The sequence below is a fragment of the Corvus cornix genome, chromosome 2 (genome assembly GCF_000738735.6).
Source record: "Corvus cornix cornix isolate S_Up_H32 chromosome 2, ASM73873v5, whole genome shotgun sequence".
NCBI lineage: Eukaryota > Metazoa > Chordata > Aves > Passeriformes > Corvidae > Corvus > Corvus cornix.
This window is the reverse complement of record NC_046333.1, coordinates 49,961,650-50,073,272: the sequence shown is the minus strand read 5'-3', so window position 1 is coordinate 50,073,272 and position 111,623 is coordinate 49,961,650. Positions and strand designations below refer to the sequence as shown.

Here is a 111,623-nt window from a genome sequence, read left to right as displayed (position 1 = left end):
TGATCAGACTTGGAAGCCAAACTGCAGGAACATTCCAGCATGCAAAATGGCCAGGGAACAAAGTTAAGAGGGTATGTTGAAATGAAAGATACATCCAAATTGTGCTGATAGAAAAATAAGACAGAGTATTAATAAATATGTTGGACCTCCTCGCCAGCAGACCTGTCACATTAGTGGTGGTGGTCTTTATTCTCCAGGGTAGTATTCAGTTATCAAGTCAGAGTGAAGCTGGATTCAAACGAGGTGGTTCATCCACATGATGCAGTCTGCTGGGAGAATTTCGCCACAGGTTGCATCTGGACTGTTTTATCTTCTTTCCTTATTGTGTATAATATATTAATTTATATTACACATAATACTAGAAAAATTAAATAATGTTTTTCAGGCAGCAGCCTAACCATTCCAGTTAATCACTACCTTCAAACTGAAAACAGTCTGAACTGTTTAGATATAGGCTCAAGTTTTTATTATTTATTGGAAAAAAAAAACCCTCCCAAAATTCTGCTCCTGAACCTGCTAAAGGGTCACTGGGATGTCATTGGTGCCATCAGCAAGATTAATAGCATGAGTGAGAGAAGTGATTCAAATTCCTGAATGCTTTAGACAGTGCTGAGTATTTGAAACATCTGCACAGGGCTTGCAGCTACTGGACCTACGAGAGAACTGTACTTCTCTGGAGCAATAGCTGGAATGCAGGTGGGATATCCCACTGATCTTTCCTCAGGCTTCTGGCTTTCACCAGATAAACACTGATAACATATTTCCGGTTGCAAGAAGAAAAAAAGGAAATATGCATTTATCTACAATATTTTGCATTTCACTTTCCAGGTGAAATGTACTTAATAACCTCGAAAACAAGTTAATTGTACTAATTTTTATGTATCATTAGTATAAAACAGGCAATTTAAAATTTGTCCCAGATAATACTTTTGTTCTTTGATGGATGTTCTGTAAGCAGCAGAACTGCACAAAGATGTGAGATGGAAAATAATTCTGCAGTTAGATCTACTTTCTTGGGGGGTTGGACTAGATGACCTCCAGAAATCCCTTCCAACATAAATTAGTTGAGTCTATAACATGTTTTTAAAAATACCCTTGTGGAAAAGCCTTTGATGAGAAGTATTTAATCATAGAAGATAGTAAAGAACTGTGCGGTCACCATACTGATATGGTGTATATAATATCAATTTCTCAAAAAAAAGGGGGATGAGTGCCATCTTACTGCTTTGTTTTTCACTGTTACATATTTTTTCTTTTTACACTGAATAAATGTGCTCTAAAAATGCAGGTCTTCTTAGGGAGAGGCATTGAAACACTCAACATTAAATTGAGGTCAATAAGACTACAAAGGTGAGAATAATATGCAGGTAAGTTTAAGCTGTCAGTATGAAAATAGATCATACTTAAAATATTTGGGACATTGCATTAAAAAAAGATTACTTATATAATATATTAGAAAATGCAGACCTTCAAAATGATAATTTTAGAAATTATAGGGGACTTGAAAACCAGAAATTGACTAAAACCCCTGAAAAATAAAGAACAGTTCTACTATCATAGGCAAAGAATAACTGAATTCTGAAGATTATATAAACTTTGGTGATTAAAAATATCACATACTAGGCATTGGTTTTAGTATATTTCATCTTTCCAATGGCTTTCCATTCAGCCATTGAACAACAGGTTAAGTTACAAAGAGCTATTGTTCTATTGGTTTTTCAATAAAGCCCTGTCAAAATCACTGGGAAGTAAAAAGTAGCAGAATGATTTAGCACATCAAGTCCAAGTGTCAGTTGCTAGACTGTGATAAAACTTTTCCACAGAAGAGTTTTTCTCAGAGAGGGTGAAGAATGTGGGCAACTGAACAAGAGAGCATCCAACAGAGACAGATTACATTTTAAATCAGGTTTAATCTGAATTTTATTGTCCCTAGCAAATCCATGTTTCTATATGTGGTCTCTAAAGTAATACAATGATAATCTCCTATACCCTTGGTATGTGGCTGAAGCATGGACATACCAGGAGGCCTCTGAAGTAGGGAAGAAAAGCTGTCACTTCCCAAGGCATCTGTAGCCTGATGATCTACAAAATTAGTAACCTCCTGTTCTGCCCTATCACCTTTGTCAGTAAAAGCAGGTCTGTCTGTGCTTTCCCCTATTTCTATGTTCTGTTATCACATACTATAAGGTCATGTCTTGTTGCAACTGCTTATCCATGCATAACCACATTAAGCATTTTTACTACATAAATATGAGAAGTTTTTGAAAAAATATGTGTAGCAAGTCAGTCATTATTCTGAGTAAACCAAAGACAAATGATCATTCATTCACTTATGGACAGCAATCCAGGAATAGTAACAAATAGGTGATAGGCTATGTATTTTGGAAAAAACCCAATATGAACCCAGTGTAAAATTTGGTGACAGTTCAGTCTGAATAAAAAAGTACTCATTTTCTGCCCAAGTTTCTTTAAACTTAGTGGGATGTTAAGAGTCAACTTGCAAATGCATAAAAAAATAGATATTAACTTTGCTGAATTTTAGACAGTCTCTATTTAGTCATCCGGATTAAGTCTGTAGCTACCAGTTGTTGATAGATACAAGCACCTCAAAACCCCAAAACATATCAAAAAAACCCCTCATCCCACATACATCACACCTCTGCGAGGAAATACAACAAAATACCCTCCAGAGGCTCGCTCTCTCTCTCTCACTCTTTTCCCATACTTTGTTACTGGATTTTCCTATCCTATCATGTTAATTAGACTAGTTGATAAGTCACTTTTATTATTAAAAGTGACTTTAATAACCACCTTGCCTTTCATAATTCTAAACTGGTAGCTCTATCTTCTTGATTGAAAACACTGAACTTGAATATAGAATGAAAAATGTACAGATCTCTGTACCAGTTTCTTCTCCATTACAGTTCATCTTTTCATGATTTTAAATACCCTAGAGATATTTTTAGAAGTTAAATAAGGGATTAAAGGAATGTCTCTTGTCAGTTTCATACCTTTAAGATGTCTAGTTTTCTTATTTGAGGTTTCTATTTGTTTAAAAGCTACCTAGCTGAAATGGAAGCCACCCACATAATTTTTTCCAAGAAAATTAGATATTTGCAATATAATACTTTGTACTGTAGCTCCATTCCTCCATCATACACACTACATCTAGCTTCAGTGGTCTGAACAAGCAAAGGCATGCACATAATTAATTCCATGAGGGACAGCTTATTCATATATTTGCACACACAACTCTTGTTCTTTGTATATCAGTTACACATAATTTACAACGACTATTTCTGCTAACTTGAGTACTCTGCATAAATTAAATTCTAAATAAAGCTCCAAGTTTTCAGACATATTTTTGTTGTAGCTTGATCAAACATTTTCTATTGTTCTACTTGCACATGAGTGCGTGCACACACACACACTGGAAATGGCTTTTTCTATTCTTTAGCTTGTGCTATGCAGTAAAATGGTTATAAAAATAGCAACATGGCAACAGTTGCTTGCACATGTGGATGTCATAAACATTTTGTGTTCCTTTACAGCCCAACTCAATCCAAGGCACTGTCGCAGCAGTGGGCCCACTCCAGGAGCCGGCACGGGAGAGGGGCTCTCAGGCACCAAGGTGATTTGCAAGTTGCAAGGGAGTAATACATACGGTGTGAATTAGCTGTAAATTAAACGCACAAGTGTTTTCTTTATAAATGACATATATTTCAGAGGAATTTCTTCTCAGAAAGGGTGATTAGACATTGGAATGGACTGCCTAGGGGAAGTGGTGGAGTCTCAGTCTCTGAAGGTTTTTAAGGAAAGACAGGGTGCGGCACTTAGTGCCGTGGTCTAGTGGGCATGGTGAGTTTTGGTCATACATTGGACTCAGTGATCTCAGAAATCTCTTCCAACCTAATTAATTCGGTGATTCTGTGATACACATATGTGGACATAGGATCTGTGCTTAAAAATAAAGAAACCATAGGAATATAGTTTTTTTAAAAAAAGCAAGCAAGCACACTTCTTCTGTGTTGAGAACGAATATGATCCAGGAGACATCCCAGAGACATCAGAGGTCTCTCCCAGCTCCCCTTAGCCATTGCCCACCGGGGTCTCCTGCTGGCCCACCCAGCACCCCTCCCCGAGTCCTGGCTCCCAGTGTGGGCACCCCTCGCTCGCCATCAAACTCCGTCCCCAGCATGAAGCCCTGTCTCGATTCACGCCCAGGCTGGGGCTCCCATTTCAGTGTTACTCCATTTCTACTGCACCCAGGTCTGGGACCCTCAGTTCAGGAAGGACATTGAGGTGCTGGAGCATGTCCGCAGAAGGGCAAGTGTGATGGCGAAGGGTCTGGAGCCCAAGTCCTGTAATGAGTGGCTGAGGGAGCGGCGGGTGTTTAGCCTGGAGTAAAGGAGGCTCAGGGGTGACCTTACTGCTCCCTACACTGCCTGACAGGAGGGCGTACCAGGTGAGTCTCTTCTCCCACGCAACCAGCAACAGCACCAGAGGACATAGTGTCAAGCTGTGCCACAGGAAGAAATAGTTTCTTCACAAAAAGGGTGTTTAGACGTTGGAATGGCCTGCCCGGGGAAGCGGTGGAGTCACTGCCCCTGGAAATGTTTAAGGAAACACTAGATGTGGCACTCAGTGGCATGGTCTAGTTGAGGTGGTGGTGAACAGTCATAGGTTGGACTTGACGATCTCAGAGGTATTTTCCCAAACTGATTCCCTGATTCTAGAGGCACGCTGGAGGTCCTGGCCCAACAGCTCGGCCCGCGCCTCGCTACCGTCCCCCGCGGCCGCCCACAGCGGGTCTCTAAGATGGCGGCGGCCGCCACCGCCGGCGGGCAGGTGAGCGGGCGGGCCTCGCCCCCCGGCCCGCCCGGCCGCGCCGCTCCCCGCTCGGAGCGGCGGCACCCCCGCCGGGGCTCCTCGTACCCGTACGGCGCCAGCGCCCTCGGCCTCGCCCTCTCGCTGTGCTGTGCTGTGCTAGGGAGGGCTCGGCAGCGCCACCGCACCCCGAGGCGCGGCGCGCTCCGTCCTCCCGCGGCGGCGGAAGGCGCTCGGCTCCCCCACACGGCCCCGGGGCGGCAGCGAGCGGCTTGGATCCTCCGAGAGAGCCGGGGCAGCCTTTCCTAGGCAGCGGCTGAGCACACGTGGGCCCCGCTGGGGCCGCGCGGTGCGGCGGCGGAGAGCCGGGGCTGACAGGGAAGGGGGGCTCCAGGGTGGGGAGAGCATGAGATCCCGCATAACGGAGGGTGCGAAATACAAGTATTTGAGCACAGCCTTCCTGAGTGTGGAACGCGACACCCGGGATTGGTGCTCTCTGCAGTAGGTGTGTGCTCCCCGTTGTCACATCCGCACTCCCCATTGATGTGTCCCGCAGTGCCGGAGCCTTACAGCGGCACGCTTGGGGTGTCTCACAGCTGCTTTTCTCCAGAGACCACTTGGTGTTCCATGGGCAGATTTTGCACGCGTAGAAAGACAACTATGGCCGTTTGTCCCAAATCTTTCCCCTACAGCTGCACTTGACAGCTGGCCATACCGAGTTCTGGGCAAATGGCAGCGTCCCACAGCCGCTGTGTGGAACAAGCAGCCCTGTGAGTGCCTGGCTGCCTCTGGTCAGAGTGACACAGGTCCCACACATTTGCAAGTTATTTTGTGTATGTTTAGTACACCCAGAACACGCTGGAGTGGTTGTGCAGCCAATACAGGCCACTCTTGACATGCCTGTCCGTGCTTCCAAGCCATTTTGTACGTGTAAAGTTGTATCAATTTTGTGTTTTAAACAATAGTGATCATAATGATAGCTCATCTGTTAAACCCATTTTTTCTGACACACATTTTAGTTTTTATCAGCCACTAGTAAGAGAGATCCATAATTCTTATGTTGGTGGATTTTGTTGGTCTTGCAAGTTATGACACATCACTAATATACTCTGAAAATAAAAATTGTCTGCATTTTTCAATGTTAAATGTACAAGCAGAGTTTTCTAGATGCGTAGCTTTAAAATGTCATGTGCACAGTTTTAAAGTAAAACTGCATAAAATAAAGTTGCAACTGTAATGCAAAGTAAGCAGTTGCCTTGTTCATCACGAGTACTGGGTTAGCTGACCTGAGTGAGAAGCCCATTGTCCAGTTAATGTACATTAATTTCTCATTTCATGTCTACCAACCATGATTCTCCACAGGAAAAAAAAAATAGTGTAAGTGTAGCCTAATCACTGGAGTATTTTTGTCAATATTAAATAGAGACTGGCATTTTTTACCTCTTTATCTCTCTTAGACTATGCTAACAGTTTGCAAGGTGCTGTGATACATATATTAATTTTGGTGTGCACATTAAACTCTAAGTTCACCTATGTTACAATGTAATGAATCCATAGTGGTGTAGTACATTATACTGACAAACGTCCTGTATACTGTCAGGCAATAGAAAACCAGCTGAAGATCTGTGGCTATAAGAGCAACATGGATGTCGTAGCACTGTATCTGGCTAGACAGTAAGTAAAATGTTTCTTGTTTTGACCTTTACTAAAGTTGAGCACACAGTAAATAGTAACCTTTCATAGTGCTTTATGTATCAGGACCTCTCTGAACATTATGTATATGTGAAATGCTAGTAAATCATAGTCTTACGTAGTCCATACACGTGAATGAAGAAATGGTGAGGATACACCGACACATAGCAGAACTGTGCTCACAGCTAACAGCCTCATCCTTAGATACACAGTCTGTCTCCAGCAACCCAGAGTTGCTTGAGGGTCTGTGAGTTCACAGAGTTGTACATGAATTTCTGCCATGGGGAGCAGAGGAGTGAGCCTTGATGGGCCGATCTCTGCCTGTTCTAACAGGCTTGTAAGGCTGGGTGGAAGGAGTATCAAGAAGGCAAACAAAAAAACACAGGACCTGCCCAGTCTAAGAACTGCCAAATTTCTGACCTCCCTGAAGAAATCTGTTACTGCAATGGCAAAACTCAGTGGTACCACCTTTGAAATGACCTGCATCTCTACTGCTAAGAACTGAAGGGAGGGCAGGGCAACATGAAGTGAATATAAGCACAAGAACGGTTATTTTGGGCTGATGAGAGAGCTGATCTCCTCTGAGAGTTTTATGAAACAGCTTGAGATGTGGGGCAGATGAGGAGAAGAAGATGTGCTAAGTGAAGGAAGGCAAAGCTTTCATGAACCTGTGGGTGATCTAGGTTGATAGAGGTGTATGCTGTAGTATGAACATGCTGAGAGGCTGCCATAGAGGGATGGATACATGACAGGACATACTTCAAAGTTTTGGGAAAGCGTGCTTTGAATTTCTGGCCAGGGCACAATTCCAAGTGTTGCATACCTGTCTGCAGCCTCACAACTGCATCCACTGCTCACATGGTTGATAGCATACAGAAAGAACTAATGTAGTTTAATAATTCAGGGACAAGGTTTTCAAGGTCTCTTGGTCCAAATGAGTGAAAAAAAAGAAAGGTGTTAAGGGATTTCAGTGTTGTCTAGTCTGTTTTTGATGGAAACCATATGGTCTTGAAAATCTAAATGTGCTCACTAGTATGTTTGAATTTCTTATCCCATCTCCTGATTTACACCAAGAAAGTATTTGATAATTTGTGACGTAAAACATATAGTTACTGTCAAATTTTTTAAGATATGCATTTTAGAAAGAAGAAAATGTGTAAAATTTAAGGGAGAAGTTGAAATAATGAGATAATTAAAAGGTGCATATATACATACTTTCTAAACAATACAATTATTATACTGCATATGTAAAGAATTAAGTCTGTGTATACAGTCTTAATTGGCATATTTTCTGTTCTTAAATGCTTGAATGTGTGCCCTCACTGGCTTTGAAATATTTTTTTTGCTATAGAATAAAAAGAAATGTTCACATGGTAGATACAGAAGTGATCTGTCTGCCCATGAAACCATTTTGATAAAGATGATGCAAGATGGATTCTCTGATGATTGGATAGAAGTGAACTCCTTTTATTCTGTATCAGTTTATATAAACTTGAACCTCATCCAAGCTCAGTATCAGATCATGCCTCCTTTACTGTTGGTTTGACATATTTTTCTGCTAGCTGAAATAAGAATATGGAAACAAATAATTATAGTCAATCAAATGAGAGAGAATGAGTTACTATTAAAGGGACATGAAACAATGTATTTTGGACACTGAAAGCTGTCCTCCCAGGGAAACTGATTAACTTAGCAGTAGGTAGAAAGAGAGTGCTGCAGGCCAAAAAGGATCAGTTTATAAAAGACATACAAAGTCTGGAAGGCATCTAGAAAAGGACAGGCTCTTTTAAAATGTTGGAGAAATTAAGCTCTACCTGGGGCAAATTAGATGCCTTAATATAAAAAAAGCGCCACAAACAACAAACCAGATTGAGGCTTGGAGATAGTGAAGATGAGGCTGTTACTAGACAGGGAGTAAAGCCAATTAAATGTAAATCTGTAAACTAGTTGTAGAGTGGCAGTGACCAAGAATGTCAGAAATTTTGTCTTTGCTACCTGAAATGTAGCTCAGGGGTGCACAGGAGAATCAGATAGGAGCTCTGTGTGTCCTGTCAACAGCCATCTGCTTGTCCCTGCTACTTGCAGTGGTGTCTTTTTCTGTTCGTTGTGATAATAGACACATTAAGTTAGTTTTTATGGCTTATCTGGGAAAGCCACATAAACAATTTAACAAAGTAACAACATGAGAGATAATCTGATTTTCAGTAATACAAGGGACTAAAAGTATAGCACCTCAACTTTGTAGGGTTTGCTCTTGACTGACTTTCATTTCCAAATGCAAGATGAGAAAAGGCATCCACCCACCCTCCCTTTGTCTGTACCTGGAGGGTGTGTTGGGAAAAAAAACCCCAACAAATAAAATGACAACATGGAAAGATAGAGACCAGGTTTCAAAGTTGGAAAACAAACATGACTTTAGCCTGATGATATGAGGTTAGTTTTTTTCAGTCCTGTTACTTTCTGAAACACTGGCCTTAGTCTTGCAACACATTAAAATCCACAAGGAAATTTTTATTATGGCAATTAAAAATTGTCAAGTAAAGGTAATCTATAATTTTTCTAGGGGAAATTAAGAACAGTTATTTAAAGCAATGAAAAATAAAGAAGAGCAATTAGTTAAAATTCCTTGGCACCTCACTAATATTTTGTGGTCAGTAGGTAATTTTTTATTTATAGTACACTAGCAAACTCAAAGTGCTAGATACACAATTAAAAAAATAAAACCGTACTAGCACATGGGAGATCATTTCAGCCTCAGTGGATGCAGTGGATGTGCTAAGTTTCTATGAGAACAGGACAGGAGTGGAAAAAGGGCAAAATATTTCACAATATGCACTAATATAAAAAATAATAAAAAATGCACATTGACATGTTTGATGTCTGTCTTCTGTTGGCTTCTCTGGCACTCTGGCTGGACAATCCCCACTGCACCTTCAAAGCAGTTTTCCTTTTAGCTTCATGTCCCCAGGGTGCCAAACTTCTCCTCCTGTGTTCTGAGCAGGATTTCTACAAACTGCAAAGTACATGTGACTCAGACTCATAACTTCTGCTGTTATGGAAAAGCAATTAATGTATCACTTATTTTGCTCCTGTTTCTTTACCACCTGCTGCCTCGTTATGCTTGCAGGTGTGCAGAGTGCTTACACTGTCTCTGCCATCTTGATCTTTTTGTCTTTATCTGCTATAAATTCTAGGGAAGTGTGCCTTTCTAGTTCTTGTATAATATTATTTATGAAAAATTAAAATATTTATAAAATTACTAAGCACTACTGATGTTAAATTTGTTACTCTTTTTTTTTATTCCACCAGAGGACTAAGGAGTATCCCAAGTCTATCACAGTTTCCCAGATTAAGGTATTTGTGGATTAACAACAATAAGGTAATAAAATATTTCTTTAAAGAGCAGAACAATGCATCTATATTCTCTGACTTTTTTTTTTCTAACACAGTATTATGTAATTGTCAAACTCATCAATTACTTTTAATTTCCAGGATAATTTAACTGTCAAATATAACAGATTTGAAGAAACCTTGTTTTTTTTAAATTACAGAGTATAAACTAATGTATTTTCCTTTAGATTCACATCAGATTTATCAGTTCTGTGTATTTAAGAAGCAGAGGTTCTGTGCTAATTCCTCAGTTCCCAGTGTAGCTAGAGTGGGCAGTTCTTGGAACAGACCGAGGGGTGATGTGACTGTAGGACAGGAGTGGATTGCAGGAAATGCATGGCTCTTCTTTGCCCTTGCAGACATGCACAGTTTATTTCCTGGCAGGCTGATGGTCGAGGTGAGGTTGCTTTTTGATGTCATGCACACAAGAGTGACATAAAACTCTGTGAAATGAGCTTCTCCCTGTGCACAGGAAGCAGCACTGCAGTTCTAGGGATGATGGGGTATCTGCTGCCCTTACACATTGTGTCACCTAAACTCGGTGTATTTAAGAGATTTCCAGACAAATGGGTAGAGTGTGACATTGGGCCACATTAATTTCTCTTGTTTCCCATGCAGTGTAAGGTCCTAAATCAGTTACACAAACCACGTGCTTCACTTTCTCCATCTGTGCAAATCTGGATCCTAGTGTTTTTCATATCCTCTATGGGTTTTAAGACAGTGCTCTGTCAAAATGTCCAGACAATACAGTTTCCAGTCAATTGTAAGCACATTTTGTCTGACACAAAATCATGTACTAGACAGTAGAATTGTCTGATTTAGAAATCTACATATTCATAGCCAACCATTACTAAATGGTTGAATTGAATCCAAACCCTCACCATTAGTCAATGGTAATAAAAAAGCAAGAAAACTAATAAAACCCCATAAATATTTTTTACTGTACAGTAGTTTACATGACTTTCACAGTGAACCCAAATTCTTAAATCACCAGAATTGCTTGCTCAGGTAAGTAAGTAGATCTGTGAGCAGCAGAAAAAATAAATTTACATTCCATGTCACTTCAGAGCACATGTATATCTGCTGCCCCAGGCTAGCATCAGTTATATGGCATCTTATGTCCAATTCATCAAAAGATCTCTATTTATCCAACTATTTTCAAAAAAAGCAAAAGTATAGATATATTAAAATATTGAACTAAAATCACAGGTATAATAAGGCTTTTCCTTGTATAGATAAAGGACATTAAAGAAAAAGAAGAAATGGCCTGATGACTAAGCAGAACTGATCTTGCTGATCAAAAAGGTTAAATAAATTGGATTTTTGATCACTTTCCTACCTAAGCAGTAACAAAGAACATTCTTTTGTTGTTCTGTGTAACTTGTGTGGAGAAGTCACTCAGTGGCTTTTCATAGGAAAACCTTACTTAAATGCCTCAATAGGAGGAGCATATTTTTCTGTACTCAGTAATTTTATCAAAAAAAAAAAAAAAAGAGCAAACTTCAGATGATCCTGAAAACAAAACTTGCCAAAGATAGGGAAAACCACTGTACCAGGGAGTGGGAAAATTTCTGTCTTAATGCTCTTCCTTCCAGCTTTCAGATACTGTTAATGCATAGAGCAAAGCACATTTATTTTGGAGTCAGTGGCAAAATTCAAGGACTGAAATAATTCCTTCCCTAACAAATTACTTCCCATGACAGAATTCAAAGAGTCAGGAATATCATTCTGTTTGTTGCTCTTGCATTTAAACCGTGGGATAAAAACTTCCGCACCATTAGTGGTCCCAGTTCTCCGCGATTATAAAGGTCAGCTTGTTATCCCACTGCAGACACTTTACCTTGCACTAGAGTCAAGCAGTACTGGAATTGAGCTTCTCCAAGCAAGAAGGTGTGATTCCATAGGGACTGAAGATAGCTCTTTATTGGGAATACACCTCTACACATACTTACTTTTTTTTCTGTAACTCTAATTGATTCTCTAAATATGATTAGATGACATTTCTGAAAAATTAGGACAAATTTGTGCTCTTTAAGCCTGCTAGTGAAAAAATAATTCAAAAGCAAGAGGCCTGGTTTATTCCAATTATATATTTTAGGAATATTTTTAAACCAACATAGAATTATTGTGCTCTACAAGGGTCTTCTCACAATAAAAATTATTTCAAATGTGGATAGAAGGAAAAGAGAATGTGGAGACCAGGGAATTTCAGAGAAATGTCCTTCCAAATACAAATGTTAAATCTGTATTTCAAAAAATTAGATAAGGCTGTACTGCTTGCATTTGATGTGTAATTAGTATTTCTAATGAAGGTTGAACTGTCAAGAGAATCCTTAAACCAAGAGTCTTAAACAGAAATATAAGAAACTACTTGCGGTTAAACAGTTTTCAAGAGGCCACATTTATAATTCTCTGACACTGTATTTAGACTGACATATAACACTTTGCCTAACTCTGATTTCAGATCCAAGATTTAACCTTCTTGGTCAAAAACTATTGCTTGACTGAACTCTATCTCAACAATAATGAGCTGACAGATATAGCAGGTACCAATCTTCCATTTTTAGATTGTTGAGCAGAGGCCTATACTTTCTTTTCTCTGTATTGGCATTCAAATTCATAAAACTGGATGACAGGCAAGTAACTTATTGGTTGAAAGCTCCTATGTATGCATAATTAGAGTGTGTTAATTATTAGATATTTAATTTTTCCAGCATACTTGAGTGGCAATAAGGTGATATGTTTATTCTGGTATAAGGGATGAAATGTCATTTACTTTATGTCAGGCAATTGTGAAAAAATTTTTGATCTTACATGACCATGTTTAATATTGAGAATTCATAACCAGAAGTATTTTGCAAAGTTACCGCCAAACTTGGTTCATTGTAAAAATGCATCTGTCTTATACTTCTGTTTCAGTTTTGCTTACCCTTGTAGATTGAAATGGCTTTACCAGACTTGTGAATTTGTGAATGAACAGACCAAAGCATAATAGATTTCTAAATATTTTAGACATTTTAAATGTTAACATTTTATTTTTCTCTGTCTCTGTAAAATGCTGGGATGAGAAATGATCTTGATTAGTTTCTGTGAAATTTTGAGCTAACTTTATCTTTGAAAGACATAAGCATGGATACAAGAGACAATACAGATGATAAAATATGGGTAAAGAGAAGGGTATCATTAGTAGAGAAATGTGGATAAAATACTGTATATAATTTGGAAAATGAGATGTCTAATCCTGATGTGTGATGATGTGAACATATAGTCTGGGTCGCAACAATATTTTGTAATGGCTTTTTAATACATCAGTAATTACTTGGAACTGAACTATTTTCTAAGGAATTCACTATTTATTATTTGTGAGGCAAAGGCGGTATTAGGGATATACTATTGTTTGTGAGGCAGAGGTAATATTAGGTCAAAGGTAAAAGGAAGTGAATTAATCAAATATTATAGGGATATAGGAGGAAGGAAGGGAGGCAGAAGAGAGGTTGCAGTTGCGGCTGATTTGTTGATGCAAGGGTGATGTGGACAAATGGAAAGAATTGAAATGAAAAAAAGTTAGGCATGTGTTTAAAGGATGTGACTAGAAAGGTGAAAAGGACATTGAAATCTCTAATTTATTGTTTTAATTAATATCTCATGCAATGTGTTACCAAAAGACAGGCATAGATAGATAACTAAAATATCAAATTTGGTGTACAGCATAGCAAAATAATGTTCTAGTAAAGGCAGAGGTGGTGAGAATCATTAATTATTTTTCATTTTATTTCAGGTGCTCTGAAACACGTTCATTGCAGATTCTGTTTCTTCACAACAACGAGTTAAAAAAACTTGGCAAAACAGTGAAGGAATTGAAAGGAATGATAAGCTTGCAGACTCTAAGTAATATCTTCCTTTTATTTTGCAGAACAGCAAGTAGTAGCTTTCTAGTTTCTTATCAGGATATTTCTTGTCTGTTTCCGCTCATTTGCTAATAGCTTTTGAGGCTAATTATCAATTTAAACCAAATTTGACAGAATAAAGAGATGTCTAAGACATGAAAATTCCACAAAGAGTACCTCAACTGAGGAAAAACTGCTAAGTGAGTTCAGAAGTGAACTTTTTGGCTGCTGGCTAGCCAGTATCTTGGATGAGTAGCTTGGAGGGTGTCTAAGCAGTTTACAGCTGCCTCTTTGTAATGGAATACAGGAGTACAGTGAGATTATCACAGAGGTGAAAGGAGTTGAAAAATGGGTGTTATTGCTGTGGGGAGTGTGAGTGATAGGTTATAGAACCCAAATTCCTGCCTCATTAATTCTCTTGCTTATAGAACTTCCTATCTGCATCTTTTTGGCAGACTGTATTTCTAGAGCCTAAGAATAAATACACTTTAGGTATTATTCATAACAATGTCTGTTAAGGAGCATACACTAGCTGGAAATGGAAATTTCAAATGAAGTTATACAAGACACTGTTGGCACCACTAAGTTGCAATGTAAGAAGTAGCCTCCAGGGAAGGTAGGATATATGCTATTAAGATATTGAAAGTGAAAGTATAAGCAGTCTTTTTCCATGATTCCTAAAGGAATGTCAACATATGCCATGCCAGATGCTTGCAAAGAAGAAGACAGGAAACAAGTTTTGTGCCTTAGTGACATGGTTAAGGAGGTGAATGTCAGAATGTCACCAGGCCGTAACACCTCCTTAAGCATTCAGAAAACTGAATGTCTGATTGTGGGAAAGGAAAATATGAATGGAAAAGCAAACTTTTAATTGAGCTTGACTTTGGGCCAAAACTAAAAAAACAAATCTAGTGTTTAGGAAGACAACATGCCAGCCAAACTACTGATATTTTTTTCATTATATGCAAGATAGAAAAATTAGTCCATATAAGAATTCAGTCGTTTGAAGTGATTAGGCAGAGTCTGGAAAGACATCCTATGTATGAATGGTGCAGTCACTTGATTTTAATGTTAGCTCTACAAATTAATAAGGAGCTTCAAGAAGCACAGAAAGTTTGTTGTACTTGTTGCAACCATCTGTGGGAAATACCTAGCAGATAGTTAAAGTGCTGCTGAGTTATTATGAATGGCAGTTACAAAGGCACGGTGAAAATTGGATGCAAATTGGACTGGCCACCACCATAGAAAAGGAAATGTTTGAAAGAACAATCAAACAATATATATAATATACTGATCTACCCTAATTAAAAAAAAAAAATGTTGTTTAGTTCAAAGATTTGTACAATACTATAGTAACCCGTGGAAGAAGCTTAACAACCTTAATAACCATAATTTTAAAGTCATTCTTTCTTGACCTTTGCAGTCATGAAAAAAATTGTCAGTGTGTTTGCTCCAAGGGGATTTCATAATAATGAGTTCTCAAATTAACAGGTCTCTATTGGTTTAATAAAATGCCCTGTCATATTTGAACTAAATTAAATCAGTAAATGACCAAAATAAATTTTAAAAGTTGTATCCTATACATCATATTACTATATAATTTATCTGCCTTCTTGCAATATTAATAAGTAATAAATGGGTGCAGAATTTGCACTGTGTAGCTTTGAAAAGGGCTGTGCACATAACTCACTTTTATAAAACAAAACCAGTGAGACTTCTCACTGTTATGAGGTAGATCTTTTTTATTGCCAAACAATCTGATTTTAAAAAAACCCCGCTTGCTAGCCTTCAACAGAGCTCCTGGATGCTTAACAGCATTTTATTGTTTTGTAGCTCTTGGGGACAATAGAACTATTAAAACACACTATTATTGTTCACTTCAGGAGTAGCATCCAGCTGCCAAAATGTTGCCAAAATTTCTCTTCCTGAAGGCTCTCTCATGATTTTAGCCACTGCCCTGCACTGGATGTGTAGCATAACAACCATCCTTCATCAGGTGTCTAGGGAAGACACTCAGCTTCAAAAGATTTACTGCACATGCTGCTCACAACTGCAGCCTTTTGGGAGATTCAGAGTGTTTCTTTATGGGCTCACCTTGTGCTCACATCTCCCTTTTGGAATCCAAGATTTTTGTTACGTACTCTGTAAATTGCCTCAACTGATTTATTGTCCACAGCTGATAACATCCTGCTGCTATACCTCAGAAAACTCTCTTGTTCACTCTGTTTCTGCCCCATGTGGCAGAGGCACACTGTTTTCCTACACTCCAGATAGAGAAAACAGACAAAACTGTGGGGGAAGAAAGCATTATCCTAATTTGTAGAACTAAAATTGCATGACCTTGACAAGAAAGTAGATAGCTCAGCCAGGAATTGATCCCAGATGTTTTGTAAAACAAAACCATCTTGATCTGTACAATGGTTGAATTTATTGTAAAAATAAGTAGTAGAAAAATTCACGTTCTCTAAAACAAACCTACAAATCAGTGTTGTTGAGCAGGGACGTAGTCCAAGCAGCATCTAGATTCACAAGTGTTTAATATCAGACCTGGTTTGTGCCTTGGAAAAATCTCCCTTGAATCATTATTCTATTCCACTACCAAACATAGCTGCTCTTAGAGATCTTTCAGAAACATTTTTCTCTTTGGAATGCTGTAGTATATTTTCTTGACTCAAAAACAGACTTATCAGATACATACGTAATATTCTTTCTGATTAACACTTTCTAGGAAAAAATAGATATATATTCCTTTGTTCAGTAAAAATAGAACTTTTGCTGCCACCATGTGGGTTTCTTACTAATTTTAAGTACATTGATTTAAAAAAAATTATTAAAGAATTAAAATTAAAAGTTTTCCTCTGCATACATGGGACAGGTGTTTTCTATGTAGGAAAATACATAGACAGGTTTATTCCAGCCCTGTTACTTCTCCAAAATATCTGCTAAATCCCATCAAGCATTGAGCTCTCTCAGCAGCCATACTTGTCCTGAACAACATGAAATTGCATCCTGTAGTTTACAAATCTGTGTGGAGTGTTTTCAGGCTTTTTTCTTCTACTGTCTCTTATTCAGTAATACCATCTTCCTCTGCCTAACTGCTAAAATGATATTGTAACAGAATTTTTTTACCCTAGAGCAAGTCCTAGCCACAGGCTCTCCCCAGAAAAACAGATTACTGTAGACTGTAGCAGAAGTTGTAAAAATTATTAATTTAAGATTTTTTTCCCCCACTCTGATCTCAAGGTGACAGCCTCCTGATTTTTTTTACTGTCTTAGAAGAACAGTATTTGTATAAGGACATAAATAGCATTATTATGTTTTTTATTTAGAAAAGAAGCCCCACCCCACAACACTTGTTTGTTTATTAGCTGATCTGTGAATGAACCAGTTTCTATTTTAATCAGCCTCAGATATCACTGTCACTGAACCAACTGATTGGGCATGTGAGCTAGGCTAATGTTCCACACCTGGCAAAGCAGCAGCACAGGACTGATACCTGTCTCTGTGTTGCAAAGGTTTGGTTATACAGGTAATGTGAACCTGAACATGAACATTTTAGCCAAGTTGCTAATGGGCTTTTGAAGCTCGATATCTCAAGCCTCAAGGAAAGCTAGTGGGACACAGGGTGTCCGGAATTTAGGCCCTATGAAACATTTTTCTCTTAAGTTTCGTGAGTTCTCAAACTCATCATCTGTCAAAACATCAGAAGGCTTTGTATTTACATTTTATATTGTGTCTGTGGGATACAGCCTTTTATCAGCTCTGATAAAGTCTTAGGTGTCCTAAAGCTCATCTGATATTAATAACTCCATCCTCCTACAAATGTTGTGTCTTACGTTTAAGCTGTCACACCTAAAAGATCATTGTTATTTAAAATAGGTACTACCTAACAATATGTGAGAAAATCAAAGGGAAACCCTTCAGTGTTTTTTCTGTAGATCTTAAAAAATCAAAAAATACTTCAAAGGTTTGGAGTGCATGATGGCACCTTTACTCAGTTCTTGCCTGTGGTATTTTCCATACTCTGCAGTAAGTCAGTTCCTGCAGTCCATGTTTAGGTGAGTAATGAGACTGCTTTGTTTACCCAGAGTAAGAACAATTTGAATTTTATGTTTCATACAAAATCTTTTGCTCCTAGTGACCTTTAATTTTCCTGCCTTGCAAAGTGCTTCTTTCACTGGGTTTGGTTTTTTGTGACATTGTTTTTTTCTGCATACATTTTGCAGACTTATTCCAAAACCCTCTGGCATATGATCCAGACTACCGGCTTTATGTGATATACTTCCTTCCTTCAGTTCAGCTCCTTGACAGGAAAGGTAAGGGTTGCTTTCCTCTCTCACAAAGCATTGGCCGTTGCTTTTGATTTTAACCAGTTTGAAAAAATAGGTGAAATTATCTTAGCTGTTCTTTTACATGCATTTGTTGATAGAGAAAAATGACTAATGAACAAGATACTCGTATTTTGCAAGATTTGTCCAGCAAAAAGAGTTTGCATAGCATAAACACTTTGTTAAATGCTTTTGATTTCTTTTTCTTTTTAAATTGTTTAGATTTTTCTTGTATCTTGGTCTATTTGGGTAAAGATAAAAGCCTGTGCTTAGAAACATGTACCTACCTCTGTGCATTCAGACTAGTATATATTAACATGGGTTATAAGCGTGCTTATTTAGGTATGGATAATATCCTGAGCTATCTATGTGTTTCTGTACATTTAAATATGTATATGAGCGTTTCTTGGTAAGGTAAATGCAGACTAAGCTTTCAAGTATAATAAATATTCACAAGTCATCAAGAGATCTTTCACAGCTTGTCTGCAAATTGTAAATTCTACAGAAAAGAAAATTTTCTTAAGAATAGCCAGATTTTAAATCAGTGAAGCCATAAACATGCCACAATGTACTCAGAAAATCAGCTTTGGTGATTTTTGTCTCTGGTGTTTGGAGAACTGTGTGACGGGCACGACTGAAAATTACTGGAGAGCACTGAGAAAATAGCTGATTCCTACTCAGCTCTAGCTTATAAGAGAGTAGCAAGGAAAAATCAGTGCCTTCTTGAAAAGGGACTGAGCAAGGCAGATGCAGGATATCTGCAGGTGCTGGGACTCTGTGCAGCTGTCGTGAAGGAAAGCTGATGGATGGGCCCCAGCAGGTGCCAGGGCTTGATGAGGAGTTGCTGGATCTCACCAGGTGCCCATTTGCTCACACAGTCATTTTGCACTGGTACCTCCACTCTCCTGAGTATTTGCTCTTGTGTTAAGAGTTGTGCTTAACACAGCTGTCAGGCTGTGTTACTGAATATCACTTTTTGACTGGGAAATGATGACTGAAGCTTAATGTGCTGAAAAATACGTGTTGCATTTACATGTCTAGAAACACTTCCATAAAACTTCCTGGACTTCATCTCCTAAATACAGTTCTACTGTAGTCAGTCCTGGATTAAGACTTGAAGCAGTAATTTGTGTCAAGCTGTATCCTGGACTTTCTATTTAGTGAACTATTTCTCTAAAACATTACAAAGCTTCTTCACCATCTGTAGAACATTACCAGAACATAGTCCTGGCTGTCTCCTTTACACAAGACATGTGCTCATGTTCTCTTACCTTCAGGCATGACTACTGCAGTTCCTTCCTAATTGGTCCCCTAGACACCATGACTCCAAAACTTCCCTGAACTGAAAATGCTTCTGCCAGTTACTTGTTCTAAAAGTTTAGCTCACTTCTGTTCCATAGCTGAAGTACTAGATTAGTATAGAGTTCATATATTTGAACCTACTATCCCCAATTTGATTTAACAGCCTCAAACTATTTGTTTAAAAATTAAAATTATTTCTTTTAAAGTGCGGAACAGGAAGAATTTAAGCTTTTCTTTTGATTGCACTCCTAGGGTTTTCTCTGTAATTGACCAATGGGAATTGAACTAGCCTTAAACCAGGACTTGTATTTACTATTCATAATCAAAATCTTTACTGACTTCTGCAGTAGGTCTCATTTAAGCAGCACGAAAAGTCTTGCTTTCTAGCAAGAAACTCCGCTCAGAAGAAAATATTTTATTGTACAGGGCTTCACCCTAAAGCCTTAGAAAATACCACTCCATGTTCCCATTTTGAATTGTTCTGAAATTGTGTCATTAACATCACTATTGTTAAAAAACTGCACAGAAAATACATGAATAACCTTTTGTATGCAGCCTTTTCAATTGATAAAAGAAAATTAAAATTTTTATATCCCTTTTAACAGCAGTTACACAAAGAGAAAGGGAGTCAGCACTTCATCTCTATAACCCCAAAAGGGCTTGGGTCATGCAGTCAATAGCTTTTGGGAAGAGAGTAGATACATCCCTGGTGACTACGGTGAGATCTAGCAGATGCACTCAACCAGCCAGAAGACCAATAATGCCCTCAGGTATTTACAATACTGGAAGGAAAAGAATACATTTTTAGGTGATTTGAATTAGAAACATTTTTTTCATTCATCTGATAAAATGTTATTGGTTTTAGTAATAAAATATAAATGCATCAAGAACTCAGCTAGTTTGCTTCATGAAGTAAGTAGTTGTAGCAGCAGCAGGCAACAAATGAATCCTTCCACTTGAGAGTATTGTGGCAGATAATTTCTAATCAAACACTGTAGTTACATTATTGTCTTTAAAGACAGCTAAACAAAATTTTTTGTCAGTATGAGTCTTGTGTTTAGTTTTACCTTTATTTAAAACGTCTCAATACACTTCTGACTCTCAGCATCGTAGAGTTTTGATGCCCTCTAGTGCTTTTACAAGATAATCTCTTGAAAATATTTTCTTCTAGTGTTTTAAATGTTACGTATCTTGCCTGGTTTTGTAAGCAGATTCCTCTTTATACTTTCCAAGCTGAGAATATTTTAATGATGTCTTATAATAGCATATAAAGCAGTTTTTAGAGTTCTTAAAACATTCAGATCTGGAAGCAAGAAAGCAGGTGAATACCACCTGGAACCACGAGACTTGTATCACAATCTAGAACAAACTTTGAAATTCCATCAATCTTGTCATCTTTTTTTATATTTTAAAGATAAGAAAACCACCATTGTGCATAGATGACTGAAATAGTAGTATTTTAAATAGCGTAGATGGAAGTTTGGAAAGTAATCAAATACCTGCCAGTTTTTTTAAATGTATATATCACAATAGTAAAACTGAAAGCACTGTATTTAACAATGATTTTGAAGAGGTTGGGAAAAGGAGGATAGTTTAAGCATATTTAATAATTTTTTTTGCTGATGATGATCAAAGTGGGCTGACAGCTGTCTTTAGCTCTGCCCTGCAATCATGCACATATACAGTGGCATCATTATCTGTGAAAGAAAACATGGCTGTGTATGTCTACAGGAAATAAAACACAAGAAACTTAAAAACACTTAATGCAAATAAAATACAAGAAACTTAAGACTACATACACTTAAAACCCAACAAATACTTGCTTCCACAGTAATTTAATAAAATATTATCTTAAATATTTCAAATCATGTGCTAGTTTTCAATTAATTTGAACAAGCAATTTAAGATCAGGATAGTAATCAATCCTCAGCTATTCAAATTGGTGTACAGCCATTAACGTCATAATTTGAACTTTCTGTTATAGGTTGTGAATTTGGAAATAACACAAATAAGTAAGTACTGTTTTGGCTTTCTTCTTCCTTTTACATCTCTGAAGCATTTAATCTCCTCTTGCCATGCTTAAAAAATACCCTAACTAGAGAAAATGTCCAGTAAAAATGAGCTTTTGAAATAGTTTCAGGTCTTTGTATTTAATATAGCTGCAACTCTACACTAGGTTTGATGTCTAAAGTTTAGTATTGAAAGGTATTCCACATTTGGAAATTGGTACATAAAAATGCCATTTATTTGTAAGATCAAATACTGATCACTAGAAAAAGCATGCTCAAAGTATTAAGAGCATCAGAATAGCTGTTCTGTATTATGTCCCAGAAAACATTCTCCTGACTGGCTGTTCAAAAATACACTCTCTGGAAAACATTATGACTTGTAGAATGAAACGTTTTTAGTCTGTACATGATGTTATTTTTATTCTGTTCAGTTTCAAAATCATAGAAATAAATGTAAAACTTTTATTTCTGTGTCTGGATTGAGACAGGAGAAAGGTTGCATTTTAATGTGACATTTTAGATGCACACTTTTTAATAAATCTACAAACTTTAGGTATCAGGCTTGGCTTTATTTTCTAGCTTTACACATGAAAAGATTTGAAAAATGCATTAAAGGAAATAATAAAACCCTACATGTGATATCCTTTAACAGTACTCGGAACACAGGTCTTTAAAATCAAGCTAATTTCTGTTGAAAAATTAATTCTTACCTGCCTTCAGTGGAGTTACCTGTCCTCATTGATAGAATGGATGTGCAGCTGCCTCGAGTCTTACTTACGGAAATGCTGAGGCTTTGCAAGGTGCCTTTTCGTGACAAAGAGCATTATACTCAGTGGAGATAGGCCTGTGGCTTACATGAGGTGTGTCACTACAGGGACGTCTTTAAGAAAGGAGTTCTTACAAGATAGTTTTAATATTGTATCTGAGTTGGAAGGTTTTGGTTCCTTGTCAATCCTGCTTTGACACTGTGAGTCTGTTGCTTTTCTCTCCCAGACTGCAGCTGTGGCAGGATACTTGAACACAAGCTCAGAGGGATCTGGATTCAGAGCTTGGAGAACGGATATTTGCCTGAGGGCTAGTTAAGAGATCCACAGTGAAATAAATGTGCATTTAAATTAATGGGTATAAAATCACTTGAATCATGTCCATTGAATTAGAGCATTAAAAGTATACAATTATAACTTTTGTGGGGGAAAACACTGAAAACAAAAACATTTTTAAGTCTACTATAAATGTATTTAAAATAATTTATAGCATTATTTTTTCAAATAGAATCCTATGACTCTGACCTATTCTCATTTTGTTTTGCTGTCTTAAATTTGGTAGAAGAAAACCTTCTGTAAATTTAAAATTTTTAAGTCCTCCCTCTTAGCGTCATCGTGACTGCTACTTTCACTTTCTACACAGTGTGTGTTGTAAATTAGTCCTGAAGTGGTTTGGAAATGTTCAGGTAATGGACTTGCTTTGTTCTTTTTGCAGAGTACCATTTGAGGACCCCAAAGATGCGGTTTTAGCACGGGCAACGACAAGATCTCTAATGGAATTTTCAGCTGTGGATTGGAACAAAGTAGCCACCTGTCAAGAAAGACGGCTTAAAAACAAAGCAGAAGAGCCCCTTGAGAAGCTGACAGTCCAGTTTAGATGAGAAAAAACCAATTTCTCTCACTAGTGTTAACCCCGTAAGTAGGTTAACATCTCAATAAAACAAGTACACAACAACATGCCTCTAATTAAGTGAATTTCCAGAAAAAAATTGTTATTTTTTATACTACATATGTAGTATAGAGAGTGAAGAAATTAAGATAACAAATGATAAATAGTAGCAATGTTATAAAAAAAGTTGCTTGAAATGCAATTTACTGTAATTTTGTTATCAGAAAGTACTAAACTGCACACTGATTTTTAAGAAACTAAGGATAAATACTTTTATTTCTTATAATACATTTCCTCACGTATTTCTCCTTCCATTCCATCAAAGGCCTAAAGTCAATGATGCTTTCTAAACATATCAAAGCCCTTCTTTCAGGTTGTAGCTTGTCTTCTGAGTTCCTTCCTTCTCTCCTAAGTTAGCACAGAGCCACAGGACAGTCTACATTGGCAAGGATCTCTGGAGCTTGTACAGTCCAACCTTCCTGTTGAAAGCAGGTTGGAGATGAGGTTGTCTGGTGGCCTGTCAGGGAACCAGATTTCCAATGAGCAAGGCACCACCACTGGGAGGATGAAAGAAGGATTTGTGCTGGGGATTTTAGCACTCTTCCAAAACCCTGACTCTTTTGCCCTGAAGGGCTGGCATTTTCAGAGAACCCTTGAAGAGCAACACATCCCTGTGAGCCCCAAATGCTATGTGTGGAACAGGGAAGCAGCAGCACTTCTGCATTCCCAGAGCTCAGAGTGGAGGGTGACTACAGCATCTGAGCTCCAAGCAGGCAACTCGCTTGCCAGCTGTCATGAAGTTAAACTTGTATACTCAAGCTACAGGAGGCCCCTGCATGTCACATGAGAATGTCACCATGTTTCAGACACAGGAAACAGAATTGCCACATGGCTCCTTTCTTTTAAAAAATTTCCCTTTATTCTTCACAATCTACTAATCCTTGAAATTAAAACACAGGTACATTCCCTGCACAGGTGCATTTATGTATCCTCACTCTTACAGTTTTCAGAATATTAAACAAAAACCTTCAACATATTAAACAGTAAAAAAATTAATAGCATTTTCCCTCTGTTTTGAGGATGGTCCTTGCTCCTCTAATCAGAAGAACACTGCCATGTTTAAAACACCAGTGATTCAGCCAACAATAAGACAGTCTCCAATTTTGCCATCCTTATGCAGCAAGTGATAGTGTCAGTTATGGCATTCCCACTGATTTCATGAGACACAGAAATAAATCTGAGTGAAAAGCAAAGTTGAGGGAAGCTGTTTTCTAGATCTGGTATTTAGTTGAAAGCTGAAGTGAAATCCCAGTTGTATCAATGCACACATGAATTTTCTCATCTAATTCACTGTGACCAGTTCAGCATGAAAAATACTAAGCATTTTTATGTTTATGAAATAATTCATAAGCAACATCCCAGTGTGCTCTAAGGCATCTTTACCTGAAAAATGATTTAGAATGCATTATTCTTGTCAGTCAAAATATTTTGAGTCATTCTGGTCTTCCCTTCATTAGACTTTGGAATATTTCTGACCAAACCAATAGTGAAATACACATTTCACCATCAGCTTGAGACACCTGAAACAGCAGTTTCGTTTACTAAAATTAGACACTATTGTTGTGCTCTCACTAGTGAAAAATATTTACAGTAATGTCATGAAAAGTTGAGAGTTCAGATGAGTATCTTCAGAAACTTAATTGCTACTGAATTCCTTCAGATAAAGCTTCATAAAGTGCTGGAAAAAAAAGCAATTTAACAGCTGGCCTTCCAGTGCTTTTAACTACAGGTCTATATATTTGCAGAAAAAAGTATTTAAATTACAATTAAAACAAGTTTTAAGTTAGGAAAACATGAATAATCCAAACCAATGCTCTTCATTTTTCACTAAGTGGTTCATTAACCACAGATACTCAGAGTTTCACTAGGCTTATTGTTGGTATACATACAGATGGATCTATGCCACTCTAGTTTTTAGCAGATAATAAATACCTATCTTGACAATTTACAACAAACGTGGAGTATTTATAGACAAAGTAGCCAATATTCTATCTCTTGATGAACAGAGACATTCTGTCTTCTAAAGGAAGTCTTGCATAAGCCATGCTTTAGAACTCAGACATGGTCAGCATAAAAAATTCTTTAGTACCCTTGAGAACTCTCAGTCCCTTCCTACCCTCTTCTTACTCCTCAGAATCTTGAATTTTTTGAAGATCAACGTCATCTAAGGCAGTCTCACTTTCCAGTGGACTTTCAGGTTGCAGGGCTAGTGCCTCCATCTCTTTGGTAAATTCAGATTCTTCTGTTCCATCGGTAGGATGATTTGGATCCACTTCTTTTGTAGGATCTGGACCAGGATCTGACTGTTGTTCACTTGTAGAACTACCCTCTACTAGTTGCTTTTCATCTAAACAAAAGAAAAATCACACAATTAATAAACACTGAACTCATTTGGAAGCAAACATTTTTATTACTAAAGAACAATAAACACTAGGATACTTTGCATCAATTACAGAAGTGATTAATGTAGAGAATCTTCATTGAAAAAACCCAAGACACTAAAGCTTTGTTTAAGTTGGTATAAAGTTACTGTGGAGCTAATCCTATACAAAGCTCTCATTAATATATCTTCCATTTTGCCAGACTTCTTTATAAATAAAGAGAGGAGCAAAGTAGGACACAACAGTTATTTTAATGTTCAATTCAAATACTCTTTATTGACACCGTTCTTATCATCAGCTTTTCAGAGAATGGCTGCAGGTCAGTTAAACACAGAGTACAGGTGGGGTTTGTTTTCAATCAAAAAGCCATGTACACAACTACATAGGAAGCATTTCTGCATAAAACAGACTGAAGAAATTATATGCTTAAAAACAATGAACTTAGGTTGAAGTGAGTCATCCTGAAATTTATAACTTGACTGCCTGGAATAGAATCACCTATTGCACCTTTACTCTTCAAGCAATGTTTTCTGAGAAAAGTTATTTAACAACTTTTTTACCCTGATTCTACTAAGTAGGGCTTGCATGCTAGCAATTCTGAAAAGAAGGAGAGGAAAGCCTAATTGGGAGCAAAAGTAGTTAAATCTTGGTTTCTTTTTCTCTGTTGTGATTGACAGTCAGCCAAAAATTGTCACAGCTAGCCACAACTGCCAAAGCCCTGCCAAGGTCCTACTTGGCTGTGAGGTAACAGCCTTCAGCAAAGGCTGAAGTGTGGACTTCCTTGACGCTCACCCTTGCACAGTGGGAACGCTTAAACTTTTGGGTTTGCATGTAGTTGCAGCTGTTGCATTTATTTTTTTTTAACCATTAATTTCCTGAGGTACAGGATTTGCAGGGGGTATTACTAACTTTCTGAAACAAAACTGCTGTTGATATGAAATGCTCGGATACAACACCATTCACAAGGTGATCTGAAGCTCAGATGACTTCAGTGTCTTGCTAACAGTGCATAATCTTACAAGGTCTAGAGGGTGCTGGCCATGTACCTGAAAAAGTCAATGAAGATGAACATGTAGATAGTGGAGTAGAAATGTAACAAAAAATGTTAGCTTCCCTTTTTAGATAAGGAGGGAAAAGAGTCATCTACCAGGATTCTGCCTCTCCCTCTGAAAAGCACAGCACCTGGCCACTGACTCCTTCAGTAAATTATCAGCCTGCAAGGGTGTGTGTTTGGCATCAGTGTGAGGCATCACTGCTCACAGCTCCTTTAGTTTTGTTGTACTGGTCTGCAATACCAGGGATTTCTAATATCTTTGCCTTCAACTTCCACACTCATCCTAATCCCATGCAACAGCAGCTCTTGTAACAGGATCAACATAGGAAACTGTTTAAAAATTCAATTATTACTAATTTATTACTGATTTATATCCTGTTATTTTGAGTACAGCTCTAGTGAACAACATTTCCCTTGTAAGGCAACCATGATTTGTGCAGTGCACTTCTACAATCCTTAAAACAAAGGAAGGGAAATCCAGTAAGTTGTGAAAGAGAAAAAGTGATTTCATCCCCAACTTTCCCATTATTTCACTTGGAGAAACAGTGCATTAGAGTAAGTTAAGGGAAGGGGTGATACAGTGTTTTTTCTGTTACTACATTTTAATTACTTGTTTCTTGAAGGGAGAAAACCACCATGAGCAGTTTAAAGACTACTGCTTGCTTTCCTCACATTCGAAGCACACAACACAATTAACTTGATACTCTGATTATGAAGAGGAAGTATTATGGGACACTTAACATCTACATTAACCTTTACAACTACAAGGAGCAGGCTGCTTGCTTATTATCCAACTTGTCTGAACACCTCCAACAAAATGTAGAGCAGCATGAAACTTCTGCATGAACTTGATTAAAGGTCTGAATTTTGAAACAGTGCAGTGTAAATCAGAATGCTTTCATTGTAGAAAGGTGTGTAACTGTAGCATTAAAAACCATGTTTGGAAAATGTGTGGCATTTTTAAATTGAAAGGCCAGAATCCCAACAAACGCAGCTTTGCTGTTACATTTCATCAAAGATTTTTCTCCCAACCTCAGCTGTTACAGTTTTAAGACCTTTTAAATTGCTCCTTGTGATGAAGTTAACACAGCATTAGTTTCAGCAAGGGAAAAACAGATCCTAACCTTTCTTTTGCTTCTTTTCTTGTTTCCTTTTCTCTTTGGCAGCTTCTAGTTCTTGTTTCTCATGAATTTCCTTCAGGGTCTTGCAGACTTTCTTGTGGGTAAACCAGTGTATTTTCTGGCAGTTCTGGTCACAGTACATCACCTGAAAGTTAGCAGAGTTATCAATTCATTTTCATGTACTAAAAAAATAGAACATTTCCTCGCATTTCTTAATGCACCAAGTTAAATGTCTATGTATAGACATTTAATGGTACTTTTAAGCAATTTGCAAGGTCATATGGAGTGATTCTATATAAGAATCTGTAAAGAGCAGTTTTTTATTAATTCTAAACATACAGAAATTTTACTCCTTCTCCATTCTTAAGCATACACACTTGGATTTCCCAGTACTCCTACTTGTGAATTTCAGGCATCTTTCCCAGAAGTAGACAGCTTAAATGTTTTCAGGGCAGGCATGCATGCCATTCCTCCTAAGTCTACACAGTAAACAGGGAAGCATTCAAAATCCTCAGAACCTCAGTGGCAATATTTTTCTGATTCTTACCATCTTACATACTGAACATCTTTTGTCTGCTCCCTTTCCCCCACAAGTTGTACAGAATTCAGCATCCACAAAACCCACTTGGCCAGTAATAGCTTGTGTAAGTACAGAAAAAGCTGTGGGGTCAGAGCCCTGAAAGACAAGAGGTGGTAATGAGATTAAAACCCAGCACTGTGGCAGAGAGGGACACACAAGGGAAGACCAGAAGTAATTAACACAAGCGTCGGCCTCACTGAAGCTGTTGTAGCAGCAAGAACATAAAACCAAATCACAGAACTTCAACTAACGTGCACAACTTAACATTTAAATCTTTAGATAAACTTTTGTTTAAGAAGTTAAGTCCTAAGCTTCTGTAGAATTTCTTCTGTAAGTTATTACTAAACTCCATGTTCTTTACATCTGTAGATCCTATGCAGCAGATTTTTGCAGCTCAGTCTCTGTGCTGGCATACACAAAAATGTTTCATTTGTCACTGTTGTGCTCAGTGCATGCAGATGCTACAGACCAGATCATCACAACTTGAAATTTTCAATTATTTGCATATTACTATTTAGATGTTATTTGCAGCATTATTCCCATGCAATGCAAGCAGTAAGGTTTAGGTAACCATACATTAAAACTATTCTTTTGGGCAATGATGTAAAACAAAAAAATGCCAAGCTGTTCTGGATGTAAGTAATTCCTTAAACTGTTAGACTACCATGGAATATATACAATCATAACTACTACGACAACACTGAGATGCCCAGACTGAATCCAAATAATTGTGCAATGACAAAGGTCAAAGGCTTCCAGATCAATAAAAATCATAGCATCTCCTCCTTTCTAGTTCTGCACAATGGACGGAATCCAATGGAATAACTGTCACTTCTTTAAAGGCAGGAAAGACTGCAAGCTCTCTTAAGAAAAAAGCAACAGGAAGGAAAATGTTTACTCTAAAGCAAATTGTAATGCATCACAACGGCTTGTTTTCACACTGTGTTTATCTTCCTGGCTTAGACAAACAGTAGAGGCTGCACTAAGCCTCAGGGCATTTTAGCAGACCTGGAGCCACTTAAGACAGAGGCTATTTTTAATTGACTCAGAATAATCCAAACACGTCACAAGATTGTTCCACTTCCCCAGTGTTTGCGCGTACAACATCTCACTCTAAGAGACCAGAGAGAACATGCTTAAAAAAGAACAGCAACTCTCGTGAAAAATTTATTATGAAGCAATAAACAGTCCTAAAATGAAGAGTGTGTTAGCAAAGACATAAGAGGATAACTGAGGTTAGATTTGTAACCTGTAATTTTGGTTTCCTAATTTAGGTATACATTTTGCTGCACACTGCATCATCTTGCCTCTCTCTCTCCGTGATAAAAGGAACCTCATAGAATGTTTTTCCTTTTTCTACCATCATGTATCACCAACTTTTTGTGTACAATAGAACAAATGAATGCATTAAATCTAGGAAATTATTCAGTCTTAAACTGAATTTAGACATTGTGAAAACAGTGCAAATTAAGCTTCATTTTTGTCTGAATCTACCATTTCAAAAAGTGAACTGGCATAGAAAAACTGAACAGACATCCCAGAGGAAAGGAAAGCTCAGAGACAAGAAAAAAACTGCTTCAGTTTTCTTTAAAAGCTGAGGTGGTTAAGCATTTGTTATGAGCACATGAAAAAAATACTAGTTGAAGTATTTTAGAGCATTTTCCTGCAGTATGTAAAATCTAGCTCCAGTTAGCCAGAGTTCAGGGACATCAAAAACCTTTGCTTAATGTAATATGCTGCAGAAGCTGAGGACAGAAAGATGGCTCAATCTGAATTTATTATGCAAGTTACTTAGAAAGGATTTTCTTGACAGGAAAAACTTACTATTTCAACGGGAGCAATACTTCTCACAAGCTGCTGGAGCAATGTAGCTTCACAGTAAGGAAACTTCCGGATACTTTCTCTAATTAGCTTCTCTTGATACACAGGGAAACCATCTTTATCTCTCCCTTTCAAGAGACTAAATTTTTTAAAACACATGTAAAATAAGAAATCACATAGTAAATATTAAAGAACAAACACATACAGCATGCTGTACTCTGTCTTCTTTCAGACTATAGAGAAGAATTCATAATAATTTGGCAACTTTGTATGTCAAGGTATGTTTAAGATGCAAATGAAAGCATTTTTATTCTAATGCACAATCATTATGAAATACACAATAAATAAATGTATGCTCTGAAACCATGACTTACTAATTCTACCACAGAGAAAAATAATCATCCATAGGTGGACTATCCACTGTCTACATCTGACTAAAATATCAAAATGCTTTGTGCTGTTTAAAAATTATCACTGTAACAATAAACACTGATAAATGAACAATACCTTAATATACAAATTCCACTTTATTATGTTTAATAACATGTTATAGTCCTTATACTCTTTGGCTGCTATTTTTTTTTATGGATCACTGACGAACTATTTGATTTCACTATGTGAAAGCCGACTTCATAATTTATTTTCAGTCTCACAGAAGATTTCAGTAAAAATCCACAGGCCTACAGGGAATGTGATCCTTCTAAAAGCCAGGTACTTACTTTGATATTTAAGATCAGGCAGCTGGGTTTGTTACTCAGTAGATTCTGAATACCTGTCTAAGAGATTTAAGAGTCTAAGTCTCACCCAGAGTCTGTGGGATTTGCAGTTCTCACTTGCTTAAGTGTTTTTGAAAAAAAATCTCAACCTGTATGACTGCTGGAGAGCAAAATGGCACAAGAAGTGTTCCCATATGAACCATTTTGACATGGAGAAATTCTTTTTTCAAGCCTATCACTCCCCTTTTTTTCCATCACACACTGCTGTCTGCTGCTTCATAGGGTATATGTGAATGCCAAGTTCTAACCAGTTCCAGCAAAGAGCTGAAATTCTAGGAGTGTTTCCTTTGTGCCCAGGAAAGGACAGTGTCACTTCAGACACAGAGAAAAGGGAGTCAGTGCCACCCTGAAGTAAATGCAGCTAGGATTATTTAGCAATTTATTTGTCATAGCCTTTATCCAAGGCAATCCAATTTATTCCTGCAGTTGTCTTTTCCCTGGTACCTGTAACAGTAGGGCATACGTGTGCTTTCAGACCTCTCTGTAGAAATACACACCTTTTGATAAACCCATCTAGTTTATCCTCTCGCTCTTTTAAAAATGTAATGCATTTCTGGAAGATGCAACTGATATAGTGCATTTTCATAGCAAGAACTTCATTCATGTCTTTCTGCTTCATGCATTTCTCACAAATGAGATCCAGAACCCTGTAACATTTCTGCAGTGCTTCTACTTCGGCCAACAGAGGGTTCTCTTTCACCAGCAACACGATCTAGGAGAAAGATTGAAGAAAATGTAATCCAGTTAAGACTTCTGCATAAGCATTAAAGCTTATATAGCTCATTGTAGCTAAATTTCAGTGGAGTTTCTAATATTCTTCTACTTCCTTCTTATGTAGTCTTCCCTTTCTTTTTCTAGTCATTATTTAGCATTATTATTCAGTATACTGGAATTCACAGTTCCCATACAAGAAAATATTTTAAATTAAGACTGGTATTAAAAATAGTAAGTTTGTTTGGTTGGGTTTTTTTTAGAATAAGAACCTGAAGAATCAAAACCACTTCTAAAGAAAATTATAGAAACTACCATACACTATCCTAAAATCTCTTTCCTTTTGAACACCTAAAATAAACTGGACTTGTATGATTTAAGCAGTTTCACAGAACACATCAACCTCACATAATCCTGGAGTACTTTGTGAAATGAAATGTTCTAAGAGGAAACTCTATGCTCTACTCACTCAATTAGCCACTGGTGCACTACTGTCTGTGTACACTGCAGATACCTGGCTGGAAACTGTTGACAAATTCTGGACTTTGATTGGCAAGCCCAAGGAATGTGTATTTGAATTTAGGTGTATTCATTTCTCTGAACTACACTGGAGGAGCAAACCATAAAAGACATTATTGTCAGCAATATCTTGGGAAGTAAAAATAAACATTCTCTTGCACATACTTTCAGAAACAGCAGCAGTGCTAGATGTTACTGTGGCAAACCAGTGATGAAGGTAGGAAGATACATGCTGAGAAAAGCATTGAGAGAACAATGAGATTTTGTTAAGATAGGAAATTGTTCTGTGTTCCCACTTCAAGAGGGGCTGGGAAATAAAGCCAAAAAGACAGCTATTTATGGTTACTGATATAAGAAGTAAGAATCTCTCCACTTAAAGGTGTTAGCTCAAGATTCTGGTGTATACAAACACTGAAATAACTTAATTTTTTAATCACATCTAAATGTTGAGCCTGATTCTTCCTCATTTTTAGAAGTAGCTGAATTAGTAAATAATGCTTTTGATTTTTGCTTGAACTTGCAGAAGAGCTGAATGCTTCTTGACACAAAGAAACAGCTCCCATGCCAACAAACACATACAATTTACATACTACTCCACCTTAACAGGATGCATGTTGGTAGTAGTAATAATTTTATGCAGAGGCCCAGCTAATTTGACTGGCAGTTTTGGTTCTTTGTCTAAGCCTTGTGGTTTAGTATAGTAGTCCAGCCTTTCACGTGGAAAGAAGTTGTTGATGACAGTCACACAGTCATGTTGACCTAAAGGCACAGAAGAAAAAAATCACCAGTGAAATAATAACCAAAAAAAAACCTAAACCCAAATCTAATATAGGCAATACAAGTGAGAATTACCCACATGCAAAGGAGCTTTGCATGATATACTTTGCACTGCAAACAGGCAACTCATTCTCTTGTGTGTAGCTTTAATCTTTAGTAAGTGTTATTAACTTACTGACTCCCAGCAGGGAATGCCCTCATGAAAACTCATTTTGAATATTCTGTCCCCTTCCTGCATCCTCTTTCCCTGGTAAGCCACAACTAAGAGAATAACTATTTCTCCCCCAAGTTATACTATACTAGTAGTCTCATACTGGTGTTACAATTTTTCAAGATGAGATTTTTCCACTTTGTACTTCTAAAATTAATGACATTTGCATTGAGACTCTGAATTTTCAGACTTGAAGCAGATATTAGTATATTGACCTAAGGTGGGAGAAGTTAGAAGAACAGAACATGCTTAAAGTTTACCAAAAATAAAAGGGCTATGATGAAAGTAACAAGATGAGAAAAGTTACACCCTCTTCTTGTTTTCCACATCTGACAATATAATGGATTACTTGACTAAAGGGAAAGTAAAACTTATCTTCTCTAGTTCAGGACCACATTCTTTAAATTGATTGATTTGTCTTGGCACTAATCCTATAATCAGAAGAAGACACAGCCAACCAAATTCCAGCATTTAAAATCCTCCACTGTTTTAGAAGAGACAGTTCTGAGCTAATAGAGCACAGTGTAAGACAAATGACAAGGGAAGAAGTATCCTCACTTCCCACACACAGGCAGATGAATTAATGTTGATTGGATGAAGAATAAAAAAAGAACAGGAATAGATTCTAATGTTCAAACTTTTACAGAGTAGTGTATCTCCGTATGCCTGAAAATATTTATGCTACCTTGGTGATGTGATGAGATTTTAAACAAGAATTCTCAAAAATTATGTTGGAGATAATATTCCCCATTCATTTAACTCCATACAGCATCACATTGGAAAAGACTCTCCAAATCCAAAGGATAATTATTAGGAATAGACTTCTCTGATACATTAAGTCAATAGTTAAGGTTTTGCTGCTCAAACCTCAAGTGAGCAATGTCAACCTTTTCTTCTATAAAACAGCAGAATGAGATAAAATGGAAATTGAAACTTAGCACTAAATCACTATTCAAGGAAGTAAATCTAAATGGCAAGGTAGGCTTGAATCCAGAACACCTAAAGGACTTCAAAGGGAGTTCTCAGGCATTTAAACACCATGAGAGAGTTGTGTTTGAAAGGAACTACAGGTCCACATTTTTGGTTTTTGGGAAGCAATAGCTGTGCCACTGAAAATGACTCCACTTAACCTCGTAATGTTTTATCAATTCTCCTTGCTAGAAATAGAGAAAAAGTGGAATATTAATCCAGGAACCTAGTACTGCCAAGGTGGGCAAAAAATTTAAAAAGGGCTTATTAAAACAAACAAAAAAAGCCAAGAAAAAGAAACACAACAACAGCAAAAAAGCCTGTTGCATGTTTTGCCAGGGATAACTCCACATGCTGGAATGACAAATCTCTATCTTACTCTAGTGAAGTTCAGGTCAGTAAGTAGTGACTACCTCAGAACAGGTTCCAAGACTTCTCCCTCTCCCAAAAGCAGGGGGGAAGGGTGGGTGGTGGCTCACTGCCAGCACACAGCTGCAAAGCTCAGCTGAGTTCCTGCCTCCTGGCACTACAGTTGTTCTTTCCCACAAAGGAAGCTCCAATCAGCACTTGGTGCTGCACTTCAGACACCTCCAATGTAACCAACTTCCTCTATTTTCAAAGTGGTGACATTGCAAAAACTTACACACTTCAACAGCAGCACCTGTTCTCACAGGTAAGATCATCTGTGGTTTTAGGAAATCAAACATGGGAATAGAACACAAATTGACACTTACATGAGGAGATGTGGAAAACAAAGCTCAGCAACGTGTCAGTTCAGAACAAGTCATTAAATAATGTTTCTCCAACAAAAAGCATCAGAATCTAAAACTTTACTTCTTTAGGAGTTTAGGAAATGAAATAATTTTCATCTTACCCACAAAAGCAGCCATCTGAGCTGCTGTCCTTCCCACAGAGTTGACAACATCAGTTTCTGCTCCAGCCTCTAACATCATCCAGGTAATTTCTTTATTTCCTGAATTTGCAGGAAAGATATGGGGAATGAGCAAGGACAAATCAGAACTTGTAATTCTCTGTGTTTCAGAAAAAGATGTACTGAATTTCTCAAAGACCAGGAACAACACTGAGGAAAATCAATGTTCTTAATGTTGTTATTTTAAGAATGGATTAAGAGAAAGGCACATGTTTATTTTGAGTTCCAGAGGATGTAACTCTGCTCTCTGTAATGCACATTCAGCTTCCCATGGAGATTATGGGAGTCATACTCATGTAGCTACACTAGAGCCTGGTCCCTCTGGACAGCAGTATAGAAGGAAATTCTACTCATCTAGTTTGACAGTTCAACTATATTTGCTATTCTAAGAAAAACACGTTCAGGACTATGATGTAGCAGGAACACAGTGAACAGAACAGATTGTTCCTTTCTCCACAGTGGGAACTGGGTGTTCAGACTGGGCTACATACCAAGTAAAATGAAGCTAAAATTTGACGGGAAGATTAGATGACTTAATTGGTGCCCTTCAGAGACTAAAAAAGGACACTTGTCACCACTCCTGCTGGTTCTGCTTTCAAAGGTACTATTACTTTATCAGTTTTTGTGCAGATGCTAAGTACAGAAAAGTGAATACAAAAAGGGGATGGTGGATGAAAATTAATGTTTAAAAACAAAATCACTGCATCAGTAGTGCTCATGTACCTTTTGTGCCCACAGATAAGACACTAAAGTCAACATTCAGAAGCATTCACACCCAGGATGACAGGTTAAAAGCTCAGCTGTGAGAAAATGGTAAAAATCCAGCATTTTCCATAAAGCAGCAGTCATTTAAAAGCCTCTAAGAGTTTATCATCTATCTGCTGCAGCTGTGATATTGCTCAATACCACAGAATACTGAAATTTCCCTAATCTTTTTACCTAAGTTTTACCTGAAAAACAATCTGATGCTCTAGTTGAGGTTCATATACACACATAAGCCTTTTTTTATATACTTATGATGAAAGAAGACAGTTTAAACTCTACCTTCTAAGAAACCTGACTTCCCTAGAATCTCATTTTTTGGGAAGACATAAGTGGCCTAGTAAAGAAGATACTTAAAATAACCTAATATTCCCAAATATAATCTTTTCCCCAGAAGGAACAATTATTTTAATGTAGTGTCTTTTTTTCACTCAAGGAAATTACTGCTCCTGCCATCAGGGAAAAAGAATGGCAAGAGGAAAGCTGCAAACCACCACTTGAGACAGGAGAAGATATATACAGCTATAAGCACTCTGATTAAGAGTGAAAATTAATGTAGGAAAACATGTTTTTAACATTACTAAATACATTTTTTAAAGTCCACAAGATAGTTGGGAAAATAGTGTAGGAGAAAGACAAAATTTGGAAAGTACTGGATTGAGAAGTCTCAAATATTACTAAAAGCTACTGATTTGCAGTACTAAAAAGGCAGTCTGGTGCAGCATAATTTTCAGTGTAACACAGTCTGAGTACATAGAATGTACCCCACTGCACAAGAAAACATTCCCAGGAAAGTGAATGTCGAGATCTCTAACAAACAGGACGAAGTAGGTACAGGACAAGTAGACTGTATGCCTGAAAATGCTGAACAAAATCAATTTTTATATGAGCCTGAACAGTAGCTCTCCTCTTCCACTGCCCACAGGATTCTACTGGTCATGATGTAGTTGCATGGTTCATATAAATACCAGCAAACCTGAATAATAAAAGCATGTCAATACTTCCTTTTAAATTATTAATTTATGGCAAATTGTACCCATTGATGTCATAAAAATCAATGATCTGAATTTAGTAGGAAGTTACCTGAAAGTCCAGCAAACATCAAGGCAGTGTATCCATGCTCATGTTCATTGCAGTTTACATCAGCTCCATGTCTCAAGAGCAACCTGCACATGTCCACCTTCCCCTTGTAAGCTGCGTGCATCAGAGGGGTCATGCCATGCTACCAGAAGAAAGGAGAAGCAAGTAGAATGTTACATCTCTTGATCTTCATACCACTGATCATTTTTACTTGGCCATACACATTCAATATAACTACCAAAGCCTCATGTAGTATCTTATTTACAAAACACCTCACAGAATCCTTGTGAAAAAATATGGTTACTAACATGCAGCAGATTCCTGTTTCCAAGTCACTTTTCTGATTATGCTGTGCTATCGATTTGAAAACAGAGCAATGTATGAAAAACATTCACAGCCAATTTATCATTGTCCTTTTCCATAAGACATTAGTGTTAAAGACAACTAATGTTTCTGCTAGTTGGAAAAGCTTCATTTTGAAAACTTCTTAGCTTCCTACATTATTCTTTTCTCCCCTGCTGTAGCTTATATGATAAGAAGCAACAAAATTAGAAATAGGCTGTTGTTTTAAACATTACAAAGATTTGCAGTCTCTGAAACCCATCTTGCTCATTTTTAGTCATCATTACTGGTAACTTTGCCATCCGCCTCTCTCCCACTTCTCCACTCTTTTGGCATTGGGTCCATGATCAGCCAGAGCTCTGAAAGCCCTTGTAAAGACACACAGCTCTCGTTAGACTTTAACAGTCACAGCCTCAAGCCCTGCTGGTTTGATCAACTGCCCCAGCACAAAAAGGATTCGCTTCAGCATGGGAGGACTGAGGTGTAGCTATAAATGTAAAGCTGGGCAAACCCCAGAGGAAATTTTCAGAACTAGGGTGAACTGTCAGTGCAGGCTCTCTCCCTCTTCAAGGGCAGGGAGAAGCATGTTGCTGTTTGAGAAAACTGCATGACACTCCATTTTTAGAATTTAGTATGCTTCTTCCAATATGCTGTTTATTTTCACTTAACATCAGGTCAGGATTCATGTTATCAGCCAAGACACTTTAACTGCCCAAGAACACCCTCCAACACTGCATACCAGGGAGTGTGCTTTAGTTTGTCCCTGAAGGAAATGAAAATGGCATTCTGTTCCTTTCTTTGCCAGTCAAGGCTGTGTGCCTGAGTACACTCATGTACACCATTACTGCAGCTCTGTAGATGCCTGGTAATGCGATACCCAGAAATAATGTAATTGTCAGTTTGAGCCCTAATATATTTCTTGTTTCAATTTATGACAGAGTGAAAACCAAGTAAGTTTAATTTACCAGCATAATTTTAAAAAAAATTCTAAAGGTGAGGGAAATGGGAAAAGTTAAAATTAGAATAATTTTAAGGCATTATATTGTCATCATTTTCCATCCTAACTGAAAATAATAAAAAGTGCTTACTTGATGCATTATATTTTAGTAACCCACATATTTTGGTAAACTGCATTACAAACTGCCATTAAAGAAACAAAATACCCAAAGAGATCACTTCATGAATATGAAACAGACTGGTTTTGCTAGGTTTCATTTGGGGTGCCACTAATGTGAAATAAAGACTTTCTTTCCTACTATATAAAATGTGTGTTATTGTATTACATTTCATTATGTTACGTCAAAAGCAATTTTACAGGCCAATTCCAGTCTGGAGTCACAGTAGGGATTTGTCTTCTTTAGCAGGACAGAAAGGTACTGCAGTAAGAGAATATAAACACAGCACGGTTTTCCATGGGAGAAAGAATTTTTAGAAAACAATGACGTATAAGTTTGGTTATATCTTGAAAGCCAGTTGTTTCAAATAAGATCTGAAGGTTATATGACAAAGGAAAGAACTGGGTTTGTTTTATCCTCTCCTCCCAGAAAACTGTTTTTAAAATCCTTTGATTAAATTTTGGAAGTGTCAGGCTGTGGTGTGGATCAAAAAAACATATCAGGCAGAAAAATACGTGGACAGTTGCTATAAAATTGGATTTAAAGTCACATTAATATCAGTTTCTCACATTCACAGCAAACAAAAGAGGGTTTCACACAAGTTTATCTGGAAATGTTTGGTATCCTGTATTATGTCCCTACACTGAAACTGGCTTGACTGCAAATACTTTTCTCAGCTTGAATGTCAAAGACAGGTCCAGCAACAGTCTGTTTTCTCACAGATGACATTTGAATTGTCAATACAACACACTTAAAAGACGAAACTTGCAGATGGTTTATTAAGCATACAGATGAAACAAATTTTTGTTCCAATATGAAAAATCAGATGAAGGATCCATTTTCTAGATGTTACCATGCAACATTCTTCTGACCAAAAAAATCGGGCCTTTTAACCTTATTCTCTAGGACAAAAATGAATCCTTCCCAGTTTCTAGTTTGTTTTGCAGGGATGTTACAAGGTAACATCTCTTCTCTCGTGCAGGGCTGTAAGTATTCCCTGTATGTCTCACCATACAAGCTGAATAGAGTTTGCAGTGCCTCTAGAAATTACCTGGCTCTTCCCTTGACTGGGCTCTCCAGCTCACCAACCAACAAAGCCTCCCTGGCGTAACAGGGCTCTTGGCACAGCCAACCCGGCCATTACAGACCATCCTTCCCAGTTCCTTATGTTGAAAATAACCCGAAAGCAGACTGAGGAATGGGCTTCCAAGAGCTATGTCAACCTAATGCTGCCATGGTGGGGAAGCCAATTCATGAAAAAACCCCAAACAACGAACTGTGGGGTCAGTGGGCTGAAGCAGCTAACAAGGGAAGAAAAGGATGTGTAGGGAGGTGGGAGGGGCAGGCAGATGAGTACTAAAACCAGGGAGGGTCTGGACTCCACCACCAGACACAGAGGAAGAAGAAAGCAGGTCAGTCTATCTCCCTTCAGCACCCAGCTGAGGTATGCTTGAACAGGATGAATAAAAACAAATTTATAAAGATAATAAACTAGAAAAGAACCTTCTGCCTCCTAGGAACTACAAAGGAAGTTTCCAACAAAACTCTTGCTCAACCTTCATCAACCAGAGGAATAGGGAAACACAGAATAGCCAGGGAACAAGAAATGGGACAAACAAACAAAACAAAAATACACAAACTATCTCCCACTCCAGTCACATGTGCATATTTGGCACAAAATCTCTCCATTTTGTGAGCATTTAAACACTCATGCTGTGTAAGAACACAGACATCACATGTATTTTTAAAAAAACATTTGTTTTGTGGATAACACAATGACAATTCACTACTGAAGTAGTCACATAAACCTGTGTTACTCAAGTGAAAAGTGCAATCCAAGTGCTCCCAACATTCCCACGCTCACTTCACCCTTCTTCTCAACCACAGAACCTTGTTAAGATGTGGCATACAGGCTGGATCACACTGTAGCAGTCCCTCAGCAGGTGCTGGGGTACACTAAGACACTGCACATGTGAGTACCAGCTATTTAAATAGAGTGGCAAAAGTAGATAAAAAGGAAAGGGAAAGGGCTGTCAAAACCCTAGCTGAAAAGCTGCTGTAGACACTTGTATGCCAGCAATATCAAAGCATTCATCTCTCCCTTTCCCAGCTCATTTTCCAAAGAGGAACCCAGCCCCACATTAACACAGAAAGAGTGTCTTATTTTACCCTTTAGCTTCAGGCAACTATACCAGTTCTATTCAATTCAGAAAATTATAAACAAAACACGCAACTGTAGGTTTGGCTTTTATTTGAGACAGTATTTGGGACATTACTAAAAATGACGTAAAAAGAGCAGGTGCTACAAGGCAGAAACACTTGTTGATGTTTATCTTCAAAATCAACTATCTGGTACTGAATGCTGCTAGTCTAAAAATACAACTTCACTCTTCACTGGATGAAAGCCTTTAGAAATTTCACCCTTCAAGCTTTTGAGTAAGATTGCTCTTACACATCTTAAACTTCCTAAAGAAGGATTTGGAAGGAGGTCAACAGTTACATGCACAAATAGTTTTCACTGTAGCTAAGTATGGACTAATTAGAATATGAAATACTGTTCAGTAAGTGTTGATCACAGCTATAGTTCTTCTCCTTTATAGTCATCCTACTCAGCTGTTGGTTTCACATATGTAACACATTAGATTCCTCTGATGATATTTCAGTTCATCTGCAGTGATGAAAAGTTAAAGCCTACATCAATCAGTAACCTGAATCGAAACCAGATAATTCTTAACAGCAGTGAAACTTTCTTTGGTTTGTGTATTTTGAAGTACTGTGCAAAAAATATCAAAAGACAAAACTCTTCCTCCTCAATAAAGGCCAAGGATCTGGCCATTTTCTGCTAGCATAGGATGTTCATACCAGAATAGAAAGACAGATTACCTGAAGAATCCTCCACTGAACATACTCAGTATGAGTGAAGCTACACACACCTCAGCTATGAATAAGCAGGCTGCTGCTGTAATTCCCAGGAAGTTTTGGTTCTGCAGCACAGAGAAGGGGACTGGTTTTAAAGGATGTATTACAGAACTGAACAGCTGAATTACCAAACTAGAGGAAAAAAGTAATGCTGCTAATTCCAGATGATAGTTCTTCATGTAAGAAGATTATGAACAACCTTACAGTTATTTTAAATACAGAAAAATTATGTACTTTTCAGGTCAAGTCTGTTGGCCTTGTCTGCAGAAAATAGGGGTTGTAGTTCTACAGTACTCCTTCACAACCTTAACTACCAACATGATCAGAGGAAACTTCCACAGTTGGAAAGCCCGTGCGCATCCTTGATCCTGCCTTTCTATAAAAAACTGAAATGTTTTAGCCCCATGCTGTAGATGGAGTTCAAGTTGGCAAATTGCCAACAAGAAGTCACAATATTTACAAGCTCTGCACTCTCTGGGGAAAGGAAAGTCCTGAACACTTTCTCCCATACTAGGTTTCCAAATTAGCAACCACTCCATTTATAATGGAACAAAAAATTACTAAACAGTGTGCATTTAAATGAAATATATTTGTATTTCTTTTACATCCATTTCTACATCCCATCTATTTGTCCTAATGCTTTAGGACACCTGAATCTAAATGTCCCTGAAGTTTTTAAGTGGCCAAACTGTTAAAAGACCAGTTTTGTAGAAAGGCCATTGCATTTCTTTGTTTTCATAAAGACAGTGATTAAGCCTAAATATCCTTCCTTTCTTCATCTACCTAAATCCACAAAGACACAACAACAAAACAATTTATTTGGTCAGAAAGGATGCTGAGAAAAAACAGGACTGTATCTGCTGGATATCTCCAACCTTCTGGAAGACGGGCATCTGGGAGACTCATTTGAGTGAAGGGATCTTACACTATGGTGACACTCCCAGCAGAGCTCTGCAGACAGAAGGAGGCGAAGGGTGTGAGAGACTCCTGGAATAAGGGCAGGAAAAGCAAGCAGACTTAGAGGAGTACTTTTTTAGTTTTAAATACATGTACCAACAGCAGAAGCAATGCTGAAATACTGCATCCAGCTTGCGTTTACATTTTTGAAGAAAGAAGCCGAAACAACTGGAAAGCATTTGGAAAAGAGCCACTATTACAGTTCATTTGCTGCAGAAACGTAACTTTAGGCAAGATACTTAAAAGGTCACTGCATCTGGAAGACATTAAAATGTGACTTAGTCCTTGTCTAAAGGTACATGGAGAAAGGACAGCTGATTGTCAGTAGTTTTTAATCTACAAGAAAGCGGATCCAAGCAGTTAGAATATATGGTCAAACCAAAAATGAAAGGAACAGATTATGTGTTTATTTTTTTAAAATTAGGAGGTGTACTATGTAACAGCCTGCTTCTGAATGCTGTAGGTTCTTCAGCCTGTGGAAATTGTCAAATTGTGATTGCACGCTTGCTATACCACAGCTAGAAGAGAGAATTGCATTAAGCCTGTGCTCATTCTGTGGATTGTCTCATGTAAAAAAGTCTTTAAGGATGGAAATTAGTTCCTAACTGAATTGAGCTTCCATTTCAATACCTAAGCATTCCATCTTCAGGGCTTCTTTACTTCTTAACATTAATAAAATAAGTAACAGTAATAATATAAATGTGAATAGGATAAGCAACTAAGGCTACAGAGAAAAAAAATAAGACCTGATGCATTGAGAGCAGTCACCAGTTGTGGCAACAATGAATAACAGATGAAGCTGATGTTTAACTGGGATTTCACACACTCTTACTTATGTATAGATATTAGAATAACACATTGGAGCAAAAATGGGTTATAATAGAAAAATTCTAAAGCTGACATGGCTGATGGCTTTAAGAATCCTAAACAAATCTGAACACTCTGCTGTTTAATATGCATGATTACACACCATTCTTGGGGATAAAAAGGAGTCAGCAAGAAGTTCATTGCATAAACTTTTTAAGCTTTATGGGCCTTGTGTGTATTTAGTCAGATGTGAGCCTTAGACAAATACTGTTAATACTATTTCTTCTACAACAATAGCCTGAGGCATAACTCAGATATGGTTTCTTTGAATAAGCCATATCCTCTCAACACTAAATCCTGCATGTTGCACTAATACTGCAGCAAAGGTGCAGTCATTCAGCACAACTTCAGCAATTACACTTAAGGAAAACCTTTTGATGTCCATACAATAAAGCACATTTGCAAACATATTATACCTTGGGTTCTTAAAGTTCACTGTAAAGCTTAGTTTGACTAGTTTTACAGAAACTTGTTGAAATCAATACACTAGAAATTCAGGTTTAGCATTTAACTTATTTAAGAACAATCAGAAAATGGATCTGTTAGCAGAAAAATAAAAGACTAATGATATTCCATGAAGTGGTGAATTTCCTCCATTCAGCATTCCTGAGACCACATCTACAATATACCCTGTCCAATTTTGAGCCTTCCAGTGCAACAAAGACATGGATAAATTGCAACAAAATCAATGGAGTACCACCACTACATGGTAGGAACCTGAGCACTTGCACAGTGAAGAGGGGCTGCAGGAGCCGGGCTTACTCAGCCTGGAGGAGAGATGGCTTTGGCGGGACCCAACAGCAACCTGCCCGAGCTGACAGGGAGATCACTGAGAAGACAAACTCTTCACTTATGGTGGCAGGAGGGCAAGAGACACTGAGCCTAAGCTGAGGTTCAGACATAACTGAAACACTTTTCCACCAAAATCACAGTAAGAGAGTAGAAGAAGTTGCCCAGAAATATTGTGCAGTCTCCATCCTTAGAGATTTACAAGGCCAGACAGGTCAAAACTCAGAGCAATCTCATCTGACCCTGGAGCTGAAGCTGCTTTGAGCCAGAGGATGAACTAGACACATTCCCAGAATTTCCCAGTGATTCCTATGAAATTATAAAGCTGTGAAAAAAACCCACAAATTAACATTTAAATTGATAAATTACACATGGATTTAACATGCATGCTTTAGAAAACATTGTAAAAAGAAAAAGAATAGGAAACATGGAGCAAACAAGGCTCCTTTCTCTGTGAACTTATTCCCATCTTCAGATAGCACTTCAGGATTTAATCTTCTACATGTCTACCATACCCACCTCTATAAAAGGCTGTGGTTCCATTTCTGATCTAGCTACTCACCCTCCAAGCATGTTTATGGTTTGGCAAAGACAGGGCTTTGGGCAATGAGACCCAAGCACAGGATGGGGACAGGTGTTGTGTCTGCCACAGAGGGACTAAGGAGAGGGACTATTGCTTGTGAAGGTGACAAGCAGTCAGGGAACATCCCCATGTGTTTTGCTGCAGTGTTTATCTTATCTTAGAGACAAAGCTCATGCTGGAACTTAAGAGAAAATACAGTGTAGTACTTCGAGTAACATTAAAATTCCTTAAAAAAACAGTAAGAACTCTTCAAAGGTTCACTATTCATCTGCAGGCTGGAAATAGCTTGAGAATAACTCTGATTTTCAGGGCTATAGCAATTGCTGTTAGAGAAATGTTATTTAACAACATGAAGGCCTTCAGACCTAATATTTTCCTTATTAAACTCAGCATAATGCTTGTACAGTTTTGCAGTACCTCATCCAGGCAATTGACACGGACATTCTTGTTCCCCAGTAGCCTTCCAGCCTCCTCGGTGTTTCCTTTGATTAAATATAAAAAGACACAGAGAGAAAAGGGGGGTGAGAAACAGAATAAACTGAGAATCTGGAGGAAAATGGTCACTTCCCTTTCTCATTAGAATCAAAATCTTTGTATGCTAACTGCTTGAGATGTAGTTTAACCACCAAGAAATCAATTGCACTTGGAGAAGAGGCTTAGGAATGAACAGTATTATGTTCTAGAAGCTAAAAGCCTAGAACTCACAACATCAAAGAGTAGTTGGAAAGCATGAACTACAAGTAAATATCCATTTTTTGTGAAGTAACTGATCTACACACACAAGAATGGGACACTCATATGTCTGATCATAAACAGCACATGAACAGTTCTGAATGTGTATAATGATACTGATAACACATTTTGTACTTTATCTCTTTTGGAGCATCTTTTGTCTAGAAGAGCTGTCTACATTCTCACAAAAGCAAATTACCTCATTTCAAAGACTTTTTGGTCTGAATGAAACATGCTTTATCATTTACTCACATCATTTTTCCTGTTTCAATTTGAAATTTGCAACATATCACATTCACAGAAGTTAAATGAGTTTGCATTTGGTAATAGACAATAGAGGTAGAAAGGAAGGACTCAGGTAGCTTGATCATTGACATTTCTAGAAATTGCCAAATGCATAAGTAGACTGAAGTCTGAAAAAAAAATGTGCCAGGAAAAACAGGCAACACCTTTGTATTTTTCAATTCCCTACCAAAATCCTTTTGGCTAAGCCATAGTTCTAAGAACCTGATTCAAAGTCCATTGGAGGACTACCCAAATATTGCCAGTGCAGCTTCTACAGGCACAAATAAATAGAAATACAAGAACATTCAAAGAGTCTGAGTTTGGAGAACATTTATTGCAAATTAACAGAAACTTCTAATCACCGATTTGATCATAAGCAAAGTTCTTTCAGCAGTGATGTGCTTAACAAAAATAAGTGCTGCATTCCTTATTTTAATGATTTTCATATTTATCTTCATACTTTCAGAAGGAGGTGGTCATCCAGCAATTTTTCAGCAAAACAGCTCTTGCAACTTCAGGTTTGGCTAAAAATCCCGTTACAAATACTAGAAATAATTTCTTTTCAAAAGGCTTTTTGATCTGGCTTAACTACATGTAGCAGGTTCAGTTTGTAATCGGGTGGAAACACCAATTTAGTGTAGTGGTTTGGTCCAAAATACTCATTACTGTTTACCTTCTGTGAGATAAGAATTAGGAGAAAAGCAAAGCAGGCACAAAACTTGAAAGAATATAAAGAAGTTTATTAACAGACCTAAAAGAAGGGGGAAAAAAAAAATAAAATCATACCACACCTTCAGAACACTTCTCCTCCCCCCACCTTCCTCCCTTGTCCCACTGACAATGTAAAAGACAACCCTTGAGATGTTCAGTCTGTTTACCACTTCCATAATAACCTTGCTCAGTCCATTTAGGAAGAGGAGTCTCTCTTGCTTACGCTATGGAGGCATCTCCACAAGAAATTCTCTCATGCCTTCAAGCATCACAACGAGCCAGCCGCCCGGGTTGGTTCTCTGCTCGCATGTGGGAGTCCCTTCCCCCGACTTGCAGCTTTTCCCACAACTGCTTTTGAGGGTCCAATCTTGAGCTACTGGGGTACCATTTTAAGGTTGAGCCGTTCAGAAACAAAAGTTCTCTTCACCCATCTCTGGGAGCATTTTCATCTCTAAGAACAGAGGCCCTCCCCCTGTTCCTGGGAGCAAAGGGTCCTCCTCATCTTCATCTCTAGGACTATCTCTGGGAGCATCTCTAGGAACTGAGGTCTTCTCCTTCTGATTCGGAGCAAGAGTCCTCATCACTTCCATCTCTCCCTGTTCAAACTTCTCATCAAATTACAGCTGCTTCCACATTTGCTTATTCCAGCACAGGTGCTTTTGCTCACAAGTACAGTTTGAACGCTCCACCCCCCATGCCTTCATGGAATTACAATGGGTACTCTGATATATCATAGTCTATCACCACCATAGCTTTACAACAGAATTTCAGCTTTAAGCATCTCCTCTTTCTCCTCCCTCAGGTTTTCAGCTCTTCACAGCACTAAAAGGGTCTTGCAGCTGGAATTTCGCTTATCGCTGCTGGTCACATGATCTTTGCTGGGCAGCGGTGCAGCTTCAGCTGAATCTTCGGCTGCACTGGAGGGGGGGCCGTGCTGTCTGCACGTAGCAGGGCTGTGGGGGGCCGCGGGTGGAACAGGGCTGCACGGCTCCAGGATGGCCGTGGCCCGGCCTGGCCTGAGCAGGACCTGGCCCGGGCCCTGAGGGCCCCGTACGGGCCCTGCAGCCACCTGTCCCAGCGCCGGAAACGAGACAGAGCTCCCCCAGGCTTTGTCCATTCTTAAATGTTCACCACAGAGGCGGTCAAAATTTTAAGTGGCTTAAAAAATTGTCCATATTCAAACTGGGCAGCTGATAGGTTCTGTCAGGTCATAGAACATCACTTCCAGGACTATGCTTGCTAACCCACGACACTACACTACAGGAGCTTTTACCATTTTTCTTTTAATTGATTAATTTAGGGAAAAAACAACAATCACCTGAGTCATCTCACACACTTGATAAAGTCCCCTGACTGACAGTCAGGGAACCATCAACTAACTTACTCCCCCAGACACACATGTATTCTAAACTTTAGAAGCTTCTTAAGAACTGGATTGATTTTCAGAAGAACATCCCAGCCAAAGAACAAACATCAGTAAGGTGATCTTCAATTAAATTTTAATACAAGCAAAGTTGCATTTACAAATTTAGAGTTCTGCATGACAAAGCATTGAAGGATTTTCAAACAAGACACTAAACTGATGGAAGTCAGACTTCTAGAATTGGCCAGAGCTAAAAGCTGGAGCCAGGCTCTTCATAGTGGTGCACAGTAGGAAGCCAAGAGATAACAGGCAGAAGTTGAAACAAAAGCAAGCTTTAGACTTGATACGAGGAAAAACATTTTCACGATGAACCCAGTAAGGCAAAGAGGTTGCTCAGAGACACTGTGCTGCCTTCTCCTTGGAAGTTTTCAAGACCTGACGGGATAAAGCCCTAAGCAATCACATTTGACCTCAAGCTGATGTGTTTTGAGCAGGAGGTTGGCCTAGAGACCTCCTGAGGCCCCTTCCAATCAGAATTATCCCATGAACCTAATCAGAAGCCTCAGGTTAAGTTAGACAGAGGTGCAAGATGAAGGTCTGAAACTCTTATTAAACTGAGTCAATCAAACTGATTCTGGTCCACAATAAATTCACTGTTGACTGTCCTACACTTGTGTCTCTGACACACAGGAACATTTTAATACAACTGAGAGTGAAGCACCAAGTAAAATTTTCATGAGTTCAAATTGCCTGAAAACTACATACAGAAATGCATGGAACACGTGAAGTGTTTTTAGTTTGCCTTCAACTAATTAACGTTGCTTATGATTTTCAAAATACCAGTTGGAGGAAAACTATTTAGTTGGGGCTATGAAATTCACGTTGTTGGACCAGGAAACCCTAATGACAGAAAGTTCCCCCAGCAACAAGCATGTGGGCCACATAGTGTGATAAAACGGTGATATTTACATGAAACGCAAAGTCAGAGAAACACAGAATGGGTCAGGTTAGAAGGGACCACAGTAGTCTGGTTATCTGGTCCAAGCTCCCTGCTCAAGCAGTGTCATCCTAGAGCACATAGAACAGAATTGCATCCAGACAGTTCCTGAATATCTCCAGTGAGGGGAGACTTCACAACTTCTCTGGACAATCTGTTCTAGTGCTCAGTCACCTGCACAGTAAAGAAGTTCTTCCTCTTATACAGGTGGAATTTCCTGTGCATCAGTTTCTGTCCACTGCCTTGTGTCCTATTGCTTGGCACCACCAGGAAGAGCCTGGCTGCATCATCTTGACACGCTTCCTTCAGATAGACATTGATCCCCTCTCCTCTCTCTAAGAAGACAGTATAAGATAGTATGAGGGATAGTAAAATATGACAGTGTAAGGGATAAGAGGTGCACAACACCCCAAAACAGAGAATAACGTGTCTGCAAAGACGTACTGGGCTGGCAACAGCACATGGGGAAAACCATACAGCACGTTAGAAGATTGGATTACCCCCAAGAAAACTTCTCTTTTTTTTTTTTTTTCTTTTTTTTGGCAGAGAACATTAACACCAATAATTAGGCAAATGTCAACAGACGTTACTAGTAAGACGTAAACTTTCCTTAGCAGAGTTAGACCCGCCCAGATGAGCTTCCCCAGCCCAACTGCAGCGCACCGCGCCCCCCGCTGCACTCTCTGAGTGACGCGGGCCGGCCTGAGAGGGACCTAAACCCAGGGAACAGCCACTCTGCCCGGCAGAGAGAAGAGTGACGGGTCCGAAGGGGGGCGGGAAGGCAGGCGGCCCTCAGCGCCGTGACCCGAGAAGCGCGGCCGGGGACGAGGGGAGCCCGCGGCGACCGACCGGTAACGGCGCCTCACCGGCCGCCCCCAACGTGCGGGGACACAAAATCCCTCCCTGCACACGGCCAGCGGGGCCCCTGGGAGCTGAGGCCCGGGGCCGCGAGCGGCGAGGGCCGGGAGGGCTCACCTGTGGCGATCACTGCCAGCAAGTCCTTCTCCTCCGCGCTCAGGTCGCCTTTCCTGGGGGGAGTCATCGCGCCCCCCGCGCACGGTAAGCCGGGATCAGCCCGGGACGGCGCCCGCAGCACCCCCGCCCGAGGCACCGCCCCCGCCCCGCTCCTCACGGCGCCTTCCGCCCGCAGCCCCGCCCTGCCGGGGCCGGCTGAGGGGCGAACCATTCCTGCCCAGGGATGGGGGTCACTACGTGTCGGTCTTTCCCCCTTTGCCAGCTTCCTGTGCGGTGCTGCTGGACAGAAGGAGCCTGTCCCTTCTTGTCCGTATTTTCAAGTTGAGAAATACGTTCCTCTTTTCTTTTGTTTCCCCTTTTTGGCTTCTCTGCGGCTCCTTCTTTCCTCCCCCCCCGGGGAGGTGCCGCTAGTGGTGCGGGCGGGCGGAGGAGCCCGTGTGTCAATGTGTCCGTCCTTCACTCCTCCATTGTCTCCCGCCGTCGCCGTTGCTGTCGCGCTCGCTCGCCCTCCCCGCCCCGGACCGCGCAACCACCCGACAGGTGCGGCCGGGACGGGAGAGCGCCGGGCGGAAGCTGTGCCGGAGCCCCGCCGGAGCCCCGCGGCGGCGCTGCCCAGGCGACCGCGGCTGCCGTGGGGCAGCTCCGGGCGGGCGGGCGGGCGCGGCGGCCATGGCGGGGCAGGGCGGGCGGCGGCGTCACAGCCCCGGTGTCGGTGCTGGATCCCGGCTTTGGAAATGCCGCCGTTCTCGGGTTTGCGGAGCACCGGCGGCGCTGGGTCCGCTGCGGGAGGGCGGCGGTGCGGACTCTTGTGCACGCCGGCCCTTCCTTCTGTGCACTTGCTTTCTTGCCTTTTTATGGCATCGGTTGGTTTGGTGGTTGGGCTTTTTGTTGTTTGTTTTTTTTTCCAGGCAGGAAGAGCGGTTTATTTGGCTAAAGCGGCCGAATGGAGCCGTGGTTGTGCCACGGCATCGTGTCTCCAGGAGGAAGCGGGCGTTGATGGATCGGGGGGGGAAGTAACGCGCTCGGGGTGTTCAGAGCGGTGCCTTTTGTTGGCGCCTTTCTAAAATTAAACTGTTGGTGGAAGAATAGTCTTTGTTACAGATCCAACTTTCCACTATTCCAGCGGAAGCTCGGTAGGCACAGGGACGATCCTGCAGATGCCCACCAAGGGACAGACTGAGGTTTAATATCCTTGATTTTTGCCTGTACCAGAGAAAAGAGCAGGACTCTGGTACTTGGTGCTTTTACCCTCCTTTGCCCTACTCTTCAATGTATATTTTTATTCTTTCTTTTAAGGAACCCATTTTTCCCTTGTAACTAATTTTTGAAGGCATAGCTTTATAAGCAAGCCGAACTTTTTCTTTCCTTAGTACTTGTAGCTCTTCTCAATCTTTACATACTGAAATTTCTCTTTCTAGTACTACTCTTGTTCTCTGTTTTGATGTCTGTTGATGACTTGTTGACTGACTTTCAGAAATGGTGAAGTCTCACTCATAGAAGAGCATGCTCTCTGAATATAGTGTATCTTCATAACTATTTGGGTAAAAAATCCAAAATATGATACAATTATGTTTTAACAAAACAGCCAAACTGTGTATGTTTCCATGGTTTTAAAAATTATGGAAATACAGGGGCGTACCACCGTTTAGTTTTACTTGCATCAACAAGTGTAAATAAGTGGTTTGGAGTTCAGATTATAACAGATTCCCTTGACTTCTTTTGTGGGAAACCAAAAATGCCTTGAAGGAAACACTGTTGAAGCACAAGTGCTTTTAATATTCTGATCCAGAAAAATATCCCCATGTAGTGCTAACAGAAGTATGTCACTGGCTCAACCATGAACGCTGAAATTAGGGTTTAAGTGGTCTTTTGTTGGTTCACTGCAGGGTGTGAATTTTACCTGCTGTGAACAAATTTTGTGATACTACAATGCCCCGATAATCTCTGTGGCACTGTTAAATAACGAGAGCCTTCACGCTTCCTTTTGCATTCGAAAAAAAACACCCAAAACCTGTCGTGCATTCAGCATACAAAAGTATGCATATTACATTCCTTTTATTTAATATGAGAATGTCAGTATTGCCATCGCACCCTAGATCACAGAGTGAACAGTCAAACACAATTTTTCCTTGGCAGCCTCACTGGATCTTACTTGGTGACTAAGGCTACAGGAGTGCTCCATCTGCAAGGGTAATAAAATACTTTCAGTGCTAGTTAAAACATGCTTCTTGCTCTTACCTGGCTTCTGTATGACCTTCAATCCTGTCATATGCAGACATTTCACAATCTTCAGTTTATGCTTGTGAGATCATGATGAAGTGTAATTGCCTCCATTTTACGAACATAATTTGAAGCATGGAGGCAACAGGTGGTTTTTTTTCAAGGCAGTGTAGGGAGTCAGTGTCAGGGCAGGGAACTGGAATATGAAAATGTATGTTCTGTGCCTTTGTGTCTTGCCCCTTAATGCATTTTCTTTTATCTGCTGCATCTGTTTGTTTCACATATTTAAGATGTGGGTATTACTGCTTGGTAATTAATAATTTACATTTTGGGTATTACAGTGGGAGAAGGAAATGTTAACCTGACTGTGATTCAGAACATTTTTTAGATTTTAAATTATATGTGTACATATTAAGAATTCCTTATTTCCTCATCAGGTGATACATCTGATACTTGTAATTTGTGAAGCAGGAACCAGTGGTGACATTTTTCCCCAGCAGTTTGCTGGTTTTAGTGCCTGGAGGTATGCTTGTGGGGATTTGTGATAGCTACTGTTACCAATGTATAGGTGATCCTAAGTGCCTGTGTGCAATTGTCAAGAGTAAGATTCATGCAAGAAAATAACAAGGATTTCTTTAATTAAGTAATATTCATTTTGGGAGAATGTACAGAGCAATAAGCTTTTTCTTGGGTCAAGTTTGGGGAGAAGAGACTGCTCTATGCCTTGGAGAGTGCACCATGAAACTCTCAGTCTTTGGACGTGGAAGAGAGGGAAAGGAAATGCTGAACTGGTTTCACTGTTTTCTCTCGAATGACCTGCCTTCACTTCTGTCTTGGAGGGTTGCCTGAATTCTGGCCATGTACTCTGCAGAGGTCAAAGTTTCTGTAGTCTCTTTCAGTGCCTGGCCTGGCACGGTCAGAAACCTGTTTGACCCAGTACATTTTATCCAGGGGAAAATAAAATAATAGGTCAAACGAGTACTCATACTTCTATGACATATTTCCTAGCTCCCATGTGAACACTGGTTCACAGCTAGGGATTTCTTCAGCAAAAAGTGGTGTCTTTGTCTTTATATTTGAAGGCCTAAGGTAGCTGGTAGGCTTTTTGAATTTAAGTAAATTGTGTGTATGCAGCGTCCCATGATTATAACTTTCCTGACTGCTTGAAAGAGGACCTCTTTTTTCCTGTTTTTAAACCTGCTACTTCATGGTTTTGTTCAATCTCCAGCTCCCAGTTTTGGGAGCCAATGAGGAATTGGTTCCTGTTCAACCTTGACATGCAGTCATGCCTTAACAGACCTGTGGTGTCCCCTGCCATTGTCTTTTTGCCAAGCTGAAGTCTTAGGTGTATTGAGTCATTCCAATGTAAAATCCATTTCATATGGTTGCCAAGAGTGTTTTTGTAAACTAGCTCTGTCTTCCTGCATGCCCTGGGCAATAGGAAATCTCCTTCAAGTGGAGCTGAGCCTTGCGGACAGACCCCCGCTGGGTTTTGGTCCTGCTGTCTCCAATCCTTATAATTATATCCTGGCCAAAGTTAAGAGGATCTAATAGGATTATTCATTTAGATCAATTCAAGTTCATGCAAGTTCAAGGGGTTTTTATTGCTAGAAACATCCTCTGTTTTTTCCTCTTGGATCTCACAAATAGTAATCTGTGGATAAGTTACTTCCGCCATCCCCCCACCCCCCCACCGGCCCAGCTGATTGGCATTGTATAACTGATTTCTTTAGTGGTTTTATTTTATTTTAAGTGAGACATTTTTTCAACTTTCATCTGTTTCTGGATCTCAGGGCAGCCACTTGATCTTTGTTATGATCTGTCAACATTGCTAAGCCTGTTTTGTACCAGAGGGTAGACTATAAGACCACAAAAGAATAACTGAAACTGGCGAGCACTGATACGTGTTTGAACACAAGTGGTGTATCCACAATAGCTACACACAAGGTACTCTACAGCTGAGATGCTACTCTGAAACCTGGATAGAGATCTCCACCTACTACCAATGTGAGACCTTGCACAAAGCTAGGTTTTCTCTATACTTTGAACTTTAGGAGCAAATCCCAGGACTTGACTCTAACTGTATCCAAAGTCAGGCAAGATGAGGCTTAACGCCTGCTTCATCTTCTCTTGAATCCTGACTTGAAGGAATTTTATGTATATGGGACAGCAGGACACGAAAGTATTCTCCAAAGGATTGTCTGATCCAGACTATTGGATGAGCACAGTTGAGGTGAGCTCATCCAAAAGTGTTCTCCAGCAAGAAATGCAGGTCAGAGCAGTGTGAAAGTACCAGTTTGGGAGCTGAACATCCATAAGGTACTCCTGTCTGGGCTTAGTAGTCTGATTTAACTTGAGTGTTGGTGGTTTGCTCCAAGACTTGATCTGATTGAGCAGAGCCAGCCTTGGTGGTTTTGCACCTAAAATATATACAGAATAACAGCCACCTGTAGAATTTTCTTTAAAGAAAAGTGATCACAAGTTTATTTGTATAGGTTGCAAAGCTCATTTTTGAGCATATGCTTTTATTTTTATGTCTTTAACTGCTGTTCATGCCAGGGCAACCAGAATTTTCCCATAGGGGGGCGAGGAATATCAGTGAAAAGAAGAAATTTTGAGGTGTTCAGGTACTGTGATGATGATCATGGGCAGTGTAAGTGCCTTAGATGAATGTGCATTTGTGCTACCTGATTAAAAGCTTCCTTTGAAAAGGTCAGCATTGCTTTCACAACAAAATAGGATATCTGCGCCCCTTTCTCCCTTTATATACCCAGCGCAGGAAAAAAAGAAATTGTTCTTTTGGAGGTCGAGTTCATATTCTCTTAATTGTTTGTTCTAGATGGTTCTAGTATGAGCAACTTGCTCAGACAATACATATTTCGAGGTTTTTTTGTGTGAAGCTCTAGGTCACTGTGGTTTTATTGAATTAAAAGAAATCTAAGCTTTAAACAAATGTTTCATGCCTATGAATTCCATGTAGGTAGGTACTTCCATATTTGGAAGAGATGGCATGCAAGTAGCTTTTTGCTGTTAAAGACTGAGGTGTGTTTAGTGACAGCAGAGCAATGTGTGTCAGGGTGTGCCTCAGCACCTTTGCAAGATTAAGCTCTTTCCCACTTAAGCTTTGCTAGTGGTAGCAATACCCCAGTAATGCATTAGCACAGCTTTTCTTAAGAGTTGATTTGCAATGGCTTTTCAGATGGCTGTTTCTAAAATAAATTCAAAATTTCAGAGGTATAAAGCAAATAAAATTACATAAAGCTGCAGGGGAAATATATCTGTGTGTAGAAGGAGATTGAAAAACTACAGCACATAGAGAATTTGTACTGCTTTTGGAGATTCATGAGTGCAATACTGGGAAAAATAGTGTTAGCAGCATTTAGTGAGTGACAGTCAAACCTTTTTTTGGTGAAGAATGGTGGAGGCACTTGGGTTAAACATTTAATTAGATCTAATTAGTGAGTAATTTTTTTAACCTCCAGACAGGATTATTTAAACTCTGCTTACAGTCATGTGCAGATACATATACCTGTTTGTAGGCTTAAGGTTATTGCTTAAGACAGAGGAATTAGATCATGCATTGAATGGATGTGTGCTCTTAGATTCAGATGGCTTTAGGAGACATCATCTTTTATTCCCCAGCTTATTTTCTGTCCTCATTCCTCCTGTGCAAATTCAAGAATTCCTGTGTCTGTGTTGCTCATAAGGCAGTAGGCTGTCACCCACATCTGTCTCTCTGCCTGCGCGTACTGGTGAAGTAATTCCATTTTGATATTTCATGAGCAATAAATCACCTGTGAACTGCCATGGTTGCCCATTAGACTAGATTTGATTTCTGAAATGGTTTCTTTTTCCATGGGATCCACTACTGATTAAACATGAATCTTCTCCTCAATTGCAACAGTACTTACATGTTAATTTAAAATAGTAATTATCTGTTCAAAGATAAATAAAATACTCAAGGGTCACTCCGAGGTAATGCTGGTGTGTGAGAGGAAAATTGACAAACGGAAAAAACCTATTTTTTCTCCCTAGAGAGAAGTCTATGGAGTGCAGTAATACCCTGCCATGCCTGAAAACCCTTTTGAACTTGCCATACCATAATTCTTAAATGTAGCTGTAGATCTTGTAAGAGACTGCAAAAGTAAAAACAAAAAGCAAAATAGAGTCCAGTACCCACGTGCAGTGGTGTGGTGGCCATATTTACTGCACCGTAGTACTCTTCACCATTCTTGCATACTGTACAGCTGAGAGCAGAATGAAACACTTGAACTTCAGGGTTTAACATCTTTGGTCTTCTGTAAAATGTGGTTGTATAGTGCAAGCACAATACAGGGGACTCCTATGTTTGTAACAATTTGCTGGTAAACCTTCCAACTTGGATTGCTGTTTGTGATGGGGATGGTTAAGTGCAAGTGGCAGCTCATGTAGATCAGATTGCAGGACTGTTCTCACTCCATCTTTAGATACGTTTTTGTTGCTAAGCTGGTTTTAATAAAGTAAAAAGCCTTCCTCACACATGCCATATAAAACAAATAACCAATATGGAGTTACATATTTTGGTTTTTAAATTCCAGCAAGTCAGGAAAATACTTCCAGGAAGTAAATCGGTAGTAATTCCTACTTTGTCTATGAGAGCTTTTAGTTGCTATGTGTCTAAGAGCTTTTGAAATTAGAAATGTGGTTTTTTTCTACTACAGAAACTTCAGAGTGAATTTTAAAATTCACAGAGTCCTTCATACATAGGCATATTTTGGCATTCTGTATAAGGATTTGCTCTGCAAAATCTGAGCTGTTCTTAGGTTGGATGGAGAAGTTTTGTGTAGAGATCACTTACAGTTTTTGCAGACTCATGGTGGCAGACAAAGATTACTGCTTTTATTCAGCCTGTAAGACGATGGATTACATCTAGTGAGAATTAGGACTGAGGACAGACAGGTCAAGCAAAGGAAATGCTAGACACAGTCTGGGACAGAGGTTAGCCAGGGACATTGGAAGGAAGCATCTTCTGTGATGTCTTGAATCTCAACGAGTTACACCCTTCTACAGTTTTTTCAACTACTGCAGGCAGAACAATTAAATATGGCTTTGGGGTTGTACTTCCTTGGAATAACTACTGTCTCATGTGTTTTCATTAGATGTGTTTTCATGCAGAAAAGAAGTCTAAGCAGTTCAGTGGTTTGTAATTTGCAAGCTCAAGTGATCCTTTGATTTTAGGTTTTGTTTCCATAAATAAAATCCTCTAGTTGTCTAGAAATGTTTTTAAGAGAGAAGATACATTCAGCATTCAAGTTATACATTAGTCATTTTTTCTTCTGATGAGACACGGGTGAAATCTTGGGAAGATACTACTGAGCATTAGCAGGTACAGGGCTTGTAATTTATTTTCACTACCATTTCATGCCTTGAGCAATAGAAAATTAGAAAAACAAAGTATGTTACTTCTTTTAAATGCTTGAGGAGAAGCCAGCCCTTTAGAAGAGGGGATGGTGAGTTTCTTTTCAATCTACAACCTTTGTATGCGCCAATATTGATGTGAATTTGGTTTGAGTCTGGTTGCTTTTTTTTTCCATGTCTCTGCACCTTTCTGAAGCCTGTGTTGTTAAGTCTCTTTTGTCTTAGGTCTGCTTTGACTATTTTCTTAATGTGTGGTTTCTTGTGACTAGACCTGAGGATCCCAAAACCATCAGCCAGTGCTATGGAAGCCCAGTGTTGTGCTGTTGAACACCATATTCTGCCAAGATGCTCGTAGGTTTCTTTCCCTACATTTTGTGTGAAAAGAGGCCCCAGTCAGTGTTCCCCCAGGGCCATGTGAAGCTTTGGCTCTGCCCTTAAAATTTATCATCCTGCCCATCAGTCTCAGTTCCCTTCCCAGCACAAGGAAACACCTACTTCTTCACTCATGTGAAGCCTCATGCATGAGGCCTTTTGCCAGGTTTTAACTTTGTTTGTCTTGTTTTGTGGGGCCTTGTTAAAAGGCTTCTTGAATTAGAAAAAGTAAAGGAAGCTTGTAATTCTCTAGAAGAGCCAAGAGAAAGACTTTATTTTGTCAATTGTTTTATTCCTGTTAAAATGTTTATTGGTGTATGCTGAAAAGTGTCTTTTTCCCAATGTGCCCTGCCTTCAGTATGTCAATTTGCGTTGCTGTTGTGCCTCCAAGATTCCAAGATTATGATGACAGTGGACTGGTTGGTGATTTACACTGCTAAATCATCAAGGCTTCAGACTCTCGGGCCTCTCCTGTGAGGATTCTTGAACTTCTATCTGTGAGCAATTCCCAGCTCACTGAAGCCAAATGTGTCAAACCAAAGCATTTCGTGGATAGCCTGTTTGATGCTAGGATTAATTTAGTATCTTAGTCCCCTCCCTAAGCTGTATTTTGTTGAAGTATAGGAAGGCCTCATTGTGTCCCCATTTTCCTTTGTCCTGTCAGTTTAAACAATTGTTGACCTTTTTAGTAGGTATCAGCACTGCAAAAGCAGTGTTACGGTGTGAGGAGACAACATAAAGTCTTTTAAAGCTCAGGGAGAGCAAGGTGTTGGTGACTGGGGACAAGGACTGAAGGCCATGTTCCCCATTTATTATTTTCAACATACTTGCTACATTTTTTTTTGTAATCCCACAATAAATTAATTTATGTTGAAAACTAGGCTACGAAATTACTGAATAAAGTACTTTAATTCATGCTCCTTACAATTGGTTAATAAAGGCTCATATCAACATATTCTTATCTGGAATACCAACTTTATTTTTGAACCATTGTCAAGAATAGCAAAAAAATACCAGTTACTGCAAAGCCCCCAGTTGAGAGCTATGTTGAATATCTGCTCTCTTCTGTTTTAGATTTGAAAAAAAATTAATTTAGGTTGTCACTTCTCCTACCTTTGCATTTTTATCCTCCCTTAGCAAAGAACATATGCTAGCTTTTCTAGTTATTCAGCTCTACAGGGTGTATCAAATTCTCTAGGCAGAGCAGCATTTGAGGTGGGGTACAAATGTGTTGGTTTGCATGGCCTTCAGCAGTCAGTTCACTGACTTGGAGAGTTTGGCTGTATCCATGACTGAACAGCTCTACATTCTAGGATTTAGCTAGGTTAACTGGCATGTCCTTCTGAAGCCTCAGAGGGACCAGCCAAGCCTTTCATTGTGGCTTCCAGAAAGAAAAAAAATCCTTTAGCTGTCTCATTAGTAAACCTTTTAAATTCTTCATAGTTTGCATCTTCATAGGAAGTGAGTTGTAGAAATCTAACATAGCTTTTACTGGTGTTGTCGCTCTCTTGTACATATGTATGTATGCAGACACCTATAGATACACATCCCGTGGAATCCTTATTAGGTTATCTGCAGAAGCAGGTTGCTGATACTGGTCTTTCCAGTGCATCAATAATGATGCTGTAAACAAGAAAATAGTTTTCCCTGTTAATAGTGTCAAATATCATTGTGCCAAGCTGATATAGGCCAAACAACCACAGAGTGGATGCATGCTTTCTCTGAAGGAAACAAGGCTATCTGGCATAGTGATGCTTTATGCCCTTTAAAAAAGATACTAAACATATTCTGGTTAGAAATCCATAACTCCTGCAGTAATGCTTGGCTTCAGAAACTGGGTTGGGAGTGGGTGGATGGCTGTGGTCTGATGCTGAAACTATGCTCTCAGCATATTTGTGGTACGCTGGATTTTGAAACTTCTCAGCCAGTAATGAAAGTTCTGTGAATTATTTCAGAAAGATAAACAAGCAGGTCTACTGAATTATCTATAGAACTGAATAGTATACAAATCCTAATTGCCTTATTGTTAATTTTGGGTGGGTAACTAAATTCTTAACTCTGCCTGAGATGTTTATATCACTCAGCTATAGACTTTCACACAGATGGCCAATCTGCAGGTGTGAAGTTTGATCTGATTCAGATACCTAAAAAGTCCCTTAAATCTGAAGCTGTGAAGCTGTTCACCCACCTCACTCTTAAGATGGGCAAGCAGGATACTTTAGATAAGCTATTTTCTGGGAATGTTTATGTTTCTCCTTATGGTGAAAATAGGCAAGAATTGCAGGGTCAGACTTAGGTGTCATCATTCATTTTTAAAGGCAGGTGAAACACACCCAATTTTTGGGTTCTGACAGTTGGCTGTTTAGTCAAGAAAAGTCGATAGGGGTTTTGGCTTATCTGATTGCCTTCTAAAATGATCGACAGTGAAACAGGGAATGGTCCTCACAACCAATAGTATCAATTAAATTGCTGGGGTTTGCATTGAACTGAGCTGACTGACAGCTCTCTGTGCTTCCATTACCAGTGCGTGAGCACAAAGCACTGCAGTGTATTCAGCACTGCCTGCTGCTTCTGTGGTGGAGTGGGGTAAAATATTATGTACCTGCTCTGGTCTACATCTGGGTGAAACAGATGTCTCAGTAACTTCTACTAGCTTCTTGTAATGTGATTAAGCTGTTAGGAGATTATGCTAATACTGGAAAATAGATACAAATTAGTGACACAACAGGCTAGTTGCTCCATTTCTTTTCTACCTTGGGTGATTTATATTGTTGCTTTATTTGACTTCCTTTTGTGGCAATGTTTCTTCCTTCTGAGATTTTGGCCACCTGTATATATAAATGTATTTTTGACAACCAAGTTTTCATCTGATTGCAATTATGATCAAAATTGCATATAATTACCACTTTTTGAGAAGCAAAACTTTAAAAGCATTCATAAAGCCACTGCAGTGCACTATCATTATAGATAGACTGAATTATTTGGATTCAGTTTGATGTATTTCAAAGTCTCCTGAATATGGATTACCAACAGAGACATATTCTTGGTTTTATACATTTATATTTTCAGGTAAGTCTTGGATTTAGTGTCATTTATCTTTAGATATAGCATGGAAGAAGATTAAGAAACGCAAACTTGAACTGTCAAAATTGAGAGAAGATGCAGTGCTTTGAGAATTTTCAGGACTGTGTCTGTGTATGATATTCCAAAATACAGGAAACTTTGCCAGACGTGATTGCTTGGCATTTGAACTTTTGGTTACGAAACCAAAGCTGATCTTGCAGTTCTGATGTGTGAATAGTGTTGGAGTCCAATACTCTCTGACCAGCATCTTGTAGATACTCCATATGTGGAGGGTATGATGTTTAGTATCTAATTTCCTCACCTGAAGATAGTTGATGTTACATGGGATTTCTCATCTAGCAGAGTAGTACAAATTATCCTGAAAATGTCATACCATTTTAAATTACGCATAACAAAGCAGTTGCAATACACAGTTCAGTCACAATACCAATGTGATTCCCATTACCAGTCTTGACAGTATTCTCGGTGGGAGTCCCCAGTTTTTGGGAAGAAATAGGTAGCTTGAATGACAATATGTCTCAAAGACTTCTTGTTTTCATCACTGAAGAGAACTGGTTTGAATGTTTTCCCTCATCTTACGAGAAGAAACCTAAAGTCCTCCTGCAAAATTAGTAATACAACAAGTTGAGCCAGGATAGTCCTCTTGGGATTTTTGTTTACTTCTCCTCCTAACCTGACCTTACTCAGGTGTCACCCAGCTCTCAGTGCTGTTGTAATACTCTAAAGTGGAGTGTGCTGTCATGGGTGAGTAATGCTTGTCTTGTGTGTTTGTGGATGTAAGAGACAGCCTTCTCATATCAAAGCTTGGTTTACTGGGAGAAATTTGCCTTAGGTCTATAGTCTCATCTCTGGAAGTGGCTTGTAGTGTTGGTATGTAAGAAAAGAAACACAAAGAGAAGAAAAAAAATAAGGTTGAGGGAGGAGAATGTGGTGGCATAAAAATATAGATAGAAGGGAGTGCTATATTTCTTTCTTTTATGTCCTGTCAAACTCGCAGCAATTTTCAAGTGTAGAAGCTTGTATCATTCATGTGTTTAATAGCCCTTGATAGACTCTTCTTCCAAGAATTAATCTAAGAGCTTTCAGGTTTCCACATAGAGGTGAAGAAATGCTGTTCTGAAGTAAGGCTGAGAGTGCTGGTATGGGAGCTGCCAAGCAGCAAGTGACTGCTCAGTCTGTAATAGTTATTTTCTGACTCACCTAGTGTAACAGTTGATTGTATAGGCACCCCGTTTGTGGCCTTTAGGGTTTTTTTTCCCCTCAGCAAGTAACTTGGATGTGAATCAGTATCTATTGCCATAGAATTATCTTAGCTTGATCTGAGAGGAATTGTACCCATCATTGCCTAGAAAATAACTGTGTGCATGTTGAAGCAGTCCAAGCATTGACTGCTTCTATTCCCCGCTCCAGGAATTTATTTACCAAAACTAGTATGTTCTGTCAAAATGTTCACCTGCTCAGAGGAGGAAGAAGGAGCCGCAGGGAATATGGGACTGCTTTTGGGATGCAGAGTGACACAAGTCAGTTGCAGACTCCTTTTTTTGTTCAACTGAATACTGCTAACAGCAGAATCGGTGCTAGCTGGTATGTTTGGAATGCTAGATCTGGTGCAAAGCCTTGTGTTTTCACTGCTGGCCCTTTGTACCAGAAAGATCAGAATTCAGATGTCTGGAAGCTGATTCACTTCCCTCAGGTAAAAAACCATGTGTTCATCTTGGTGAACTTCTTGCACATGCTTTGAAGAAATAATTAGGGAGTTCTGAATTGAAACTTGCTTCAAAATGCTTAAAGCAGTTGTTCTGTTAAAATCAAGGCCTTCACCGATTGCAGGTGTGTAGGAGGTGCTGGCTATTAATACATCCCTCTCCCATTACTGTATTTAATTCATGAAATAATAAACTGTTAGCAACTGGGGGGCATTGCTTTCTGGAGAATGCACAGATTTTATTTATTTATTTTTAACCTTAGCCCCTTAGTTTATTGGTTTTCAAGTGCTGCCGTGCTTTGTCCTGGAGACACTAGTGATGTCCAGTGCTTTTGCTGCTTCTCAGAGCTTTAAGGTAGCAAGAAGAATGGAAGATGCACATCTTCTGATTTTATTGTTGATACTGAAATTGCATGTGTAGGGTTAACATTGTAAAAACTTTCAGTGGGCTGATACCTTAAAGAAAAACAGAAGCAGGGTGGAGTTCAACAGGGGAGTGGTACTCTACATGAGAAAGCTGATCTTCCTGCCTTCATTACTGTACTGTTATTGGGTTGTCTTGTGTCTTACAAGCTTCATTCCTGGGAATGAAGACTCTCTGGTATTTTTTTTAACACATTTTTTTTCCAAATACCTGTATGTATTGGTTTATTAGAGACCTGGTTCAAGGGAACCCTATAAAGTAACTCCATTAATGATTTCTTGCAAATGTGCTGTAAAGAGTGGCTACAGCAATTCTCCCCCAAACAATAATGAAGGATTGAGCTAAATTGCTGCAGTACCTTTACAGTCATGTTTTTGCAGAATTTCAGCTACACCATTTTTCCTGTAACAAAATCATCTCTATGGCAATTGCTAAGACAGTTGTGTTTTTCAGGATGATCAGGACATCCAATGTCTCCAAATTCAAGAACCCTGTTTTAGCATTTACACAGTCCATTGAAAGTGGTGTCTTGTGTAAGGAAAAAACTTTGTTAGCTTTGGAAGAATTCTGTCTTCCACTTGTTTTTTCAGTTCACCTGACCCCGATCTCTGCCTGATCCTTTTTATCCCCTTCTTTTTCTAAGAGGTTTTCCTGTTGGCAAGGTATGCAAGCTTGGAGTTGGATGACTAGCTATTACCTTAAAATGAATGTTAATTGGATATGAATTGATCTGTAGCAACACACCATCTCCATTATTTCAGCCTACTCCAGTTAAGAGTACAGCACCTAAGAGAGCTCTCAACAGTGAGAAAAATTCCTGCTAATACCTTGTTCTTAAAGAATTACATCTAATTCCTCCTCTTTAGTTGCTGGAACAAATGTTGTTATTGAAAGACAACATTTTGTGTGTGTCAACCTGAGTGTGTGATGTAATTTTCTTGACTTGTATTTCTACCTGTCAATTATTAAGAATTTTTTACTCTTTTTTTTTTCTTTTTTTCACTGACTGTGCCATGACTCATGCATTTTTTATATGGTTCCTGATGACACAACAGAGAAGTCCATTATCTCGGTGCTTCAGTTTACAGTTCTCTTGACATTGTGAAGTGCATTGAAAGTGCTTCAGTAGTGTTACGCATCTGAGCCACTTCTGTAGAAATTCTTGGTTAGTGACCTAAGAAATACCCACTCTCCTGAAATAAGTGCAGTGAGGTGAATCTCTAATGCAGTGTGTGGTTGTACATTCATTGGTGGCAGTGGGTTTTTCTGACTGTTTTTCAAGAAACATCTTCTTGTGCATCCCAGTTTAGCTGTTAGGTGATGTGATTTATGGTGCAGACTTCAGTGAGTCTGTCCTCTCTTTTTTTTTGGGTTTAGCATCATAGAATTGTTGGAGAAAATCTGTAACATTATTGAGTCCAACCATTAACCCAGCACGGCCACCACTAAACCACGTCCTTAAGTGCCGTCTGCATGTCTACCAAGTCCATCTACAAATGATTTAAATACTTCCAGGGATAGTGACTTTACTACTTCCCTGGGCAGTCTATTCCAATGTTTCACAATGCTGTAAGTGAAGAAAATTTTCCTACTACCCAGTCTAAACCTCTCCTGATGTAACATGAGGCCATTTCCTCTTGTCTTGCTGCTGATTACTTGGAAGAGACCAGCCCCACCTGGTTACGGCCTCCTTTCAGGTGGCTTCAAAGGGTGGCTTCCCTTCCCCCTCCTTCTTCTCCAGGATAACTTCACAGGCTGCATGCCCAATTCATACCTGGAGAATCTTGCATGAGCACAGGTTTTTATTATTTATTTAATGTATGGTAAGTTTCATTTTCTTCAGGTATTCAATTCTACTTGCTGCAGAATTAAATCAATTCCACTTGTTTCATCTCTTTATTTTCTCTCTCCCACTAGGCATGCTAATAAAGGACAAGTACTTTTATTGAAGTAGATATATTTTTTACTGTGGACCAGCACTGTTCTGTGATTAAACATTTAAAAAATTTAAGTGCCTTGAGAGCTTCTAGAAGGCTCTTTTGGGAAAGACAGGTCATGTGGATCAGCAATATTCGTATTTCATGTAAACATTAAAACCTCATGTTGACTGTATTTACCCTGCACATCCTTACGTTAACTGTTTTGTCCCTGCATGTTGCCCTTGAGGCTGTAAAATCAGGAAAGGGATTTTAATGTGTCAAGAGCCTGGCTCTGGCTTTACTGTTCCTAATGAATGGCCCCTTTGGGTTAAAGGTTTCATAAGCATTGTAACTGTGCTGGTGCCTCTGTGGGCAAGTCTGCAAGATAAACCTGGCTGCCAGTACTGGGCTTCCTGGTGATTTGTGCCGTAGTTGAATTTACAGACCTCCAGCTTATTAGTCACTTCTTAAAAGAATACCTATGTTTTAGGAACAAAGGGCGCAGTGTCTCGGTGGAAAATGGGAAGCCTGATGAGGATTTGGTGAGAACCAGTGGCTGCATTGCATCTGCTCTTGTTTTCTTTTCCCCTTACATTCCTCTGTTCCTCTCTACTGGTAATGATTTGTAAGTTTTCCACCTGCAGATTTTGTTAGTTCATAATTTAGCTGTCTGCTGCCTTTCCAGAGAGCTGAGACAGCTGCTGGTTGCATGCTGACATGTTTCCTCTCTGGCAAAAGTGCAAGGGCAGCTCTTCCTCTATGCTGCTCAAGTTCTGTAATTTGCATTTAATATAACTTCTTGGCTTGCTGCTGAAAGAAGTGGAAAACCCTCTTTACCCTAAGTCTGGAACTGTAACTGTGAGAGAACAAAAACACCCAATAACATTGCTGGATAAAAAAGACCCAGTAAAGCCTTTTAATGTCCTGGATATTCTTTGGGGTGAAAAAAAAGATTGCCCTTGATATGTGGGTTGGGATGTTTCCTTCATAGCAACTCTATCCATCTATGCTTCTGTTTTATTTGCCTTTGAGATGAATGCCCCTGTCTTACATGGTATCTCAGCAAGAGAAGGAGATGGAAATAATTCCTGCCAAGCATCTGTTCCTGTGAAAGCTGGTGGTGCTGTGTTGGTGGTATTCTGGCTGCTCTCTCCATCGCCCTGTCAGTCAAACGCTGTCGGCGCCAGTCCCCGCAGCAGCAGCAGCATCCTGTGGAGCAGTGCTGCCGACCCCACCTCCTCCAGTGGGCTGCCCAAAGGGTCACTGCCTGCCCTGTGGGCTGTATTTAGTGCCCTGCACACACACAGCCATAAAATCTTGATAGTTTTTATTAAAACCTTCTTTTTCTTACGTTGTCTGGCATTGATTCCCTTCTCTCTGTAACTAGGGCAGTGAAGTTTCGCTGCTGTGAAGCAACTGTTCACAGATTCATCTGAGCATGTTAATGTTTGAAGAATCTCAGATGATTCTGTTATTTTGGTTAAAAGTGTAAAATGATGCTTAGAAAAATAGTGTTGCTTTGAATAAAGGTTTTCAGTATTTTTTTTTCAATTTAAGCAATATGGTTTCAAGAACAAATGGTAGAAGTTTCAGCCTTACCAAGGCTTTAAATAATTCAGGAGTTAATCATCATAAGAATTTCCCTGTGGTATGGATAAAAGACTGCGTTTTTGTAACTTACTAAGCAAGTTCATACTTGCTGAAGCGGTGAAGTAACTTTTACTTCATCTGTTGCAGGTTTTATAAATTAATTTTCTTAATTAATGCTGGATTTATTAATTAAAATTCTTACAGTTTTTATTAATTGTGTGAGAAGGATTGGTTGATTAGAGGAACTGCTGTATAATATATGTCTGGATATCTACAACTGTAGATGTCCCTTAGTTTTAACTGTTTAGGGTCTTTAGCAAGAAAATGAGGAGCAGCTTTAAAGAAAGCTTAGCTCTAGGACTTCAAGCAGTCTCAGGAGAATATGCCAACTCACCGGTTTATGAATTTTTAAAGTATGGATCTGTTTTATACAAGCCTGTTAACAAGACTGGGAGTGGAATTTGGTAAACTTCAAAGTCATGCATTTTTTAAATTTTTCTGATGAATTTTGTAGTTGCAAGTTAGTAATTAGCAGGCTTAGACATTTTGTGGTTTATATGGAAAATGAACCCATTGTGGAGTGTGGTGCTAGGTTCTGTACTGCTCTGACATCTGCTTGAGTATTGAGCAGTAAATCGAGAATAATACCATTGCTGAGTCTCTCCCATCTTCTGGTGAAGAGTGGAGTCTGTGAAAGGAGTGAGCTGTCATTTCCATACCTCTCGCTTGCTTTCCTGTGAAAATTCATGAATCCTGGAGGATGCTGGGCTGCAAGGTATAAGTTTGACTGGTGGTTTGGGTTTTCTTTTGGAGGCTATTTCCTTCTTACCCATACCTGTCTTAAGATCCTTACTCTGCCGAAAACATTACGACTTCTCTAGCAGCTGTTCCAGAAATTTGCCATTGGCTTTGAGCTGCCCAGGTCCTGTACCTTTCAAAATGGAGAATGTATATAACAGTTGAAGGTCGTGTGTGATTTCAGAGTTTTACAGCTACGTGACACCTGAGAGGCAGTCAAATGTGCTGTGCAAGTTTATGTGCTGCCACCCTGAATTTACAACCTTCAGCCACCGCTTTTGTGCTGTTGTTAGTTTCTTCTTGATAAAAAAAACCAGTTTTTGCATTGCATTCACTTTTGTACATTTTAAACTGTTATCCAGGCACCTCTTGTGATAGCAACAGCACTTTAAAATCTCATTTTCAGGAGCTGATTCCATTCTGGATTGTTGTATAGATCACTGGGTTGGTTTTACTCAGTCTCAAGATAGTTTCTTAATGAAAGATCCTGGGCACGGCTTGAGGCAGTACCTTATAAAGCCAGACCCTCACTCGAGCAGATTAAAGCACAGTACATTTAAAGCTAAATATAGAAGAAGGCATATCCTGTGTTCCTAGTAATTAACTATTCAAGAGTCTCTTCTGTTGAACTGAACTTCTAGTCATTAAATCTGCTACAAGTTGTGAGTCCTGCTTTAACTGTTTTTTTAAAAAGTTTTTTTCCCAGCTGTCTTAAAGGACATCTTTTATGTTCACAGGGAACAGTTAAAATCCACAGTTGAGCTTCAGGTGCATGCAAGCTTTTTTGCAGCTTAAAAGTACACTGCATCAAAGGAAAGAAGTCTGGTGTGAGAAAATTAGTGTATGCGTTTCTGTCTTTTATAGAAACTGGGAAACTGTACCAGTGTGCTGGATTGAAGGCTTTTGTGTGTTCCTTAAGGAAGTGGCACTGTCAACCCCAGCCTGATGGCTTGTTTGTGCTCTGGAAGAGCTGTGGAAAGCAGATTAATTCTTACAGTTCTTACCTGATGTGTGGTTCACTTGACCCTTTCTTTGCAAACCTCATGGGCTTCTCTTGCAATCTCTTGAAATGAACATTTTTAGACTCAAAACAAGGTGTAAGGTCTCCAGGCAAAACAAGAACAAATCAAAAATACCTGAGTGAATGTTATAGATCATTCTCTTTACAAATAACTGAAGGTCAGAAAGACAAAGCAGATGACTATGTCAAATCTAGCCAGTCACTGGCTAGAGGCTAGGCTGTTGCTTATCCCTGTAGACTGCTAGATTATCTGCCTAATTAACTTTTAAAGCACCTTCTGTTCCTTTAACACCAAGCTGTCTCATCAGGGGAAAGAGCCTTAGGAGCTTTGCTGTGAAGGCACTTTTGGATCCTACAGCACTTTGAAAAAGCCCATGATACCATGGTTTGCCATGTTTAACTCTCTTTGCAGATGAACGAATAGTTTTTCCAGAAGGCTGTTTAGTGTTGCAGTTGTTTCAAAAAGCTCCTTGGTCTGTTACAACTGCAGCTTTAAATCTCACTGATGATGAGTGTGAATCTCAGTTGAATTGCTTGTTGCATATTTGTGTTTTTATGACTTACAGGAAGCAAACCCTGTCTTGACTCTGAACTTTACTGGCTATTTCCAGTTCATGTGCCCGCATGCGCAGTTTTTGACTGTGTATAAGTGGTAAACCTAGACTAGAAAGCAGTGGTTTGCCAAGTAAAACATTTGAAATGTTGCAAAAGTGGCCAGCTAGGGATGCTGCCACTAGAAGTCTGGTGAATGTGAATGTATTGTATAGCTGGAGCATTGTTAGGAGAGTTAAGTGAACTTCCAGTAGTAGAGAAGGCACTGCTTGGATGTAACGTGTGGTTGATGGCTTCTTTCTCAGCCATGGGGCTTGAATTTATTTTCATTTGTGGTAGGAAGCATGTTGGCAAATCTGTGTACTTCTAAACTAGACCTGCAGAGTCCACAATGAGGAAATACAAATAATACAGATTTTTGTAAAACTAAAGTTATTAGCAGAACATGCTCAAAGTCTTGCATGAGAAGGCCTTATTTTGGACAAGCAAATAATATGTAACAGTGACCTAATGGCCTTCAGGGTGTGAAGCAGGTGGCCTCCAAGTCTCAGGGCTGGCACATGCTGTGGGCAGGAGAGGGGGATGACCTGTGGTGATTCCTACATGCTTCAAAGCTTCCTCTTACTTGCTGCTGTTTGCATTCACCTCTTGGTTTAGCTACTCTTTGGGTAAGCTGCATTTTGTGTGGTGCAACTGATTATATCCAAAGCTTAAAAATAGTTGGGGTTTTTTTTGATAAAATGGCATTCATATAGTATCACTTCCCAATTTTTTTGCCATCATGTGTTGAGATTTGCTGTAAAGTAATACAAGCCCAGTATTTTTTGCTGTTGTATGATGTGCCAGGTAGGTCCTTCACTCTGTATTTATGCACAAAGTTGATGGGGCAAGGGATTTGTTTATCTTCTATTATTTTGACGACACCCACATGCTTTTCAGAACAAAAAGTTACTAAGATACAGTGATGCTTGTAAGAAACATTTGATTAGAATTTGATGGTTAAAGCAGTGTCTTTGTGGTTAGACCACAAAGCTTTGTCTGGAGCTGGACAGCATGTAACCCTGGGCATCTGTCTGCCTGGTGAACGTGCCAGAGGGTGAGACCTGTGCCATGCTGAGCCTCACCAGGATGGTTCCCAGTCCTCTGCTTTAGTGGCTTTTGTATCCCCAGCATCCCCATGAGCTGTGTGGGCTCTGCCCCAGGAGTAAGGGCAGCGACTTCATTGCCATTTGGTTTTGAACCTTCACTGTTTTTTACAGAGACGCCAACAGCCAGGTTTTAAGAGAAACACATCTCATTGAAGTTATCCTTGGATTGCATTGCTCTTCATCTTAAAGATAATATGAATTACTCTTTGAATATGTGTTAAGAACTTTCTTTACCTTTCACATGTTGGGGTTTTGCTACACCGAGTCTTTATTTTGCCTTTAGATTAAACTGTTGTCCGTAAATGCTAGAGTATAAATATTTTTCCCTTTTTTTCTTTCTCCAGAAATTTTATGAATAAGAATCAGAAGCCGGTGCTAACAGGCCAGCGGTTCAAAACTAGGAAGAGGGGTAGGTTGCATTACATTTTTTGCTTTATTTTCCTCTTTGTTAAAATGACTAGAAATAGAGCAGGTGGAATAGTTGAAAGTTCATCTAAAGGGTTTTTCTCCCCTTCTTTTCAGCCATGTTAAGATTGAAGATGTTACTGTTAACTAAGCTCTATGAATTATTTTATTTTCACTATATATCCTAGGACGTTATTTAAAATTCAGGTTTAATTAGCTATGAAGTCTTGTGGAAGCTTCAGTTAAAGATTAGATGCTAAATGAATTTATAGTATATTTACATCTGATGAAGAAAACTTGCTAGATTTTTGGTTTGGGTGTTTCTTAAAATGTCCTTTTCAACTAAGAAAGCAAAATATGAGCTTTTATTTAAAAGTTGTGTAAAGAAAATTGTCTGGGCTTTTTTGTTTTGGTTTTCATTTTTATTTCTTTGACTCAAATCAATGCCATGCCTGTAAGTGAACCTTTCATATCAAAAAAGGAATTTTCTCACCTTCCTTCTCCATGAGATGGTCAGATCATCTCGCTGGCCCTGCTTTCGGGTCAGAAGGAGGTCAGAAACTCCCTTTTCCACAAAAATTTATTTCTCCTGTGTTGGTGTAGTCTTTTTTTTAATTGTTAAAGTAAAACAATTATGTGAGTTATATTGTACTCATTGTGATACTGATTTTCTGTAAACATGACCAGCAGTTTGTTTCATTAAGTACAGTACAGCATCAATTTTTAAGGAAAGCTGAGTGGTGCTGATTGTACTGACCAGCCAGGTATTCTAGCACAGCAGGTGCTCACTCATACTAAGAATCCATTTGTTGTGGTTTAGGTGGTTGGGATGAATGCCCAACAGTTTGAGGCAGAGAGACAAAATATATGTAATTAATTATTTTATTCCCTTCCTGCTCCCCCACCAAAAAAACAAAAACAGAAGTCTCGTTTGTAAAAAGAAGGATCTGATTTTTTGCTGGTATAATAGTAGATTTTTACAGCAGGCACAGGTGGGGTTCCTATCTGTCATGACACAGACTTTTCCCATCTTGACTTTCCTGTTTCTGATCAAAAGTTAACACCTTGTCTAAATGTCTTGTGACAGAAAGTGTAAATAAGAGCATCTTCTTAGTGTGGATGAGAGAAACAAAAAGAGTTGGTAAACTTTCTCAGAAAATTTCAAATTCTATCACAAGTCTGAAGAGCTGAGTGATCAGTGTCTAGAGATCTAGAATGATCACGAAGCTTAGATAGGAATTGCAAAATAGTTTGTTTTCAGTCATGTTAAAAAGCAGTGCCATCTTTCTCTTGTCTTTCCTCCCTTGCACCCAGCACTCCTTCAATTTGTTTCACTGGTACAGTCTCTTCAATGCAAAATGTCTTTCCTATGGTGCACATGCAGCGTTTGTAAGGATAACTAATTAAAAAAGAAACCAGTATTGTTTGTAGTTAAATGTCATGGTGCTCCAGTAATTAGTGGGATTAACTTTCTATCAGCACGGTTGAGAGCGTTGTGCAGTGGGAGCTATACACTGCATTAACTCACAACCATATAAACACAGCCAGAGGAGTGGAATTAACAATCCCTAAAGAAATCTGTCTGTCAGATCAGCCAGTAAAAGCACTCAGACATGCACACTGCTGGATTGATCCCATGTATTTTTCAGTCTAGGTCAGTCAGTTATGGTTATATATGTTATTTGATAAACTTGTCTTAGAAAATGTTCTGTCTCTCTCATAGAGACTTTCACGTTATGTTTTCCACTGGGTTTGGCATAGTCTGTCCTAATACAGATTTGGTCTTTGACTCCTATTTAATGCAAGCAATAATTAGAATAAGTAAAGATATTTGATTTGTAATTCTTGTCCATCCCTTGGATTTCTGTTTGCAGTGATTGGAAGTAGCCCTAAATAACTCATTGACTACATGGAAGAAGGAAATGACATGGAGGGTGGTCTGAAAGATTGGTTGGGATTTTTCTTTTGAGAGAGGTTACTTAAATGGGATTGTGGATATTAAGTGGCTTTAATATAGAAATTTTAGCATGCAAACGTTTCTGTACTCAAAGCATAAAATCTCTTCTTCAAACGTGGTCATCCTGATTGCCTTAATATTTTAATATCCTGCTTAGAAATTTGTAGATACTTTTCTTTCTAGAGGCGGAGTGCCTGAGGAAGAGAAATGGCTTCCAAGTATGTTTATTCCCTTATGTTTCCATATACTTTTGTATCACAGCAGTGTCACAGGTTGTTTGTTATGTCTTTGCCTTAAGACTAAAAGATACTATTAGGGTTTTTTTATTCTGAGTTTCAGTATATGAGGGAGTCCTGAAATGTCACCCAGGTAGGACAGAGTGCAGTAGCTGTGGTTTGACTGTGACATTTCAGTTTTCAGAGACTGTTCTATGGTAACAGGCAGGCATGTAGGGGGTCTGAAACATGCATTTGCTGGGGACAGTGAGCCGCTTGTTTTTACCCATTTGTGTCCCATGATACTCCTTTTTCCCTTCTGCAGATCCCTGGAGCTCTGCCGTCTCCGTGAGGTGTGGCACTGCTGTCAGGCATCTAATAAAATTAATTGCCTGTATGAACTCTTATCACTGGTCAGCTAGCTGCAACTAATCATGGGTTGTGAACAACTTCTGAGGTTTCAGAGAGCAAAAAAGAATAATACAGTGCTTTTTAATTTAAAGTTTGAAAGTGCACTTAATGTCTAAAATATCTTTGAGAGAGAGGACCATGAAGGAGGAGCTGGTAAATCTCACTCTTTCTAGTTATATTGATTAACCAAGTGAAAGGAATAAGCCTTGCCTGCAGCATATATAGTGGCAGACATTCAAATCACTTTAGAAAGATTTGAAGGAAGAAAAATGATGCTGTTAAGGGAAGAACATTCCAAGGGAAGGAAGCATATCATAGTTCCTATCATTCTAGGCAAATAAAATAGTTTTTGGTATGATCTCTGTACCTTTTGAATATTCCTTTTTCAGTGAGGGTCAGCAGTAGTTGGTGTCTGGCCAGTACTTGTGTTTATGGAGCAGATACATGGGATGTGGAGTGCATTGACTGAATGCATGCATGCAAAGGAATCTCTTTGTGTCTTCTGAAATGGAAGAGGGAAAATTGGAGTAGTAAAAATGCCAGTAGGTAGTAAGGCAAATTTATGTGTCCAGACAGTTGACAAATACCTACAGGACAAAAAGCTTCCCAAAGCATTAACAGGATCAAATAATGCACATTGAAGTAAGTTGACAGGCAATACCTGATACCTAGGTTCATTCCCATGGTATACATAATATAGGGTTAATAAAAGTTAAAAAAACGGTGCAAAATAAGCTAAGCGAAATGCTGCATAGTACTTGCAGGAAGAAAATTATCTAATAAAAAGTCAATATTAACACCTTTACGTTACCTTGTTTGGCCCCACTTCTTACTTCATGTTATCTTTTTTCTTCCACAGAATTACAGTTGTGGGCCTTCTGATGAAGAGATAAAATTAATTCTTAAGGACAGGGCTATGAATGTACTTTGTGATTTTCTTAGAAGCAAAAGATAGGAAATACGGATTTGGGAACATGATGAAAATGAAAAGCTGTGTATAGCACTGCTGCAGTGGATATTGTGTGCATCACATCTGCAAGCTACACCTGCCTCTGCTAGCCCAGGATTGGAGCTGTGCTTGTTTAGTAATTTTGCACTTGACAGCTCAACAGAGTGTCACCCCTTGTTGGTGATGGCTTCTTACTCACCCTCTTGTACTACATCAGCATATTCCTCTTCAGTAAATTAGCTTGGTAGGAAAATGTTTCAATAAAATTAAAAATCGTTTTTCATGCAATGAATTCACCTCCTGTTCCTGTGTAAATTTTTAGATTGTGATAGACAAGAAAATAGTAGGGTACTACAGATGAGAAGCGGACTTCTGGGGCAGGGGAAGAATCTATTTAAAAGAGCTAAGAAATATTAATCATGGTATTTGTGTTTGCACTGAGGACCGTGTACCCATGATACCAAGCATATAATACCTTCCAGTTTAGATGTGAACATCTTAAATTTTTAGGCAAAATACCTTTGAAAAAGTAAAACAGATTTTTTTTTTAACTCTTAAGACAAAAATCTGTCTTCTCGCTGGTTGATGTCTTCAAGCATTTTTTTTTTAGCCTTCAAATAATGCATACTTATTTGGCAATCCCAAAGAGAATAATTATACTCAGATGCTTGTCTATGGGTGGAACTGTGTTTCTTGCGCACAGATAAAACTGCCTGAAGTACACATACTGAAGTACTTTTTTCAGTAAAAGACTGGCTTGTTTGTGGATTGGTTGGCTGTTTTGTTCCTTGTTTTGGGTTGGTTTTTGTACGTCAAGTTTGAGGAGAGCTGCAACTGAGTATTTGGTAACAGGTCTGGTGGCTTGGATAGGATTCCAGTAGTGTGCTTCTCTATAGGCATTTGCTCAGAGCAAAGGCACATTCTTCAATCCCCCTTTCAACCCTCTGGTTTGTCCCTGATGGCCGTGCCCTGCAGATAGGAGGGGTGGTTCCTCAGAACACAGACTCTGGGTTTTCATCACAGCTGAAGTCGGCATAACACAGCTGGGAGCCCAAACGTCTCCAAGGTCTGGTGCGAAGTACAAGCCTGGGAAGAAATCATTTGCAGTCCAGACAAGGGGCATATTGAGTAGTGTATTGGGTTGTGGAAGCGTGGTAGTGGAGAATCTAGTTTGTCATTATAGTTGTGTGCATCACTTCAGGATGATCCAGAGCTGGGAGCAGATAGTTTCCTGAGCATATGTATGGGTGTCCGTGGAGTTGTCTCAGTTTTGGTCTGAGGAGGTCACGTTTGGGGGATGGGGACGCAATCCTGTGGAGATGGGTAGTAGACACAATAAGTCACTAAAAGCTAGGCATAGCAGAGGATTTCTGGAAAATAAGGGGATTCTGCCGTTTTCCAGTGCTTAGTGCTTGAGAGACAGCCCTTGAACTGCAGCTGCCAGGCTCCTTGGAAGGACAAGTTGACTAGTCACCTGAGCTTCCCAGTGGCCTGGGACACTGAGTGGAAGGGACTGCTTTATGCCTTCCAGGTGCAATTGCTATGGAGGAAGGGCATGCATTGGAAGTGGAGGAGAATGTGCAAGTGAGGTGCTGAAGATAGTAGAATGAGTGCACCCTGGGTACATGCAGCAGAGGAGAGAGAAAGCTTTTCTGTATGAGAACTAGAAAAGCTATCAAAAGTAGGAATTTTCTGTGAAATAGTTATTTAATTGCCATTAAAGTACTGTGGCAGGAGGGAAGACATTAGGGAAGAGAGGCTGTTAAGAAGCAAGGCCTCTTGTTAAAGGCCTGGGATGAAAAGCTGCACTATGAGTAGCAGGGAACAGAAGCCTGCAGCCAGAGGATGCATAAAGGCCAGAACCTCTTGTCACAAAAAGCCTGCAAGAGTTGCAGCTGGCATGTTTCAGACTGGATTAGCACATGTTTAGACAGAAATTTAACCAGTCCTCATTTATCTTAATAAATAAAAATCTCTGGATTGTTCCTCTGGATATGATATTTTTGGTTTTTCAAGAACTTGTATCAATGTTTGTGTCAGCAGGTGATAACAAACCTGGGTTTTGAGTGACCAGAACAGCTTGCAATTTTGTTTCTGAAGTTCAGTTATTTTAACAGTAACAGCCATTTCGTTTGTGCCGTTATATAAAGCCAGGGCCTGTTTTCTTAAGAAACTTCAAGTGGCCATGGTAAGCTGTTAACTTTGTGTGCAAAAAGGCAGCAGGAGGTGTGGGTAAACCTAGGTAAGAGTTATCTGGAGGTTGCAACTATGTCTGTTGTGTCTAATGACCTTGACACAGGGAAATTGTCTGGGGGTCAGGCTGTGCCTTAATTGAATTCAGCAAGGGACAGCTGTAGAAAATGCAGTGTCAGTGCTGTGTTTCTGTGTTCCTAATGCTGCTTAGGTCTGTGAATATAAAAGAAAAATTCTTGTTACATTGCATTGCCTTGTCTTAAATGTTTATTCAAAAACTAGTTTTATTAATACCTCAATCTCCTTTTTTCCTGAAGGCTTGTTTTTTTGAAACATTTTAGCTATGTGACCATACTTGCTAGAAGAAAAATAGCAAGAGATGAAAAACAAAATGTTCATACAATGACATTATGTACACATAGCTTGGCATTGCCTTTGTTCTGCTCTCAGATTTAGCAGTGCACAGTGCTATACACATGGGATAGTATCTTCAGCAAGAGAAGAGTATGAATTTTGAAAACAATTTCAATAGTTGCTTTTCCTCTATTTATTTATTCCCATATGTTTGTGTGTGTTTTGGTTTGCAGAATTTCTGCAGAACTGCAGAGTTTCCAGAAATGATACAGGCCAAACAAACTTTTGATGTGTTGACCAGAATGAGAAGAATATATTAGGTGCCACGGTCCTTTCAATTGCTGACTGATACAGGATTTTAATGAGTTTAAAAATTGACACTGTCTCTCTCCTTCTTCTTTCTCTCTGTTTCAGATGAAAAGGAGAAATTTGAACCCACAGTCTTCAGGGATACAATTGTCCAAGGCCTCAATGAAGCTGGGAGTGACCTGGAGGCTATAGCCAAGTTTCTGGATGCAGCAGGCTCACGACTTGATTATCGCCGCTATGCTGACACACTCTTTGATATTTTGGTAGCTGGCAGCATGTTAGGTAACCTGCAGAGTATCTGACAGAGAATTTTGGCGATCAGTCTTGCTTGCTTCTTTTAAGATGCTGTCATCCTCTACAGTGGAAATTATAACCTGTATTACAATTTCACTGCTTGCATCTCATATCATAGCACTGTTTGTTGTTTGTCGTGCAGTAACACCTCGGTACTTGCTGGATACTGCTCTGAGAAGCCTTCAGTCTGAGCTAAACCAGCATATAATGGCAATAGCAAAGGGAATGAGAGAGATGCTAACTAGGGGAAACAGAGGGATTTATTAGCATAAAAAGGTATAATACAGACTCCAGGTTAAGCGCTGCTGCAAATCTTGCTTTGTAGATGTTGCAACAAAAGCTAGCTGAGAGAAGTGAAGGATAATGAGGTGTGCTTTGTGGATGTTCATGGGGACAGTTCTACAAGGCATCAGTGGCAGCTTTTGGCAAAAACACGCTTTTCACTTTCCTCTTCATTTTTGAGTAAGTTAGCTCCTTTTACTGGTCATGTTGCTTTGATTCCTGCTTCCTGCTCTTTGGTGAGAAGAAATGATGTTTTTGTAAGACTTGAGGTAATGCAGGAAACAACAGCTAAAGTAAGAGTTAAAATAGTATGTAAGGGTTGTGCTCCAACCCGTACTTATTTGATCACTCTCAGTGCTCTCAAGACCAGCTGAGATTCCTTAGGGTGAACTGAATCACTCAGTCCTGTGAGGACTGTGTGATCTATGGTGCAGCATATCAGCCAAGTGTCCCTTCTGTCAGGTACCACCACAGATTAGAAAAGCTTGGTCTGTCTCTCCCTCTCTCCTCTCCCTTGTTTCTCCCTCTCCCCTGCTAACTCTTTCCTTGGCCTTTTGCCTCAGTGATATTAACATAAGACTTACTAGATTTATTCTTTAAAGTAAGAAATCATTCCTTGCCTTTTTTTTTTCTCCTTTCTTATAGCTCCTGGAGGCACACGCATAGATGACAATGACAAGACCAAGATGACCAACCACTGTGTATTTTTTGCAGATGAAGATCACGATGCCATCCGAAATTATGCTCAGGTCAGTAAAAGCATAGCTGATTACTGTTTTCCATTTATGTGTCAAAAGAGATTACAGAAGAACATCTGCAGACTGTCTAGGCTGCAGTAGGCTAGCTACAGACCAATTGAAAATCCAGTTAATCATTAATCTGTCCTAACCTATACATTTTAGGTCAGAAAATAGGATGGCTAAAATAATCTGATCAGAGTTGGCAATGCTTTGTTTACAAAAAGCAGTCTTGCTTATCACAGTCTGCCGTTGGTTGAGTCTACTTCTAGACACCACCCTTTTTATTTTTGTTGACCTTTTCTGTGTGCAGACTGGAATATGACCACATTTTGAGAAACACATGAAGTGTATCAGAAGTCCAGCTTTTATAAGCAATGGTGTGGCCAGCAGGATCAGGACAGTGTTCATTTCCCTGTACTCAGCAGTAGTGAGGCCACACCTTGAATCCTGTGTTCAGTTTTGGGGCCCTCACTACAAGAAAGACACTGAGGTGTGCTGGAGGGTGTCCAGAGGAGGGCAGTGGAGCTGGAGAAGGTCTGGAGCACAAGTCCTGTGAGCAGCAGCTATGGGAGCTGGGGGTGTTTAGCCCGGAGGAAAGGAGGCTCAGGGGGTACCTTATTGCTCTCTACAGCTGCCTGACAGGAGGCTGCAGCCACGTAGGAGTCGGTCTCTTCTCCCACGTAACAAGTGACAGGATAAGAGGAGATGGCCTCAAGTTGTGCCTGTTGAGGTTTAGGTGGATATTAGGAAAAATTTATTTACTGGAAGAGTTGTCAAACATTGTAGTAGACTGCCTAGGGAAATGGTGGAGTCACCATTCTTGGAGATATTTAAGAGATCTGTAGATATGGTAGCCTAGGGACATGGTTTAGTGGCACTTGGCACTGCTGGGTTAACAGTTGGACTCTATGGTCTTAAAGGTATTTTCCAACCTAAACAATTCTATGAAGTATATGAATGACAAAAAATATAAAGCTCACGCCTCCAACCTTTAGTTGCATAACTAGTTAGGAGTTGGGCATATATTTCAAGAGCTTTCATTTCTTCTATGTATGTGATGTATAATTTCTTCCTGCAGGAATATGGCTTGCATAAATAGGCCTATGTGAAATTATTACAAAAAACCCATGAACCCTAACACGTTCTTGAAAAGAAGCTAACTTTGCATAACTCATTAATGGAAGATAATAATTATATGAGAAAGTACAGTAAGAATTCTATGGAAAGTTCAAAGCCACCATGCAATTCTGGATACCAGTAGGATTGCATAAAAATGCAATACCCTTGCAACTCCCATATGTCAAAACTGTATTGTTAATTAAGCATGTATTTATCTTTTTAAATCGCTACTTATTATTAGAGTGCTGAAGACAGCAGCTAAAAGCATAGAAGCTGCTGTCCCTGCTAAGGTGTCTAGGGTGATAAGTTGCTGGAAAGGTGCATAGTTGATTTAAAGAGTGCTGGCATCAAAATATGCATTGGTAAAAAATGTTTGCTTAATAGCAGAAAGCTCCTTTAAAAAATATCTTTAATAATCTAAATTAGTGAAATATACTTATTTCTGGAAAGGGGGTCAATACTTCTTGTGTGTCAGCTTTATCATCTCTTAAAAACAGGGTATTCTGCTTCAGGAAGATCTCTGTTATTGGTAAAGGCATTGATTCTGTCTTCTTGAATTTTAATATTTTAATAATCTTTTGAACAAAAATTGACAGAGCCAGTCCTCCAAGGAGCAATTTAAAGTAAAAGATTGCATATTGAAAGATGGAAAGGAAGGCTTCGCTTCAGGATTTGAAGGAGTGGAATTTTCAATGTATTCTCTGCACTTCAAACCAAAATAAATCAACATTTTGTAATTAATGCCTGAAGAGATGTGTCCTTTTATTGACCTTGTCATTTTTTTCATGCATAATGCAAAATAGAGTTCTTACTGTATTATGAAAATGTGGCGTTAGTCTAAAATAGTATTTAGACCTTTTCCTATCTAGAAGATACCTAGAAGGTAATTTCTTACTCTGTCTCCCAAATGAACCAGTAGCGTGGCTGGTTTTTTTGTGGATTTAGTCACAGAAAAAATTAAAAGTGAAAAGTCTTCAAGTGAAAAGACTGAAGTTAGTATTGATATTTTAGCAGATTATTTGCATATGAAGTCATACTTCTGTAATTTACAGAGACTTAAAAAAAATACACGGAATTCTTTTTGGAATTAACAAGAAGCTTACATTTTCATCTTCTTTTCTTAGGATTCTGTGTGTCTCTACCTCTCATCACGGCCACAACTTGGTTTTTCCAGTTTTTCTGAGCCAAAATACTAGCGGTTAGGATGTTTGGATGTATTTTATATTCTGGAAAGTGAATTGAAGCTTTCTAAACCTAATTTTCCTTCCTCCCCCATCCAGTGTGGCAAAAATGTCAGTTGTTCCCCACATAAACCTTTTTACCTGTGACAGTGAGTCATATGCTGTGTGCCTTTGTACAGCAGTGCAAGCGGTGATTTGTTTATTTTATTTCTTACCTCTTCCTTCTTCACCTTGAGTGAACTCTGCACCTGGGCTGCTTCTGCTTTCATAATCTGTGGTCGCATGATGGGAAACAAATGGTCAAAACTGGAGAACAAGTGGTTCCAAAATCATAATTGTTGTAGAAGCTTTGGCAAATGTTCTTCCTCTTTCTCTGACAGTAGTGTGTTTTGTTGTAAACATTTCTGTTCGTTGATTTGCCAAGATATTGCATCTACTGAAGCATGCTGACTGCCTCACTGCATCAGCCTACAGCTGAGAGCTTCTCCAGGGGTGCATTATTAGGGGAAGGGTGCCGAGTTACACTCCTCCTCCTCCTCCTCTGCCTTGCTTTTATCTATGGATAGGGTGAAAAGTAGAGTAGGGAAAAAAAATTTGAGAAATATGAAAAGATTCAAACTGCTATAAATTCTCCAATTCAAGCATTGCTCTATGAAGCAAGAATCACAAAATTGAGAGAAGGGTGTTTTGTGCTCTCTGTGAGGCAGACAACACTACAAAAATACCATTCTTGAAGCTGCTTATTTCCCTTTGCTTTTTTTTTGTAAAGAAAGATGGCTGCAATTGTTATACTTCTTAAGTTAATCTGTGTTTATCTTTAGGTCTTCAATAAACTTATCAGGAGATACAAATATCTGGAGAAAGCATTTGAAGATGAAATCAAAAAGGTAATGTTGATGGCAGTCTTTACTGGAATGCTAATGTTTTTTACTCTGTATCTAGTATAATTGTACATGTATGAATGTGGTGCTGTTAGGTATTTTATTTAGCTCTACTGGAAAAGAGGATAGAATCTACAGGAGGCAGCTTTATTCTGCAAGTTCAGCTCTGTGGGAATACTGCAGGAAGCGCTTGATGTAGAGTATTTCTGAATTAATGATTCCTTTGGTTGCTCTGATCACACTCACCTTCTTATTCCAGACTTTTTTGTGCAGAACTATGATATGCTTTGGGATATACCTCTTAATGAGAAGTGGTATTACGGTCCTGCAAATAGAACATCTCTCTGTGGTTTTTTTCAAAAAATAAATGCAAATCTGCTATATAGAATGTCTCTTGATGTATGAGTATTAAATCACTCCTGCACTGTGGAATGAATCCTAACCACAAGTGGTTTTGTATTTGAGGCCACAGATAATGTGTAAGAGAAAGTCTTCACCGGTGACAGAGTGCTCAGGATTTGCCTGTTAGACTGTAGTGGCTATTTGTGGATACTGTTTTGTTTTGTGGTACTGAATTCTAAGGAGACAGGAGAAGCCAGGGTAAAAATGTTTGAAAAACAAAATACACATTTATTTTGTCTATTTTGAGTTCCTAGTAACAGATATAAACATCTTTTTCTAACGACCTGAATAAGTAATAAACACTGTACTGTCCTGTAACTTAACAGGCATGCTGATACTGGTAAAACCTGTCTGTGACTAAAGTATCATGTTTGTTAAACATAAAAGTGTGTTTCCTTCTTATTTAAACATTAGAAAGGTTGCTGCAAGGGTCAAATGAGGGCACATTTGGAGCTTGATACCTCACCACCGCTTCTTGTAGCTGAATTAATTTGGCTCTGATTTATACATTCTTGCTCATACAGGAAATTATTTTTACACTTGTGGCCAGCATGCCTATCAACTGATGCTGATTACTCAGTACATCATTCTAAAGACCTAAATTTACCTCTATCCCCACACAAATCTAATGTTCCTGCTGTTAATTACTATAATCACTGACATGAGAAGCGCTGACTCACAGCATTCAAGTTTCAGAGCGTGCTCAGCATATTAAGCAAATGCCATGTCAATTCAAGCTGCCTCCGCTCATTTCGGTAACGTGCTTGGCTTTGCATCCTCTTAAGTTTCCAAAAATTCACTTTGCACTCTTAGTGACAGGATGAGACTGGTTAACACCTAATAATTTTAACTCTTAGTTAAGGAACAAGTGCCTCTGATACAAAGTTTAACCACATGCCAGCTTGAGAGAACGCTGTCATTTGAGGTGCGGTGTGACTAGAGCCAAGCTACTCATTGAAAGCCATTGGAAACATCTTAGCCATGCCAACATGGGATCAGAGCAGGCTTGTTCATCTTGCAGACTGCAAACCTCAATTTTATGTACATGCTTTTGGATAGTTTTCAGTGTCAGACTACATCTTGTATGACAAATCATGAGATGAAGTTTGCACAGTGGTCCTAGGCCGTGGGGAAATCTTTCCATCTGCCCTTCCATTGTCACCCATGGTGCTGGTATGAATCTTGGTGTGGCTTCTGGGGACGCCAGGTATATCCTCTTCCTCAGTTAATCCAGTTTATTAGAGACTTAGAAACTAGGAAGGTGGTTGTGAGGGTGTTTGTGACCGTGTATTGCACCTCCACTGCCACTGCCCTTAAAACCCCTGAGGATTACTTGAAGGTGCCTTTTGCTTACCTTCTCCCTCCCCCTGCTTGTGTGAACCCACAAAGTGGCTGTTTCTCACTTAGGAGGCTGCAGGGTTTTTAACTACTTAATCCTTTAATCCCTGCGTGCTGTAACTGATACAGGAGTGGCTGCCCGTGGAGGGCCAGAAGATAGATACATTTGTATTTCCAGAAGGTGTTACTGCCATAGTCAGTGGTTAGGTATGTATGAGAAATGACTCGTCGATGTTTTCATGGGTCACTGTCCCAGCAGTGAAAGTGATGTTTCTGGCAGACTCATTAGGCAGATAGAGCACCTGGGGGAAAACAGCTCTTCTCACAGAAAAAGGCATGCCAAAAAAAACAAAGCAATACCAGCAGTTTCATGCTAAAGAAGCAGATGGTGTCAGTGGGACTTTTCTTTCAAGAGAGATTATCTTAGGTAGCAGTATTTCCACAAGTATTTGCTTTTTGTCATCTAGATCACACCTTTGTCATTGGGACATTATTTTCTACCATCTTTCCCCTTTTTCTCTGCTTCTAGCTTTCAGTTGTTTTATTTCTTAACTCTCTCTCCTCAAAATTTCCAGTTACTCATTTTTCTAATGGCGTAAGCAAAACCATATATCTAAAGTTTCACATCTAAATTATTTTGTGCAAGCAATTTAAACAGAAGACAAAGATGTTTAGATGCACTGCACACTTGCTGTGTTTGGTGTAGGCAGCTTAAGTTCATATGAGCATGGCCCAGTGTACTGGCATAGGCCCATGACATGTTGCAATAATTTCAGTAAAATTTTAAGTTCCAAACTTGTGTTCATCTTTCTCTACATACGTATTTCTGAGGATGAAGAATGCAGTTACTATCTGTCTCTTTAGTGTGTTTGCATGTTTAAGTGATTTTCTATATCAACTTTTTAATATCGAAATTGGGATACAGATAAATTTATTTTTTGTCTTAACAGTGGTAAATATTACTGAGTCATGAGAGGACATCTCAAGTACTGGGAGATGTTGTGACGTCTGTTATTTGTGTTCCTGTTTTCCTGATCAAAGAACCATAAATTAAGCTAGGAACTAGGAAATAAGAGGACAATAACATTCTGAGATCAAATGGGGAGTAAGAAGAAATGTTTTAAGTCAGCTTAAAGTCAAGACTCAGCAGATATCTGTTGCTCTGTTAGCTGCCTTCCCCACTGCTGACAATTCAGTGCTGTCTGCAGATGTGACAGACTGTCAGCAGCAGACCAGTTCAGATAATGAGGACATAAAAAGATGCCACACTCCCTGTGTGGGTAGAGTTCCTTGATTTTCACCATTCAAGATTTCCAGATCACAGGAGGTGATGAGAAGCCCTTGTTTTTCTTGTGTGCTTTTTAATGTTGCATGCATGTGTGTACTTGTGTATATCTTCTATGCCCAGAATTTGTGCTTAAAAGACTTTAACGACAAAAATAGTGTGGAACATCCCATTAGGTCTGGTCTTGTGCTTATTAGGTATTCTGAATTTCTGTTTAAATAGTTGGGAGTTCTTATAGATATCATAGAAATACAAAATTGCGAGCCAGAGCTACCCTTTTCATTCCTGGAATCAGTTTGTGTCTAACAAAAGCAGTAATGTCTGTGCTTGGCTAACAGCAGGGAAGTATCAGCTTGGAGAACGTTCCGTGGGTGGTTGGGAACTACTCTGAAGTGTCTTGGACATTTTGTGACTTCCTTGCTGAGGTTTTTAATTGTGATGATAAAAGGAGAGTGCTTAAATTAATCAGCAGTAAAAATCTGAAACAGCATCTTTGAACTGAATCTTTTGTTCTTTTTCATGTTTTTAAAATGGGTTTATAAAAGATTTTTGGGTTTTCCTATCACCCAGTCTCCCCCTAAATATTATTTCACAATATCTGGAAAGTATAGAATAGTATCCTTAAACAGCAGAAAAGGACAAGTTTGAGCTTCTTTTGAAAAATATTAGTAAAACAAAAATTAGGCTAGTAGCATCAACAGTGCTTTAAGTAGGGAGGGGTATGTATAAGATGAGGGTTCTGTTCAAAACATGCTGCAGGGAAGTGCAGTTCAAGAACACCAGAAACCACATTCATGCTAAGAGACTTGCAAGGAGAGCGTTTCAGAGGAAGGGCAAGAAGACGAGGCTTCAAACTCCATAGACGTGTGATTTCAGACCTCCTAAAACATTTGAACAAATACAGATTTCTCAAAATTAGAGTTGATAAATTTTTTGGTGTCCTTCTCATAGAATCCATCTCCATCTTGGACTGCAGCTTTAAGTTCGGCTTTGCAGCTATCTTGCTTTCCTGGCTCAAATTTGACATGAATATGTATAACTGTTCATGATCTACACATTACTGATAAAACCTAATGGAGGTTACAGCTCAGAAGTATGTCAGAACCTGGTCTGTCACGTTAAAGTGGTCGGTGTGACCACTTTCTAATCAAAATCCTCATCTATCACTTATATAGAAGCAAAAGAAAAAAGACTTAAGTGGGGTACACAGGAATCTGAAGCTGTTTCCTCTTTATTATCAGTCTCAGTACTTCCAGTAAAGAGGTCTAATTCTGATTTTTTTTTTCTTGTGCAGATCTCATTTTAGTGTACAGTATTATTGATAAAGCTTTTATAAAGAAAGCTTTAAATCCACAGGCTTCCAGTTTACCCTAGGGTTATATTAAAATTCTGTAAGAATGTTCTGGGTCTTCCATATAATGTGACCCTGGAGTTCCTCCACCTGCACCATTATACACACCAGTTAGTTGCTGCATTTGGAAATAAAGCACACCATTTGTTTCTCATTCATATATTTAGAAATAATAATTCCGTTCTTCTGCATCCCAAATTTTCATACATTTTGTGGTTGGGTCACAATTTGCTGAAATAAAATTACACCTTGAGATTTTGTAGTTTCATAATTGTTCTTTTGAGCTAAAAGTGCATCTTGCAGTATTTGGCTGAAGCCCACTGAAAAAAATTCCGAGTGATTTGTCTGTGGCTGAGTCATTCAGGCCTGTGTAAGCTGTAATTTAAAGCCAATGTTATTACGTAAGTACTACCGTATGAATGAGGTTTTTTTCAGTTCTGTTCACTGATGCAGAGCAGAACTATTCATAAAATACTGCATGAGATTTAATAATTTCATTAGTTACCTGGATTTTTAAAACATCACTGCATTCAGAAAGCTTTACAGTTGTTGATAAGCTGCTTAGATATCTCAGAGATCTCTCACTGACCATGGTAACAAGCAAGGACAGGGACATGTGTAACATTCTGTCCCTTGGTATGGGTAGAATCTGGTAATTAAGAAACACCCTTAATGTGAAAACCTGGTGAGAATTTTCTATCAAAACAAGCTGTGTTGCTTTAATTGCATCTATTGCTTATTTAGAAAAGAAAAAAGGGTGTCCTTACAGCAGGTCATGACACCCTTTTGGAGGGGTGCCATTTCTTCTTTCTTGTGAAGAAGAATATGAGAATTCTTTTTAACTCAAGAAATTTGTATCTGCAGTACTTTTTTTTTTCCCCTTCTTCTGTGGTGATGGTAGATTTGTAAGCAAACATCTGATGGAATCAGCAGCTTTTTGCATTGAATGAAGCTGTCCTTTATTGTCTCACCTCTTTTTCCCATCACCTATATTGTGATCACTAACAACACATTAAGAAAACATTATTGTTAACAGTAATGCCATTGACAAAATCTGATTTTGCATGACTTTTTTTTCTGATGTAAAGGAAAAAGGGCATCATTTACTTCATCAGTATGCTCTCAAGTCAATAATTTTAATATATGAAATTAAGATTTTAAAAATAGACTTAATTGCCATTTTTAGAATTAAAAGGTGTATATGTAGTTCTGATCTTCCAAGATGAGATTTGTAATTTTTTCTCAAGCTATTTGTTTTCTCTTGTAATTAGTACTGAGAATGGCAAGGTCTTAAATCAGCCTGTGTGCCTGTCTATCCTTTGTCAGCTTTATCAAGAACTTCTGAACTTGAAATATATTTCTTATTTTAGCCAGTAACAAATCTGTTGTAATTGTGATGTGTTCCCTTCCCTAAAAGAAAAACAGGAGACTTTCCCATCCTTTTATTGTTTGCATGAGCAGTAGTCTTTGAAAGCTAGAAATCAAATTGCAACTCTGTGTGGCTTAGCTGGAAGTCTGAAGATTTGAATAGGCAGGATCCTGTCTCCGATCCTGTAATTTCTGTGTGTCTCAAGCCTGTGGCAAGTACTTTTATCTTTACATATACATACATGTATTTGGAGAAGACAGGTCTTTTATATCTAAGGCCATATTCCCCACAGAATCATAGAATGATTTGTGTTGGAAGGGACTTTAAAGACCATCTAGCTCCAAACCCCCTGCCATGGGAAGGGACACCAGGTGGCTCAGAGCTCCATCCAATCTGGCCTTGAACACTGCCAGGGGTAGGATATCCACAACTTCCCTGGGCAGCCTATCCCAAAGCCTTGCCATCCTCACAATAAAGGATTTCTTTCTAATACCTAATCTAAACCTGCTTTCTTTCAGTTTGAAGCCATTCGCCCTTTTCCGGTCAGTACCTACTCTTGTAAATAGTCTCTATCTTTTTTGTAGGCTCCCTTCAGGTACTGGCTTGTGTTCTTAGAGAAAGTGAAATTACAAGGGGTCAGTGAAATGACACTGTCATGCTTCTGGATAGATTTTGATGTGATTGCTCTAAGTTGTAGTGAGACTTCTCAAGAAATAAGAAATTAAACTGTTAATATTGATTTCTACCTGTTGTCTACGTATGCCTCAAATATATTTTTTTTCCTTGTCTGGCCCACAGCTCCTGTTGTTTCTTAAAGCCTTTACTGAGACGGAGCAGACAAAACTGGCAATGCTTTCTGGCATCCTGCTAGCCAATGGGACTCTTCCTGCTACAATTTTAACAAGCCTCTTCACTGACAATATAGTCAAAGAAGGTAATTTTCCATATCTTTTTTCTTATCTTAGCTCTTTCATAGGAGATGTATTTTATTGCAACATATTATATATGTTGCAGTAAAATGAAAGTTGGAAACTTGTGACTGTACAACAGAAATCAGTATTTTAAAGCAGAAGCATTTACGGACAGCAGTGCCCAACATACTTTGTGAAATCTAGTAAGAGGCCAGTCAGACAGAAGAAAGCCACAAAACAAAAACAAACCCCAAAAGATTTAGGGTTTTTTGGAAGTCATACTTGTGTATGCAGAATTGTAGAATGTATGTATTATTGTGGCACTATAAAAGTGTGATGCATATGTATTCCTGAGATATATGTGCTGGCATTCCTTCAAGTGTTGCTAATACCTCGTGGGTGAGAAGTGGGACAGAGATCCCATGCAGGCCAATGGGATACTGCAGAAGAAAACTAAATTAATCCCTCATTTTGCCTTCACACCAGTAGTGATCAGTGACTGATACAATTTCTCATGAATCTGTGTTTATTATATGATGAATAAATTAGTTCTTTCAGCCTTAAGCCTTTTTGAGATTACTTTCTTAAGGATTTTTGTTATATATTTGTAGCCATTTACCTTGGAGTCCTGATTTTCCAACTGCTTGCTTAACTATTTCTTTCTCTGGTAGTTCTGGCGTGACTATCCTGGCATGATTGCAAATGTACTGGTAGTGTTGAGCAGTTTCATGACTTTTTTTGGTTTTATTAAAGAGTTATATATTAGCTAAAATGTATTCTAATTTTCATTTTAAAAAAGCTATTCTAACTTCATGTTCTCGTTTGCAGCCATTGCAAACCATTACATTTGTTTTTTAAGTGCTGCAGAAATAAAAGCCACAGCTGCAGCTTTGCTCTGTCATCACTCACAGCTTTTGGAATCAGAATTAAACAAGGATAAATCTCAAACAAAAGCACTAATCCATGTTTTTAGGGTGATTGTCTGCAATGTGCTTAAATCAAAGTCTTCCTAGTTATGGGAAGACAAGAAGCATCAGAAAACCCAAATTTTTAAAAATCATGTAAATTGTTATATCTTACATTTAGCATTTTAAGAATACAATTCTTATTTGCATTATGAACTTATGTTTCTAGGAGCCCTAAACTTTGTCAGAGCTTACATATACTTTTGGTTCTTGGTTTATATATACTAAAAATGCATCCGTAACAGCATTTGAGGAAAGATTGTTCAGTGTCCCGGAGTAGATATTTTATGCAAGAATAATTAAAGATGCAAAGATAGTTGAGAAATGGGGAATGGAGCAAGGCAAAACAAGTAGATCATACACGAATAAACTCAAAGCTTTCTTTGATTTATAAAAAAACAATGCTGCAGGCAGGTGAGTTTAAAATACACAGGGAAACAATTAGGTGAGCTGAGGGAGTTGTCGATCAGCATGGAACTTGTAACATTGGGTAGTAAATGGCTGAAAATGAGATGAGGGTAGATTGTGTAGACAGGAGATTACTCTGAATTTTATATATAGATGGAAAACAAAACTGTCTTTCGTGGATTGCTGACATACTTGTAGTAGAGGCAGAGAAAGGTCTAGGTGGTGGTGGAATCTTGTCAGGGTTAAGTGTACCCTTCTTGTCCCCTGTGCTGGCAAAGTAGTGCAAATGCAAAGAGCACCTAATGGGGTTAGTCAGTAAAATAAATGGCTGAAATTACTTACTGCAAATAAGAGGGAAAAAAACAAAGCAAACAAAAAGAGAAGAGTTATTTAAAGGAAAAGAGTGGCAGCATGTGCATAGAGTATAGGAACAAGCCAGTGATAAATTTGGACTTTAAATGAGAAGTTTGAAAATATGTGGGTAGTGAAGCTCTAGAACAGCCTCCCTCTGTCATGGTGTAATCCCAGCCAGCAGTCAAGCCCCACACAGCCACTCACTCACTCCCACACCAGCAGGATCAAGGAGAGAATGAGAAGGGTAAAAGCTGGAGAACTCGTGGGTTGAGATAATGACAGTTTAATGGGGAAAGCAAAAGTCGCACACACAAGGAAAGCAAAACAAGGAATTAGTTCATGGACAGGTGTTCAGCCATCACCAGGAGAGCAGGGCCCCATCACACATAATGGGTACTTAGGAAGACAACAGCCATCACTTAAAGTGTTCCCCCCTTCATGCTTTTTCCCCCCACTTCATATACTAAGTGTGATGTCATACGGTCTGGAATATCCCTGTGGTCAGTTGGGGTCACCTGTCCTGGCTGCGTCTCCTCCCACCTTGCTTGCCAGCATGGCAGTCGGAAAAGCAGAAAAGGTCTTGGTTCTTTGTAAGCCCTGCTCAGCAATAACAAAAACATATCTGTATTATCAACCCTGTGTTCAGCATAAATCCAAAATACAGCCCCATACAGCCACTGTGAAAAAAAATGACTCTACCCCAGCTAAAACCAGCACACCTTCTAATACTGATACTGGCATAAAACTTACTTGTTTTAAGCTAAAACTAGAAAAAGTGTTTAGAATCTGTGTATTGGGACAATGCTTGGTGACCATTCCATTCAATTTTGAGCACATAAGCACATGGATATGCTGAAGTGTGTTTGCAGGCGGAAGTTATGCCTAAGTCACCTACTGGTTGACCTGGCTTTGTGAGTCTTGATTAGTCAGCTTGCAGCAGTTAGGATTGCAGCATCATGTCCAACATGTAAACAAGCCCAAAGAAGTATTTGCAGGCCTCTCTTGGTATAGCATTGTACATCCCTGGTTCCATACAGTACTTCTCTAAGGATTGTGTCTTACGACTAAGCTCCTGAAATAAGTTTGCCAAAACTGCCGTAACAGTCAAGATCTGTAAAGACTGTCAATGAGCTTTACAGTGGTCTGGGAATAGTCTCTTCTGTTCTTGTTTGGTGACTCATTTAGTCAAAGTATTCTAGAAATAAAAATAAGGAGTATCTATCTATAAAGTGGCTAGGAGTGATGAAGCTCCTTCTCACCAGTAGGTTCCCTCTAGCTCTAAGAGCTTCTGGGCTATCTGGGGGTGAGACAGCCCACTCCAGTGGCCAGCTGTAGCATAGGACCGTGCTTTTCAATATGCATTACCATTATCAGTGCCTTCAGTAGCCCTGATACCTGAAGTGGTATGAGTGTAGTATGGAGAAACATAACTGACCAACAGGCGACTTTCCTCAAGGGTGAGCTGCAGCTCTGAGACCTTTCAGCTTCCTTCAGCTCCCTGCACTTGCTGCTTGCAGTGGAGAATCTGGAGCAGTTGTGGTGGTGGTGCAGCTCTAGGAAATAGGAGGTGTGGGTTTAATGGTTTATTAACTCCCCTGGGAAATCCACAGCTAGTGGAGGTAGAGTTCGTTTGATTTAATACACACAATACTAAGTTGTGCCTCGAGGAAAGAATTTTTTCACTTTAAAATAATATTTGTGCCTGGTACTACTGGCTACTAAATGCCTCTTAGGAGGATATAGTACAGTCAGTCACCTTGAAGTTGCAGATTTATTTAACCTTATTCCAGGATTTGCTAAAAAACATTTGAAGATACATTTTTTAGTTCTTATTCCGGATTCCTGATTCCTTTATTGTTTTGTGCCTTTGTTTCCTGTTGATTTAATGCATTATTTTTCCTTTTGCATTGTTCTCAGTCTGTGAATTGTGAATGTAGGAAAAATAATTGCAAAGAAAATCTTTGAACAACTGAATGGAGATGGGCAATACCAAATGAAAAGATTTTCAAACAATCTAGCATAATTCAGAAAACTACTTTTGCATTAAAGAAAAAAATACATGTTTCGGCTCTACGTGTTTGGTTCTGTTGTCATAAATGTATTTTCATTCCATAGTCTTGTAACTTTTTTGTAACCTTGTACTTCTTACAGTCAACTCTAATTCATGTTGAAAATTGCTGAAACATGTTTTGTGCTTTTCTCTAACAGGGATTGCAGCCTCCTTCGCTGTAAAGCTTTTTAAAGCATGGATGGCAGAGAAAGATGCCAATTCCGTTACCTCTGCTTTAAGAAAAGCCAACCTCGATAAGAGATTACTAGTAAGTACAGTATATTTTCAATAATCCTTATCTCTCCCAGGGAAAAAGAAGGAAATGAAATACAGATGGTAGTTTGCTGTAAGCATGTTAACTCCCCCTCAGACTCTGTTAGCATTTCTAAAATGTTTTGAAACACAGCAATATTGTTATGGCTGTAGCATTGATACAGGTTCAGGAATATTAAGAATCACATGTTTTTGCATTCTGTCTCTTATTTTTCCTATAGTCAGATGCCTTCTGAGAGACTATATATATGGGGCTTGGGAATTAAGTAAATGGGGTTTTTTCCTAACCACTGCTAACAAAACATACCAGCAAATGGGCATGAGAAGTTCTATTTCTTAAAACGTTTTCCTTTTGTAAATAATATGTAAACTATAAGTAGTTATGATTAGAATGTAAGTTTCTGAAGTGTTTAGTGTAGTGAATGAGTAGTAAGCAACTTTCTGCAGCAGTAGCCGTCTAGGTAGCATAAATGGTCCTGCAGTGGTGACAGCAGACGTAGTAGGTGCAGTGCAGGAAGGCTTTCAGCCTTAGGACTCAAAACCTGTGTTCTGAATTTGTAGCAAGGTATTCAGAGAATATATGAATATGTAGCAATTTCATGTGCCTTTTTTTCCCAGTGTCTTTCTGAAGATCATTTGGGGTTTTCTAGTCGTCAGAAAGATTGCTGCTGTGATAATCCAGTCAAATACACATCCTGTGTCACACTGCCTGGAGACTCAGCAGTGTTTTCTGTTTCTACCTCAATAATATATAATTAAGCAAGTATCTTTCAAAAGTGAAGCAGCCTCCCACTCCCCTCCATCTCTTCAATTTGTACTTGATTTTAAGTGTCCAAGTCGTAAATAATTTGCCATTAGGCTGGGAAATGGGCTGTTTATGGGGGGCGGGGCGGGGGGGGGGGGGGAAGAAAACTGCATCTTATTTATATTTCAAGCTTGACTGACTTAAACTTTCAGCTGTTGGCTCTCATTACTCTGCTCTATTAAACAACTGTAAAGTATCAGATGATGTGGCCTAGCAAAGATGCCTTCATGAAAATTTCTTCTTAATCTCATTAGTCAGTAAGTAAACAGATGGAGAGTCTCTAGCTTCTTTGTTAAAAAAAAGTGCTGTCCATCCCACAGATCATTGTTAAGACACCAAGAATGGATGGTAAGCAAATGCCATTGAATGCTTTCCAAGATGGGGCATTTGCTATAGTAATTTTTAAGAATAATTTTAACTTTTCTAAGTAGCTGGACTTTCATAAATTGACAGTGTCTTTAAATTAGAAATGCCCACAGGAGTTAATGTTAACTGTACATAGTGGATTTTGTGATTTTTGTTAAATGATTCATTAATGGTAGGCCAGGGTGCCTGGGCCACTTAATGTATTCTTGAATGTATTTTTATTAAGAGATAAATGTGTACATGTGCTGGGAGGGCATGATAAATGTGCTTTGCCTGTAGTGGCTTTGCCATCTATTCCTTTCTACTTTCCCTACAAGACTCTTGGAATCTAGAAAAAGTGTTTTGAGCAATGTGTGAGGACTGTTTTGAGCAATGTGTTCAGCTCATGGCTATTCATAAGTACATGCACTTCACATGGAGTGGGTGCTAGCTTATTTCCATAACTGGACATCATTTTTTCCCTCCACTACAGTGAAACACTGCTATATCAATGAACTGTTGACTTTTCCAGTGTGGATACAAGCAGTGTTTTAAGTGAAGTGACAGGTTATTCCCACTGTTTATTCTTAAAAAATGTTCTTTCCATTCTGTCAAGAGTCAAAGTTGGTTATTTAACAGAGAGCATTCCTGTCTTTTTAGGAACTATTTCCAGCCAACCGGCAGAATGTGGACCATTTTGCCAAGTATTTTACTGAAGCAGGTCTAAAAGAACTCTCAGATTTCCTCAGAGTTCAGCAGTCACTGGGGACTCGTAAAGAACTTCAAAAAGAACTACAAGAACGTCTGTCTCAGGAATGCCCAATTAAAGAGGTAAAAGTGGTTTTTTACAACTTTTTGTTTATATAATCACAATCAAAGGCTTAAATTAAGATTTGGTAGAGAGCAACAGATTTCTTCTGTTTTTTGCTCTGTGTTTAAGACTAAAGCAACCAAATATCATCTGGATTTACAAGTGCAGATGTCTGTGGGGTGTGGGGGGGTTTCCTTCATTTATGCTTGAGAATGTATTTCCTTTAATTGCATAAAATGTTAGGTTGGAGGGGAGGGACAAAACCTGTAGTCAAGTTATAGTAATGTCTCTAAATAAAAACATGCCAAATACTTCCTTTTTATTATTCTTGTTCTAATTCTGTTTCTTAATACTTCTACACTGTGGTGTTAGTTGTAAATGACTACAAGTATTTGGAAAGTCAGCATAGTTTCTGGTTCATTGGAAATCTCATCTCCCTTTTTTCCTTCTCCAGGTAGTGCTTTATGTAAAAGAGGAAATGAAAAGAAATGAGCTGCCAGAGCCAGCAGTGATTGGTCTCCTGTGGACCTGTGTCATGAATGCTGTGGAATGGAACAAGAAGGAAGAGCTGGTTGCAGAGCAGGCCCTCAAACATCTAAAGGTGTGTGCATGGGTGAAAAGGAATAGGAAGCTGTGAATTCACAGAATAAATTCTTTGGCTGTCAAGTTTTTACCTGTTTAAATCCAGGATATTTAAATTTTTGAAGGCTGATGCTGAGCATACTAAGTGTTTTGTATAGTCTGACATCAGGCAAATGGATGCAAAACTGAGATAGTTCAGATCATTGAGTGCCCTGAGCCCCACAGTGCAGAGAGCCAGGGCAAGCCAAGGTGGTCCCAGCCTGAGCACCTCCCCCTTGTGCTTTCCCAGGGTGCCGGGTCCTGAGAGGCTCCTTGCACTGGGGACAGGGCTAAGCAACTGCTGGGACTCAGCCTGTTCAGACCTGACTAGTAAATCTGACTAGTAAGCCTGCAGGAACTGCCTTTGCAATGTCTTTGCCAGAAGCAAAGGCATTTTGGGAGCATGGTGGGGCGGCACCTGCGCTGGCTTTGCAGAGAGCTGGTTAGATCCAGGCAGGATGTGAGGCCAGAATCTGTGGATCGGTTATTGCCGATGTCGGCTGTGGGAGCTGGATATTCAGCTGTCACTGTTATTCCCCAGAGAGCGGCGAGTCACCACACAAGTCCAGGTTGCAAAGTATGGCCAAAGGGACCTCATTTAATCACCCATAACCTTTATAGCATGGTTCACAACAGAGAAATTACATGATTGGCCTATTGACCCACCACCTGCCGGGGTGATAGGTTGAGCAGTAAGACACCCATTTCCAAATATTATTCTCACAAGACTGAAAACAATTCCACTGTCTCACAACAACCTGCAGGTGCAGAAATGGTTTGCATTCTTACAAACTGTTGCCCATACAGTTCTCATGAGAATGAAAGCTTTCACAGAGAAGCTGTGAGAAGCTGGATTTCTCTACCTGCTTTCTTATGAGAAAGAAAAGTTTCACAGGAAAGTTCCTCTGCTAGCCCTTGCTAGCATCCACACTCAGCAACTTGTCAAGTGATACGCCAGGAGCTGGCTTGGGACTGTGTGTACATACAGTGTGGCTACTCTCTGATCCAGCTACTGTCCTTGAGGATGAGGGAACTGAATACATAGAAAGACAGGCTGCAATACTGCAGTACCACCATTGCATGTTGGTACAAAACTCTCAAGACCTTGGGATAGAAAAGAAACCCCAAACCAGTGCAGAGGCATCAAATCACTGCCATCATTGGTATTCCTGAAGTAATTGTGCAGTGCAAGACACTGGATCTGAGACCAGAGGCAGAGGCTTTTCAGCAGACTTAGTCCTTTGAAACAGGTAACTTATGACTAGAAGAATACTAACTCATAGCCAGGGCTTCAAAGGTTTGCCTTGGAACAGAAGCAGTCTGGGCTTTATTTTTTATGGTAAAATAGATCTTTCTTCATATTGGATGTCTCTCCATGGTTGGGTGTTCCCATGTTGGTTTAGCTCCTACTGCTGCTGTCCTTTTGTCTGAATTCCGTTTCCCAGTCGGTAATCCTAGAAATGCAGTTGTTTGGGATATTGTGTAGTCTTTGATGGTAAGACTGAATGCCTTCAAGTTTTCTCAAGTGGCTCAAATAGCAGTAGAAAGACAAGATAGTTTCCAGAGGGGGGCGAGACATTGTTTTTCTTGTTCTTTTGATGTAAAATTTGATTATCTCTCTTTGAGTTGTAACAAAGTATCCACTTAGATTTATTGTCTAGTACTGCAGGGCAAATTAACAAACACTTTATTGAATATTTGAACACTGGGAAAAGAGAAACATAGCTGGCTTTGTACAAATACTGTTGACTGGATGTTTAGTCCTATGTATCTCACTGATCCAAGCCATCAGCTATATATGTGTCCCCACTGAAATTAGGTAAGGCATTTTGCCTATATAAGATAGGCATCTTTCTAGCTACATACACTTTCTAAAAGAGCACAAATTTGTATGGCGTATTTACTATTTGCACTTAGAGGTAAGATTTTAATAGAAGCAATAGAAATAGAAATTTAGACTTTGATAGCTGCTTCTTTACAGTTCAGTGCTCAAAAATGAAACAGCATTTTTCCCATCCTTCCTCTTTGGACAGGTGGAGACAGATCTTGGATCCTTCTCTTTGGGCTCTCAGCTACCTCAGTGTATGAGCCAACTCCAGAAACTGGATTAGCAGTGTTAGGGTGATAGAGAGCTTAGTTCTGTGCCCTCCTATGTCTCAATGTGCCAGGAAACAGTCAGGGAGTTGCTTTGACCTGGTGGTGTGATTGGGATGTGTATAAATACATAATTGATGTGTGATGTGTCACATGGTGGGATTTATTCTTGTATGGCTCTAGCTGGCAGGTAACTTTCACAAAGCACATTGCCAGAGCTTTGACACCTGAGTACCGGTCTCTAACTTACCAGATTCTTTCAGTAAGTTGTACACAAGGCACCCCTGGAAAGACGTGTCAAAATACAGAGTATCGACCTAGTTTACAGATCTTAAAAAGGATGGGTGGCTACCTAATGACAAGGATGAGGCAGGCAGCCATGAACCAGAATACTCGGGCAGTGCAGTAAAAGTCATGTGTGCCATCCATATGGCAGGACCAGCAGGAGGTGACCTCAGGAGGAGACAGGGCAAGCTGTTCAACCCTGAATCTCACAGAATAAGCTCCTCCTCGTCCCAGTAACCTCACTGTGACACTGGGGCTTAGTGCCTAGGCCACCTCCAATGCAGAGAAGAGATGTTCTCCATGGGTGGGGAGAATCTTCCGGACAATTCTCACTGGAGGCAAGGCTCTGGAGAGCTTCACAGCAGTGTGGGTGCTGACCCCCTGCTCCCTAACATGATGCAAATGGAAAATAATGCCACTTGCTCAGCCACCTTTCAGAAGAAGGTTCCTTAGTCAGTTAGACACTTGTGAAACTCATAACTGTGCGCCTGTACCAGTTGAGAAATGAGGGAGGAATGTGAAGGGAATAGAGTCAGATGTGGCAAAATGAAGATAATTTACTTCCAAACTGAAAACCTAGGATTTTTGTTAGAAGTTACTTAATGTTTGTAGACAGCAGCACAGCAGCACTTCACAAACATATGGATGGGGGTGAGTTCTGCTGAGGCTGTTAAATAAACCAACTGCACTGTATATTGCCCTGCCTCCCTGCAACTTGCCTAGATACCAGCTCCATGCTACAAGGGCTAAAAAAGGAAAAAGAGCTACTCACAGCCTGCACAGGTTTTTCAGTGCTCTTACCAAAGCACTGACATTGTTTCTAAAGATGTGGCTACACCTGCCAGAAGTGGAAAAACTTGGCCTCTGGTGTTAGCTATACCTAGCCATTTTAAGGGAGTTTCTTCCAAAAGTGCTAAGTAGCATCAGCCTGCTGAGCTGCTCGTTGCTATTGTGGTTTTGTGCTCTCTTTTTCTGAAATAGCTGATAATTATTCTAAAACACGTTTTGGGACAACCTTTCAAATTTCAGTTGATTTTCATGTATTTTGGTAGTTATTTCCATGGATCATATTGGGTAAAACCGTCAGGGTTTAGCCCCTTGCAGAGAGATGCTGAGGTGCATGTACTTTTAAACATGCCCTTCAGTGCTGTGGGTGATGGGTGGTTTGTCACCTGACCAAGACCAGCAGCAGCCCTGGTCACTCAGACCAGAACTCTGTGATATCAGGCCATTGCAAATGCAGCTGGAGAATGCCAAACTGGGGGTTACTGAAAACTAGGAAGAAAGGCTGAGCTGTTTAGTGTAAGAGCAGATGAAATAGTAACATACAATGTATATTTGGCTAGGGTTTCTGAAGATCAAAGGTAATTTGACTTCATCTCTGAAAAATGCTCTTAATATTAGCTTAAATTTAAGATGGCAGTCTTAGCTGGACTCATCACAGGCTAAGATGACAGGAAATTTGAGAGATATGGATATAAACACTAGCTTTTAAGGAAAGATACGGTCTTTCAGTGTAATTTTTAGTTTCAAGATCTGAAATAGGAGGGGAAAATTGCATAACAATAAGTTTTTGCTTTGTTTTTATTATATTAATAAACTCCAGGAAAAGATAATGAAATGTACCACTACTGTCTGTCTGAGTAACATTAGCAGTTAATACTGTGCTTGGAAAATGTTGCTGTTTACCAGAGAAAAGGGTGTCATGGTACTCTTGATCGTGGTAATGAGAAAAAATAAGGACAGCTGATCACAGTTAACTTGGAATAATTTACTTTATTTCAGTTTCCTGGGACTTCTAAAACCCCTGTGAAGCTAGAGATATTTTTTTCATGTACTTCATCCTGGGATGTCTTACATTATGAACATCTGTAAAGTATCACTCCTGAATGAACAGAATGCTGCCATGTGAAATGTATGACAGCAGTACTGCTGGATTGTGGGCTTTATAAATTTATTTTACAGAATTCAGTAACTAAGTGGTACTGAATTTTAGTTTACAGCATGCAGGACATGCTACAAAAAATCATGGATATTTGTGTATATGCATTGTATGTGTTTAAGAAAATGCAGGATGCAAGTAAATCTAAGGTTTCAGTGAAACATTTTCAGGGATGAAATTCATGATGTTTGTTCTAAAAAGTTTATTTTTATTTTAAGAGTACTGACATGCATTTTGTTTTTTACCCTCTCTTCCTTTCAGCAATATGCCCCCCTCCTTGCTGTGTTCAGCACTCAAGGCCAGTCAGAGTTGATCCTTCTCCAGAAGGTACAGGAGTACTGTTATGACAACATCCACTTCATGAAAGCCTTTCAGAAGATAGTGGTACTCTTTTATAAAGGTAAATGTGTATAATCCACTGTTGTATTCTGTTCTTGGATTCTCAGTGCCAGCCACTCACCTATGATGTTTCACCAGGTAGTGCATATGAGAAGGCTGTATTGCCATTGAAATCTGGAAAACTTTGTGCTTTGATAGTTCAAAGGAGCGTGTGACTGCAGAGAAAGCCAAAACAATCCCTTCTCTCCCTCTGTTGCTTTCATCCCATGTTCAAGAAGCGTGAGCAGGATCAAGTACTGTCCATTCAGTTCAAGTGCAGTTTAGTCCTTGTAGAAAACCAGTTCTAGGGAGGCATTTCTATAAATTTCTGGCAGATTTCAAAAGTATATCAGAGCTTGGTTTTAAGAAGCCTTGAAAGTGTAAACCCTCTTAGCAGGAAGATTTTTGAGGGGTTTGGAGTTGGGGGTTTTTTGACTCACTCCCTGCCAGAAGGAGCTTTCCTTATTCTTCTTTACCTTCCAATTTTTTGCAGGTGCTATAGTTTTGATGGATTTCATTTTTATTATTGTGAAATTGACTTCTTCACAAGTTTATTCTGATCAGGTTGTCATAGAGACTAATGGTCTTGCACTGCATGTGATGGGTGGGTGCGAAACAGTTTGTTGTGACGTTCTTGCTATAAATAGTTAGAGGAGAAAAATCAGCAGGAGTAGAAACCTAATGTTGATCTTTGTTCACCCAGTTGAGTCCAGGTACATGTTCAAGGCAAATGAGTTCCAGCTGTTAAAATAATTTCATGGTTTCAGAAGGCAGAAGGAAGTGAATTGTGGATTTATTTCTATCCTTCTGTCAGTATAGTGTGGCCTCAATGATAAATGAAAAGCAATGCACCTTGTCCTTCTGCCCTCAAATTCTACAATTTGTAAATACTATTAATGACTGTAGAAAAGCTTTAAGCTGCAAGCTGCAGCAATCACTTGATTCAATTTTCTTTGGAAAAGAACATTTGCTTCGGACATGATGAATGAGAGGCGTAATTGCTGTGCACTCAGAGTGTAAGTGATGGTTAAACCAGAAATAGTCTTGTGTAGGATTGACTTCAGAATTTTTGTAGATTCATTCCTGTATTAGCCTGCAAGAGCAACCTTGACTTTCCGAAGCATTTAAAAATTAAAAAGAAAATAAATCACTGAGTTGTATATTAACATGCTTGAAGAAGAACCCAGTTCCCATCTACTCTGCTCACCCCACATGCTGTTGTTCTGACTCTGGAGATTACTTGGGCAGGCTTGTTTGGAGGTCTGAGAAGACTTCAGCCTCAGCACTACAGGTGCCACAATTCTGTTCAGGATTGACATGATGTCTAGAGGAGTGTTTAGAGCTACCATATGGCCTGTCCAATATGTGCTGTGCCTGTATTCCTGCTTGGAATATCTGGGACAGGCGTGCTGCAGCACCTGCCTCTCTGCTGTCTGATGCAGTCAGGCGGCAGCACAGCTGCCAGCCCTTCCTGGCCCCGTTTAGGCTGAAGCTGGATCTGCCCTGTTTGACAGACCTGCTGCCTGCTGGCACTGCTCGCCTGACCTTGCAGCCATTGCCACAGGGCCCTTCTGGGTGCTGGACACAGAGAGCATCAGCTCCATCTGGTTTTGGCAGCTTTGGAGTTAAACAGTGTCCATTAGGTGAGGACATGGTATTTTGTCAACCAGGGGAGATTGTGGGAGCACTAGGCCTTCAATTCCTGTTTCTTCCACATGACTCTATTGAGCTTTAGTGTCTCATGGTGTGGCTTGTGCAGTGCCATGCTGCCTGCCTCTTCTTTGCTTCAGTGCTGGTAGATTTCATCCTCTCCTTCCCCCAGTTCATATCTATCCACTAAAAATGAGCCATCAAGTCTTTTTAGAGATGTATACTTTATTTAAATAACTTGTCAAAGACCGCATATCTTCTGTTTCCTCACAGCCAAGGAAAAAAGCCCCCTAAAGCTGTTACTGGCTGTGCCAGTGGTGAGGGAACAGCAGACACCCTTGTTCCCCTTTCTGTTGTTCTTAAGTGTAACATGCACAAGATCCAGAGAGGTTTCAGGGTCCCTAATGAACTTCATCTAGTGACAAATAAAGGTATCTTGAGTATCTGTGAATGGGCAGACAGAAATGCAGCTTTGTACCAGCATGAATGTGGACAGTTTGTTGCTTGTTACTCATTGTGAGGGAGTTCTTCCTGGGCATAAAAATAGTCAGCAGTGATGATAGGCACCTAATGCCAGTCACACTTTGACTAATTTAGTTCTATGACTACTCTCATCAGCATGTCCAACATCTTGCATCTAAATGCTTTCCATATTTCCATCATAAAATAGCCCTTGGATTACTTTCCTGTGAATTACCTGGAAATACTGAAACATGTTGACAGCTGGGGCTCATTAGCACCTAGAAGATCTTGAAAGCCTGTGGTGTTGATTTTTTAATTTATTATTCTGTCTCTAAACAAGAAGGAGCATCCACTTTTTCCCCAATGTAAATCCAAGCCCTATTTTCCCTTACGTAGCAGCAGCTTCTTACCACCTTGCAGGTGTAATTTTCAAAAGCAGTTCTGTAGTTGGTTAAAGCTTGTTGACATCATTATTATTATTGTTGTTGTTGTTGTTATTGTTATTATTTTTATTATTATTACTCTACTCTTGTGTTTCTGAGACAGTATAGAGAAAAGTAAGCTGTCCAGTTCTGTACTGACCCCTGGGTATGATGTTGCTTCTCTGGTTTTCACTTAAAGCCAGTACAATTGTTAATCTGCCAGCTGCATTTTGACCAAGATCTAAAAGTCAGTTGCAGCTGAATTCTGAGTGGGCACTCAGTTAGTTTGCCAGTCTCCTTGCTTACATTGTAAGGTGTATGTTGTTTGTTCGTTCCTTCTGTATTGCAGTCTGTCCCTTAACTGTTGGTAAAATAAGCACTATTGGTACTGGATTACATGCTATATATCATATTCACCTGTTGATCCCCTTTCTTTTGGGTCCATCCTTGAAATTTCAAATATGAAATCTTGACACCGTTGAAATTAAAAATCATTCCTTTCATGAGGATCAGAATTTCACCCTTTGAACAGCAAACACAAAGCCTCTGTGTACTTTTTCATTAGAATTCAGGACAGCATTTACAAAATACAAAAAGGAATAACTGATCACAAGTACACGTGAAGTAGGGCTCTGGTTTGAGGTATAATTAGGCTTCAGAGATACTCTTTTGCAGTACAGAGATACAGTAACCAAATGATGCAGACTGACTGAGGTTCTCAAACTCAGCAGGAATACTGCACTTAGAAGAATGGAATCTTCAAGTTCCACTTCATACAGGGGTTTCATTTTTTGATGGATCACAATTCTTCATTATTCAAGTACTTTTTTTTGGTACTTGATGCAAAATTTTCCTGGGAAAAGCCCAGAACAAACCAGAAAGGCCTTAACTGTACTGTGGGTGACATTCCTTGCATTGAAAGAACCCTTGCCTGAAGGCTCTGTTCTCCCAGCTGAGTTAGCTGCAATAGAGTTGAATTTTTCAGATTGATTGACTGTGTTGGCAGCTGCCAGGGTGTGCTTTTCCCTCTACTGCCCATGGCTATGTGGTTTAAGTTAAAAGCAGAAATTCATTTGAACTGGGTGATTGAGTGCAAAGCTGAGACCTGAACTTCAAGTAACTTTCCAGTTAACCCTGAAGAAAAGAGACTGGGCTGTTCAGTCTCTCTGCTCTGCAGCTTCTCCCTTTCATGAGGGACGTCCCTGGAGGCTCTGGCTGTGGGTGGTTTGAGTGGCAGTTGGCTGCACCTGCAGGAAAAGCAGCTCTCTGGGGCTGACATCACCTGGGAGTGCAGTGGAAATGATGTGCACACGCCCACAAACCACAGTGTTCAGCTTCAGCCGTTAAAATATATCTGTAATCAACTTTAATGAGGAATAACTATATATATACAAAATGAGTCATTCTCTTCATCCTCCTTCCATTTTCCCTTCCCACTGCTTCAAAGCAACTTTAGAGGTATGACTAACTACACCCTATCCTGCATGATTGTTGAATTGAGCATCTTTGTGCTGATGGGAGAATGTCATCCCTTATGAGCACTGGAGGCATGAATGTATTACACATAAAATTTCTTAGAAATGAAAGGAGCGCTGCAGTTGTCCTTTTTGTAGTTCAGGGCATTTTGTTCTTCTCTGTTGGGTTAGGAGGTTTATTGCCATGGAGTTAAATACAGGCAAATTTTTCATCTTCCACTCTTGTGAATGTTTTAATCTTTGAGGGACACAGAGAGATTACATGCTGCTTTTATCAGATTGGGGTTTTGGGAAGGGAGGGAGAAATTGCACTTTCCTCTTTGGCAACAAAACCATTGAGCTTACAGGCTGCAAATCAAAAAAGCAGACTTAAGTCCTATTTCTTTTGAACTGAGCTATGGGGCTACCTGGAGGTGCTTTCTTGTACAGTATCATAATGTGACCTGTAATACAGCAGTGGGCTTCAGCACTTTCTTCTATACAGCAGCTTCATACTTGTGAATGCCCACAGTGCCCCAGAGCTTGAGCTGGGGACGGGGTTGCTCTACTTGGGTTTTTTTGGTTGTTTTTTTTTTCTGAAATCTCTCCTGATTTTCTTTGCTGATCTCTGTGTGTCATACCCTGAGTAATTTTGCAGATGTAGTGTGAGACTCTGAAGTGAATGTAGTCTTTTCACATGCACTTCTACATTAAACTGCAGGCTCATGAGTCCATGTGAAATATTTTCAGGTTTGCTAAATTGAAATCCAGATTCATTAAGTGCTGTAATGCCTTTGAGCTGCTCTTAGGGACTACCAGCAAGAATTCAATGCAACGTGTTTGAAACCTCTTTCTTGTCTCCAGTGTTTCTGTAACATTGGAGAAAAAGTTCATTGTGGCAGGTTGTGATTTCAGGAAGACTGTGGCTTTGTGTGCCACTCGTAGGTTCACTGAGGACAATTTGTATTTACAGAAAAAAGCCTAGAGCCAGCTCAGTCCTGTTTTCCCTGCATTTTCTCAGCATTACTGTCAGCTGCAGAAAACTGCAGAAGACGTTTTATTTTGGAAAAGTGCCTGAGAGACAAGGTAATTTCCAGTCACACACACTTAGTAAATTCCTAATTTTCAGGGAGATTTCATATTCAGTTACTGTTTAATGTCTTGGAATAGTTTTAAGTTCAAACGTATCCCTGGTTGCTTCCATCTGTTTATTATTCAACAGCATATGTGAAATGTGCCTCCTCTGTCTCATTTGATCAGATGCTTGGGGTTTTAGTGTCATTTATTTCAGTTTGTCTTCTTCCCTTCCCTGCCACATCTGCTCTAACTTTAGGCTGAAGCAGAAGGTGATGGTTGGGGTCGGTGCTTTGGCAAGCAAATACCCAGTGGGTGGGACAGCACCAAGAAGCTCAGGGAAGCAGTGAAGTACATAAATGTGTTGATTTTGTAGAGCAGGGAGGGTAGTTTGTTTAAAGACAAAAAGAATAGAAATTTTAATGAGGTGTAGAAAGCTGTCTTTAGTCTTTTTATAGAACAAATACAGTTTGATTTTTTTGTTGTTGATGTTGTTGTTTGTTCTTGCCTCTTGCATTACGTAACTGCCAAAATGCCATCGTGGGTTCCAGATTTTGCCTCCACAGCCATCAATTACTGAGATACTTGGCTTGGCTGGATCACAGGAGCTTTGTCCGGGGGCTAGAGGTCTGTTGCTAGACCTAAATTTGCGTATGTTGGTAACAATAAGTGTCCTTGCTATTTATCAGTATTTCTTTATTCTGAATTGCACTCAGCCTCACATCCTTACTGACAGCTATTTTGTTCCTGATGCTTGACATAAAAATGTTAGCTGTGCTGTCCATGCAAGCCAATCCCTTAAAACGGGTGGTCTGAATAGTGACCTTAAAACTTACTAGTTAAAAACAATATAAAACCTTTAGGGGAAAATGATTGCAAAAAATCCCTACTGGCTGTCTCTTAAGTGTTCAGTCAGGAGGTATCTGTCACTTTAGATTTCTAGAACCATGCATTCTGTGATACAACAGCAAGAAAAAGCATGGCAATTCTTATTGTGGTAACTTCCAAGCTGTGCAAGCTGATAATTATATTTCTTTTTATCCAGCCATCTTATGTGGTGTATTTAAAACAGATGAATAGAGAACTCTTCTTGATGGAAGCACAATATTTGATACTTTATTTTAATCCTAATACATTACATGTTTTATTGCATCTGGAACCCATTATATGTATCGAATATTCTGCATTTGTAGCCTAATATAGATCATGCAAAGCTTGTTCCACTACAATCATATTAACTTTATGCTGCCTTTTAAAAATCTTTCTCCTCTCATGTTCGAAATCTGCTAATCTCTAAAAAGTAAATTTTATTTTTTACAAACACTGATCTGTATTTCAGCTGATGTTCTGAGTGAAGAAGCTATCCTCAAGTGGTATAAAGAAGCACATGTTGCTAAAGGCAAAAGTGTTTTTCTTGACCAGATGAAGAAATTTGTGGAGTGGCTGCAAAACGCTGAAGAAGGTATGGGTTCATTTGAAGAGCTATGGTAGTCTCTTTGCAAAACAAAATTTTTTTTTTTTCCACTGTTGTACCAGGATATGAAGTATTCAGGACTTGAAATACAAAACAGCAGGCATAACTGTCCCCGTTGTTTCCGGGCATGCCTAAGCCTAACAACACTTGCTGCTTTTTTAGTGATTATGGTGTCCCTGTGAAGTCTTTTTTTCATTGGGTACCACTTGTCTATAGATAAGCTCTTTTAGCTTCTGCAGGGAGGAACTCTGCACTGATGACAGCGTAAAGTACCTTGGTGCAAGCACATGCAGCCAAAGTTTTCTGTCTCAGTGCCTTTTCTGCTATTATCATGTTTAATGGCACATAGCATGAGCTTGCCTGTGCCCTTGCTCTTGAAACTGGGTTTAGGTGAATGGTCAGGCTAAGATTATGTGGTCTCTATTTGCTGCTTTAAAATGGTTATTTAGAAGGGGAACTAGTTTCTTTAGTCCCTAACTTGGTTTTCCTCACGTTCTTCATAGGAAAATACTTGTACTGAATAAGCAAATTATCTTCTTTTTGCCTGGAAAAAGAATTCCTCATCAGTTGGGAAGATAAATCTATGTGTAATAGATAGGGATAAAATTATTAGTGTTCTTTTGCATCTGTTTAATAAAATAAGTTTTATAAACTTGGAGGGAACATGTAGTAATGACAAGGAACAGATAAAACTTAGCAGCAATTCACATGTTCAGGTAGTAGCATAAAAATGGCAGCTGCTTTCACACTTGAGATTTTGGGTGGGCAAGCTTGGTCTAATTAAGCTTTTTTTTTTCCCCTTTTAATTTTCTGCTTGTATGCTTCCGCTGCTCTTTATTTTTATCCTTTCCTGCATGTCCCCTCTGCCAGGTGTCCTGAATTACAATGTCCAGTACAAACAGAGACAAAATGTTTCTGTAAGAAAACGCAGACCGTGTTTGCTCTCAGAAATCCGACCTACAGTGTAATATTTGTTGGCAGTGAGCCCTTTCCTGTCAGGTGAACACAGAAATACAATACGATGCAAAGTAGCTTTAGGTTACAAAACCAGCATGTGTATTCCTGCTTTTAAGTTACTTCTACTTCTTCTGCTTCTGTTACTAAATGAACTTTATCTTACACTATAAAAATCATTTAAAAATTTGGTTTGTACAGGTTTCATACCTCCTGTAGGGTAACACTACTTTCTAGATAGGCTGGATGGTGATGTCGATTGATATTTGCAGAGCAAATAGTTTTAAGGGTGCTTCCTGGATGAGAGCAGTACAGGCTACTCTTAGAGATTAGAAGAGTGAGCAACTAATGCTGAGCCTTTATTAAACTCAGCTCAGGTACACATTGTGTGGCTCTGTAGATGAGGACCAGAATCACTCATAGCAACGTGGTGAAGATTTTAGTGACAGATGTGTAAGTGAAGAGCTCCACCATGGAGGACAGCAGAGCAAACCTTCATCTCCTGAAGCTGTGTGTTTCCTTCTTGTTTGCTCTGTTTTATCTGCCAACCTTTCCTAGGAACTACTAGGTGTGGGGAAAAGTTCATTTTCATTTTGGAAGGATATCCTGTTATTTTTAAAGAATTACTCATGTCAGTGTCCTTGTGCAACCTACATGAAGTGTTTTACTTTCTTCTCTTCTAGAGTCGGAGTCTGAAGGGGAGGAGAACTGAGGTGGTTCCACAAAGCACAGTCTCAATCTAGGTTAATGCCAAATGCGCTTGGGAATGCCGTACTGTTCAAGCAAAGAGGCTTTACTTCAGTGTCATACAGAAAACTATAGACTAGACTTTCCTTTTGTTTAGAAGAATAAAGGTTTTTAATGGAGCCCTGAGGCATTAGATGCTTTACTTGGGACTCTACCTCTGGCTCATTGTACACTAACTTAGGCAAAGACATTCAGCAAGGAGCCATATAGAAAAAGTGAAATGAAATACTTATGGACTCCTTTTTATTAACGGTCTTTTTCAGGTACTATGGTATATGAACACTCCAATTTCTGTTTATAGAACTGTTTGGTCTGTGTTTGTAGCTCAATATTGGCTTGTGTATGTGATTTGACACCACCACATTTTTTTGAATAAATGGCTTTTATATCTTAGTTTTGTGATATTAGTGTGTATGTAAACTTCTGGCTTGCCAAAGTTTTTATGATTTTTTCAAGTAAAAAATACACAAGAATGTCAACAGACCATTTTCATACTTCTTCCCCAAAAAATCAGTGTTTGTAGTTAAGTGGTGTAGGGATCACCGTCAAATCTTTATTCCCATCCTTACATACAGCTTTGGACAGATTACCCATATTCCATAGCAAATGTTGATTCATTCTGTTGCTTAATTTAAAGAAAATGTACAGGAACAAATCTGTGGAGTCCCAATTGTTCAGGTACAATTTATGCAAATTATATATAGATTAATGTGCTCTGCTCAGTTCAAACTACACTCAGTTATTAGTGATTGCTGGATTTTGAAAGAGAAACCATCTCATTTTAGAAGTATTAGCTTCAAAACATGCATGACTAGAAGTCATTACATGTGAAATCTGAAATTTATTTACATCAGGTTTAGAAAAGACAGACTTGTATTCTTGCAGGGAAAAGCATGACAGGGCATAGTCAACTAATGAAGTGGTATATTTTGCCATTAGAAACCAATAAGCTAACAGATAGTACCGATTTTTCTGAGGGAAAGTCAACACTTCATACAAAGCATTGATCATGTGAGTGTAAGTGTCGTGTCTCAGTATGTATCTAGCTTTACTGTAAACAGCAGTTAGCAAGTGGAGATCAAGTGCTGTTGAATGCCAGCTTTCCATCTAGTACAGCATTTATTTTTCTAACAGGTATCGATCTTTAGAAGGGGAAATACGTCATGGTGATGTTTCCAGTAACTTTGAGAAGACCAGAGATAGTAATATTAAAAAGCGGAACTGATGCGTTAGCTGCCTACTTTCCTTTTTGGTCCTTGTTACTACAGAAAATAAATTTGCTGGGCATGAGAACACATGCACAAAACTGCAGCTGTGACGTGGTAGTATTGAGTCATTGATATGCAGCCACTATTGCTAAAAACATCTTACATTCAAAATTGCCATTTTCTGAGGTACTAATGAATATTTAGTTTGGTGTACATAAACCCACTTTTCTGTATAATCTTAAACTTAGTCTGATTTCAAAGGTGCTAATCTCGAGTAATTTGCAGAGATCACAATACCACTTCCCTGCAGTGAGACTGCCAGGGAGAGAGAGCCAGGCACGGCTGGCTGCGAGCTGGCTGGGCCATCTGCTGGAGACAGAAATCATCGGCTGCAAGAGGCACTGTGAGGCCACAGGTGGCAAATCTGGGGTGCCTGCTGCAACTGTGCCCCCAGCATACTGCAGGTACAAGCACAGCTGAGTGGAACCACTGCACTGAAGTTCAGGTGCCTCCAATACAGGCACCCCAGTTGCACCCAATAATTGTTTCAGGTCCCTGCCAAGTTGAGATGTTCTGTGATTGCTGACATAGTTGTCCCAGCTCCATTTATAGACATGGTGTTGGAGAGAAATGGGTGTTTTTAGCACAGGGCTGCTGGCCAAGTTGAGACTTGTGATTTGGAGCAGGGTGAGGAGTTGCACGCAGGCTGACAGGAGTTGTTCACTTTTCAGTCACACAATGCCCAAAGCCCTACATCTTTTGTGTTCATATCATGCCTAATGTGTAGCTCCTGGGAGCCCCTCTCAGCTTGCCCTTCCCCAGCAAAATTATTAGGTACTAACAGTTTCTGAATCTAGTTTTCAGGAATTTTTCCCACTTAATCTCTGATACCAGTTCAGATGGGAATGTACATGTGTTTTTTCATCCAGCATTTCACATATGTGCTGGTAACTGAACTAGATAGGGGCACAAATACAGATAGATCTGGTTTGCATCAGACTGAACATCAGTACAAAAGCATGTAATGATAAGGTTTTTCAAGAAACCTGTAGATGAGAAGCTGGGCAGAGCTTTTGATGTGACTCCCTTCAGGCAAAGTGCCCTTCCCTGGAAGCCTTCACAGAGTCTGCTTTTCAGTCAAAAATGTTCCTAACCCAAGGCATTTCTTCAACACAACTCTTGCATTAGTGTTTCTCTGCTAGAGAATCAAAGCTACAGTCAGCACCAAATAGATATTTTTAAATACGGAATCAGTTGTCTTGTAAAAATAGAAATAAAAGTATACTTCATAGAAAATGTGCTTCACATAATATATTGCATTCAATTTTGAAACTGCAATCTTAATGTCAGAACTTTACATCTTTTACTTGACAATAAATTGAAATAGGGTGCACCTTAAAATGGGGATTCCTAAATTTGAAGGTGATTCTTCGATTCTGGCCTCTCCCTTCTGAAATCATGCTGAGGTTTTAACTAAGAAAGCCAATTATGTTGCTTTAAAACAGTCCTCTGGTGTGCAAGTGCTCTCCAGGAGAGAGACTGCATCATCCTTGGGATGCAACAGTGGGGTTTTGCAGTGAGGTTGGTTAAAGCGCTGGTTGTGAATCTGAAAGGGGCTGACACAGTTCTTATTTCTTCCGGCTCCAACTACTTAATTGCATTGGAGGCTTGTCTAACTATGTCAAGCCCTATGCAAAGGGGGCTTCCACCCCTTTGCAGTCAGTAATCCCACAGATCACAAACCACCATTGAGCTGACACTCCCTGCACTGTTTTCAGCAGCAATCCTGCTTCACCCTTACTATGCTTTGGCCGATAGAGATTTATCTCCAAGAAGGTGATGACCTGCTGTGCCAGCATCGCCCTTTTCTGCCTGGCCAGCACATCCCAAACCCAGCAGCCAGACCCGTGCCAAAACGAGTGATGGAAAACTCCCGGACCTCATCCCTAGGGCAGCTGCAGGCTGGCTGAGCAAGGAAGGCATTTAACACCCAGAGAAACCAGCATCTGCCAGGTGAGACTGCTGCGAGATCCCAGGGTCCACTCCATGACCACACCTGGGAGAGGGAGGGATATGTAGGTGGTTTTGTGTGTGTGCACAATTAGGATTTTTCCACAAAAATGGCTGTTGAAGCAATGTAGAGCCATTTTCTCAAGTCTTTAAAAGCCCTCCCCCTCCCCAGTCTGTTTAGTGACAAGGTAGTGTTAAACAATGCCTCATAAATGGGTGGGTGTGGGAGTCGTGTTTTCCTTCGGTGCTGCCATAATCCACAGTTTAAGAGGCAGAGCTCTGATAGAACAAACACCCGTGAACTGAGCGAGCAGCACTGAGGGACTGATGGACGGGGGAGTGTTGCAGGCCCTTCCTCCCCAGTCCAGGTAACACTTGGGCTGAGGGTGTCTGGTGCAGCTCTTCGTGGGGCTCCCGCTCCCAGCACAGCTCTCCAGGGGTGGTGCCTGGGTCAGGGCACTGACAAGCAGCTTTGGTATTGCATTAGCAAAAGAAACAAGCTTCTTTGTGTCTGTATTTGAGCAGCACAGCTTTGTTTCAGGGCAGCTTGTGCATTTCAGCAATGACAGGCCAGCACTTCAAGGGAAGTAAAGGGCAAGCAAAGGGGGCCTGATCCCTTATGGTCACTAATGTAAGGGTGTAGGGTTGCTGAACTCTGGTTTCTATTTTGAACCTCTTCCTCAGAAGGTGGCCCACCAGAACCAGTGGGTTCAGCCTAGTTGCAGGTGGAGGGCACACGGAGAATCAGTCTTGCCAAGTCTGTCTAAACAGCATTTGGAGTATAAATCCCGTTGCTCCCAAGCATGCCCTTACTGAGGCACTGGTAAACTGCCTGGTAGTTCTAACAGGTCCCTTCTGGCATCTCAAAGGCTTTGCTTTAAGCTCCTGTCATGTTCATGGACAAGAATAACTACCTTTAAAATCACATTTGCACTTAAAAACGGTGATTATCTAAAATAAGTCTTGTGGGCTGAGACAAACCAGTCCTTTCTCAAAAAGAGCCACAAATAACATTACATGGGTTAATTGCAGCAACCATTCAGCTCTCACTGAGCTGTGCTGGTTATTAAGAACCAAAATTAGGACAAATTACATAAGTATATATTTTCCAAAAAAAGCCACATCTTTTGATTTTGAAGGGGGGAAAAAAGCAAGGGTTGACTTCTTCCTCTTTTCCACCAGGCT

General features: G+C 39.4%; 3 protein-coding genes across 4 annotated transcripts; 2 read left to right on the top strand and 1 right to left on the bottom strand.

Annotated features, from left to right (window-relative positions):
• Nucleotides 1-1,340: 1,340 nt before the first annotated feature.
• LRRC72 (leucine rich repeat containing 72) lies at nt 1,341-23,290 on the top strand (the record flags this gene model as incomplete). Its single annotated transcript, XM_020584631.2, is given in 11 exon segments — nt 1,341-1,350; nt 3,552-3,631; nt 6,428-6,501; nt 9,829-9,898; nt 12,374-12,455; nt 13,688-13,705; nt 13,708-13,797; nt 18,023-18,112; nt 20,032-20,196; nt 21,411-21,438; nt 22,915-23,290. Coding segments are annotated over 11 exon segments (873 nt in total), but the record flags the coding sequence as incomplete, so codon positions are not given.
• A 691-nt stretch (nt 23,291-23,981) lies between these two features.
• Nucleotides 23,982-49,702, bottom strand: ANKMY2 (ankyrin repeat and MYND domain containing 2). The gene is made up of 10 exons (XM_039549483.1): nt 49,477-49,702; nt 44,831-44,895; nt 36,845-36,983; nt 34,943-35,041; nt 32,710-32,870; nt 31,379-31,593; nt 30,109-30,244; nt 28,252-28,380; nt 27,708-27,849; nt 23,982-25,495 (listed from the first exon to the last, which is right to left on the bottom strand). The coding sequence occupies exons 1-10, from the start codon at nt 49,685-49,687 to the stop codon at nt 25,272-25,274; spliced, it is 1,521 nt and encodes a 506-aa protein (XP_039405417.1). The 5' UTR covers nt 49,688-49,702; the 3' UTR covers nt 23,982-25,271.
• BZW2 (basic leucine zipper and W2 domains 2) lies at nt 49,497-107,613 on the top strand. 2 transcript variants are annotated; one of them, XM_039549484.1, is made up of 12 exons: nt 49,497-49,560; nt 70,051-70,115; nt 76,605-76,781; nt 77,721-77,824; nt 80,937-81,002; nt 87,540-87,675; nt 91,588-91,697; nt 93,513-93,683; nt 94,118-94,264; nt 98,867-99,005; nt 105,385-105,507; nt 107,157-107,613. In XM_039549484.1, exons 2-12 carry the CDS (start codon nt 70,058-70,060, stop codon nt 107,183-107,185), a joined length of 1,260 nt encoding a protein of 419 aa, XP_039405418.1. In that variant the 5' UTR covers nt 49,497-49,560; nt 70,051-70,057; the 3' UTR covers nt 107,186-107,613. The 2 variants fall into 2 exon arrangements, with proteins under 2 accessions (XP_039405418.1, XP_039405419.1); XM_039549485.1 differs by lacking the exon at nt 49,497-49,560 and adding an exon at nt 49,906-50,016.
• Nucleotides 107,614-111,623: the final 4,010 nt, after the last annotated feature.

Bases quoted from the DNA above. Each gene is read 5' to 3' on its own strand.
- ANKMY2 (XM_039549483.1), bottom strand. From the start codon at position 49,687: ATGGTTCGCCCCTCAGCCGGCCCCGGCAGGGCGGGGCTGCGGGCGGAA. The intron at 36,984-44,830 runs GTACTGCAAAAC...TTCTTCTGGTAG, and splicing joins GTGTCAATTGCCTGGATGAG to CATGGCATGACCCCTCTGAT. The intron at 25,496-27,707 runs GTTAGGATCTGT...TCTTTTGTTTAG, and splicing joins AGAAAAGAAGCAAAAGAAAG to ATGAAAAGCAACTAGTAGAG.
- BZW2 (XM_039549484.1), top strand. From the start codon at position 70,058: ATGAATAAGAATCAGAAGCCGGTGCTAACAGGCCAGCGGTTCAAAACT. The intron at 81,003-87,539 runs GTAATGTTGATG...TCTGGCCCACAG, and splicing joins TTGAAGATGAAATCAAAAAG to CTCCTGTTGTTTCTTAAAGC. The intron at 91,698-93,512 runs GTAAGTACAGTA...CTGTCTTTTTAG, and splicing joins ACCTCGATAAGAGATTACTA to GAACTATTTCCAGCCAACCG.